The sequence below is a fragment of the Schistocerca gregaria genome, chromosome 2, assembly GCF_023897955.1.
Source record: "Schistocerca gregaria isolate iqSchGreg1 chromosome 2, iqSchGreg1.2, whole genome shotgun sequence".
In the NCBI taxonomy this organism is placed as follows: domain Eukaryota; kingdom Metazoa; phylum Arthropoda; class Insecta; order Orthoptera; family Acrididae; genus Schistocerca; species Schistocerca gregaria.
This window is the reverse complement of record NC_064921.1, coordinates 873,102,151-873,246,329: the sequence shown is the minus strand read 5'-3', so window position 1 is coordinate 873,246,329 and position 144,179 is coordinate 873,102,151.

Genomic DNA, 144,179 nt, shown 5'->3' with positions numbered 1-144,179 from the left:
AGGGGTAAGATAGATACTGCCTACAGGAAAATTAAAGAGACCTTTGGAGAGAACAGAACCACGTGTATGAATATCAAGAGCTCAGATGGCAACCCAGTTCTAAGCAAAGAAGGGAAGGCAGAAAGGTGGAAGGAGTATATAGAAGGTTTATACAAGGGCGATGTACTTGAGGACAATATTATGGAAATGGAAGAGGATGTAGATGAAGACGAAATGGGAGGTAAGATACTGCGAGAAGAGTTTGATAGAGCACTGAAAGACCTGAGTCGAAACAAGGCCCCCGGAGTAGACAACATTCCATTAGAACTACTGACGGCCTTGAGAGAGCCAGTCATGACAAAATTCTACCAGCTGGTGAGCAAGATGTATGAGACAGGTGAAATACCCTCAGACTTCAAGAAGAATATAATAATTCCAATCCCAAAGAAAGCAGGTGCTGAAAGATGTGCAAATTACCGAACTATCAGTTTAATATGCCACAGCCTGAAAATACTAACACGAATTCTTTACAGACGAATGGAAAAACTGGTAGATGCGGACCTCGAGGAGGATCAGTTTGGATTCCATAGAAATGTTGGAAGACGTGAGGCAATACTGACCTTACGACTTATCTTAGAAGAAAGATTAAGAAAAGGCAAACCTACGTTTCTAGCATTTGTAGACTTAGAGAAAGCTTTTGACAATGTTGACTGGAATACTCTCTTTCAAATTCTGAAGGTGGCAGGGGTAAAATACAGGGAGCGAAAGGCTATTTACAATTTGTAGGAGTGATACAGGGTTGTAGCCTCTCCCCGATGTTATTCAATCTGTATATTGAGCAAGCAGTAAAGGAAACAAAAGAAAAATTTGGAGTAGGTATTAAAATTCATGGAGACGAACTAAAAACTTTGAGGTTCGCCGATGACATTGTAATTCTGTCAGAGACGGCAAAGGACTTGGAAGAGCAGTTGAACGGAATGGACAGTGTCTTGAAAAGAGGATATAAGATGAACATCAACAAAAGCAAAACGAGGATAATGGAATGTAGTCAAATTAAATCGGGTGATGCTGAGGGAATTAGATTAGGAAATGAGACACTTAAAGTAGTAAAGGAGTTTTGCTATTTAGGAAGTAAAATAACTGATGATGGTCGAAGTAGAGAGGATATAAAATGTAGACTGGCAATGGCAAGGAAAGCGTTTCTGAAGAAGAGAAATTTGTTAACATCGAATATAGATTTATGTATCAGGAAGTCGTTTCTGAAAGTATTTGTTTGGAGTGTAGCCATGTATGGAAGTGAAACATGGACAATAACTAGTTTGGACAAGAAGAGAATAGAAGCTTTCGAAATGTGGTGCTACAGAAGAATGCTGAAGATTAGATGGGTAGATCACGTAACTAATGAGGAGGTATTGAATAGGATTGGGGAGAAGAGAAGTTTGTGGCACAACTTGACTAGAAGAAGGGATCGGTTGGTAGGACATGTTTTGAGGCATCAAGGGATCACAAATTTAGCATTGGAGGGCAGCGTGGAGGGTAAAAATCGTAGAGGGAGACCAAGAGATGAATACACTAAGCAGATGTAGGTTGCAGTAGGTACTGGGAGATGAAGCAGCTTGCACAGGATAGAGTAGCATGGAGAGCTGCATTAAACCAGTCTCAGGACTGAAGACAACAACAACAACAACAAGAAACAAAAATAGATCGACTGAATATTAGTATCCACATTTCTTATCCATTCCACCACTGTGGCGTTGACATTCATAAAATCATTCCATGTGCCATTATATGCCTGACAGATTGTTTCAGCGCACCACAGTCACAACTCGGAGACTCCACAATACCCCATTTGGTGAGTCACGAGCACCGACCACATCCAGTACTGATTCCATTTAATTTGACCCACAGTTTCCTGTCAAATTTGACTCTCACAGCATGACTGTTAAATTTCTTGAACGATTCCTGTTCTTGGTAATTTACGATGTGTTTGCGGTTCTTGTTCCAGAGATCTCTTACTTTGGTGTTCAGCATACTGTAGTGGCGAGTGTCTTCCTCGTAAGACAGGTATGTCTCGATGAATGGGTAGTTCCTTATTTTCTTGTATATTGTGGTTATCTCTCAGAAGGGTCTCAGTTCTACGAAACTGTGGTGGGTGGATATTGCTTAGAAGGGGAAGCACATGTGCATCATGTTCTTGAGGTCTGCATCGATGAGGCCAGTATGACAACTATTACGCCACCACCAGTGCAAAAGCCAATGTATGGAAAATCTCCATTGAAAGTCCCCCAGGTTGTGCCATACAGCCTCTGAATGATGTTGCAGGTTTATCTTGGCTGATGTGTTTTCCAGATTTTTTTGCGTCGGGTACAGCTGGCTCGAGTGTGGTGCCAAGATATTTGAGGTACTCGCTGTAATGGAGAGTAATATCACCACGTTGTACCGTGAACTTAGTGTTAACTTGCTTGTTGCTAAGATGAAACGCACAAACCTCGCTCTTACATGTACTGGGCTTCAGCCTCCATTTTTTGAAATATGAGTTAAGGGTTGCTAATTCCTCTGTTAGTGTTCCTTTTGAATAACTAAGCGAGCAGAATTGCCCTGAAGATGTTTTTGGAAGGTGAGAAATATAAAGGGTGAACAGGAGAGGTATGAGAACTGAGCCCTGTGGCAGGCCATCATTTAGTTTCCTTATTGACTTTCCATTTTCACCCAAGGGAACCTGAAAGTATTGATCACGTATAATGTTATTAATAAGAGATGGTGTTGTTTGGCATTTAATTATTTTCAGTAATTTGTAAATTATATCTATATCGCACGTGCAACCTGGTAATGCTAAAAGAGCTGGAGTGTCTCAGCAGCCAGACTTTTATTGGAATTCCATGCTACAAGCATACAGACTTACACAGGCGACCAAGTACTGGCAAAAAGCTCTTGTCAGGACCAAATGACTAAAAACCTGGGACCTTCTGTTCTTGTTTGCCAACTAAATATAGAAGGATTTAGCGGAGATAAAAGTGCTTACTTCTCAAAATTTCTTTTAAATGACACTGACAAGAAGAAGTAGAAGAAAGGAGAGGACGATAGAACATGTGTTAAGACATCAGGGAGTAGCTTCCATTGTACTAAAGGGAACTGCAGAGGGTACGAACCGTAGGAGAAGACAATTTGGAATGTATCCATCAAATAATTGAGGACATCGTGTATTAAGTGCTACTTTGAGATTGTCACAAGAGAGTGATGGCGGATCACATCAAGCCACTCAGAAGATTGATGACCACTTATTTTTAAGAGGGTTGATAATATAAAAGCTCCTTTTGAAGATGTAATATGTAGACGAATTTTATCAGATTTCACATAAGGCTTGTCCTTTTGCATGCAATCTGTATCAAGCCTTCTAAGCACTATATCCGATGTAAGTCTTCCCATGGTTGCAGAAAGGGCAGCTTGTAATTGGGAGGGGAGTGAATAGCACAAAATTTGAATCACTGGCGCATTGTAATCCTCGTTAAAGTTGATTAGCATTCTCGAAAGTGACCCTGTGAGCAGGAATCGCCACAACAGTATATGAGCAACTAGAGAACCAATTGTACATTGGTAAAGAGGGGGCGGAGATTGTTGCGTCCGACTTCTGACGGCAATGTACAAGAGGGCGAGCGGTCGGGACTTGTGATTGGGCATCCAGGGCCTCGGTTCAGGAAGGCAGGCAACTTGTGTCAGTAGGCACAACGGAAATTGCTCTGGGAGATAACTTGTAAAGATTTGATTAGGGCCTTTGAAATATTTATTTTTTAATACCAGTCCCCTAAAATATTCCCTGACTGGCTGCCACTCTGTGCATTCCGGTAAATGACTTATAAATCAAATGTAAATCTGGAAGGGGGGAGGAATGTACGGCAACCAGCCAGGAAATATTTTAGGGAACTAGTTTTAAAAAAAATGCGCCTGCAGCCCTCTGCTGAAATTGCTAGCGAATTCACGCCATCGGCTTTAGCCAATAGCGTGCGAGGGATACAGGTCACATGTGTGGTCTCTGGAGCATTCTACAGCGCAGAACACAGTTGCTTCGCTCTCCTGTGATTCAGATCTCGAGCAGCAGAACAGACGTCTTTCTTGGGAGGCAGAGCCCCCGGCTCTGCGCCCCATGACCGGTCACCACCATAGGTTAACATGAACCGCCTTCTCTTCCACTGTCCACTTGTTTAGTTGTTCGTCCTCCAAGACTGGCCTAAATCCGATAACTTCCTAGGCGCTCCACTTCCATACCGTACCTTGAAATATATTCTCTTTATTTTACCTAATCTTCTGTTGTGTCATTTAGGGGCAGCCCTGGATGCCTACTCACATGTCCTGGCCGGTCGGCCTCCTGTGTTTTGTCGTCGCAAGTCGGATGCAATAATCTCCTCTCCCCCCCCCCCCCCCCCCTCCCACCCCTCGCCCCCTCACCTTGCCCATGTACACAATATTGAACGAGTGGTTTACTTTCATTTGAGTTTGATCCGCGTCCATTCTGTGAAAAGGAAAAAGGAAGATCTTCTTAGAGAGAGGTCAAGAACGAAGAAGGAACCATCTTGGTTTGGTATGCCTTAAGTACAGCCGGGGACCCCAGTCCTCCTCTGTGTGAGCCGACGACTTAGATAAAGCTTCACATCGTTGTAATGTTGGCACTTCACTGCATCTGGCTTAGTAGATGGGTCTTCGATGTTATTCGACCTTGGCTACTCTCGATGTCTTCTTTTACTCTCACAGTACCAAGTATATACCGATTATCCGGGCGGTTTGCTGCATACGATCAGTTCATGTAGCAGTAGTGAGATATCCAATATACTCACCTTTCGTGTTATTTACGTTTTCCCGAATAATTTCGTTTCTCTGTGGTTTTATCTGATTTATGGTGAGCAGCAGAAGGAAGATAAGCGTCTAATGGTAGACAGGGCATGGTAGTATGATAACAGCTCATTTTGAAGTAGCGTTGAGATGCTTAAATCTTTCAGTTTCAACAGATAATTTACTACTGATTTTGTTACGTAGGCGGCAAGTATTCAGATGTTCGAGACACACTCTCCTGGTTTCTGCTACCGCCGGAATGGTGATTGTCGAAGCTCCGACCGCCTGCAGCAGAAGGAAACTACGTCTCTGACAGACGCTCAGGTACAAAACTATCCCTTACTAGACTGACATCGCTATATTAGGAGTATCTAACAAAATAAGTGCATCAAATTTGGTATTACATTTATACCTCTTATGTTCTCAAAATATTTGATTTCCCGTTTTGGATTACAAATATTTCTTGAATATTAGTCCATGTGTTGTATGTATATAACGCTACCTCCATAAGTAGACATCTTTTGAACAAAATTCCTGTTGGGTACTATGCGTTTTACTTGTAATTTTAATACTATCATTAAAACGTTTTTGGACATAATATTTGACCAGTGTGCTTCTGATTAGATTCATTCACCTACTTCTGCTTGAACTGGATTGCTTACACGTGGCAATGCAGTTTTTACTACTGTTTAGATTAACCACAACACTTTGTACTAATTAATATTTCATACAGAAAAGTTGCAATTCTGTATAGTATTCATCATAAAATATGATTAATGATAAGGAATGAATCAATGTGCAAGCAAGTTATAATAACAACAGAGAATTTTCGGCTCATGTAAGACAAAGTTTTTAGTTACGTTATTACCCAAGCATGCTTCAGCAGCTTATGTGCTATATTCAGTGAGATATTTATGTGTTAAAGCACTTATTCCTTTTGCTGTTGTATTTCTTGCTGTTACATACGCATTTGATACAATTTATCATCAAAGTGCAAACTGAACTTCGTGGAACGCCTTTCTCTGCACTGAGAGAAGTCACCTATGTCTAGATCCTTTGAATTATTTACAACAAGTTTATTATTAAGTTCACTGTGAAAGTTTTGTTTGCTTAACCATCAATTCCATAAAATCCCATTTTTCTAGAAAAGTTTTGATTTACACAATCAAATATCTCTGATGGATCACAAAAATAGTGAGTGAATTTCAAATTGTCATTCTCAGATGAAAATTACTCCTGAGACCATAATTATGAATTACTAATGTTTTCTTACATGATTCCACAAATGGTTGGTTCTAGCATCTGAGGAGATACCAAACTGTTCAACCAAGCGATCTTACCGACACATATCTCATTGATATCAGATTTAGTCCTGCAGATGTGTCATGTAAACCTGCTACTACACGTTGCTGTAGCAGTGATATACATTAGTGAGAGAGTTGCAGACCCTCTCCTACTGAAGCCTGATGCTACAGTAAAAGCTTTTACTGTGCTCACTATTCTGCGGGACCTAATTTGGGTTATTTAGGGGTGCAGTTACGAACTACGTTTAAGAAAGAGTAGTCCAGATATTCCTCAACGAGCAACTATAACAAACAGTCCCTTGTAAAATGTAAACTTTCACGGCCGGAACTGTCGTGATTAATAAAATTCTTTTCCGGGCTATTATGCCGTGGTCTGATGGATTTCGCATTGTAACCCAACGTTTCGTCCCCATCTGCGGAGGACATCTTCAAGGGGGTTCGTGGCTTCTGTTAACTTCCGAAACACACACTGTCTCACTACTGACAAACAGTCCCTTGCCACTCACCAGTCGGTGTCAACTGCGTTGCTCTCAACAGCCTGGCTATTCATGAAAGACAAGCAAATAAATGGCTGTTGGTATGGATATGGGCAACTATCGTACGAATTACACAAATTGATTGTTGAAACTCTCAACATGTGCGAGTATCCGCAAAAGTTCAGAAGCCAGAGTCAACATTTCGCCTGCTGCACGTCATTCTCTAAATAATAATTAACTAAACGTTCAACGAATCGGACACAGTTGCTTGAGATGAACACCACATGAAAAGGTTTATGGGCTGGCAGGAATGGCTCCACCAAATATTAGAAGAGAAGTTAGATCTATGAACGAGAGATATAAAGCAGTTACCTCACACGCGAACCAATTCTGTGGATATCAACCTGCCCACCAATGACTTAAATCTAGGAAGAATTACCTCCGTACAATCGAAAATCTAATAGGGCCATCTCCTACTGCAAGGTTAAGTTTATGGAGGACGAGATATATTGACCTAGATGATTGGGTGCTACAATCAAACATCCCCCCTCCCGATCTACCGAATCCCAGCCCCCAGTACACGAGGAACACTGGTCTACGTGGATATCGTTACTAAGACTTTGTACCCATGTTGACAGATCCACAATGAGTGTAACTAAGTAGGGATACCCTCCCATAGCCCATCTAGGCTCTGCAGATGTGGCGAAGATCAAACAGCATCCTACTTCGTCAAATGCAACAACTGCCCTTTCACAGGCCTATTAGAGGATTCGATGGTAGCGACAACTAATGCCTGTGATTCGGCACGATTCTGGGCAGACACAATTACACTCCTGGAAATGGAAAAAAGAACATATTGACACCGGTGTGTCAAGACCCACCATACTTGCTCCGGACACTGCGAGAGGGCTGTACAAGCAATGATCACACGCACGGCACAGCGGACACACCAGGAAACGCGGTGTTGGCCGTCGAATGGCGCTAGCTGCGCATCATTTGTGCACCGCCGCCGTCAGTGTCAGCCAGTTTGCCGTGGCATACGGAGCTCCATCGCAGTCTTTAACACTGGTAGCATGCCGCGACAGCGTGGACGTGAACCGTATGTGCAGTTGACGGACTTTGAGCGAGGGCGTGTAGTGGGCATGCGGGAGGCCGGGTGGACGTACCGCCGAATTGCTCAACACCTGGGGCGTGAGGTCTCCACAGTACATCGATGTTGTCGCCAGTGGTCGGCGGAAGGTGCACGTGCCCGTCGACCTGGGACCGGACCGCAGCGACGCACGGATGCACGCCAAGACCGTAGGATCCTACGCATTGCCGTAGGGGACCGCACCGCCACTTCCCAGCAAATTAGGGACACTGTTGCTCCTGGGGTATCGGCGAGGACCATTCGCAACCGTCTCCATGAAGCTGGGCTACGGTCCCGCACACCGTTAGGCCGTCTTCCGCTCACGCCCCAACATCGTGCAGCCCGCCTCCAGTGGTGTCGCGACAGGCGTGAATGGAGGGACGAATGGAGACTTGTCGTCTTCAGCGATGAGAGTCGCTTCTGCCTTGGTGCCAATGATGGTCGTATGCGTGTTTGGCGCCGTGCAGGTGAGCGCCACAATCAGGACTGCATACGACCGAGGCACACAGGGCCAACACCCGGCATCATGGTGTGGGGAGCGATCTCCTACACTGGCCGTACACCTCTGGTGATCGTCGAGGGGACACTGAATAGTGCACGGTACATCCAAACCGTCATCGAACCCATCGTTCTACCATTCCTAGACCGGCAAGGGAACTTGCTGTTCCAACAGGACAATGCACGTCCGCATGTATCGCGTGCTACCCAACGTGCTCTAGAAGGTGTAAGTCAACTACCCTGGCCAGCAAGATCTCCGGATCTGTCCCCCATTGAGCATGTTTGGGACTGGATGAAGCGTCGTCTCACGCGGTCTGCACGTCCAGCACGAACGCTGGTCCAACTGAGGCGCCAGGTGGAAATGGCATGGCAAGCCGTTCCACAGGACTACATCCAGCATCTCTACGATCGTCTCCATGGGAGAATAGCAGCCTGCATTGCTGCGAAAGGTGGATATACACTGTACTAGTGCCGACATTGTGCATACTCTGTTGCCTGTGTCTATGTGCCTGTGGTTCTGTCAGTGTGATCATGTGATGTATCTGACCCCAGGAATGTGTCAATAAAGTTTCCCCTTCCTGGGACAATGAATTCACGGTGTTCTTATTTCAATTTCCAGGAGTGTAGATATGGGTTATTCACTGAAGCGGCAAAGAAACTGGTATTCCAATAAAGATATAAGTAAACAGGCAGAATACGGCGCTGCGGTCGTCAACGCCTATACAGGATGTTCCATTGATCGTGACAGGGCCGAATATCACACGAAATAAGCATCACACGATAAAACTACAAAGAACGAAACACGTCTAGCTTGAAGGGGAAACCAGGTGGCGCTATGGTTGGCCCGCTAGATGGAGCTGCCATAGCTCAAACGGATATCAACTGGGTTTCTTTAAATAGGAACCCCCATTTTTATAAATATTCGTGCAGTACGTCAAGAAATATGAAGGTATAGTTGGACCACTTTTTTCCTTTTGTGGTAGGGGGCGCTGTAATAGACACAAACATATGGCTCACAATTTTAGATGAACAGTTGGTAACAGGTAGGTTTTTTAAATTAAAATACAGAACGTAGGTATGTTTGAATATTTTATTTCGGTTGTTCCAATGTGATACATGTACCTTTGTGAACTTACCATTTCTGAGAACGCATGCCGTTACAGCGTGATTACCTGGAAATACCACATTAATGCAGTAAATGCTCACAATAATGTCCGTCAACCTCAATGCATTTGGCAATATGTGTAACGACATCCCTCTCAACAGCGAGTAGTTCGCCTTCCGTAATGTTCGCACATGCATTGACAATGCGCTGACGCATGTTGTCAGGCGTTGTCGGTGGATCACGATAGCAAATATCCTTCAACTTTCCCCACAGAAAGAAATATGGGGACGTCAAATCTGGTGAACGTGTGGGCCATGGTATGGTGCTTCAACGACCACTCCACCTGTCAAAAAATATGCTGTTCAATACCGCTTCAACCGCACGCGAGCTATGTGCCGGACATCGCCATTCTGTCATGCAGTGAAACATCTTGTAGTAACATCGATAGAACATTACGTAAGAAATCAGCATACACTGCACCATTTAGATTGCCAGCTATAAAATGGGGGCCAATTATCCTTCCTCCCATAATGCCGCGCTATACATTATCCCGCCAAGGTCGCTGATGTTCCACTTGTCGCAGCCATCGTGGCTTTTCCGTTGCCCAATAGTGCATATTATTCCGGCTTACGTTACCGCTGTTGGTGAATGACGCTTCGTCGCTAAATAGAACGCGTGCAAAAAATCTGTCAACGTCCCGCAATTTCTCTTGCGCCCATTGGCAGAACTGTACACGACGTTCAAAGTCGTCGCCATGCAATTCCTGGCGCACAGAAATATAGTACGGGTGCAATCGATGTTGATGTAGCATTCTCAACACCGACGTTTTTGAGATTCCCGATTCTCGCGCAGTTTGTCTGCTACTGATGTGCGAATTAGCCGCGACAGCAGCTTAAACACCTACTTGGGCATCATAATTTGTTGCAGGTCGTGGTTGACGTTTCACATGTGGCCGAACACTTCCTGTTTCCTTAAATAACATAACCATCCGACGAACGGTCCGGACTCTTGGATGATGTCGTTCAGGATACCGAGCAGCATACATGCACACGCCCGTTGGGCATTTTGATCACAATAGCCATACATCAACACGATATACACCTTTCCCGCAATTGGTACACAGACCACTTTAGCACAGGTAATGTATCATGAAGCAAATACCGTCCGCACTGGCGGAATGTTACGTGATACTACGTACTTATACGTTTGCAACTATTACAGCGTCATGTATCACAAAGCGAAAAAAGTGGACCAATTAAGACATTCATATTTCTTTACGTACTACACGAATATGTAATAAGAAATGGGGGTTCCTATTTAAAAAGACGCAATTGATATCCGTTCGACGTATGGCAGCGCCATCTAGCGGGCCAACCATAGTGCCATCTGGCTTCCCCCTTCAAGCTAGACAAGTTTCGTTCTTTGTAGTTTTTCGTTTGCTGCGTATTTCATGAGATATTTGGCCTGGTCACTATCAATGGACCACCCTGTATAAGACAACAAGTGTCTGGCGCAGTTGTTAGATCGGTTACTGCTGCTACAATGATAGGTTAGTAACATTTAAGTGAGTTTGAACGTGGTGTTATTGTCGGCGCATGAGCGATGAGGCACAACTTCTCCGAGGTAGCGATGCAGTGGGAATTTTCCCGTACGACCATTTCACGAGTGTACCGTGAATATCAGGAATCCGGTAAAACATCAAATCTACGACATCGCTGTGGCCGGAGAAAGAACCTGCAAGAACGGGACCAACGACGACTGAAGAGAATCGTTCAACGTGACAGAAGTGCAACTCTACTGCAAATTGCCGAGGGTTTCAATGATGGGCCATCAAAAAGTGTCTGCGTGCGGACTATTCAACGAAACATCATCGATATGGGCTTTCGGAGCCGAAGGCCGATTCGTGTACCCTTGATGACTGCACGACACAAAGATTTATACCTCGTTTGTGCCTGTCAACACCGACGTTGGACTGTTGATGAGTGAAAACATGTTGCCTGGTCGGACGAGTCTCGTTTCAAATTGTATCGAGCGAGTAGACGTGTACGGGTATGGATGCAACCTCATGAATCCACGGACGCTGCATGTCAGCAGGGGACTGTTCAAGCTGGTGGAGGCTCTGTGATGGTGTGGTGTGTGTGTAGTTGGAGTCATATGGGACCCCTGATAGTCTAGATACGACTCTGACAGGTGACACGTACGTACGCATCCCGTGTTTGATCACCTCCATCCATTCATGTCCATTGTTAATTCCGACGGACTTGGGCAATTCCGGCAGGGCAATGCGACACCCAACACGCCCAGAATTGCTACAGAGTGGCTCTTCTGAGTTTAAACACTTCCGCTGTCCACCAAACTCCCCAGACATGAACATTATTGAATATATCTGGGATGCCTTGCAACGTGCTGTTCAGAAGAGATCTCCACCCCCTCGTACTCTTACGGATTTGTGGGCAGCCCTGCAGGATTAATGGTGTCAGTTCCTTCCAGCAGACATTAGTCGAGTCCATGCAACACTGTGTTTCGACACTTCTGCGTGCTGGTGGAAGCCCTTCACGATATTAGGCAGGTGTACGAGTTCCTTTAGCTCTTCTGTGTATGTTTAAGCGTTAAGTTCCATTATTTAATGTAACTGGTATTTTTAACAGATAAGAAAGAAATATACGACTATATTAGAATTCTTCTTAGTAACGGTACAATAAACTCAGGGGTGGTATCAAAATCCTAGATAAGTTGAATGTTTCTCATCAATAAACACTTCCGGGCTAAATTGCCGCGGTCGATCTGTAGAACTTCTTCTCCCTGACGTTTCGTTCTCAACTACGGAGAACACCTTCCGAGGTGAGTCGACGACTGGCCACTAGGAGCTGGGGCCGCCGCTATATGGAGATCGTAGAGGGTGCCACCGCACGTCACGTGGCGTCGATGTGTAGCTATCTCTGGCTGTCGTCTGTTCTCTCGATTGCAGGCAATCGATTGTCACGTGATTGATGCAACGTCGACCGCCATATTTTGTCCAGTTTTAATCCTTCTTCTTTACGATCAAAATTGTATCGATGTTTGTGGATTTCAATTGCCTCTCTATACATACGTGTATAATAATGCGACGTCCTCGCTAGCACGCTTGTCTCACCAAATTTTATTTCGTGATCTCCATCCTTAAAAACATGTTCCGCTACTGCCGATTTGTCGATATGTCCCAAGCGACAGTTTCTTTTGTGCTCCGTCAAACTTGTATTGATGTTTCTTTTTGTAGTTCCTATGTAAACCCTGCCACAACTACACGGAATTTTATATACCCCTGGGGTGGCTAGGGGGTTCTACTGATCGACCACAGCAATTTAGCTCGGAAGTGTTTATTGATGAAGACGCCGGCCGTGAAAGCCTACATGGGATGATTGAATGTTTCTGTCTCTCAACTCCCAGGGATACTCTCCTCAGAAGCCAAACGTTCTATAGGCAAAATGAAAAAACCGAGCTGCTCCAGGTAGTGATGACGTCTCGGATGAGGAATCTGAGAAGCATTTAGCTACATTTTCAGATTGTATGCACGTTGGAACATGACCAAGAGATTGGAATAAGGCCAAAATAATCCTAACACATATGAAACATAGTACTAAAGACGTAAAGAACCATCACTCTTCCAGCCTTCTGTCCATACAGTACAAAGTTTTCACTAGGATTCTATCAGAGTGGGCACTACTCTTGACCTGGCTCAACCCAATGAGCAATCTGGGTTCAACACAGGACTTAGTATAGCTGGTCACTCAGTTTACACAAAACAATAAGTAGAAGAGATGCGTTCCTTCTACCTCTTTGTCTTGCCTTTGTAGATTTTGAAAAGCATTCGATTCTATCAGCTGTGTTTGATGGTCTGCAAAACAGGGAATATAACAAGGTTATATTCAAATCTTGTATAACATATACAAAACTTCCACGGCATTTGTGAGGTTGTTGAAAAAACGAACCATTTCACACTGAATAGGAGTAAAACAAGGTGACTCCATATCTCCAAAACTATTTTCAGTAGTCTTACAAAAAGCAAGGTCTAAGCTGAATTGGAAAACAACAGTGTCTCTCTGTGAAATATTTAGACGGGTCTTTGTCAAACGCTCTTCCCATCTGTATCGCTAAATCATCCAAAATAGATCGTGCAGCGCAGCGAGCACAGCAGAAACTGTTACTATGGTATCGAGCTTCAGAGGAAGAGAGGTAACAGCTCTCTTACTGACGTACATCACTTTAGCAGCAGCTTATGGTAGCAGGTTTCCATGACTTGTCTGCTGGCTGAATGTGATATCAATGAGAAATGTGTGGGTAACATCGTTTAGTTGCACACTTTGCCATGCCCTGGAGATGCTAGCATTAGCCGACTGTGGAATCATTGTTAGGAAACATCAGTAATTCACAATTACGATCTCTGAAGAAATCCAATTTCTGGGAAAGAAATTAAAGAATCTGAGATTTGCTGATTATATTGTTGTATTTACAAATAATATAGAAGAACTTAAAATATTAGTTAGCGAAGTTAGTCTGCTTGGACAGTGGTATAAAAATGAATTAGGATAAAAAGAAGGTCATGATAAATGAATAGACACCGAAGGTAAATACAGAATGTTTTGGAAGTACACAATTACAAAAGGTCACAGAATATGTCTATCTGCGTCAACTTGTAAATATGAAAGACGACATAAAACGGGAAATATTTCGACCCATTAAACTGGACTGGCAAGCTTAAGAAAGATACACTTCGGAGTTCAAGTGTAAGATGTCACATGAGGTGAAGAAAATAGTTTTTGACTAATGTATGCAACCAATAATAGCTTATGGCCCTGAGACATGAACATTAAGTGAGTTCACTGCCAGAAAACTCAGTAGCTCAAAAAGGAATGGAAGGATTAATGATAGGCTACACAAAGAAAGACAGGAAGAAAACAGTAGTTCTCAGCCATACAGCAAAGGTGAGTAACATAATGGAAAGAGTAAATACCTTGAAATGGCAATGGACTGGTCAGTCGCTAGAAGAAATGATGGCAGATGTTGAAAACAGATACTGAACTGCAGTACAATTTACCAAAAAAGCCCGAGGGGGAGGCCAACCGACAGATGGCACAGAGGCTTAAGGCAGGCGGCTGGATTCAATGGGCTACAGGGAGTTCAAGATAGGCACACATGGAAGAACCTGCTGGGTTCCTACGTTCACGCTACGTCGCCAAGTCATTGAAGTAGCTGATGATTATGATGATCATTTCTGCATCTGATACGATTAAATAAATAAACAGTTATGGAACTTATTACTGATTTGTTCACTTAGAGCTAGTACATCTATGAATAACGCTACTATCCAATGCTAGACGCGGCGCGGTAAGGATTTCGGGATTGTATCGCAGCAAAGACTGTTCGGTTCTCTTAAGCTTCAGATGTTGAATAGCAGATCTTACATCTTCGTGGCGTTCGGGGATGAACGTTTCATGTTACTGCCTTCATTCGAGTCCATTATCAGTGGTACGTAAATGTTCACATCTTGTTATGGCGCAGTAAATAGAACTGGCTTTGAATGATTACTCTAGGGATATACTACAACCACTACGTATCTCTCACACAGGGATCGTAAGGATAAGATTAGAATCATTACTGCATGCACAGAGGCATTTAAACAGTTATTCTTCCCACGCTCCCGCTCCGTATGTGAATGGAACGGGAAGAAACCTTAATAATTGATACAACGGGACGTACCCTCTGCCATGTACCTCACAGTGGTTTGAAAAGTATAGATGTAGATGTAGAAATAAAGAAATCTGTGAATCATGTAAACTTTGTTCTTTGTGTTATCGTATTTTCACTATTTGGGTACGTATTTTCTGAGGCAGAATTTAGGGACCCACCAAACATCTGTCTAAACTATAGTGGGACACCTTGTTAAAACGACACTCAGTCTGGCATGGTCGTTAATCCGTCTCGTGAATTCGATCGGGGTCTGGTTCACCACCCTGTCAGGGAAGCTAGCGCGCTACGCAACACGCAACACCAGCAGGTCTGTCAGCTTTTGTTAATAATAAGCACAAATCTCAGCGTTTTGGCGATTTCCTCTTTAGCCTTTTTTTGCTGTAGCATAATCAGAGTTCGTTTACGCGCCTTTAGCTATATCCTCATACCTGCTACCCGTCTCTTAATGAACCAAAACGCAAGCGTCTCTCTTGCCACTGAACGCAAGTAGTCTTGCTGCTTAAAAGCCGTCCTGCTCACGTCCTTTAATAACATTGTATGTACTGTTTTTACGGTGTCTTCATATCATTTCTAATTATATACACAGCTGACGGAAAAAATGTGGAAAAATGACGAGAAATGCATGCTTGAAGATAAATGCAGACGCAAGCCAAGCTTGGATGTTTCACTGTTGTATTTGATCACGAACGGCACCTGTGGTATGTCCTCAATGCGTTGCAGGTGTCAGTCATAGTGAGGAAAGTGTTGTGAGTGCATTTTGTCGGCACCAAGTGAATTCGAACTTGGGCAAATTGCTTGTGCTCGTATAAAAGGCGCTTCCGTAACAAAGGTAGCCGAAATGTTTGATGTTTCAAGAGACACCTTATCGAAGATTTCTACTGGACGCAGGGAAAGTGGAGAAACGTTATTCACTAAGTCACAACGCTGAGGAAAGCGGGTGTGCGGCGCTCGTGACGATCACTGAAGAGGATTATGACGTAAAATAAGAGGACGACAGTTGGATAAGTCACCGCAAAACTGAATGTCGCACTCGTGAACCCTGTCGACACGAAACTAACGCGAAAGGAACTTCACAAGATGGGAATTGCACGATGTGCTGGAATTCAAATGGTTCAAATGGCTCTGGCCACTATGGAAGTTAACATCTGAGGTCATCAGTCCCCTAGAACGTAGAACTACTTAAACCTAACTAACCTAAGGACATCACACACACGCATAGCTGGAATTTTCAAACCATTCATCATTGATGCAAATGCCTACAACAGGAATACGCGGTACCGAAGCAATAAAACCTGGACAGTGGAGCAATGAGATAAAGCCACTTGGTCGGATGAGTCTTGTTTCAGACTGTTTCCAACATGTGACCGAGTTTACGGCCCGAGAATGAAACATGGTAGGGTTTCGGTGATGATTTGGGCAGCCATCGCGCTGTATTCCATGAGCCCCATGGGTACTCTTCAAGATCCCAGTACTTGCAAGGATAGTCTGTCTATTTTGGCTGCTCAGGACAATCGCATAGTGCACTGTTTGTTCCCCATTGGTGACGCTGTGTTCCAAGACCGACGGCCCTCTGACCACGTAGCTCACATCGTCCAGGCCTAGCTTTGTGAGCTCGAGGATGAATTGTCGTATTTCCCCTGGTTACTCCAGTCATCAGAAAGCAATATTATTGAACCTCTGCAGTATACTTTGGAAAAAAGGATGCACGATTGCTACACACTACTGGCCATTAAAAAAGCTACTACACGAAGACGACGTGCTACAGACGCGAAAATTAACCGACAGGAAGAAAATGCTGTGAGATGCAAATTGTTAGCTTTTCAGAGCATTCACACAAGGTTGGCGCCACTGGCGACACCTACAACGTGCTGACACGAGGAAAGTTTCCAACCGATTTCTCATACACAAACCTCAGTTGACCGGCGTTGCCTGGTGAAACGTTGGTGAGATGACTCGTGTAGGGAGGAGAAATGCGTAACATCACTTTTCCGACTTTGATAAAGATCTGGTTGTAGCCTATCGTGATTGCGGTTTATCGTATCGCGACACTGCTGTTCGCGTTGGTTGACATCCAATAACTGTTAGCAGAATATGGAATCGGTGGGTTCAGGAGGGTAATACGGAACGCCGTGCTGGATCCCAACGGCCTCGTATCACTAGTAGTCGAGATGACAGGCATCTTACCCGCATGGCTGTAACGGATCGTGCAGCCACGTCACGATCCCTGAGTCAACAGATGGGGACGTTTGCAAGGCAACAACCATCTGCACGAACAGTTCGACGACGCTTGCAGCAGCATGGACTGTCAGCTCGGAGACCATGCCTGCGGTTACCCTTGACGCTGCATCACAGACAGGAGCGCCTGCGATGGTGTACTCAACGACAAACTTGGGTGCACGAATGGCAAAACGTCATTTTTTTGGGATGAATCCAGGTTCTGTTTACAGCATCAGTATGGTCGCATCCGTGTTTGGCGACATCGCGGTGAACGCACATTGGAAGCGTGTATTCGTCATCGCCATACTGGCTTATCACCCGGCGTGATGGTATGGGGTGCCATTGCTTACACGTCGCGATCACTTCTTGTTCTCATTGACAGCACTTTGAACAGTGGATGGTGCATTTCAGATGTCTTACGACCCGTGGCTCTACCCTTTATTCGAACCCTGCGAAACCCTACATTTCAGCAGGATAATGCACGACCGCATGTTGCAGATCCGGTACGGGCCTTTCTGGATACAGAAACTGTTCGACTGCTGCCCTGGCCAGCACATTCTCCAGCTCTCTCACCAATTGAAAACGTCTGGTCAATGGTGGCCGAGCAACTGGCTCGTTACAATACGCCAGTCACTACTCTTGATGAATTGTGGTATCGTGTTGAAGCTGCATGAGCAGCTGTACCTGTACACGCCATCCAAGCTCTGTTTGACTCAATGCCCAGGTGTACCAAGACCGTTATTACGGCCAGAGGCGGTTGTTCTGGATACTGATTTCTCAGGATCTATGCACCCAAATCTCGTGAAAATGTAATCACATGTCAGTTTTAGTATAGTATATTTGTCGAATGAATACTCGTTTATCTTTTGCATTCTTCTTGGTGTTGCAATTTTAATGGCCAGTAGTGTATTCCGCCACTATGCTCATTACATGAACAGGAAGAATTATGTAAGATTCCCTTGAAAACCGTAGGGAACGACTGGAAGCTGTTTTGAATGACAGCGCTTTTCCTACACCATATTAGGCGTGGTAATGTGTTGTATTTTTGTTATTTTCATATTTTTATCCAACCCCTGTACCTAATGTAATAAAGTAAAGCAGGTAGGTCATTAAATGTAACAGAGATGTTGCAGACTGTCCTCGGTTGCAGGCTATGCTGCAGATGCTGCTGACGGACGGCGAGGTGGACATTGAGAAGGTGGTGTGCTTGCACCTGCTGGCGGTTCACCTCCCACCAGGGGCGCTCAGCGGAGTCCAGCTGCAGCGTGGTGCTCGCGGGTCAGTGCAGCCGATAGCAGGTGGAGGAAGGTAGTCTGCTGTACACGAGGCGCTGTACTACAGATTTGTCTTCGGAAGTAATCAAATCTATGGGAGCTGCTGGTAATCAATGGGAACACGCTCTTCTGCACAAAAAGTGAATGACTGGCTGGTAGGGGGGGGGGGGGAGGGGGGGGGCTGTCTGCCTCTTCCTGTGGTTATCTCTGGCAGAACCGGTTTCCGGGGGAAGGAGGTTTTATTCAGCGTGGAGCTGCTGGGCTGGTCTTTTCCTAATCCTCCTAAATGGGCTGTGACTGGAGCCTAGAAGGCGGGCTTACGAGGAGAGTGATTTCTCCATGACGGCCAATGTTTCCAACATTCGTTGCAGAGGTCGTTAAAGCCCTACCAGGAGGAAGAACCTTACAGAATTCTGTAAGCAGGAGCAGCAAATGGGCAATGAGAATACCTACATTCTGCACCGGATTCCGACCGTCTGAAAGGCCCATATATTAAATAATTTCTTGGAGCGGTTTTGCAGCTTGCAAAATTGGAGAGTTAAATCGGTATCTCTCGTGGAATGTAGAAGTGTGTAATTCTGAAGTCGGGAGTAGGTGATCCTTCAGGATCAACCAAGTTACATAGCGTAGTGTGGGAGGCTGAGAGAATACGAAGTGCGTTCCCAGGCACAGGAGTGGCATTTCGTTTAGGCATTTCCCTGTTTTTCTCGTCCAGTGTTGAGCGTTTGTGAACGTGGACTTGTTCAGTTACATGTACATCTACATGGATACTCCGCAAATCACACTTAAGTGCCCGGCAGAGGGTTCATCGAACCATCTTCAGAATAGTTCTCTATTATTCCAATCTTGAACAGTGCGCGGAAAAAACGGACACATATATCTTTCCCTTATTTTCTTATGATGATCGTTTCTCCCTATGTAGGTCGGCGTCAGTAAAATAGTTTCGCATTCGGAGGAGAAAGTTAGTGATTGAAATTTAGTGAGAAGATTCCGCCACAACGAAAAACGCTTTTGTTAATGATGTCCAACCCAAATTCTGTCTCATGTCATTGACACTCTCTCCCCTATTTCTCGATAATACAACACGTGCTGCTCTTCTCTGAACTTTCTCGATGTACTCCGTTCATCCTATCTGATAAGGATCGCAGACAGTGCAGTAACACTACAAAAGAGGACGCACATGCGAAGTGTAGGCAGTCTCTTTAGTAGATGCTACATTTTCTAAGTGTTCTGCCAATAAAACGCACTCTCTGGTTTGCTCTCCCAACAACATTTTCTATTTGCTCTTCCCAGTTCAAGCTGTTCGTAATGGTAGTTTCTAGGTATTTAGCTGAATTTACGGCCTTTAGATTTGACTGATTTATCGTGTAACTGAAGCTTAATGGATTCCTTTTAGCACTCATGTGTATGACCTCACACTTTTCATTATTTAGGTCAATTGCCAATTTTCGCACTATAGCGATACCTTTTCTATGTCGTTTTGCAACTTTTTTGATCTTCTGGTGATTTTAATAGACGATAAATGACAGCATCATCTGCAAACCATGTAAGACGGCTGCTCTGATTGACATCTAAACAGTTGATATAGATAAAGAACAGCAGGGGGCCTGCAACACTACTTTGGGGAACGCCATACATCCCGTCGGTAAACGGAGGAGCTGCAGAGCAGAGTGGAACAATTAGAAGTATTAGATAACAAGATGTGGTGTTGCGTAAATGATATGAGCTTGCATAGGGTTGATTTGTGCTCCGTCGTTTGTTACTGTGCAAATTTGAGAGTGATTTTTTTCCCTGTTGCCTTGCCTTGCACGTATTTCAGTATGTGGAGAGGGGGGGGGGGGGTTGGTGGTGGTGAATGGGGTGGGGATTACTCGGGGTGTCTCTCGTACAACTGCCTCATTCCCTCCCCATCCATTGTAGTAAATGCATTTTGAAGAAGGTGAAACATCCCCTTAGAAAAATTTATAAATGACGGTGCTAGAAAACCTCTACGTTATTTGATTTTCAAGCAACTGAGCGAAGCTGAACGGACTCAGACATTTCTCTTTTTACTTATTCTGATCAGCACTAAACTGACACGCGTTTTTTTATTATTAGCGCAACGCAATCTGACTTTCAATAATCCCTACAAAAGAATGGCCCTGACTAACAATAACCTACACTTTTCATGAATCATTTACCTTACAAAAATCTTCGTTACTCAAACTACTGCAATACAGATAGCGCCAATACTGCCAGATAAATAAAAGATTCTAACTGCTGAAGGCACTAACTACTTATAGGCATAGTTAGCAAATGAAAGATTTTGATGAGGAACTAACACTGTATTTACCTTAATAGTGTTCAAAAGTGTTCATGAATCCAGTCTTACAAATTTTCATTTTCTCACGGAGACACGTCCAGATCGTCCGCTCTCAAAACTCTGCCATCTCTCTCTCTACATCCACCACTGCTGGCAGCTCACCTCCAGCCGCCCAAAGCTACGCGCTGTTCACATCCAACTGCCCAACACTACACAAGCGAATATTCCAACAATGAGTCCAACCAGCCACAGACTGCACACAGCACAGTCAGTGATTTTCCCACAGAGCGCTACGAGGCGTCACCAACGTAAAAACCTAAACAGCCTACTTACAAATGGGAACAGAGCCCACTTTCTCTCCGAGAAAGCATATAAACCAGATCAACTGTTCCTTTCTCATCAGCTAGTATCAAGATTAACAAATTCTTAAAATCTTACCTCCATCAGGGAGATGTATGTAGGAGCATTCCTGTTGTTGTTGTGGTCTTCAATCTGATGATTGGTTTGAGCACCGCTAAAGACAGTAAAATAGGCTCTGACAGAAAAAGAGCTAATTGAATCTAAAAGTAATTAAAAATTTGAAAACGTACGAAAAGAAGGATGACCAGGGCGGATGATAAGTGGAGGTAGGACAGATACAAGCAAACTGGAGCAAAAGTACGATCATTCCAGTTTTCAAAAATAGGAATATGGTGGTTGGACAAAACACGGAAACACTGGCAGAAATTAATGCTTCAACATAAATGCCGATGCTGCTCTGTTGTATTTTACCACGAACGGCACCTGTGCAATGTACTCAGTACATTAAAAGTATTAGTCGTGGTCTGAACTGCTTCCGTGTAGTGTTCTGTGTAGTTGTGAGTGCGTTATGTCGGAGCTAAGTGAATAAGAACGTGGGCAGACCGTCGATGCTCGTATGGTGTGTACTTACATAACAAAGACAGCCAGAGTGTTTGGTGTTCCAAGTGGCACCATGTAAAAGATTTACACTGTGTATAGGAATGCGGAAAAAGTGATTCGCTAAGTCACATCCGCGACGGAAATGTGTGTTGAGTGATCGTAACAAACGTTCATAGAAGAGGATAGTAACAAAAAATAAAGAGGGCGACAGCTGAAAAAGTCAGTGCAGAGCTGAATGTCGCAATTTCGAACCCTGTCAGCACCAAAACAACACGAAATGGGCTCCATAAGTAAGGACTTAAAGCGCAAGCTTCAATTCCAAAACCACGCCGATATAAATGGCCGAAATGGGAAAACGTGGTGCTGATGCCATAAAACCTGGACAGTGAAGCAACAGAAGAAAGGCAGTTGGTCAGATGTATCTTGTTGCACACTGTTTTCAACTTGTAACCGAGTTAATGTCACGAGAGTGAAACACGGCTGGGGTTCGGTGAGGGTTTGGGCAGCAGTATCGTGGTATTCCACGGCCTCCATGATTCCTTGCAAAGGATTGTGTGTCCATTTTGGTAGATCAGGTCCATCCCATGGTACAATGTTTGTTCCCCAATGGTGATGCTTTGTTCAAAGACGACAGGGCCCGTGTTCAAATGGTTCAAATGACTCTGAGCACTATGGGACTCAACTGATGTGGTTATTAGTCCCCTAGAACGTAGAACTACTTAAACCTAACTAACCTAAGGACATCACACGCATCCATGCCCGAGGCAGGACCGTAGCAGTCACACGGTTCCGGACTGCGCGCCTAGAACCGCGAAACTACCGCGGCCGGCGGGCCCGTGTTCACACAGCTCGAATTGTCCAGGACTGGTTCTGTAAGCACGAGGATGCACTGTCCCATCTTCCCTGGCCACTACCGTCACCATTTGTAAATATTTCTGAACCGTTCTGGGAGGGACAAAAATATGGAAACGCCGAAAACACAACACATTGCCATGCGTAATACGGTGCAGGAAAACCGTTGGCATTCAAAACGGCTTCCAGTTAACAGTATATAAGCAGATTATGATTCCTAGGAGCATGAAATTGTTAGAATAATACCGAAAGATTTTATTGTTGTTGTGATTATAGTCTTTAGTGAGAAGACCGGTTTTAATGCAGTCCTTCCCGCTAGTGTATCCTGTGCAAGCCTTTCTCTCTCTGCATAACTGCTGCGACCTACGTACAAGGTGACTGTATTCAAACCTTGGTCCCCTTCTACAGTTTTTAGCCCCTTACTTCCCTCCATTACCAAACCGACGATTCCTCGGGACCTCCTGATGTGCCCTATCAAACGATCCCTTCTTTTAGTCATGTTGGACCGCAAATTTCTTTTCTATTCAGTATCTGCTCATTAACTACATGATCTACCAATCTAATCTCCATTTCTCTTCTCCAGCACCACATTCCAAATTCTTCTATCCTCTTTCTTGTCTGATCTGTTTATCGTCCACGTTCCATTTCCTTACAAATATATTCAGAAAAGACTTCCTAGTAGTTATGGTCGTTGTTAAGATCATCGGCAAACCTCAAAGTTTGTATTTCTTCTTAAAAAACTTTAATTCCCTAAACAAATATTATGTTAGTTTCCTTTATTACTTGCTCACTATACAGATTGGGAACGCTGGGAAGAGGCTAGAACCAACTTCTCAACTACTCCTTCTCTTTCATGCTCTTCGACTCTTATAACTGCAGTCTGGTTTCTGTCCAAATTACCTTTTCACTTCCTGTATTCCACCTCTAGCACTTTCGGAGTTTCAACAAATATACTATAGTCAACACTATCAAAAGCTTTATCTTAATCCACAAATTCTATAAACATAGGGTCGCCGTTCTTCAGTCTGTCTTCTGAGATAAGTCGTAGTGTCGGTATTGCCTTGCATATTCCTACATTTCTCTGGAACCCTAACTAATGTTTCCCGACGTTTGAATATCTCACTGAATTGAAACTAACATTCGCCTCTGTAGACTTCATACGGTTCGTTGGAACTCCCAACTACAACTTTTATCTACATATCTCCTTGTCCTGCTCCCAATGTCACTATCTGGAGCACTTCTCTCATCTTCCTAAACTCTCCCCTCCAAATCCTTTCCTACTTGTGAATGTCCATCCCTGCCAACATTTCCCTCTGCAGCAACGTCCTCAACTCATCGACAGCCACCTTAGGAAGAATAATTATCTGAACAGAAACTGAAGCTACATTGTTAGCCACTCCAACAACTAATTAATCCGAGTGACCTACACCACATTCAGTCAGCCTCCAATACCAACATACTCCGCCATCTCCCATGCCACTGTTATCCCCCGCAAGTAAAAAAAAGTTGTAAACCACATACAGACATTTTCCGTGATATACCCTCCCCCCCCCCCCCCCCAACCCAAACCAGACAAGATAATACTGAATACATGGATTCAACGCCTATCACTTGTTTACCTTCTCCTGAATGTCATACGTTCATCCTCTCCGACTCTGTACCAAAATTTCTGAACGCCGAAGACTTAGCCTTGGAAATAAACGAATACATCCCAAACCCCACTACCCAGCTAATAATCCCCAGGAAGGATTCGATCCTGATCAAATCTTCCAATCCCAACTTCCACACCAATCTCCTCTGTAAGCTCCCATGTATTATCTTCAGTGCCAATGTCGACTTGGCTCCCCTCATCACTACCAGCCACTGCCACAGACAACAACAATCCCCCACGCCATCCTCCAACCCTTCATTACTGTGATCCAAAAGGTCGACCCTGAGATCACAAATGAAGAGACTGAATAAAAACTCAACTCCCGTTCTGGCCTAGAAACCTGCCAGACTCTCTGAATCGAAAATGGCTATGATCTCTTCTTCCTTGTCTGCATTTTCACTTAAACCGTCTACACAAAAGACCACGATTTAAAGAGGGACCCTGATTTACCACCGCCATCATAAAGTTGAACCCTCAAAATCCTAATCCCAACTCCAGTCCTACTGATGCCAAAAGTTCCAAATATACAATGATCACCTTACCAACCACCTGCCCCCATTGCCAAGTCCCAACTTTATAAAATGGTGTTCCAATTTTGCCTTCCCTCCACATGCAAAACCTGTGGCCAGTTCCATCCTGCCTATTCCTCCAAGTGTAAGCCAAGCCCCAACTACAAAACCAGAACGAACGCTATCCATTCGGTCCACTTATAACCCTAACCATTGTAACGATCCCCTCTGGCCTGTTCCCAGCACTGAAGACATAATCAGATTCATAACCATCGTTTTACAGAATATTCACTTCTATCAAAAGTCACACACCTCCAACAAATCACACTTACATCCCAGCCAAATTTCCATCTAAACGTCCAATCCTCCTATTCCCAAAACCAAGTACATTTCGTTTTCAACAATACGAAATTCTAAACGCCTCCCAGTTGTCACCCATCCCTAAACATCAGCATGACGTAGCAGCCGTATAGCTCTTTCTTTCACAATATCTGATCCTTCCAAAAAAACAAAAAACAAAAAACAAACAATTGTGATGAAGGCTGTAGCAATGACTTAAAATTAGCGCAAGCGCTGGGATTCGAGCCAGAGTATCCAGCTTACTGGTCAGATGTCGTTACACCACACTGATGATGAATGCCTTTCTGCTTCCTTTCTACAGCAGACCTTGTTAGACGCCATATCCTCCCGTATCTCAAAGAAACCTATCTATCCTAACCATGTAACACTGCCCCTCGAGAGCTATTCCTCCTTCACCCCCGTCGATTATACCTGTCCTTCCTACTGACTGACGACAGATACAATCAAACACGATCCGGGAAATACATACAGACATACATCATAACCCTACCAAACGCTGAAAAACACGGGGAGTGGCGTCAAGCAAGCTGCAGATTTACCTCCACATTCCCTACACGCTTTTCCATACTGTAAAGCTTTCCACCGGCTTACCAGCAACAACTCTGCACCTAATTACCTTTTCCTGTACAATAACCATCGCCTATCTGACAAATCGAGCAAATCTAGTCAGTTTGCATTCTATTCCTGACAGCCCTTCACAATTCCTGATGGACCTCATCTGGACTACTCCCTATTCCTTAAAGTCAACGAACGTACAGTTATCATTGTCCTAACCTTGCTCCCAGTTCGCAGTACTTGAACAACATAACACAGACGGAACTAAACACACCAGTTACAGCACACGAATTTAAACAAGTCATCCACAAGAAACGTGGAAAATTTTCTTGGTATTTGCAATGGGTGAAGTTCAGACATGTAAGTTGTACAACCTAAGAAGAGATTATCGATGCACTATCGATCACTGTCCGTGTTGCTGATTTCAAAACACTATTTTCAGATTAGGATAACCTTTCCTACTCTGATATCTATATTAAAATGTGTTTCGCGTAATTAACTAGTCAAGTAATTTTCTTTATTTTGAAAGAAATGAAAATGAAAACAATGACATATGACTTCTACATTAAATTGAAATAATGATGACTTTCACACATAAACCACTAATTTTAATTTATTGAAAGCCGATATATCGGTAATATCGACTTGCACCATCGATATATACCACCCGCCCCGACACCAAGTAGATGATTTCTCGAAAAGTCAATATATAGATACTTCTCAAAATTTTGCCTAGTACAGAGCTTCTATAAATGATTCCTGGTAAAAAAAACCTCTATAGTAAACATCACACAAATACTTCTTTATTTTCGACAAACGGTTTCGACAAACTTTGCTGTCAGTTTCTGGTCTGTCGAAACCGGTTGTCGAAAACAAAGAACTATTTACGCGATCTTTGCTATAGAAAGTTTTTACCATGCAAAAACAAATCGCTCCTTCTCATTTCTCAAACATGAGCAAATTCAATATAAATGATTCATTCTTTTCAGAGCCCTACATTTTCCAAAGTATTGCATATACAAATATGATTGTTGCACGAATAGATCCGCTAACTCACCAAGGTTGCATTTAGCACTCTACAGACGTTCTAAGAGTGCACCTCTGGTCACAGGATACCCGTCCAAGCGGCAGTCAAATTCGTTCTACACTTTACAAGGCAACATCCTGCCTGTGGTCATCGCAACTGTTCCAGTACTCTTGGCAGTTGCGGTACGTGAAAACCGTTCTTAATGTATCCTCAAAGGAAGAAAACCACGCGGCGTTTGGTTGTTTAATGTTTGGAGTTTCTCCCCGACCGTGTGTCTTTTCACACTATTCTTTCATGGCAGTGGTCAGCTTAATACGTCAAGTATTGGGCCTCTCATAAGTTGATAGTATTTCTTTGAAGCGTTTTTGCTTTGACACTCAGGCTTGTAACTGTTGCACATTGACGCTTGTCGTGCGTTTTTGTGGCATTGTAAAGGGTTTGCTATGTTAACCTGAGCCCATGGGCTCTTTATAAGCCACATGACTTTAAAGACACACTTTTCTACCTCCGTCACCACTCCCCCTTTCAGCATATTAGTTAATATGTTAATTCTCGTAATGAATATATACTTGCAAAATCAGACACGCCGCTCATTGCAGCTACGCACATACAGAACACGCAGGAGCGTCACCTACCAGAGACGACCTAAGGCTAGTGACTACTCTTCTGCCAATACCCATACATCACTATGTCTGTACGACGTCTAACATTCGTAATTTCGCGCCACAGATGAGTTGGAGCGAAATACGGTTGGCATCTCCGCACACGCCTGTGTTTAATGTCTAAAGTGCCTGAAGTTTCATTGTTGTATTTCAGTTAGTTATTGTCCAGTGCTGTATTGAATAGAACGTTCAGTCCCACAGTTTGCTAATTTCGAGATGACAGAGTTAGAGGAGCAACACGTCTGCATTAAATTTTGCTTGAAACTCAAGAAAACCTTTGCAGACACACACCAAATGATGCAAGAAGCCTATGGTGATGAATGCTTAAAGCCGTACTCGGTGTAACGAATGGTTGACATGGTTCTAAAATGGCCAGACGGAAGTTAAAGATGTCCCTCGTTCAGGACGCCTTTCGACGTCTACCGACGACGCTCATGTCAGGAATCTCAACTAAATTGTGTGCCAGTACAAGACTAACTGCCCGAGAGATTGCAGAAGAAGGTGACATTTCAGTTGGATTATGTCATGAAATACTGACACACCTTCTTGGAATGCATCGTGTTTCCGCCTAGTTCGTCCCAGGGCTCATGAGCCGCAATCTGTGAAGAGCTTTTGGATTGTGCAGATGGCAACGATAAGTTCCTTAAGAGAATCATAACTGATGTTGAGACGTGAGTCCATGGTTATGATGTTGAGACCGAGGTTCAATCTTCACAGTGTGTCGGGGAAGGTTCTCCAAAACCAAAAGAAGCTCGTCAGGTCAGGTTAAATGTCAAACCCATACTGATAACTTTCTTTGACTTTGAAGGATTATTTCATCATAAATTCGTGCCACAAAGACAAACTGTTAACCGTTGGCATTATCGGGACGTGTTGCAACGCCTGCGAGAAAATGTGTGAAGGAAACGGCCAGAAATGAGGCGAGATAATGCATGGCTCTTGCATCACGATAACGCACCGGCGCATTCATCTACGTTGGTACTTGACTGTCGCACAAAAAACGAAATCGGTGTGCTTCATCATTCTCCGTACTCTCCAGGCCTGGCCGCTGCGGGTTCTTTTTTTTATTTTTCAATGTCGAAAACCCCGTTGAAAGGACGAAGATTTGCAATGATAGACGATATAAAAGAAAATTCTCAGACGGTGCTTCGCCCAACCACCAATATGCGTATCAAGACTGCGTCCGGAAATGGAAAGGCGTTGGGAGCGGTGTTTCAATTGTGGAGGAGAGTACTTCGAAGGTGACCGTGAACGAAAGGTGAAGTAAAAGGTGAGCGTAGAAAAATTTTGTGGACGAAGTTTGGGAATTTTTTTGAAGAGTCCTCGTGCGTGCCATACTCACGCTCCGTAGGATCCGATGCCACGTTTTACACTACTGGCCATTAAAATTGCAACACCAAGAAGAAATGTAGATGCTAAACGGGTATCCATTCGACAAATATATTATATTATAACTGACACGTGAGTACATTTTCACGCGATTAGGGTTCATAGATGCTGAGAAATCAGTACCTAGAACAACCACCTCTGGCCGTAATAACGGCTTTGATGCGCCTGGGCAATGAGTCAAACAGAGTTTGGATGGCGTGTACAGGTACAGCTGCTCATGCAGCTTCAACACGATACCACAATTCATCAAGAGTAGTGACTGGCGTATTGTAACGAGCCAGTTGCCCGGCCACCATTGACCAGACGTTTTCAATTGGTGAGAGAGCTGGAGAATGTGCTGGTCTGGGCAGCAGTCGAACAGTTTCTGTATCCAGAAAGGCCTGTACCGGATCTGCAACATGCGGTCGTGCATTATCCTGCTGAAATGTAGGGTTCCGCAGGGATCGAATGAAGGGTAGAGCCACGAGTCATAACACATCTGAAATGCACCATCCACTATTCAAAGTGCTGTCAATGAGAACAAGAAGTGACCGCGACGTGTAACCAATGACACCCCATACCATCACGCCGGGTGATAAGCCAGTATGGCGATGACGAATACACGCTTCCAATGTGCGTTCACCGCGATGTCGCCAAACACGAATGCGACCATACTGATGCTGTAAACAGAACCTGGATTCATCCAAAAAAATGACGTTTTGCCATTCGTGCACCCAAGTTTGTCGTTGAGTACACCATCGCAGGCGCTCCTGTCTGTGATGCAGCGTCAAGGGTAACCGCAGGCATGGTCTCCGAGCTGACAGTCCATGCTGCTGCAAGCGTCGTCGAACTGTTCGTGCAGATGGTTGTTGTCTTGCAAACGTCCCCATCTGTTGACCCAGGGATCGAGACGTGGCTGCGCGATCCGTTACAGCCATGCGGGTAAGATACCTGTCATCTCGACTACTAGTGATACGAGGCCGTTGGGATCCAGCACGGCGTTCCGTATTACCCTCCTAAACCCACCGATTCCGTATTCTGCTAACAGTCATTGGATCTCGACCAACGCGAGCAGAAATGTCGCGATACGATAAACCGCTGTCGCGATAGGCTACAATCCGACCTTTATCAAAGTCGGAAACGTGATGGTACGCACTTCTCCTCCTTACACGAGGCATCACAACAACGTTTCACCAGGCAACGCCGGTCAACTGAGGTTTGTGTATGAGAAATCGCTTGGAAACTTTCCTCGTGTCAGCACGTTGTAGTTGTCGCCACCGGCGCCAACCTTGTGTGAATGTTCTGAAAAGTTAATCATTTGCATATCAGAGCATCTTCTTCCTGTCGGTTAATTTTCGCGTCTGTAGCGCGTCATCTTCGTGGTGTAGCAATTTTAATGGCCTGTAGTGCATATTTAAATGTCATGTATATTCGAATCTTTCAAGTAGCACGTCAAACGTTGTTGGATCCACTGCGAAATGTGTGGCATGATAATAAGTTTTAAGACAAAGCGGAGACAGTAGAGAGCTATTAATTTTAAATCGTGTATTTTAAATGGTGATTAAGTGGATGACAAGCACGTGTAATAGACAGAGTTATCGATTCGCACATTGCATATCGATAATACCTAATTCCACATGAGTATGCTTCACTAAATTATTTGTAAGCATATACTGCAATTTTGTTTACTGTAATGAGACCATACTTGTTCTACACACAATGTCTTAATGTTTAGAAGGAAGGTCAGTGTTGGCCGTAATTTTGATGATTTATTAACAGCGAAATCGATTTTCGATCATACAATGATCACCTTCAGTGCTTTAGCGTATAAATTAAAGCTCGTAGTCATTGGTTTCTAGTTATTAGAACAGAAGCTATGAAACGATGACAATAATTATTGCGATCATTCCATAGCTTCTGTTGCTGCTAATAACTAGACACCATTGCCTACGAGCTTTAATTTGTACGCTAAAATCTGCTGCTAATAAATCATCAAGATTACGACCAAAGCTGACCTTCCTACTAATTTTTTTAATCCAATGGTCGTTGTGCACACAGCACTCTATGGAGTCGCCAATCAATAAGTCTTAATGTTTGTTAATGGGTACATTGCCTACGAGCTTTAATTTGTACGCTAAAATCTGCTGCTAATAAATCATCAAGATTACGACCAAAGCTGACCTTCCTCCTAATTTTTTTAATCCAATGGTCGTTGTGCACACAGCACTCTATGGAATCGCCAATCAATAAGTCTTAATGTTTGTTAATGGGTACGATAACTTCTGAAGAAGACAGTTTTAAAACTGTCGATGCCAAATGTCAAGGATTAGTAGACCTATATTTTGCGACTGGTTGGCTGTTAACTCCATTCCATTGATTCTCAGAGTGCTCCGTCAGAGGAAAAGTTTGTGAACTCCTGACCTAGACATAGTAAATGAGCAGGGCAGTTGGGGCGGCTGGTGTGGTGACGTGCGCTGTTTCCACGTGCTTGGCAGCTGGCTGAGGGGCGCCGCTGGCCAGCAGACGTCGACCAAGGCGGGGGAGTCGAGCCCGCGGACAGCGCGCGGCCTGCCCGCCTACGCGCTCACCCTCTCCACGCTGCTGCCCTCCGCCTCCTCGGTACGTAGCGCGTTCCTGGGCGCACTATTTCTTTATTCTCTGGCACTGACGGTGAGGCTCAACGGGCAGTGGCGCATTTAAAACTACGAACACAAGATCCAAACATGTTGTAACTAACCTGTTTCTACGTCTTATTACGTTAAGAGTGGGAATGGAAATGCTTATTGATTGTGAAATTAACGTGAGAAGATTAGGATCGCTACCGACTCTAACCCTACAACGAACAAATGAATTTGATGAAGAGCTTCTGTAAAGTTTGGAAGGTAGGAGACGGATACTGGCAGAAGTAAAGCTGTGAGTACCGGACGTGAGTCGTGCTTCGGTAGCTCAGTTGGTAGAGCACTTGCCCGCGAAAGGCAAAGGTCCCGACTTCGAGTCTCGGTCGGGCACACAGTTTTAATCTGCCAGGAAGTTTCATATCAGCGCACACTCCGCTGCAGAGTGAAAATCTCATTCTGGAAACATCCCCCAGGCTGTGGCTAAGCCATGTCTCCGCAGTATCCTTCCTTTCAGGAGTGCTAGTTCTGGAAGGTTCGCAGGAGAGCTTCTGTAAAGTTTGGAAGGCAGGAGACGGATACTGGCAGAAGTAAAGCTGTGAGTACCGGACGTGAGTCGTGCTTCTGTAGCTCAGTTGGTAGAGCACTTGCCAGCGAAAGGCAAAGGTCCCGACTTCGAGTCTCGGTCGGGCACACAGTTTTAATCTGCCAGGAAGTTTCATATCAGCGCACACTCCGCTGCAGAGTGAAAATCTCATTCTGGAAACATCCCGCAGGCTGTGGCTAAGCCATGTCTCCGCAGTATCCTTTCTTTCAGGAGTGCTAGTTCTGCAAGGTTCGCAGAAGAGCTTCTGTAAAGTTTGGAAGGTAGGAGACGGATACTGGCAGAAGTAAAGCTGTGAGTACAGGACGTGAGTCGTGCTTCGGTAGCTCAGTTGGTAGAGCACTTGCCCGCGAAAGGCAAAGGTCCCGAGTTCGAGTCTCGGTCGGGCACACAGTTTTAATCTGCCAGGAAGTTTCATATCAGCGCACACTCCGCTGCAGAGTGAAAATCTCATTCTGGAAACATCCCGCAGGCTGTGGCTAAGCCATGTCTCCGCAGTATCCTTCCTTTCAGGAGTGCTAGTTCTGGAAGGTTCGCAGGAGAGCTTCTGTAAAGTTTGGAAGGCAGGAGACGGATACTGGCAGAAGTAAAGCTGTGAGTACCGGACGTGAGTCGTGCTTCGGTAGCTCAGTTGGTAGAGCACTTGCCCGCGAAAGGCAAAGGTCCCGACTTCGAGTCTCGGTCGGGCACACAGTTTTAATCTGCCAGGAAGTTTCATATCAGCGCACACTCCGCTGCAGAGTGAAAATCTCATTCTGGAAACATCCCGCAGGCTGTGGCTAAGCCATGTCTCCGCAGTATCCTTCCTTTCAGGAGTGCTAGTTCTGGAAGGTTCGCAGGAGAGCTTCTGTAAAGTTTGGAAGGTAGGAGACGGATATTGGCAGAAGTAAAGCTGTGAGTACCGGACGTGAGTCGTGCTTCGGTAGCTCAGTTGGTAGAGCACTTGCCCGCGAAAGGCAAAGGTCCCGAGTTCGAGTCTCGGTCGGGCACACAGTTTTAATCTGCCAGGAAGTTTCATATCAGCGCACACTCCGCTGCAGAGTGAAAATCTCATTCTGGAAACATCCCCCAGGCTGTGGCTAAGCCATGTGTCCGCAGTATCCTTTCTTTCAGGAGTGCTAGTTCTGCAAGGTTCGCAGAAGAGCTTCTGTAAAGTTTGGAAGGTAGGAGACGGATACTGACAGAAGTAAAGCTGTGAGTACCAGACGTGAGTCGTGCTTCGGTAGCTCAGTTGGTAGAGCACTTGCCCGCGAAAGGCAAAGGTCCCGAGTTCGAGTCTCGGTCGGGCACACAGTTTTAATCTGCCAGGAAGTTTCATATCAGCGCACACTCCGCTGCAGAGTGAAAATCTCATTCTGGAAACATCCCGCAGGCTGTGGCTAAGCCATGTCTCCGCAGTATCCTTTCTTTCAGGAGTGCTAGTTCTGCAAGGTTCGCAGAAGAGCTTCTGTAAAGTTTGGAAGGTAGGAGACGGATACTGGCAGAAGTAAAGCTGTGAGTACCGGACGTGAGTCGTGCTTCGGTAGCTCAGTTGATAGAGCACTTGCCCGCGAAAGGCAAAGGTCCCGAGTTTGAGTCTCGGTCGGGCACACAGTTTTAATCTGCCAGGAAGTTTCATATCAGCGCACACTCCGCTGCAGAGTGAAAATCTCATTCTGAAAACAACTGTAGATCGTTTACCTTAAAACTGTCTTTGAAAAACTTGTGCTCATGAAAGTGTTTATAAAGATCATCAAACACTTCACTGCGCTGTATTCAAAACTGCAGAATCTCCTCTGGGACCCGAGTTTTAGTGGTGGCGTGAGAAGTGGGGTTGGTGTGTGGCGATGTGTAGTTTGTGAGAAAAATATGACATTAGGTGTTCAGATTGGGGAAACTAAAATTGAGGCCAGAATTTGGTTAAGATGAAGCCATTGTCAACTCAAAGTTTGATTTGCGGATTGCAGTGCTTTACTCGTACATGGTATTTATAGAGGTTTTACGCCCATGCCTTCTTACAGTCTTTGAACAGACTTTCCTAGCCAATTAAAAGTTGACATACAATTTAACGTGGACTCCATCTGCATATGATACATTTTGGTATGTTTAGGATTAGCCGGCTGGAGTGGCCAAGCGGTTCTAGGCGCTTCAGTCCGGAACCACGCGACTGCTACTGTCGCAGGTTCGAATACTGCTTCGGGCATGGATATGTGTGATGTCCTTAGGTTAGTTAGGTTTAAGTACTTCTAAGTTCTAGGGGACTGATGACCACAGCAGTTAAGTCCCATAGTGCTCAGAGCCATTTGAACCATTTGTTTAGGATTAACAGATTGCTGGAAGAGGTGACAGAAAAGGAAAGTGATTGAAAAATTTTAAGGATCGAATGGGGATCGAACGCTGGGTCGTTCGACCTCTAGTGTGACCCTTACCCACATGGCTACGAAGCCACACAGACCATGGTTCTGGTGAGAGGAAACAAACAATGAGATGGAAAGGAGGAGGGCTTCTCAACACGAGAGAGGGTGTGTTGGAGTGGATTAGATGTGACACTGAAAGCAAGCATGAATGGTAGAATGGATTTTATTGTCTACTTTTGGTCGCTGGGGGACGGGTACGGTAGCTGTTAAAGTGGCATTGGGAAAGGTTATGGATCGGGGCTTAAGTATATGAGCGGTGGTATATAATTACCCTGTTAATCGAAGAAGTTTCGAGACTGGATTAATAAAACATAGTGAAAAGTTACGTTGGCGCTTTTAAATCTACAGGCGTTGTATATAGTCTTCCTCCATTTGAGCACAAAGCACAAACCGTTTATACAACGAAGTGAAACTGTCAAAAATCTCCTGCTTTTGGATGTTGCTCATTTTTCTCGTCACGTTGGCTCGATTGTCTGTCATGTCGTCAAATCGTTGACCCTTCATGTGAATTTCCGCACTTTATCGTTCTGCGGTAAATTCTTAATGATAACACCGACTCTCATCACCACTGATGATTTTTTCTAGATAAGAATTGTCCACGTTCTGCAGCTCAATCAAGTCGCAGCAGGCGTCCACATGTCGTTGATTTTGTTAGGGAGTCAAGATGTTCGGGACAAACTTTGCAAATGTTTTTCTCTTCTTCAAAACATTGTGGGAAATGTCTTGAACAGTTGATTTAGAGATGTTGCTCCATTGCGATTTGTGACACAAGAACGTACACATACTAAAGCAGCACGTTCGCTAGGTAGCACCACCTGCTCACAAGTGACTGGTCGAATGCATATCTGTTGCTTGCTGTTGTTAGTTCAAGCTACCACTGTAGTTACTACGCTGACGACGCTTATACGCTAGGAATAAAATCAGTCCCGGAACATTTTGGGCGGGCGATGTATATTGGGTCATTGACATGTCAGAATTACTCACAGAGGGGGAGATGATGAGACCGTTCGAGTTGTGTTAGGCTGTATGGGATATGCAGAAACTTTCATTGTCCATGTGGGAGGTGTGGAAGGATTCAGCTAGAGGAGGGAAGAGCAAGATGTCGTACGCCAGTCTCTGTGGCCGAGCGGTTCTAGGCGCTTCAGTCGGGAACCGCGTTGCTGCTACGGTCGTAGGTTCGAATCCTGCCTCGGGCATGGATGTGTGTGATGTCCTTAGGTTAGTTAGGTTTAAGTGGTTCTAAGTCTAGGGGACTGATGACCTCACATGTTAAGTCCAATAGTGCTTAGAACCATTTGAGCCATTTGAAGATGTCGTAGTCATAACTCAGTTCATGGCTTTCTAAAATTTTGAGAGAGTGAGAGTAGAAAATCTGTGATGGAGATGTCCAGACAACATTAACTTAGGAGAGGATTAGTCTCATCAAGATCACTGTTTAATACACGCATCTTATAAATGAAGTATTGCAATCAGTGATAAGCTGAAAACTAACTTAACGACTTAAAAGAGAAAGAGAGAGATAGAGAGAGAACTATCTATCTTGATTATCCCACTCATTTAGTACATTGGCTGAAACACAACACTGCTTCTCAAAATAACTGATGGATCATATTACACATTTGTTGCACTGTGAAACAAGTTTTCCTGTGCTTTTGCCACAGAAGCTGCCTGCCAATCTGTCCACCAATTTGCTTGTAGTGGCCGGCAGCTCCTGATTTATGTTGCAATATTGTTATGTCTAGCACGTTCATCGCAAGAGACAGCAGGAAGTCATTAGCCAAACTGTATAGTAAGGAGTGCGATTTAATTGTAAAATGTCCTATATGAAGGTTTGCAGTCAGTTTTTGGTCACGACATCAGTGGTAGAGCGAGATTCTCAACAATCCTCTGCCCTTTGTAGACTTTGAAGACTTCCCTCGTGACAGGTGATATGCAATAAACCCTGCCTATCTGTCACCATCCTTTTACGATTTAGAAATTTATTATGTATGATTTATTCAAAGTCTTCACTCGTAGTTTCTGCCTAAGACACAATAGACAGATTTTTGTACTTTGGAACTCAACATAGACCACCTGCAGCACTAAGTAACATCATGTGAACTGATTGTATTGCACATGCCTTTACTGTCATTCAGTTTCAATATAAGTGACGCAACGATGCAACTGAAATAATTTTGTTAATCATAACTTAATTAAAAATTAATTTCTCACTGTAGTTCAAAACACTAATATATTTTACTAAATGCAAACCCTAGTTGCAATGAATCATTATCTAATTCCACTCACATAAAGCAATTGTGAGATTATAAGTCAGCATAAGCAAAATGACAGCAGCAGATAGTCCTATAATATTCATTATTAGATAATATTTAATGGTCACTCTAGAATTAAACTCTTCATTGGAATTTTCTAACAATAAATCTGTTTAGGGAACCTGCCCACAATTTAAGTATTTCTGGTTATTAAAATTAATAAAATATTCCGAGCTATTATGCCATGGTCTACACCATGGTATCTTTGAAGCTACACACTAAAAAACTTAAATTATAAATATGCTTGTTATTATTATTGTTGTTATGTTATTACAATTATTACTAGTGTATTGTACAAACTTGTGGCAAGAAATGAGGCAATCAAAATAACTTACAGATTATGATTTTCTGAACATATTAATATGATCAAGGGACCGTTCGCCAATACAAAAAGTGGTCTAGACCAAGGCATAATACCCCTGAATATTTTATTAATTATGACAATTCTGGCCGTGAAAGTTTACATTTTACAATTGCTGGTTTTTGTTTTTTACTTAATATGCAGTTCATTAACTTTTGTTTACGTTCCTGAACTTTAGTTCATTGTCTACCGACAAAAATAATATCCTTGGAAATCACTTCCAATTTCTGAGACACTATCATGCTCCGTTTCTCATTCTTCTAAGTTCACCAGCAGAGCATGTATGTCGGTGTACTATTGACACTTAGCGTGAACATTCCTTGTGATCCGGTACATAGGCAATGCTCCTCCTTTTGGAGAACTTCTGCTCAAAGATGCTAATATTTTCACTTAAATATTTTGAAAGTGTAGCAGCGGCGAAGACATGGTAGTCATACAGGTCACAGAGCATTAACTTTTCGTATTGGCGAATGGTCTCTTGATCTTATTAATGTATTCCGAAAATCATAATCCATAAGTTATTTTGATTGCCTCATATCTTGCCACAAGTTGGTGCAAGACACTAGTAATAATCGTAATAACAGATCAATAATAATAATAATAATAATAATAATAATAACACATGAGGAATAACTTATCTGAAACCTAAAGATCATGCAGGCACAGCAAACCCAGCAAAATATCGCCCCACAAAATGCCTACCAACAATACACAAAATATTAACTTCAGTCATTACACAGAAATTAATGACACATACAACACAGAACAAAATTATAAATGAAGAACAAAAAGGCTGCTGCAAAGGAGTATGAGGATGTAAAGAGCAACTGATAATAGATGCAGAGGTGACACATCAAGCTAAAACTAAACAAAGGTCGCTACACTACGCATACATTGATTACCAAAAAGCTTTTGATAGTGTACCCCACTCATGGTTACTACAAATATTGGAAATATACAAAGTACATCCTAAATTGATACAGTTCCTAAACATAGTAATGAAAAATTGGAAAACCACACTTAATATCTAAACAAATTCAAATAATATCACATCACAGCCAATACAGATTAAGTGTGGAATATACCAAGGAGACTCATTAAGTCCTTTCTGGTTCTTCCTTGCTCTGGACCCACTATCCAACATGCTAAATAATACAAATTATGGATATAATATTACTGGAACATACCAACACAAAATCACACATTTGCTATACATGGATGATCTAAGACTACTGGCAGCAACAAATCACCAACTCAACCAATTACTAAAGGTAACAGAAGTATTCAGAAATGATATAAATATGGCTCTTGGAATAGACAAATTTAAGAGAAATAGCATAGTCAAGGGAAAACACACTAAACAAGAAGACTACATATTGGATAACCACAGCGACTCCATAGAAGCGATGGAAAAAACAGATGCCTATAAATATCTAGGATACAGACAAAAAGCAGGAATAGGTAACACAAATATTAAAGAAGAACTAAAAGAAAAATATAGACAAAGACTAACAAAAATACTGAAAACAGAATTGACGGCAAGAAACAAAACAAAAGCTATAAATGCTTATGCTATACCAATATTGACCTACTCATTTGGAGTAGTGAAATGGAGTAACACATACCTAGAAGCACTCAATACACTCACACGATCACAATGCCACAAATATAGAATACATCATATACATTCCGCAACAGAAAGATTCACATTAAACAGAAAGGAAGGAGGCAGGGGATTTATCGACATAAAAAACCTACATTATGGACAGGTAGACAATTTAAGAAAATTGTTTATAGAACGAGCAGAAACTAGCAAAATACACAAAGCAATCACTCATACAAATACATCGGCTACATCATTGCAATTCCATAACCACTTCTACAACCCTTTAGATCACATAACATCATCAGATACGAAGAAAGTAAAATACTACATGGCAAGCACCTGTATCATCTAACACAGCCACACATCGATCAAGACGCATCCAAAACATGGCTAAGAAAAGGCAATATATACAGTGAGACGGAAGGATTTATGATTGCAGTACAGGATCAAATAATAAACACTAGATATTACAGAAAGCATATTATTAAAAATCCCAATACCACAACAGATAAATGCAGACTTTGCAAACAACAAATAGAATCAGTAGATCACATCGCAAGTGGCTGTACCTTACTAGCAAATACAGAATACCCCAGAAGACATGACAATGTAGCAAAAATAATACATCAACAAGTTGCCATACAACATAAACTAATAAAACAACACGTTCCCACATACAAGTATGCACCACAAAATGTACTGGAGAATGATGAATATAAATTATACTGGAACAGAACCATTATAACAGATAAAACCACACCACATAACAAACCTGACATCATACCCACCAATAAAAAGAAGAAAATAACACAACTAATCGAAATATCCATACCCAATACAACAAATATACAGGAGAAAACAGGAGAAAAAATTGAAAAATACATCCAACTGGGTGAGGAAGTCAAGGACATGTGGCATCAGGATAAAGTTGACATTATACCAATTACACTATCAACTACAGGAGTCATACCACACAATATCCACCAGTACATCAACGCAATACAGCTACATCCAAACGTATATACTGGGTGTTACAAAAAGGTACGGCCAAACTTTCAGGAAACATTCCTCACACTCAAAGAAAGAAAATATGTTATGTGGACAAGTGTCCAGAAACGCTTACTTTCCATGATACCGCTCACTTTATTACTTGTCTTCAAATCACGTTAATCATGGAATGGAAACACACAGCAACAGAACGTACCAGCGTGACTTCAAATACTTCGTTACAGGAAATGTTCAAAATGTCCTCCGTTAGCGAGGATACATGCATCCACGCTCCGTCGCATGGAATACCTGATGCGCTGATGCAGCCCTGGAGAATGGCGTATTGCAGCACAGCCGTCCACAATACGAACACGAAGAGTCTCCACATTTGGTACCGGGGTTGCGTAGACAAGAGCTTTCAAATGCCCCCATAAATGAAAGTCAAGAGGGTTGAGATCAGGAGAGCGTGGAGGCCATGGAATTGGTCCGCCTCTACCAATCCATCGGTCACCGAATCTGTTGTTGAGAAGCGTACGAACACTTCGACTGAAATGTGCAGGAGCCCCACCGTGCAGGAACCACATGTTGTGTCGTACTTGTAAAGGCACATGTTCTAGCATGTGTTGATGACGTGATTGCACAATTGCGTGCGGATTCTCGTCAGCCCACACATGTTGATTGTGAAAATTTACAATTTGATCACGTTGGAATGAAGCCTCATCCGTAAAGAGAACATTTGCACTGAAATGAGGATTGACCCATTATTGGATGAACCATTCGCAGAAGTGTACCCGTGTAGGCCAATCAGCTGCTGATAGTGCCTACACACTCTGTACATGGTACGGGAACAACTTGTTCTCCGGTAGCACTCTCTATACAGTGACGTGATCAACGTTTCCTTGTTCAGCAGCAACTTCTCTGACGCTGACTTTAGGGTTATCGTCAACTGCACGAAGAATTGCCTCGTCCATTGCAGGTGTCCTCGTCGTTCTAGGTCTTCCCCAGTCGCGAGTCATAGGCTGGAATGTTCCGTGCTCCCTAAGACGCCGATCAATTGCTTCGAACGTCTTCCTGTTGGGACACCTTCGTTCTGGAAATCTGTCTCGATACAATCGTACGGCGCCACGGCTATTGCCCCGCGCTAATCCATACCTCAAATGGGCATCTGCCAACTCCGCATTTGTAAACATTGCATTGACTGCAAAACCACGTTCGTGATGAACACTAACCTGTTGATGCTACGTACTGATGTGCTTGATGCTAGCACTGTAGAGCAATGAGCCGCATGTCAACACCAGCACCGAAGTCAGCATTACCTTCCTTCAATTGGGCCAACTGGCGGTGTATCGAGGAAGTACAGTACATACTGACGAAACTAAAATGAGCTCTAACATGGAGATTAAGCATTTCTGGACACATGTCCACATAACATCTTTTCTTTATTTGTGTGTGAGGAATGTTTCCTGAAAGTTTGGCCGTGCCTTTTTATAACACCCTGTATACAACTACAGAAATCTGTAATTATTGATACATGTTCAATTACCCGAAAGTTCCTAAACGCAACGTAACATATACCGTACAGTTAAAAGGAAGTCACGCTTGATGAAGGACTGCGTCACTTTCCATTTTTGACCAGACGTAACGTCTGAGAAAGGAAAGAAATAATAATAATAATAAACATATTTATAATTTAAGTTTGCTAGTGCGTATCTTCAAAGACAGCCTTGTCACTGATGGAAAAAAGCCCAACGCCAAGAAGGCCATGTGCGACATAAACGAAAGTTGCCGTGTTTCTACATCTGAAAGGTGATGTCTGTTTAGATTTCGCACCAGTCGCATAAGAGTGGCGCCAGTAGTGGCGCTACGAAAATGCAAATCAGGTTAGCTTTAAATAATCTCTGTAATGGCCGTGAACGTTACTTACCTTGATAAAGTGGCCCAGTACTGTTCCAATGCACCTCATCTGTCATGGAAGACTGCCTACAGTCCAGGGCCAGGAAGACAGTTTCCTGCCACTGGCTGGCACGCTCTCCTGCAAAGCCGCCAGATTTGGCAGGGCGATACTGTTCTCACACAATATGTTTACCTAGAGTGGCAGCCAATACAGCAGGGGCTGGAAAAAACACTCACGTTGGAGCTAGGAGCTTATAAACCCCACAGTGCTGACACTCGGGAGGCTTGCCGTTTCAGTGCCAAATTTAGTTGTAACAACCAATCAAGGAGTTTCGGAGGAGACCCTGCACGCATGCACACGTAAACAAACAAACACACAGACACACACACACACACACACATACATACACACTGCTTTACATGTAAGTGTCTAACAGATAAGAGATATTTTTGTGTGTGTATCATACATATATAGTTGCCACCATTATTCAGACTTTTTGTCACAGCGGTAAGCCAACTTTTCTATATCCTCTTCATAGAAAGATGCCGCAATTTAAGAGAGCCACTGCTGAACATCGTTTTTTGTGCCGACACTGCTGTCAAAGTGCCTTCCTCCAAAATCACTCTTCAAGTTCAAGAACAAGTGGGAGTCAGAATGTGTGAGATCGGGGCTGTACAGCCGGTGATCGAATTCATCGCTACCGAATTGTTGGATAAGGTTTTGGGTGACACCAGCAGAATGGGGATGTGCAATTTCATGAAACAACACAATGCCTTACCTCGGCATTGAATGCCTTTTATTTTGAGCAGCACGCCAAAGCTTTCTGTGTTTCACCTCTCGGAAAGAACTCAACAAGCTGAGCACTCTGTCTGTCCCAGAACATAATGCACAAGGTTTTTTAGTTCTGACAACGTTGTTTTGAATTTTTATTTTTCGGTTCATGAATGCCTCCACTCCACGGATTGTTGTTTTGATTCTGGAGTGACATGACAATCCCAGGTTTCCCCACCGGTGACAATTCTGGTTAATAATTCGTCTCCCTCGTCACTGTATCAGATAAAAAATGTCAAAATACTTCCAAGTGTGTTCGTTTTGTATGCATTTTTGAAACTCAACGAGTACACTATTTGCGATAATTGAAGCGATTTGCGACAGTCTCATGCAAAAAAGTTTTTGAAATTTGCGGAAACTCAAAGCAAACCATTCTTGTTACCGTCTGTTTTCGTGAATTTTCTCGTTCACTTTCTCAACCAAATCATCGTGGGATTTTCTCATCTATTTTCTCATTATTCCAGTAGTCATTACGCTTTCATCATAAATCTCTTCAAGATGACGACGAATTTCACCTTGCTTAACACGATTTGTGTTCAAAAACCGTATTACAGAACACCCTTCGCAGTCGTCGGTCTTAAACATTTGAACAATGACTATCAAATGTAAACACAACACAATCCGGCTGCAATGGCGTCAGAGGAAAGACAGTGAACCAGAGAGACGAGTGCGAATGTGCGGGACTGCGACACTAGTTCTGCTGTGGCGGCAGAACAAAACGGCACTTATTTTACGGGCGTTAGCTCTCCACTACAATTATTTGTAGAACCATTGAAGTTATAGTAATTCTTTAGGCAGCTGTTCCCAACCCGTCGGACGCAGCCTTCTTGTGGACCGCGGGCAGCGTGGTGCTGGGTCGTGAACGCTTGTAGAGAGTCGAAGACAAGATAAACATCATCGGGAGCTTCAGTGGCTTTACTAGTCAGCCTCAAGCACAGCGAGTACAGAATGAAATAATAGTTACCCTGCCCCATTGCTGTCCTATACAACTCACAAGGGAGCGGTCATTCTGTCGTTTTGAGACCTCCTCTATACGGACTGCCAGTATTTTTCTTTTAATGATGAAAATTACCAGTATCGTGTGCCAGCAGATGGCTAGAGGTGTCCATCCACACAGACTGCGCTACAGGGCTGGCTAGAAACCTTGGCTGTCTGCTCGTGGCACAAACGTACAACATGCCACAATCCGATCGCGATTTATATAGTCGGTAGTTACTCGGACACAGTTTTTCATAAGAATGACTCTCTTGAGCCTTGCTTATTTATATCCAGATACAAGGAGAAGGGAGGATGATTAGCGTCTTAAGTCCCGTCCACGGATGAGATTATTACAGACAGAGATTTGTCGGATTTCTTACTACTGGAAGGGAACGAAGCGACCGTCGTCGTTTTAAGGACACATCCCAGCATTTGCATAGTGTGTGATGGGTGACCGCAGAAAACCAGTATATGGATAGCTGACCCTTGAACTGAACCAAGATCTCCCGAAAGTGAGTTGAGGGCGTTAGCCACTGCAGCACTACGCTTAGTCCCTGTGGAGATATTGCTGAATTATTATTCACTGAGACCCTTGATGGGCTTTTCAACAAACAGTCTATGTGAACAGGTCTTTAATCTTTACATTTTCTGAAAAACCTACAAAAATAGATTGCATAGAGATAGTGATTTGAGGCTCAAATCAACCAGTTTTAATCCAAATACTCATTCTCTCATGGGTGACAAACAACCTCAAAAATCCATTAAGTTCTTTTTGACACTGGCCTCTCGATTTTGAGTTTTCATCTAATTACGAAACATAAGTGAATATAAGAGAAATCTTTTCTTTTTTAAAAGTTATAAATAATTTTTAATCCGTCTTGTACAGTATGTTTCTCTAATTAGACCTAATTATGTTTGGAAGATAGGAGACGAGGTACTGGCGAAAGTAAAGCTGTGGGGATAGCTTAGTTGGTAGAGCACTTGCTTGTGACAGGCAAAAGTCCTGAGTTCGAGTCTTGATGCGACACACAGTTTTACACTGCCAGGAAGTTTCAAGGCTTATTTGTTCATGACCAGTTTCGTGTATTTTGTAACTCCATCTTTCTGCTTTCTTGCTGGGGCCTCGTCTTGTATCCATAATTGGTTCGCTGCAGTAGGATAGACAAAGTTATTGGTTTACTATTTGGTAATGTTTATATAGATTTATTTCTTTTGGCCTCTATCAAAATATTTACGACTTTCTCAATTTTGGAATTAACACATTTGTAGGCATGCATTATGTGAATGTTGTTCAGTTCCTTGCAATAAACGTCACACCACGCCATTCTCTGTTTCATGGTAGCACACATGATAAACACTCACAAATCATGGCCCACCGTCACATGCGCAACACATCAATGTTTTCAATGATCTTACCATCATAAAGATGTTAGGTTACCTACCCTATACGGGTATACGAGCTTAGTAAAATTTGTCTATGCTAGTGCAATGGAATTATTTTACAAAAACGAAAATAGAAGTAAAATTATTTAGTATAGTTTCTAATATGCTGAATGGTTAGGATTACACATATAAAGAATATATATAGACATAATCGAGCTATGTGTAAATTACATATGCACAGTGAGATACGTTTCCTATTATAGCGATAGAGGTAGGTTTAAGCATTGAAACTATGATTGAATTTTACGTTATAAATAGTAATGTTTTCATACATCAGCCTCTGGATATCACTTAGATGTGAATTCAACATTAAATGCATTACTTTTAAAGTACTGTATAAATCTTGTACTGCGTGGATATTACGTTGGTATAAACACTGAAGAGACCTCTAGAATATTATTTTGGAAGGGAGTGTTGGATGATTCTGTTTGTTCATTCAGAATGAGGTCAGAAAAATATTACGTAAATTGACGGTTGAGGGGGAGAAAGGAAAGGAAAGGAATTATTGATATCAGCTGCATTGGGTCTTTATACGGAATAAACAATAATGAGTGAAAATGTGTGCTTAACCAGTACTCGAACCTTGGATTTCCTGGTTACTAGGCAGCTGTGTTAACAACTGCGCTATCGGTACAGTGCTAATCACAGTTACATGGCCTATCTTCGCATGCCTTCTGGCCAACCCACACTCTCACAGAGCACCACCCATCTGTAGTAACCCAGCCATGTCGTCCATGTTCCCTACTTTGAGATTCCCACGTGACAACTCAAGGTGCTGGATTCATGACCTATCGGGGCTGTTTCCTTGAAAAATAGTATAACTAGCAATTAACACAAATCTCTAAGAAAAACTGCTGTACACAAATAGAATAATTAACAATGAGATTGACAGAACGTGCAAAATTGCTTAACAGCAATGGCTGGAGAACAAATATGAGGATTTAGAAGCACGTTTCACTACGGGAAAGATCGATACTGCCTACAGGAAAGTTAAGGAGGACTTTGGGGAGAAGAGAAGGAGCTTTATGAATTTCAAGAGCTCAAATGGTAAAACAGTCCTAAGCAAAGAAGTGAAAGGTGAAAGGTGAAAGGAGTGTATAAAGGGTCTATAAAAGGGAGATGAACTTGAAATCAATGTTAGAGTCAGGGAAGTGGAGGCAGGTGAAGATGATATAGGAGATATCATACTGCAAGAGGAATTTGACAATGCTCTGAAGGACCTAAGTATAAACAAGACCCTGGGAGTAGACGACATTCCGTCAGAACGACAGACAACCTTGGGAGAGCCAACCATGACACAACTCTTCCATCTGGCGTGCAAAATGTGTGAGACAGGCTAAATACCCTCAGACTTGAAGAAGAACGTGATAATTCCAATTTCAAAGAAATCAGATGCTAAGAGGCGTGAAAATTACTGAACTGTCAGTTTAATATGTGAGGGTTGCAAATTACTAACACGAATTCCTTACAGAAGAATGAAAAACCAGTAGAGCAGACCTCAGGAAGATTAGTTTGAATTCCAGAGAAATGTAGGAATATGCGAGGCAATACTGTCCCTATGACTTATCTTAGAAGATTGGTTAAGGAAGGCAAACCTACATTTATAGCATTTGTAGACTTAGAGAAAGTTTTGACAATGTTGACTGGAATATTCTCCTTGAAATTCTGAATGTAGAAGAGGTAAAATACAGGGAATAAAAGACTGTTTACAGCTTGTATGGAAAGCAGATGGCAGTAATAATAGGCGAGGGACATGAAAGGTAAGAAGTGGTTGAGAAGGGAGGGTGATAGGGTTGAAAACTATCCCCAATGTTATTCAATATTTACACTGAACAGGCAGTAAAGGAAACCAAAGAAAAATTTGGAGAACGAATTAAAATTCAGGGAGAAGAAATAAAAACTTTGAGGTTCAAAAATGGTTCAAATGGCTCTGAACATCTGAGGTCATCAGTCCCCTGGAACTTAGAACTACTTAAACCTAACTAACCTAAGGACATCACACACATCCATGACCGAGGCAGGATTCGAACCTGCGACCGTAGCAGTCGCGCGGTTCCAGACTGAAGCGCCTAGAACCGCATGGCCACCGCGGACGGTTCAACTTTGAGGTTTGCTGATGACATTGTAATTTTCTCAGAAACAGGAAAGGAACCGGAACGGCAGCTGATCGGAATAGACAGTGTTTTGGAAAGAGGGTATAAGATGAAGATCAACAAAAGCAAAAGAAGGTGATAGAATGTAGTCGAATTAAATCAGGTGATGCTAAGGAAATCTGATTAGGAAACGAGACACCTACAGTAGCAGATGAGGTTTGCTATTTGGACAGAAAAATACAAAATAACTGGTGATGGCCGAAGCAGAGAGGATATAAAATGTAGATTGGCAATGGGAAGAAAAGCATTTCTGCAGGAGAGAAATCTGTTAATATCGATTATAGATTTAGGTGTAAGGAAGTCTTTCTGGAATGTAGCCAGGTATGGAAGTGAAACATGGATGATAAACAGCTTAGACAAGAAGAGAATAGAAGCGCTCTAAATATGGTGCTACCGAACAATGCTGAAGATTAGATGGGTCGATCAAGTAACTAATGAGAAAGTACTGAGTAGAATTGGGGAGACAAGAGATTTGTGCTACAACTTGACCAAAAAAGGGATCCGTTGTTTGGACACATTCTGAGACGTCATTAGATCACCAATTTACCAATATAGTATTTGAGGGTAGTGCGCGGGGTAAAAATCGTAGAGGGAGACCAAGAGATGAATACCGTAAGGAGATTCAGAAGGATTGCGTTAGTTATTTGAAAAGGAAGAGGCTTGCACAGGATAGTGACATGGAGAGCTGCATCAAACCAGTCTCTGGACTGAAGACCACAACAACAACAACCAGAATGAATACAAAACTCTTGAACATTTCAACAACAAGCTAACAGCTAACAAAGCTCTTAATGTGCAGTCTGATAAAGGAAACTCTGCAGTCATTATGTATGAAACAGAATGCATTGAGAAACCTTGGAATTTTTCCACACAAACAAACTTATAGAACAGCAAAATTCAAAGCTATACTCCTTAAACTGCTTAACATTCCTCTTAAATTAATATGAAATTAGTGACTGTATAATAATGAGCCCAGCTGCACCGAAATTTGATCACAACATAAGATTCACATTTAATCCTGACCTATACGTTCAGCGGTAAACTAAATAAACAGCTCAGCATATAGTAAAAGCATAAAACTTAAGGATCTTTTTACCACTTGTTGCAAGTTTAAAGCCACTTATACAATGAACAACGTCAGAGAACGTATCAAAGACATCCACATACCTCTGACACATAGATTTGCTTAATTAGATATTGTTAACCTTTGTACTAACAGCCCAGCAGAATAATCTATTAACATAATAACAAATCAGCAACAGATTAGTGACCAGGCGAATTAAGCACACCAACAGAACGCATAAAGTTATTAATGTTCATGCCCCTAACAACATTGACAACAAGAAAGAACCTGGCAAGAGAGAAAAATATTGGGAAAAACTTGAAACTGAAATGTCCAAAATTCCGGAGGAGGGCGTAAAAATTCTTCTCGGCGATTTCAACGCACAATTTGGAAAAAACAGGAAATATTTAAAAAAAAAACAGTCGGCATTTGCCCTGTACACAGATTCACGAACAAGAATGGCGTCAGGCTCATTTAGTCGTGCCAACAAAACGATCAAAAAATCATGTTAACATCACTTCGAAAGAGCCCTAAGAAACAAAGAACATGGCGATCCACAGTCCTTCAGCTAAGTGGATTTCAAATAGTCCCTTTTGCAATGTCTTATGACTTCCAAAAAGAAATACACGACGTTCAAGTCCACAGAGGGGGAAGTATAGATTCTGACCACTATCTTACCAGAGTCAGAATTAAATTCACACTAAAAAGAAAAAAACCACTAAGTCCCAAATCTGATTGGAAAAAACCAAGAATCAGATATTTCAGAAGTATGGCAAAAACAACCCACAAACAAGTGGAGAGATGCCCATACTACAAAAATTATATAGAAAGAAAGAGAACTAATCCCATTAAAGAAAAAATATAAGCACCCATGACGGAATTCAAATTATGATAGCGCAGTAGATGAGAGACAAAGAACCTTCTTAACCCACAATTGTGACAAATCAGAATTTACACAACAGAAATTTTCCAAAGTCAGAAAACAAATAGCTAAAATACTTCGACAATCTAAAAGAAAATATCTTAACTAACAGATAAACTCAAATGAAGAGTTTAGGAAACAAAAACCACACAACTTTTACAAAACGTTTGCAAATCACGTCGAAGGATACACTCCATGAAACCCCCGTTTCAGGAAACAAAATTGAAAACTGATACTAACTAACAAAGAGAATTGTCAATTAGCCAAATATTTCTCACACCTTCTGAACTGCTCACACGAGATTCCACAGATGACAACCAGAACACAAGAATGAAACTTCACTACCACCATCTCAAGAAGTAATTTATAGTCACATTAAAAAGCTGAAAAATAATAAGTCATCGGGAGAAGATGGAATTGTAGCGGAGCTACTGAAGAACCTTGGTCCAAATTCCTTAAAAGAGATAACTGAAATCATCCAAGAAATTTGGCAGACAGAAAATATTCCAGAGGATTGGAAATGTGCGCCAGTTAATTCATTGCACAAGAAGGGAGAGAGATCAGACGTAAACATTTACAGAGGCATTTCACTTTTGCCGGTCACTTACCAAGTTTTATCGGCTTGTCTTTTAAGAGGTCTCAAGAACAACTAGCACTTACAATTTCAGATTACCAAGCAGGCTTTCGACCCATTAGATCATGCATGGAACAGATCTTTAATCTTAAAACGATTTTAAAATTAAAGCAATCAGGTCGAAACCAATTTTCTACACATCCGTTCATTTTTGAAAAAGCATATGATTCTGTAGATGGGCAATCTCTATGCAATATTCTAGGAGAACGAGGACTAGACAACAAAACCCCGAAAACTAATCGAACAAACACAGACAGAAACCATATCAAAAACTAAATTCAGTTATGAAATTTCGCAACCATTCTTGGTTAAAATAGGAGTTGACAAGGAGATAGGATCTCACCACTATTATTCAACATAGTGTTAGACAGAGTAATGAAAGAATGGGAAATTTGGAATAAGAAAACAAAACTATTGGAAGCCGATCGAACTAGGAAGAGGTCAAGGAAAACTGAACGTTCCATATTTAGCGATTGCATATGACTTAGCGGTTCTTTCAGACAGTGAGAAACAGCAGTAAAACAAATCGATACCCTCAGAGAATGTGCACAGAAGGTCGGCCTGCAAATCTCCTTTGAGAAAACTGAATTCATCTGTTACAAGTCAGATATTCCGAAACCTAAGACCAATTTCCTACCCCATGAACCATGGACCTTGCCGTTGGTTGGGAGGCTTGCGTGTCTCAGCGATACAGATGGCCGTACCGTAGATGCAACCACAACGGAGGGGTATTTGTTGAGAGGCCAGACAAACGTGTGGTTCCTGAAGATGGGCAGCAGCCTTTTCAGTAGTTGCAAGGGCAACTGATTGACTGGTCTGGCCTTGCAACACTAACCAAAACGGCCTTGCTGTGCTGGTACTGTGAACGGATGAAAGCAAGGGGAAACTACAGCCGTAATTTTTCCCGATGGCATGCAGCTCTACTGTATAGTTAAATGATGATGGCGTTCTCTTGGGTAAAATATTCCGGAGGTAAAATAGCCCCCCATTCGGATCTCAGGGCGGGGACTACTCAGGAGGACGTCGTTATCAGGAGAAAGAAAACTACCTTTCTACGGATCGGAGCGTGGAATGTCAAATCCCCTAATCGGGCAGGTAGGTTAGAAAATTTAAAAAGGGAAATGGATAGGTTGAAGTTAGATATAGTGGGAATTAATGAAGTTCGGTGGCAGGAGGAACAAGACTTTTGGTCAGGTGAATGCAAGGTTATAAATACAAAATAAAATAGGGGTAATTCAGGAGCAGGTTTAATAATGAATAAAAAAATTGGAGTGCGGGTAAGCTACTACAAACAGCATAGTGAACGCATTATTGTGGCCAAGAGAGACACTGCAGTAGTGCAAGTTTATATGCCAACTAGCTCTGATGAAGTAATCGATGAAATGCATGATGAGATAAAAGAAATTATTAGGATAGTGAAGGGAGACGACAATTTAATAGTCGCGGGTGACTGGAATTCGAGAGTGGGAAAAGGGAGAGAAGGAAACACAGTGGGTGAATATGGATTGACGGAGAGAAATGAAAGGGGGAGCCGTCTGGTAGAATTTTGCACTCAGCATAACTTAATCATAGCTGACACTTGGTTCAAGAATCATGAAAGAAGGTTCTACACATGGAAGAAGCCTGGAGATACTCGAAGGTATCAGATAGATTATATAATGGTAAGACAGAGATTTAGGAACCAGGTTTTAAATTGTAAGACATTTCCAGGGGCAGGTGTGGACTCTGACCACAATCTGTTGGTTATGAACTGTAGATTAAAACTGAAGAAACTGCAAAAACGTGGGAATTGGAGATGGGACCTGGATACTGACTAAATCAGAGACTGTACAGAGTTTCAGAGAGAGCATAAGGCAACAATTGACAGGAACGGGGGAAAGAAATACAGTAGAAGAAGAATGAATAGCTCTGAGGGATGAAGTAGTGAAGGCAGCAGAGGATCAAGTAGGTAAAAAGACGAGGGCTCGTAGAAATCCTTGGGTAATAGAAGAAATATTGATTTTCATTGATGAAAGTAGAAAATATAAAAACGCAGTGAATGAAGCAGGCAAAAAGGAATACAAACGTCTCAAAAATGAGATCACAGGAAGTGCAAAATGGCTAAGCAGGGATTGCTAGAGGACAAATGTAAGGATGTAGAAGCTTATCTCACTAGGGGTAAGATAGATACTTGTTGTTGTTGTTGTCTTCAGTCCTGAGACTGGTTTGATGCAGCTCTCCATGCTACTCTATCCTGTGCAAGCTTCTTCATATCCCAGTACTTACTGCAACCTACATCCTTCTGAATCTGCTTAGTGTATTCATCTCTTGGTCTCCCTCTAGGATTTTTACCCTCCACACTGCCCTCCAATACTAAATTGGTGATCCCTTGATGCCTCAGAACATGTCCTACCAACCGATCCCTTCTTCTGGTCAAGTTGTGCCACAAACTTCTCTTCTACCCAATCCTATTCAATACTTCCTCATTAGTTATGTGATCTACCCACCTAATCTTCAGCATTCTTCTGTAGCACCACATTTCGACAGATTCTGTTCTCTTCTTGTCCAAACTATTTATCGTCCATGTTTCACTTCCATACATGGCTACACTCCATACAAACACTTTCAGAAATGACTTCCTGACACTTAAATCTATACTTGATGTTAACAAATTTCTCTTCTTCAGAAACGCTTTCCTTGCCATTGCCAGTCTACATTTTATATCCTCTCTACTTCGGCCATCATCAGTTATTTTGCTCCCCAAATAGCAAAACTCCTTTACTACTTTAAGTGTCTCATTTCCTAATCTAATTCCCTCAGCAGCACCCGACTTAATTCGACTACATTCCATTATCCTCGTTTTGCTTTTGTTGATGTTCATCTTATATCCTCCTTTCAAGACACTATCCATTTCATTCAACTGCTCTTCCAAGTCCTTTGCTGTCTCTGACAGAGTTACAATGTCATCGGCGAACCTCAAAGTTTTTATTTCTTCTCCATGGATTTTAATACCTACCCCGCATTTTTCTTTTGTTTCCCTTACTGCTTGCTCTATATAGGGATTGAATAACATCGGGGAGAGGCTACAACCCTGTCTTACTCCCTTCCCAACAACTGCTAGTAGAAGCCGACCTCGGGGAAGATCGGTTTGGATTCCGTAGAAATGTTGGAACACGTGAGGCAATACTGACCTTACGACTTATCTTAGAAGAAAGATTAAGGAAAGGCAAACCTACGTTTCTACCATTCGTAGACTTAGAGAAAGCTTTTGACACTGCTGACTGGAATACTCTCTTCCAAATTCTAAAGGTGGCAGGGGTAAAATACAGGGAGCGAAAGGCTATTTACAATTTGTACAGAAACCAGATGGCAGTTATAAGAGTCGAGGGACATGTAAGAGAAGCAACTGTTGGGAAGGGAATGAAACAGGGTTGTAGCCTCTTCTCGATGTTATTCAATCTGTATATTGAGCAAGCAGTAAAGGAAACAAAAGAAAAATTCGGAGTAGGTATTAAAATCCACGGAGAAGAAATAAAAACTTTAAGGTTCGCCGATGACATTGTAATTCTGTCAAAGACAGTAAAGAACTTGGAAGAGCAGTTGACCGGAATGGGCAGTGTCTAGAAAAGAGGATAAAAGATGAACATCAACAGAAGCAAAACGAGGATAATGGAATGTAGTCGAATTACGTCGGGTGATGCTGAGGGAATTAGATTAGGAAATGACACACTTAAAGTAGTAAAGGAGTTTTGATATTTGGGGAGCAAAATAACTGATGATGGTCGAAGTAGAGAGGATGTAAAATGTAGACTGGCAACGGCAAGGAAAGCGTTTCTGAAGAAGAGAAATTTGTTGACATCGCTTATAGATTTAAGTGTCTGGAAGTCGTTTCTGAAAATATTTGTATGGAGTGTAGCCATGTATGGAAGTGAAACATGGACGATAAATTGTTTGGACAAGGAGAGAATAGGAGCTTTCGAAATGCGGTGCTACAGAAGGATGCTGAAGATTAGATGTGTAGATCACATAACTGATGAGGAGATATTGAATAGAACTGGGGAGAAGAGGAGTTTGTCCACAACTTGACAAGAAGAAGGGAACGGTTGGTAGGACATGTTCTGAGACATCAAGGGATCACAAATTTAGCGTTTGAAGGCAGCGTGGAGGGTAAAAGTCGTAGCGGGAGACCAAGAGATGAATACACTAAGCAGATTCAGAAGGATGTAGGTTGCAGTAAGTACTGGGAGATGAAGAAGCTTGCACAGGATAGAGTAGCATGGAGAGCTGCATCAAACCAGTCTCAGGACTGAAGACAACAACAACAACAAGACCAATTGTCGTGAAATCAACAGAGTCAAACACTTTAAGTATCTTGGTGAAATTATTGATCCAATAGGACTTGAAAAACTTGCACAAAAACAGATTGCAGAAAATCAAGAAAGCGCCTGGACTTGTTCAAAATTTATGTGACAAAAAATGATTGTCAAAAGGCACTAAAATCAAACACTACAACACAGTATCAAACCGATAGTCAGGTATGCAAGTGAAACACCCTCACTGAATCGAAAACTAGATTTAAAACAGATTAAGAAAGTAGAGAGAAAGATTACTAGAAAAATTCCGGGACCATGATACATACAAGATGGATACAGACTGCAAACCATCGAGACAACAGAAAAAGTATCAAACATTGAAACTGACATCATAAAAAAAGAATGAAGTTCTACAGACACCTTGACAGATTAACTGGAAACAAACTAACTAAACATCAATTGGATTAAGTGACATATGTAATATCACTTAAAGTTTCAATACCCTGAGTAACTGAAGTTATAAAGGATGTGACAAAAGCAAAAACTGACGTAATAATCACGTCAGACAGGGAAACATTGAAAGGCAAAACTCGCAAGTGGAAGTTTACTTCAGAGGTGGAACCAGAACCGTATCAACCAAAGTGGACTGAAGAAAAATGAAGAAATATTGGAAAAATGAGAAGAACCTTAAGAAAATTGATAATTATGTGATTATCGTTCTCCAACGGGAACATTCGCTAATAATAATAACAACAATAATAAATTACCTCCTAAAAAACAAAAAGCTCGACCTACCTGATATATATGAGTCAATAAAGATCCTCACTTTCAATACTAAAGTATATAAACAAAATTATTGCTAACTGATATCTACATCAACCATCTAGAGCAAAAGAGCTTCTCATTCAAAAATCAACTAAGCAATAAAATTGTTTACTACAAGAGATACGTAGATGACACTCTCCTATTGTTTTATGGTAACAGCACCAAAGTTGATGTTCTAACCAAAGTACTGAACAAATTGAAATGAAGGAGAGCTTCTGTGTAGTTTGGAAGGTAGGAGACGTGGTCCTGACGGAAGTAAGGCTGTGAAGATGGGTCGTGAGTCGTGCTTGGCTAGAGCACTTGCCCGGGAAAGCAAAGACCCCGAGTTTGAGTCTTAGTGCGCCACACTGTTTTAATCTGCCGGGGAGTTTCATATCAGCGCACACTCCGCTGCAGAGTGAAAATTTCATTCTGCAGAACAAATTACATTAAATAAATAAATAAATAATCATCATCATCATTTAAGACTGATTATGCGTTGCAGCGTTCAGTCTGGAGCATAGCCCCCTTATAAAATTCCTCCACGATCCCCTATTCAGTGCTAACATTGGTGCCTCTTCTGATGTTAAACCTATTACTTCAAAATAATTCTTAACCGAATCCAGGTACCTTCTCCTTGGTCTGCCCCGACTCCTCCTACCCTCTACTGCTGAACCCATGAGTCTCTTGGGTAACCTTGCTTCTCCCATGCTTGTAACGTGACCCCACCATCTAAGCCTGTTCGCCCTGACTGCTACATCTATAGAGTTCATTCCCAATTTTTCTTTGATTTCCTCATTGTGGACACCCTCCTGCCATTGTTCCCATCTACTAGTACCTACTTTCATATCCGTAACCTCAACCGTGTTGATAAGGTAACCTGAATCCACACAGCTTTCGCTCCCATGCAACAAAGTTGGTCGAAAGATTGAACGATGCACAGATAACTTAGTCTTGGTACTGACGTCCTTCTTGCAGAAGAGAGTAGATCGTAGCTGAGCGCTCACTGCATTAGCTTTGCTACACCTCGCTTCCAGTTCTTTCACTATGTTGCCATCCTGTGAGAATATGCATCCTAAGTACTTGAAACTGTCCACCTGTTCTGACTTTGTTCCTCCTATTTGGCACTCAATCCGTTTATATTTCTTTCCCACTGACATTACTTTCGTTTTGGAGATGCTAATCTTCGTACCATAGTCCTTACATTTCTGATCTAGCTCTGAAATGTTACTTTGCAAACTTTCAACGAATCTGCCATCACAACTAAGTCATCCGGATATGCAAGACTGCATATTTTGTGTTCACATATTTTAATCTCACCCAGCTAGTCTATTGTTTTCAACATTTGATCCATAAATAATATGAACAACAGTGGCGACAGGTTGCAGCCTTGTCTTACTCCTGAAACTACTCTGAACCATGAACTCAATTTACCGTCAACTCTGACTGCTTCCTGACTATCCACGTAAAGACCTTTAATTGCTTGCAAAAGTTTGCCTCCTATTCCATAATCTCGTAGAACAGACAATAACTTCCTCCTAGGAACCCGGTCATATGCCTTTTCTAGATCTATAAAGCATAGATACAATTCCCTGTTCCACTCATAGCACTTCTCCATTATTTGCCGTAGGCTAAAGTTCTGGTCCTGACAACCTATAAGAGGCCTAAACCCACACTGATTTTGATCCAATTGGTCCTCAACTAATACTTGCACCTTCCTTTCAACAATATCTGAGAAGATTTTACCCACAACGCTGATTAAAGAGATACCTCTGTAGTTGTTACAATCTCTTCTGTTTCCATCTTCAAAGATTGGTGTGATTACTGCTTTTGTCCAGTCTGATGGAACCTGTCCCGACTCCCACGCCATTTCAATTATGCTGTGTATCCATTGAAGATCTGACATTCCGCTGTATTTGATAAGTTCCGACTTAATTTCATCCACCCCAGCTGCTTTATTGCACTGCAATCTATTGACCATTTTCTCCACTTCCTCAAATGTGATTCTGTTTCCGTCATCATTCCTATCCCATTGTACCTCGAAATCTGAAACATTACTGATCGTATTTTCATCTACATTGAGCAACTCTTCAAAATATTCCCTCCATCTGCCCAAGGCATTCACAGGATTCACCAGCAGTTTTCCTGACCTGTCCAAAATACTTGTCATTTCCTTCTTACCTCCCTTTCAAAGACTGCTAATTACACTCCAGAATGGTTTTCCAGCAGCTTGACCCATAGTCACCAACCTGTTTCCAAAGTCTTCCCAAGATTTCTTCTTGGATGCTGCAATTATCTGTTTGGCTTTCTTTCTTTCTTCTACATAACTTTCTCTGTCTACCTGAGTTCTAGTATGTAGCCATTTTTGATATGCCTTCTTTTTCCTTTTACAGGCTGCCTTGACTGTGTCATTCCACCAAGCTGTTTGCTTCATCCTACTTTTACACACTACTGTTCCAAGACATTCTATAGCCACTCCTAGTACTGTGTCCCTGTACCTTGTCCATTCCTTTTCCAATGACTGTAATTGATTACATTCAACTAACTGGTACCTTTCTGAGATCTCTGTTATGTACTTGTGCCTGATTTCCTTATCCTGACGTTTCTCCACTCTTATCCTCTTACATATGGACCTGACCACCTGCACTTTCGGCCTCACAATCCCAACTTCACTGCGGATTAAATAGTGATCAGTGTCATCAAAGAATCCCCTGAATACACGTGTGTCCCTCACAGCCTTCCTGAATTCCTGATCTGTTATTATATAGTCAATGACAGATCTGGTTCCCCTGCCTTCCCAAGTATACCGGTGAATGTTCTTATGTTTAAAAAAGGAGTTTGTGATTACTAAGCCCATACTGGCACAGAAATCCAAGAGTTGTTTCCTGTTCCTGTTGGCCTCCATATCCTCTCCAAATTTACCCATAACTTTTTCATACCCTTCTGTTCGATTTCCAATCCTGGCATTAAAATCACCCATGAGCAGAACACTGTCCTTGTCCTTTACTCTAACAACTACATCACTGAGTGCCTCATAAAAACTATCCATCTTATCTTGATCTGTCCCTTCACAATGCGAATATACTGACACAATCCTAATTTTCTTGCTAGACACTGTCAAATCTATCCACATCAGTCGTTCGTTTACATACCTTATTGCAACTACGCTGGCTTCCATTTCTTTCCTGATGTAAAGCCCTACACCCCATTGTGCTATTCCTGCTTTGACTCCTGACAGGTAGACCTTGTATTCTCCCACTTCCTCTTCTTTCTCACCCCTTACCCGAATGTCACTAACAGCTAAAACGTCCAGCTCCATCTTACTTGCAGCCTCTGCCAGCTCTACTTTCTTCCCAGAGTAGCCCCCATTGATATTAATAGCTCCCCATCTCGTTACCATTTGTTTGCCAAGTCGTATCTTAGGAGTCCCTGGTTTGTCAGTTAGAGGTGGGACTCCGTCACCTCGACAGGTCCGAGGCATTTTGCTCTGATTGTTGCCAGCATCATATTTAAAGTACCAGGGGAGCAGGTTGCTAGCCTTACTTGCCCTGAGTCCCATTGGGTATTACCCCTAACGGTTGAGGGACTAACCGGTGGATTTGGTAGTCTTTGCCATATGGGCACAAAGGTGACCACGACTCAGAATATGCCCGAGATGCCCAGCCTTATTCCAAAGTAACTGGTATCCCGACTGTCGGGACCACTTACTTGGCCACTAATACGTTGCCCGTGGTTCATGAACTAGGACATGACTACAGGAACCCACACCATGAACCACATAAATAAATAAATAAATAAAATAAAATTAACTGTCGAAAATGAAATAAAGAGTAACGTTAACTTCCTGTACCTTAAAATATCCAACTTAAACAAAAAACATCACTTTGATGTACTCTGTAAGCCAACAAGCACGTATGTTACCATCAGTAGCACATCCTGCCACCGAAACCAGCATACGATGGCTAACTTCAAGTCAATGCTTCATCGTATGCATAAAGTCCCCCTCAGCTCCAACGAACAGCAACAGGAAATAAGCATAATTAAATCAGTTGCCCCTAATAATGGATATAATACTTTAGTAATAGATAAACTGTCCCAGCAAATAAAAGAAAGCAATTCCTGACAGTAAATCTCTGCAATAGACATCTACCGCAACCGAAAAGAACAAAAAATCAACAAAGTATGCAGTCATAGCACATTTAGACCCACTTTCATATAAAGTTTCCAACCTATTCAAAAATAAGAATGTTAAAATCAACTTTTCCACCTATAACAATCTTCAACAGAATGTTGTCACGCACTTCCACACATTAGTATTCCTCAAAAAAGATATAATAACGTTCCCAGTTTCTACATTGGCCACACAGATAGATCATTTAAAAAAAAGGTTCAAGTAAAACCTGGATACCCTATGACTGAACAACTTAAGCAAATAAGCCATTGACACGATTCTTGCAGAATAATCACACAGTACCCAACGCAGGAAACAACCTCCAGATCTTACGCATTACAGGTAAGGGTGGCACAATGAGTCTTCTAGAGGATATTCACATTCATACATATAAGAACACTTTTCTTGGTCTGATTCTGAATTAACAAACAGAATCATCCAACAACTCCTTCCAAAATAATTTCCAATAAGTCTTCCCATTGTTTAAACCAACGTAATATTCCCATAGTTCAAGATAACTGTTGTATTTTTCAGTCCAGAGACTGGTTTGATGCAGCTCTCCATGAAACTCTGTCCTGTGCAAGACTCTTCATCTCCGAATAACTACTGCAACTTACATCCTTCTGAACCTGCTTAGTGTATTCATCTCTTGGTCTCCCTCTACGATTTTTACCCTCCACGCTTCCCACCAATACTAAACTGTGATATTTAGATGCCTCAGAACGTGTCCTACAAACCGATCCCTTCTTCTAGTCAAGTTGTGCCACAAATTCCTCTTCTCGCCAATTCTGTTCAGTACCTCCTCATTAGTTACGTGATCTACCCATCTAATCTTTAGCATTCTTCTGCAGCACCATATTTCTAAAGCTTCTGTTCTCTTCGTGTCTAAGCTGTTTATCGTCCACGTTTCACTTCCATACATGGCTACACTCCATACAAATACTTTCAGAAAAGACTTCCTGACACTTAAATCTATACTCGACGTTAACAAGTTTCTCTTCTGCAGAAACAGAAACAGTGCAAGATGACTATAGTATTTTAAAGTTATACCTTTACTGTTAAATTCATATCTAAATGATATCCTTGGTTTAATGTATTACAACATTACTATTTGTCATGTAAAAAGTAACCATAGATTCAGAGTGCAAACTTAGCTTTTTCACTATAATATAAGTAGAAAACGTAAATCTACTGTACACATACTTTCACTTTGTTTGTATACAACCTTTGTATGTGCAATCCTAACCGTTTAGCATATTACAAACTATTCTAATTAATTTTACATCTTTTTCGTTTTTTCTAATTAATTCCATTGCACTAGCAAAGACATAGCTTACTAAGCATATACCCCCTCACTGCATCGATAACTTAACACCTTTACGACAATAAGATAGTTGGAAACATTGTTTACGTTACGCATGTGAAGCTGGTTCATTCGTTGAAAACATTTATCGTGTGTGATATTAAACAGAGAATTTTGCAGTGTAAGGTGTTTTTCAAGGTATTGAAGAGCACTTACATAGTGCATGTCCACAAATGTGTTGATTACAAAAGAGAGTACAAAAACACAGGGTGATTTCATCACACAGAAGCATACAGCACGTAAGATTTCACTACATTTCACGATTGAATAGTTTTAAAACCTTTTCATAAATACTTTGATCGAAGTTATAAGAAATAAACCCACAGTAAACTGTACCAAATAATGAACAAAGTACTTTGTGTCTATCCTAGTACAGCAAAGCAATACCGGATACAAAACGAGGTCCCAGCGAATCGTGTAACAAGCATCTGAAAATGGATTTGTAAAAATTCCAAAACCGGTCATGTTTTGATACAAATAAACCTGCTAAACCGCACTTGAGGCTGGTTGCTGTTTCAGTTATAAACGTTATAGTACTACAGCGACGGTTCTCAACATGTCAGTTTTCGAGAGAATTGCGTTAAGTAAACTACGTTGATAACTCCACAGAAAGAGTTGGGTTTCTTGCATTTACTTGTCTAGATAAAAACTGGAAAATCATTTGTTTTTGTCTCTAGTCGCAACTTATTTATTTTGCCGACTGGCTACCTGTTTCCGTATACAGGACCACCATCAGGCCTTTGCCTGGAAGGCAGTCGTGACACTCGTTTCCCAAGCGGATGTATCAATGAGTATTTGAAACACCCACTTGGGAAGCGAGTGTGACGATGGGTGCCAAGCAAAGGCCTGATGATGGTCCTGTATACCAAAACCGGCGACAATTCGGCAACATTAACAAATTGCGACTATGAATTAAAACATATGCTTCTTCAGTATTGTACTGATCATTGTTCCACCGACAATTAGTCGGGAATATGTAGATAAATATTCCTATCACTTATTGCTAACTTACAGCGAAAACCGCCTTATTTGAAATTTTCCGCATATAGTGGGTTAAAAATAAGGAAATTTAGTTCCTATCACGCATCGAGGCTCAAAGCCAAAGTAGTGTTTCCATGTTCCTAGGCGAAGAAGTCACAATGTAACTGATTTACTAAAATCCTGATGCGTGAAGGGAGCTTTCGAGTCTACCTTAATGCATGCATAAGACACGAGGAATACTACGAGAGGCGTTTGAAAAGTCCGTGCAAAGTCTGAGGGATGGGACCACCGGCGCGTATCGAGGTCATGTTTAGTTGGTAGCATCTTCGAAAAGAACGCACACCAAATTTCAGCCATATTGGTTATTTCTTTGTATTTGGCATTCGTGTGAATCAAGGAAGTCGAGTGATTGGCAAAAAATGGACGAAAAAGAATTTCGTTTGGTGAATTAACATTACTTTGTGAAAGGCAAAACGCTTCAGGAGACTAAAGAGAAGCTTGATAAACATTACGTGACTCTGCACCTTCGATTAGGACAGTTTATATAAGTGGTTTCCAAATTTTTGGAGTGGCCATATTGGCACAAGTGACGCCGGACGTTCTGGACCCCTGTGGAAGTTAAGAGTCAAGAAATCATTGATAAAATCCATGAAATGGTGATGGATGACAGAAGAGTTAAGGTGCAAGTGATTGCTAGTGCTGTGGGCACCTCGAATGAACGGGTACATAATGTTTTGCATGAACATTTGGACATTAAAAAGCTATCCGCAAGATGTGTTCCGCGATTGCTCACACTTGACCAAAAACGGAATCGTGTGAAGTGTTGCAAGGATGGTTTTGCAGCTGTTCAGGAAGGATACGCAGGACTTTAAGCATCGTTTCATCACTGTGAATGAAACATGGATACATTCTATACTCCTGAGACCAAAAAATGGGTTCGCAAAGGAGAATCTGCTCCAAAAAAGGCGAAGACAATTCCTTCGGCCAGAAAGGTTATAGCGACTGTCTTTTGGGATTCGCAAGGGATAATCCTCAGCGACTATCTGGCTGCACCGCAAAAAATTCCTTTTCCATCACGACAATGCACCAGCACACAGCTCTGCAGTTGTGGTCGCAAAATTATTGGATAAAGGATTCCAATTCGTTTCACACCTCCCCTTTTCTCCAGACTTGGCTCACTCGGATTACTATTTGTTCCCCAATTTGTGAAATGGTTGGCCGGACAAAGATTTTATTCAAACGAGGGGGTGATTGCAACAACTAATAGCTAGTTTGCAGACCTGGACAATGCCTATTATTCGGAAGGGATGAACAAATTAGAACATCGTTGGACGAAGTGTATAAGTCTAAAAGGAAACTATGTCGAAAAATAAAAAAGATTTACCCCAAAATTGTAAGTAGTTTTTATTTTTGTACGGACTTTTCAAACGCCTCTCGTACACAGCTCACACACGTTGGATCAAAATCAGTGTGGGTTTAGGCCTCTTATAGGTTGTCAGGACCAGAACTTTAGCGTACGGCAAATAATGGAGAAGTGTTATGAGTGGAACAGGGAATTGTATCTATGCTTTATAGATCTAGAAAAGGCATATGACCGGGTTCCTAGGAGGAAGTTATTGTCCGTTCTACGAGATTATGGAATAGGAGGCAAACTTTTGCAAGCAATTAAAGGTCTTTACGTGGATAGTCAGGCAGCAGTTGACGGTAAATTGAGTTCATGGTTCAGAGTAGTTTCAGGGGTAAGACAAGGCTGCAACCTGTCGCCACTGTTGTTCATACTATTTATGGATCATATGTTGAAAACAATAGACTAGCTGGGTGAGATTAAAATATGTGAACACAAAATATGCAGTCTTGCATATCCGGATGACTTAGTTGTGATGGCAGATTCGATTGAAAGTTTGCAAAGTAAGATTTCAGAGCTAGATCAGAAATGTAAGGACTGTGGTACGAAGATTAGCATCTCCAAAACGAAAGTAATGTCAGTGGGAAAGAGTAGTTTCAGGGGTAAGACAAGGCTGGAACCTGTCGCCACTGTTGAGTGGCAAATAGGAGGTATAAACTCAGAACAGGTGGACAGTTTCAAGTACTTAGGATGCATATTCTCACAGGATGGCAACACAGTGAAAGAACTGGAAGCGAGGTGTAGCAAAGCTAATGCAGTGAGCGCTCAGCTACGTCAAATCCAATTGGTCAACTAACTAATACTTGCACTTTCCTTTCAACAATACCTGAGAAGATTTTACCCACAACGCTGCATTAAAGACACATAAGTTGATGTTCTAACCAAAGTACTGAACAAATTGAAATGAAGGAGAGCTTCTGTGTAGTTTGGAAGGTAGGAGACGTGGTCCTGACGGAAGTAAGGCTGTGAGGATGGGTCGTGAGTCGTGCTTGGCTAGAGCACTTGCCCGGGAAAGCAAAGACCCTGAGTTTGAGTCTTAGTCCGGCACACAGTTTTAATCTGCCGGGGAGTTTCATATAACCTATTACTTCAAAATCATTCTTAACCGAATCCGGGTACCTTCTCCTTGGTCTGCCCCGACTCCTCCTACACTCTACTGCTGAACCCATGAGTCTCTTGGGTAACCTTGGTTCTCCCATGCGTGTAACGTGACCCCACCATCTAAGCCTGTTCGCCCTGACTGCTACATCTATAGAGTTCATTCCCAATTTTTCTTTGATTTCCTCATTGTGGACACCCTCCTGCCATTGTTCCCATCTACTAGTACCTACTTTCATATCCGTAACCTCAACCTTGTTGATAACGTAACCTGAATCCACCCAGCTTTCGCTCCCATGCAAGAAAGTTGGTCGAAAGATTGAACGGTGCACAGATAACTTAGTCTTGGTACTGACGTCCTTCTTGCAGAAGAGAGTAGATCAGATGTCAGAAATTTAAAAGTGATAGAGAAGCTAGAAAATTTGAAAAGAGTAGTGCTCAGGATCGATCCAGATATAATGAGCTTCACTTAATTGAAATGGTAAGAAGACGCTGAGATACCTCTGTAGTTGTTACAATCTTTTCTGTTTCCATCTTCAAAGATTGGTGTGATTACTGCTTTTGTCCAGTCTGATGGAACCTGTCCCGACTCCCAGGCGATGATTTCAATTATGCTGTGTACCCATTTAAGACCTGACCTTTCTGCTTACGTCTCGGACTTCGGATGGCGTGAAAGTACGCACTGACACTCTGAGCACTATGGGACTTAACATCTATGGCCATCAGTCCCCTAGAACTTAGAACTACTTAAACCTAACTAACCTGAGGACAACACACAACACCCAGCCATCACGAGGCAGAGAAAATCCCTGACCCCGCCGTCAATCGAACCCGGGATCCCGGGCGCGGGAAGCGAGAACGCTACCGCACGACCACGAGATGCGGACTCAGAACTTTGCCGTGTCATGTGGTACACATGTGAAAAAATAACATGCCCAAATCTTACTGTTCTTCAGTGTATTGTTAAATGGTTCATCTTTTCATAATTTTGCGAATAGTAAGTGACGGACAGAAAAAATAACAGCGGTTCCTGAATTGTGCGTAATACTACTGTTTGTCTGCGTGCTTATTAAACCCTGCCTTTGCTAGCAAGGTCCCCAGGCCCCTGTCTAATTGAGAACGTTTGGAGCATTACGGGCAACCAGCTCGGGATAGTTTTCTTAATTTATAACGCATTATTATGCACTTTAAGACAAAAAAAAGAGCCACCACGGAGGAATTATCCGAAAGGGGCAGAAGCCGGTAGATGTGATGTAAGTGTACAGACAAACAAGTGATTACAGATTATTCATCAGAAAGAGCTTCATAAATTGAGCAAGTCAATAACGCGTTAATCCATCTTTGGCCCTTCTACAAGCAGTTACTCAGCTGGCGCATTGATTGATACAGTTTTTGGATGTCCTTTTGAGGGATATAGTGCCAAATTCTGTCTAATTGGCGTGTTAGATCGTCAAGATCCCGACCTGGTTGAAGGATCTCGCCCGTAATGCTCCAAAACGTTCTCAGTTGGGCAAGGACCTGAGGACTTCGCTAGCCAAGGCAGGGTTTGGTAAGACCAGTATTACACTATCAAATTTCTTTGTCAAATATTTGATCAACGATGTGATCAAATATTCGTCAAATATATTTGACAAAGATCTTTGACGTGGCGCTAAAAACGGGTAATACACTGTCATAATATTTTTCGTTAAAGTTCAAGATGGCTGACAACAACAACTTGCTATTAACCGCAGTAGTTGCATGTACCACAACTGCATTGTATGCACATGCGGAAGAGAAGCAGGGTAAAAAAAAGAAACGTACCTGGATGAAGTCGTGGGTTTTACGACGACACGATAAAAGCATTCAACAAAACATGTTATGTGAGCTTATAGTGGAGGACGTCAAGTTGTACATCAATTACTTAAGAATGGATCAGCATACATTTCTGTATGTGCTCAGTGAAGTGTATCCTTATATCACAAACCACAATACTCACTTAAGAACTACTGTATCTGCAGAAGACAGGCTCACTGTAACACTCCGATTCCTTACTACTGGAGAGAGTTAGGTTAGGTCAGGTCTCCAATTTTCTTAATCTATTTTTGTATTCAGAGTGCCTCACGTTGTAAAGCGCCTCATCAGCTTCATACATCTCTATTAATTCTGTAGTTGTCGGTACACACCAATTGTATTTACCGGTAATGTTTATAAAAACACTACAGATGACAGAATGCTGCAGCGATGCTAGCTCTCCACTTGGTAACATGTCACATTGCAGTGAACAGAAGACAAGCGACTTCTTTGATCAAATCTACAGCGAGGCCCTAGATTTGATCAAATATTTGACGACATTTGACAAAGTTCCCTATTGCACCATCAAATTTCTTTGTCAAAGATATTTGACAAAGATATTGGACAAAGAAATTTTATAGTGTAATACCGGCCTAAGCACAAAGACAAGCAGTAGAAACTCTAGCCCTGTGCAGGCGGTCATTATCTTGCTGAAACGTAGGCCCAGAATGACTCGAACCGGCCGGTGTGGCCGAGCGGTTCTAGGTACTTCAGTTAGAGACCACGAGATCGCTACGTTCGCAGGATGAATCGGGCCCATTTCGTTGCCCTTCTTGGCAGCAAGATAATGCCCGCCCTCTCAGGGTGAGGGTTTCTGCTGTCTGTCTTCCTGTTTGTCAAATCCCGCCTTGTCCAGCAAGGTCGCCAGATTTCTTTCCAAGTGGAAACGTTTCATGCATTAAGGGCAGGGCTCTGCAACCAGCTCGGTAATTAGGACGATCTAACTTGCCAATTGGACAGAATATGACCCGATATCCCTCACGAGGACATCCAACAACTCTGTCAATCAGTGCTAAGAGGAATAATTGCTTGCATAAAGGTCAGAAGTGGACCTGCGAGTTACTGACTTGGTCAGTTTGTGAAGCTTGTGCTCTTTAATAGATCATCCAACTTTTCTGAAATCGTAATGATTTGTTTGTCTGTACATGTACGTCACATCTACCGATTTGCGTCCCATTCGGGTAATGTCTTCGTGGTGCGTCATTTTCTGTGTTAACCTTCGTGTATTGCGTAGTACGAATAAACAGCGCATTAATAGTTCATTCATAAACTTACTTGTTTGTAATTTCCTGAAGTTTCTTCGGGACATGCTGTAAAATTTTTCTACTCTTGCGCGTTTACAATACTACACTTGACTGAACGTATTTGTTCGCAGTATCATAATTTTGATATTTCATGTGTTCATTTAAAATTTAGCTGATTCATTCGAAGAGGTTTGTACATTTTACAATACATTTACTGAGTTCACTTGGTTTCGCAGAGCACGCAGTGCAGAGTTTCTACAAGAAGTAAGGAGGACATTGAAGATGTGAAGGGAACTGTGCCACTGCTCCTCAATGTCCAGATCGAACGTCTGGTGGAGAGCGCTGTCGAAGTGCTTCAGAAGGTGAACCCCGTCAAGGTCGACGCCATGGTGGAACTGGTCAAGAACCCTTCGTCACTGCGCCTGATGCTGTCCAAGAAGAAAATACGGTCATTCCTAGACCTGCTCCAGAACGCGGCGATCTTGTCCAATGAAGAGGCATTCGTGCTTACAGGAGCCAAGCTATATAACAAGCCGCGAATTCCCAGATTGTCGGAAAGGCCCAAGGGTGTTACAGTCCTCAGTGTCACGGACGCTACCCCCAGCCTGCAGAGACTCACAAGCCAGTTACGCAGCAAGATATTCGGTGATCTGGACGTAATTGATGACCAATCTGTGTGCTTAGGTCTACCCGGTTCTCTGTCGAAGATATCCCTACGTTCTTTCACAGGTCGGAAACGGTATTCCTCTGTGGCTGGTCTAGGCCTGGAAAACCAGTTCGAGAAAGCCTCTACGTATGGCAGTAGTACTTTCAGTTTACATACGATATCGACAGAAGAGGATGACGTCAGAACTCCCGAGAATCCTACCACATCCGCTGAACAAGGACCGGAAGGGGAAACTTTGTACCCTGTGCCAAATAAAATCGTCAGGAAAACTACGGCGGCAGGATTTTCTAGGTCGGGAACGCCTCTCGCATACCCAGTTGTCAGAAAGACATCAAGGCCAAAGGACAATGTCTACGACGCAGCGAACATCTCAGGAAAACGAAAGCAGTTGTTGCATGACCAGAAGAATGAGTGGTCTGTGGAGGCGACAGGAGGTTTCAAATGGAATGCGGACGATGGCACTGAGTACGAAAGAATGCAACACGCAGTGGGCGTTGGGAGCGAGAACCAGAAGACAGCAGGTTCTCCACTGAAACTCGGAGAAAAAAGTAGTTCACGTACGGTGAGTACCCTTAACATTATCGAGTTACTACGCTGAAATTCAGCAGCCCTGCGAGTTAAAGTCAGTTCCTTTTTCACCAGCTAGGGGAGGTGATGCAATGGTTTAAGCAATAGGCACTGCACTTGCGTTCGGGAGATGCTCTTTTCAAATCCCCTTCTGACAATTTAGATTTAGGTTTACCTACGTTTCTCTAAGTCGATTAAGGTAATTGCCAGCATCGCTCCTTTGAGAAGGACACCGTCGATTTCCTACCCCGTCATTGTGCTCGGTCTTTGCTGGCATCATTGTCGACTGGCATTAAATGCTAATCTGTCTTCTTTACTCCCTTTTGTTGTTATCATCAAAGTAATAATTTAATGCATTTGTTATCTAGGGGTTATCGTCCTTTGATTGGTAATCCAGACGTCCTCAGTCCCGGGTCCGAACACCGCCATGGCATGAATTTTGAATAGAAGTCATTAGCAATGGTGGCCGAAGACTTCCGTCATTAGAAGTCACCTTCATTCTGCCAACGGCCTTGACAAAGAGGGCGGAGGAGCGGGCAGAGGTTCAGGCACTCCTTTGCCCTTTGGGGGAGGGGGGGGGGGGGGTTGAGGGGGGGAGTTGACCATAAAGGCGGAAGAATCAGCGATGATCTACGGTGTGAGGGTTCAAAGGGCAATGGAAACCACTGCATTAAAGACACATAATTTGCATCCACAGGACATATGGCATGTGGCCTGTAAATGAAAACGTATCATGACGATCTCTCCATTGGCAAAAGATTCCGGGCTAGGCTCCCATTCGGATTTCCGGGAGGGGGTCGGGGGGGTGGGGGCTGACTGCCAAGGAGGAGATGACCATGAGGAAAAGATTGAGTACTCAATTTAAGTATAACGTTCTACGAGTTTGTTGAGTGGAATGTCAGATGTCAGAAATTTAAAAGTGATAGAGAAGCTAGAAAATTTGAAAAGAGAAATGCTCAGGATCGATCTAGATATAATGAGCTTCACTTAATTGAAATGGTAAGAAGACGATGATTTCTGGACAGATGAATATAGGGTAACTGGAATGCAGTTGGAGGGACGGAGTAGATTAAAGGGTTACGGGAGATTATGAGCTTGGCACTACGAATGAGAGAGGAGAAAGATTGAGTTCTGCTATTAATTTCAGCTAGTAATAGCGAACACTTTGTTCAAGAATCACACTTGGAATAGGCAGGGAGATACGGAAAGATTTCAGTTAGATTACATCACGGCGACGTAGAGATTTCGAAATCAGATACTAGTGTAGTAGTGATGAAGAGGAGCATGAAAGTTAAGGAATTAGTCAGGAAGAATGAGTGCCCACAGAAGTGGAATACGGAAGGACTGAAGAGGTACGCTTGATGTTCTCTGAGGCTATATATACAGCGATAAGGAATAGCTCAGTAGGCAGTTCAGTTGAAAAGGAATGAACATCTCTAAAAAAAAAAAAAGGGTAATCACAGAAGTTGGAAAGAAAACCGTAGGTTCAAGAAGGTAACTACGAAGAAACCATGGGTAACAGAAGAAATGCTTCAATTGATCGAGGGAAGGGGGAAGTACAAAAATGTTCAAGGAGATTCAGGAATACGGAAATACAAGTCCCTGAAAAGTAGAAGTGCAGGGAAGCTAACTCGAAATGGCCGCATGAAAAATGCGAAGAAATCGAGAAAGAAATGATTGTCGGATGGACTGACTCAGCATATAGGAAAGTCAAAATAACTTTTTGTGAAATTAAAAGGAAGGGTGGCAACATTAAGAATGCAACAGGAAGAGTGCAACGGGAAGAGTGCAATGCAGAGGAGAAAGCAGGTAGGTAGAAAGAGGACATTGAAGACTTCTATGAGGGGAAAGACTTGCCTGATGACGTGATAAAAGAAATATAGATGAGATGGGGGATCCACTATTAGAATCACAATTTAAGAGAAGTTTGGAAAACTTAAGATCGATTAAGGCAGAAGGGGCAGATAACATTTCATCAGAATTTCTAAAATCATTGGGGGAAGTGGCAACAAAACGATTATTTACGTTCGTGTGTGGAATGTATGAGTCTGGCGACATAACATCTGCCTTTCCGAAAGATATAGTGACACAGTTCCAGAGATTACAAGAGCCGACAAGTGCGACAATTATCGCACAATCAGCTTAACGGCTTGTGCCTTCACGTTGCTGACAAGGGCAGTATACGGAAGAATGGAAAAGAAAACTGAAGATTTGTTAGATGGCGATCAGTTGGGCTTTAAGGAAAGTGAACTCGCCAGAGGGGTAATTCTAACGTTGCCGTTGATAATGGAAGCAGGACTAAAAGAAAACCAGGACACTTTCAAAGGTGTTGTCGATCTGGAAAAACCGTTCGACAACGTCAAATAGTGTAAGATGTTCGAAATTCAGAGGAAAGTAGGGGTAAACTATAGGGAGAGGCGGGTAACATACAATATGTACAAGAGGCAAGAGGGAATAATAGGAGTGGACGATCAAGACTCGGTCCCATGACGGACGGAGAAAGTGGGACATAAAAAGCAGACTAGTAATGGCAAAAGAGACATTTCTTGCCAAGAGAAGTCTACTAGTATCAAACTTAGGCGTTAATTTGAGGAAGAAGTTTCTCAAAATGTACGTTTGGAGCATAGCATTGTATGGCAGTGAAACATGGACTGTGGGACAACGGGAAAAGAAGAGGGTCGAAGCGTTTGAGATATGGCGCTACGAGTTTGTTGAGTGGATTATTAATTTAAGGAATGAGGAGGTACTACGGAGCGTCGGCGAAGAAAGGAGTATATGGAAAACACTGCCAAGAAAAAGGGACAGAATGGTAGGACAGTTGTAAAGACGTTAGGGAATGACTTCCATGGTACTAGAGGGAGCTATGGTGGTAGAAACTGTAGAGGAAGACAGAGATTGGAATACATCCAGCAAATAATCAAGGACGTAGGTTGTAAGTGCTACTCTGAGACGAAGAGGTTGGCACTGGAGAGAAATCGCATCAAACCAGTCAGAAGACTGTTAACTCGAAAACAAAAATATTAAAAGTCCAGTTTTCAGGGAGTGAAAAAGTATTTTCGTATGATGCCACTTTACAGATGAGATGGAGAAGGACTTCTACAACTCAAAGAGAGAACTCAACTTTCCAAGCAGTGAGCAACTAACTTCCATAACGCTTTGCTGCTATTCAAGATCACAGTCACTTTTTACAGCTCTTCGATAATGATACAAATGTAGGTCATTGCGCTGTATACTGCATGGTGTATCCTATTTCAGGTTTTCTAGGAGTCTGAAATTTCCGCCAACCTTTAACAAAATGGGGAGCAGTTACTACCTTCTGACACATTTGTTTCTCGAATAATGTGCCCGTCGTATCATTTACTCCTAATTATGCAATCAGAAATAAAGCTTCATGGTATGTATTTGGAAAGCTTAAGTAAACAAATCCGTATTTTGGTATCCTTCGATTACTTGACGCAATTTTATGTTACTATTATCATTACAATCATATTTAATCTCAAAGTTCTTGTATAATGGTTTGTGAAACATCACGTTATAGGACAGTAACCAAGCTGGTACAAAATACAGTGGTATTCGTGTGCTGAAACAAACACGTGTATTATAACGATGTACGTATAATTGGTAATCTGATGATATTCATTTTCTAATTCTAATTAGCCGCGCGGGGTTGCCGTGCGGTCTGAGGCGTCTTGAGGTGGATCGCGCGGCTCGCCTCGTCGGAGGCTCGAGTCCTCCCTTGGGCATGTTTGTGCTTGTGTGTGTGTGTGTGTGTGTGTGTGTGTGTGTGTGTGTGCGTGTGTGTTTCGTCCTTAGCGTAAGTTAGTTTAAGTTAGATTAAGTAGTGTGTAAACCTAGGGACTGATGACTTCAGAAGTTTGGTCCCATAGAATTTACCACGAATTTCCAATTTAATTCTAATTATCTTGCTATACAGACTCTCGCCACGTTTCACGTAGACCGTGTTATTCACAGCATGCTTCCTTCTTTCCGAAAGTTCAAGATTTATCCTATATTAGTTTTGCAAGGACGATGAGTGGAAGGTTGGAAGGGAACATTAATGTTGAAATCTTCTTTGGCGTCGATAAACAGTTGCTTTTCCCGTGCATCGTTCGCAAATGGACCTGGAAAATGGGGAAGTAACAGCGGAACACAAAGTACACTCTCTTACACACTTTAAGGTGACTTATGGAGTATGGTTGTGGACAGAAGCGAATAGTGACTGAGGGCGTGTTTGTCTTCCGATTCGATGACGACTTCATTAGATTATGAGCAAGCCTCAGTTAAGATACGCCTACTGGATCGCATGCATCCTTGCTGAAGAAACAATTCCCATTTCAAAGTCATGTACTTAGGAGATAATTATCGCGAAACTTTTATCAGGATGGCTTGAGTGGGCTTCATATCCGGCTACTCCGACCACGAGTAAAGTTGTATACGCAGATTTCGATCAAATCTGACTGAAAGGAATACAATAGAAGATGAATGGATAGCTCTGAGAGATGAAATAGTAAAGACGGCTGAGGATGAAATAGGTAAAAAGACAAGACCTAGTAAAAGTCATTGTGCGACACAGGTGATATTGAAAGGAGAAAACACAAAACTTCAGCAAATGAAGCAGACGAAAGGGAACACAAACGTTTAAAAATGAGTCTGACAGAAAGTTCAAGATGGCTTTTCCACTCCACTTGCAAATAATTCTTGGGAGCGTGTCCGTAACCAGTTATGCGTTGCTGCCTGGACTTTCTCATCATCAGCGAACCTTGAGCCACCAAGAGCTTCTTTCAGTGGGTTAAAAATGTGATAATATAAAGGTGCCAGGGTAGTGGAATACAAGGAGCGGGGCAAGCAAATGTACTTCAGATCTCTGATGGTATCCAGTGATTCTAGCAGTTTGTGGTCTCACAATTGTCATGCAGAGCAGCACGTCACTGGACAGCACTCCACGCTGCTTCCTCAAAATAGCTGGTTCAAATTCTCAGGCAAAAGGTACGCGCCCGCCGCACTCTTCGGATTTATTATGTTCCATAACTGCTCCCTTATGGTTCGAAAACAAAGTCAATCTTACCAGCACCTAACTTAGTTCGCAGCTTGCTGGTTTTTTGAGATGATGAAGGTCGCCCCTCCATTGAAGTCCAAAGGTTCGCAAAAATGCACTCAACTTTCACCTCCCGTTACAATTAGGTGAAGAAATGCCTCCTCTTCAGCCTCGTGCTGTCAAAAAGCTCAATCCACATCCATTTCCGATGTCAAATGTTTTGGATTCACATGATACACACTGTCTTGAACATGAGTATGTAATGAACAATATGGTTGGCTGATCCGACACTAATGTTCATCGCTGCTGTATGGAACTGCGTCAGGCCTGTGTCTTTTAGCCGTTCTCCTTGTTCGGTGTCCGTCTTCGTCCCTTCACCGCATGTGTTCCTGTTTCTATGCGTTTGGGCGCTGATGACCACGCTGTTTAGCGCCCGTAAACCTCAAACACACACACACACACACACACATCGCTGCTGTAATATAACTCACCGTAATACGCCTGCTTTCCATAATCAGTTCACCAACTCTCTCAGTGACCTTCTCTGTGAAAGCATCCTGGCCGTGCCGAAACTTCAACATTTGTTACACCATGTTTGAAGTTAATCTGCCTACTCGTACACTTGTATTCGACTCGAAGAACTTTCGCCATACTGCACTGTCATACGACTCTGAATTTCGATTGGGTTAACCCCATCAGCTAACAGAAATCCAATGTCGCTCTGCTGTTCCACATTGCTGCAAACCTCCAAGAATGCCGCCATGTTGCTTTTCCGATTCCCAGCCTCCCGTTCCCGAGGCAGGCATGCCAGCCTCATCTGATAATAGTTCTAGAACAGCACGAAAAAATAACAAAGAAACGCCAACTTCTTCGATGTCTTGTATTTTTTATAAAACTTCAACGGTTATTTATTGAATGGACCTTGCATCATTGGCATCGCCAAGTAGTAAGAAGACCTCACAACCAATCCCGTCCCACGCCCCTTTGTGGCATCGACCGCCTTCCCATATATTCCGTTCCCTGCCTGACTTATCTCGAAATCATTCCCTACGGTACCAGGAGTGTAGTGTACTTGCCCTCGCAATTGATATAGCCAACGCACGGCTTTATAGTGGCGCTCGACTCGTAGGTCAGTGGGTTAGAATCCTGGTGGGCGCGGGCAGAGGAGATTAAGTGTAGTTTCTGATCATCAGTCTTCGCGCCAAGGTCCTAGATTAAATTCCATACATCTCCGCAATGTCACATGAAGTGAGGGCATCTGACACTGCAAATGGTAATCCGTCCGTCGGATGGGGACGTTACGCTGACGACCCCCTTGGAGTTAATCAAAATGGCTCAGAGCACTATGGGACCTAACTGCTGAGGTCATCAGTCCCCTAGAACTTAGAACTACTTAAACCTAACTACCCTAAGGACATCACACACATCCATGCCCGAGGAAGGATTCGAACCTGCAACCGCAGCGGTAGCGCGGTTCCAGACTGTAGCGCCTAGAACCGCTCGGCCACTCCGGCCGGCCATGGAGTTATTCGAGAGAAGCAGACTACGTGCAGACACTGGTTTCCATCCTCTCTCTTCCCTCATATAAACACAAAAATAAGACAACATACAATATAAACGCATCAGTTATACTCAACTACACACTACAAATACATTCAACATACACTCTACAAATACACGAAGAAAGCGGTAAATGTGCGCGGAGGAAGAGCACCCTTTCCGACAGTTGGCTGAACCCAACCGCTGGGATACACCAGCAAAAATGCCATACGGCCTTTACATTTTTTTAGCCTCTAGTGTGACAGCATACTTTTTTGTACCTTCAGTTTAGTAGTACATCAGTAACGCCTATTCCCATTTAAGAGATTATCTATGTTTTGCATGTCATTTTCTGCAGTGATTTCTTTGTTTATCATCCATTATTAAAGTCCTTCTAGAAAACGTGTAAGGTCCTGGTTGTCAATATATGAGCATTTAAATAGCTTTTTTTGTGTGCTGTAAACCCTGTCCACCACCTCGATCTCTTTATTGATAAATCTGGAGCACGTGCATGTAAGGGCGATGTCAAGGCTGACACAGAAGCTAGACACATTTGAAGGTGTCGACAGATGAAATAGCTGACCCGTCAGCGCAGATTTTGAGTTATAGCATGTTAAATGTTTGGTTGAACGCAAATAAAAGAACATAAATACAACAAGATAAAACGTTTTATATAGACGACATTTCTTTCTTTCGGCACATATGAAACTACTTGTTATTAGAATGTGGTGCATGTGAAGACGTAACAGACTACTCCTTTATTAAATTAAGAATCAGCATTTTCTTCCGACGGATAGTGCACAAGTTTGGGACTCTACCCTCATCACTTAAACTGGACGAGTCCTGTACCAACAAAATTACAGCCCGGGTCACCATGACTAGTCAACACATCAGGGATATTTAAGCCGGCGCGCGGAGCGGCCGCGTAGTTAGAGGCGCCATTTCACGGATTGCGCGGCCCCTCCCGCCGGAGGTTCGAGTCCTCCCTCGGGCATGTGTGTGTGTGTGTGTGTGTGTGTGTGTAAGTAATGTGTAAGTCTAGGGACCGATGATCTTAGCGGTTTGGTCCCTTAGGAATTCACACACACACATTTCAGCCCTTCTAAAGATGTATATGTGGTGTGTGTTCTTTCGGACATGTTTTCATGAACAAACACTATTTTGACCCTGCAGCCACTACGAATCAAGACACAAAGGAATTAAAGAAATCAGCTGCCATTGGACATTTACTTATATCAATGGGGCAAGTTGAAAACTGATGATACAAATCAATGGCCACTAGCAGCTAGTAATTTTTTGTGCCTTCTAAAGCTGCCCAAGTCGACTGTTGGTTCTGTGACTGTGAAGTGGAAACGAGGAGGAGGAACCACAGCTAAACTTAGACCAGGGAGGTCTCATGTATTGATCGACATGACTGTAGAGCACTCCGGAGGATGGTTGTAAAAAATAGCGTGAAATTAGCCCAAGGATCACTTGTGAGCTCCAAAGTGCCACCAGCAGTGACTGTGTGTAGGGAATTACAAAGAATGTCGTACAGTGTTCGAGCAGCTCCTCATAAGCTACACTCTTACCTAGTCTATGCTAAGCGCCGCTTCGGGTGGTGTACAGAGCGACGCCACGCAATGGTGGATGACGAAACGGGGGAACTGGAGTAACGCATCGGTACCTAACAGATGCTGTGTCCCATCGCAACACGTTCAAACTCAGTTAAATCTTCTTTACCTGCCACTGTAGCAGCAGTAACCGATCTAAGATATGCGCCCGACACATGTTGTCTTATATAGGCGTTGTCGACCGCAATGCCTTTTTTTGTTTTGTTTATTGGGCCTTTGCGTGTGTAGTCAATTTAGCCATCGGTAACACATAGCGACAATGTACACATAATTTAATAAACAAATACAGAAATGCATATTTACAAGAATAAAAAGCTTAACTGTTACAGTTTTGTACATAATGTTTTAAACATTGAATTGAATTGAATTGGAAAATAATTAAAAGTGTCTTGGTTTATAATTCTCACCAATTCTGAAATATCTTCATCAGCAAGACATATTTATAATTGACGTACACCATTAAAACCTACAGATTGTAACCAGTACTCTTGATGAAGTTAACTATCACTTTATATAGACGAACGTCTTTAGTACACAAAAGAGAAGAAGCTGATTGAGGAAGATGGTAGCCCATACTCAGCAATGTCTTCAGAAAGACCAACCGTTCACGGTCAAATTTGGGGCACATAAATAAGATGTGGTTGACATCAGCTTCCGACTCAGGATCACACTCACATGCTGGTGAACTGTAAACGTTGATCCGATGTAGATGTTGTGGGAAAGAGGCATGATTGAAGCGGAGTCTTATGATGGTAAAAATCGTGGATCGGTCCAGATGTGTCCTCATGAACCACGGCTGTGAAGGAATCCGAGGTTGGAGCATTGCGTAATAACTGCCTTTTATCTGTTGAGAAACGTTTCACATTTCCTGCCATTGTTGTCTTGCGTGATCCTTGACTTCACGTAAGTAGTCTGTATAAGGAAGGTGCAGATCCAGAACGGTGCCTAAGGTTGCCGCTTGTTTGGCTAATGCATCGACTTCATCATTATAGAGGATACCAGAGTGGGAAGGTACCCACAACAAATGAATCGTCCGGCCCGTGCGTGTGCTGTGAATATATTCAGATATCACATCCAAGATATAACTATTCGTTGTTTTGTTCCATCGACTGTACTGAATATTTTTAAGAACGCTTTGCGAGTCAGATACTATCAATATCTTGGGGAAGGAAGTGCTAGAGACAAACTTCAGTGCTTCCAAAACTGCCACTGTCTCCGCCGTAAAATAGAAGTGCTCGTAGGCAGTTTGAAGGTTTTGCGGATCTGGATCTGAGGGCAGAAAAAGGCGCATCCTGTACACTCTTCTTGCGGAATTTTGGAGCCACTGTGCTTGAACGAGGCGATTGAAGCCAACGTTGACATTAGTACTGTCCAGCCAGGTCGTACTTAAATAATGGACTGGGATCTGGGATCAGAGCGTTTGAAGATCATATTCAAAAACAGGTAGATGCGCTGAATGCCGTATAGAATATATGACAGGTGACCAAGTGTCAAAGCTGGCACAAACGGCTGGCACTTTATTCCTTCTGTGGGATGCAATCCACAGCCGATAAATGCAGTCTCTACTTTGATAGACGGAACTGTCCATAATGGCCATGCCTTGAATGTAGAATGTGTCCGACAACATTTGGCGCCTAATGCTCAAGGGCATCTCCCCTGCTTCTATTAAAAGGGAGTTGGTGGGCGTCGATCACATGGCTCCAAGACAGGTACGAATTGCTCTATATTGAAGAGTATCTAATTTTGAGAGATGAATCTTTGACGCAGTGTGGTAGAATAGTCTAATCGAGATCGAATTATCCCTCGGTACATGGCGAGTAAAACACTCTGGTGCGCTCCCCACCAGACACGAGTGAGTGATCTGATTACATTTAAACCTTCTTCACACTTGGTAACGATGGATCGGATGTGGGGCGCCCAGCTTAACCGAGAGTCAAAAATCATCCCCAGAAATCGAACGTGAGATTTTATTTGGAAGGTGTACTTTCCACAGGTAATGTGATCTTCAGTGCGAGCTGTCGTCGACTTGGAGAAGGGAACGACTGCTGATTCCTCAGCCGAGATCTCCGGCCCATTGATAGAGAGTCACCCGTCGATGTGTGCGATGGTTGTGGTTAATGCCGTTTTGGCCTGAAGATATGAAGCAGCAGTAGAATAAACTCATATATCATCAGCATACTGTAGGAGTTTTGTGGGGGGGAGTAAGTATGCGTTCTAGGTTGTGCGTATATAGAGTATACAGGAGAGGACTTAAAATTGCACCTTGCGGCAAGCTTTGGGAGAAATAAAAAGGTCCGATCATGGTACCTTTGCAACGGACGTAGATCATTCTTTGAGTAATCAGGGTACTGATACCGTAGATCATCCGTGAAGGAATCCGAATCCTGTCAGCGTGTCCAAGAGTATCGGTATTTATGCACCCTTAACGTCAAGAAAAACGGCCACTACTGTCTCTTTCGTTTGAAAGGCTGACGTGATATCCATATCAAGCAAAAACAGGTTATCCATGTTCCCTTTGCCTTTTTTGAAGCCGTATTGACTCCGAGGCAACAAATTACTTTTTTCAAGCCACCATTCTAGTCTCCTTTTTACCATTCGTTCCAGTGTTTTTGCAACACACGACGACAAGGCAATAGATCTATAATTAGTACCGAAATTTGGATCTTTACCACTTTTGAGAATTGGAATTATTACTTGCGTCTTCCATGATGATTGAGGTCTTTCTTCATCCAGTACTGATTAAAAATGTTCAAGAGAAAGTCTTTCGCTTCTATAGGCAGGTGTGCAAGCATAGAGTAGTGTATATGATCAATGCCAGGGCAACTGTCGCTCGATACTTTAATAGCTTCGTTGAGTTCTTCTTTAGAGAAAGGACGAAGGAGAACATGATAGCCGTCTTCTTCAGCAGGGAACCGATGGTTTAAAAATGGCACCGCGGGAGGAATTCATCTAACCAGGCCCTGATAGCAGGAGGGGAGGAAGACACTCTTCTTGTTCTAAAAGCTTTTATTTTATGCCAGATGCTTGCCATACTAGTTTCATTATTTAGGGACAGGCAAAATTGTTTCCAACTATCCTTCTTGATTTTCTTCAGGAATTTGTTAACTCGCGCATTCACTTTTTGCACAGCCAAGAAGTTGTCTAATTAAGGTTCTGACGATAGGTTTTCAAGGCGAGTAGTCGCTTCGCAACTTCCCGAGAGCATTCAGAATTCCACCAAGGAGGAGAACGGTGCTTCATTACTGTAAGCTCTTTTTTCTTAGGGATGCTGATGCCAGCTGCGACGTTCATAGCATTGAGTAAAACTGCGTATGCATCTACGTCTCGTATTTGCGAGTGTCCGCCGAACCGTTTCCTTATAAGAGGCCCAATTGGCTTCCTTGATTTTCCACGTACTATTAGAGTAACAGATGTGCGTAGTATCGACGTTGATGTTAATGTAAAACTCTACTGGGAGATGATCGGATCACATTGAATCCTTTTTAACGCACCAATTAGATATTTCAGTAAAGCAGGGGGTGCAAAGAGTTACATCACAGTGCCGTATTCTGCTTGTTTACGTATCTCTGTGTTTGAATAAGCATGCCTATACCAGTTTCCTTGGCACTTCTGTGTAGTTTAGGAAACGAGGCACTAAAAGTCGTAGACGAATTTTTGTATTTGGGCAGTGATGTAACGGATGATGGCCGAAATAGATTAGATACAAAATGTAAATTGGCAACAGCAAGAAAAGCGTTTCCGAACAAGAAAAATATGTCAACATCGAATACAGATTTAAGTGTGAAGAAGTCTTTCTGAATCCTGCCTCGGACATAGATGTGTGTGATGTCTTTAGGTTAGTTAGGTTTAAGTAGTTCTAAGTTCTAGGAGACTGATGAACTTAGAAGTTAAGTTCCATAATGCTCAGAGCCATTTGGACCATTTTTTGAAGTCTTTTCTGAAGGTATTTGTCTGGAGTGTATCTTGGTATGGAAATAGGTGTTGACGGGCCCAAGTGAGAGGTAAAACTTTGTGTCGTGCAGTCATCAATGGTACACGAGTGGGCCTTCGGTTCCGAAAGTCCATATCGATGATGTTTCGTTGAATGGTTCGCACGTTGACACTTGTTGATGGCCCAGCATCGAAATCCGCACCAACTTGCGGAAAGGTTGCACTTCTGTCACGCTGAACGATTCTCTTCAGCCGTCTTTGGTCCCGTTCTTGCAGGATCTTTTTCAGGCTACCGCGATGTCAGAGACATGATGTTCTACTGGATTCCTCACATTCATGGTACACTCGTGAAATCATGGTACGGGAGAACCCCCTCTTCATCGCTACCTCGCAGATATTGTGTCCCATCGCTTGTGCGCCGACTATAACACCACGTTCAAACTCTATTAAGTCTTGATAACCTGCCATTGCAGCAGCAGTAACCGATCTCACAACTGCGCCAGACACGTATGGTCATGTAGATGTTGCCGACCGCAACGCCGTATATCTATGTTTGAATACGCATGCCAAAACCAATTTTTTTGGCGCTTCAGTGTATTATGCTTCACTGGGACCCACCCAGTGTACTTTAATTTCTTTTTCAACGCCGTGCAACCCGCGTAAATGTCTAGTGACTTAACCACTGCACCACCTCACCCTATAATTTTAAATACAATATTACATTATTTTGTGAATGAAGGAGAAATTTCTTTTGAGATTAGCGGTAACACACTGTAAAAATTTATGATGCGCTTTGGTAAGTCTGTTTGGCTCTGCCGATCGCCCGCCGCCGGTGGAAGGGTCTCACGTCAGTGTGATTGCGGTAGAGGCGTCGCTGCAAGGCGAACTCCATCGCAACAGCGGTTGGGCAAACTGGGCCCGGGCCACCGGCGTTGCCTCACGCGCCTCGCTTGTTGCAGCTGCTGCCGCAACCCGCCGCGCTGACGCGAGAGGCCGTCACCGGCTTCAGGCTGGAGATAGCCAGCTCGGAGGCCCGCCGCCGCCTGCAGCGCTTCCTGAAGAAGCCCAACTCCTAGGCACCGAAACGCCGTCACCTCTCGGATCGCTTGTTGCAACTGCTGCCGCTGTCCCGGGCGCTCACTGGCTTCCGGTTAGAGGTAGCCAGCTCCGAGGTCTACCGTCTCCTGCAGCGCTTCCTTAAGATGTCCACTTCCTAAACGCCGAAACGAGTATAGGACCTTGTCCATCTTTGCCGGGATAATGATTCTACGCGTGTACTTTCACCATAAATACATTCCATGCTCTCTTTACGAATTTCACGTACGTGTATTTTATTCAATAAATCGAAAGGCAATGTTTCTTATTTTAATAAGGAGGTCCAGACACGCTGTCAGATGTTAATTTTTATTTCTTTCTCTTTCACTGCACATCTGTTTCGGCTAAACTGCCATTATCGAGTAACATACGGTACAATGTAGGTGACATTATTTTCATTACACATTTTTAAGTTATAATAGAACATTGAGCATGGAGTGCTACTTATGTACACAGTGTGGTCCATTGATAGTCACCGGGCCAAATATCTCACGAAATAAGTATCATACGATAAAACTACAAAGAACGAAACTCGTCTAGCTTGAAGAGGCAAATCAGATGGCGCTATGGTTGGCCTGCTAGATGGCGCTGCCATAGGTCAAACGGATATCAACTGCGTTTTTTAAAATAGGAACCCCCATTTTTATTACATATTCATGTACTACATAAAGAAATATGAATGTTTTAGTTAAGCCACTTTTTTCGCTTTGTGATAGATGGCGCTGTAATAGTCGCAAACGTATAAGTTCGTGGTATCACGTAACATTCCGCCAGTACGGACGGTATTTGCTTCGTGATACATTAACCATGTTAAAATCGACCGTTTATCAACTGCGGAAAAGGTCGATATCGTGTTGATGTATGGCTATTCTGATCAAAATGCCCAACGGGCGTGTACTATGTAGGCTGCTCGGTATCCTGGACGACATCATCCTAGTGTCCGGACCCTACGCCCGATAGTTAAGTTATTTAAGGAAACAGGAAGTGTTCAGCCACATGTGAAACGTCAACCACGACCTGCAACAAATGATGATGCCCAAGTAGGTGTTTTAGCTGCTGTCGCGGCTAATCCGCACATCAGTAGCACGAAAATTGCGCGAGAATCGGGAATCTCATAAACGTCGGTGTTGAGAATGCTACATCAACATCGATTGCACCCGTACCAAATTTCTGTGCGCCAGGAATTGCATGGCGACGACTTTGAACGTCGGTACAGTTCTGCCACTGGACGCAAGAGAAATTACGGGACGTTGACAGATTTTTTGCACGCGTTCTATTTAGCGACGAAGCGACATTTACCAACAGCGGTAACGTAAGCCGGAATAATATGCACTATGGGCAACGGAAAAGCCACGATGGCTGCGACAATTGGAACATAAGCGACCGTGGAGGGATAATGTATGGCGCGGCATTATAGGAGGAAAGGTAATTGGCCCCCATTTTATGATGGCAATCTAAATGGTGCAGTGTATGCTGATTTCTTACGTAATGTTCTACCGATATTTCTACAAGATGTTTCACTGCATGACAGAATGGCGATGTCCGGCACATAGCTCGCGTGCGGTTGAAGCGGTATTGAACAGCATATTTGATGACAGGTGGAGTGGTCGTTGAAGCACCATACCATGGCCCGCACGTTCACCAGATTTGACGTCCCCACATTTCTTTCTGGGGAGAAAGTTGAAGGATATTTGCTATCGTGATCCAACGACAACGCCTGACAACATGCGTCAGAGCATTGTCAATGCTCGTGCGAACATTACGGAAGGCGAACTACTCGCTGTCGAGAGGAATGTCGTTACACGTACTGCCAAATGCATTGAATTTGACTGACATTATTTTGAGCATTTATTGCATTAATGTGGTATTTACAGGTAATCACGCTGTAACAGCATGCGTTCTCAGAAATGATAACTTCACAAAGGTACATGTATCACATTGGAACAACCGAAATAAAATGTTCAAAAGAACCTACGCTCTGTATTTTAATTTAAAAAACTTAACTGTTACCAACAGTACGTCTTAAATTGTGAGCCATATGTTTGTGACTATTACAGCGCCATCTATCACAAAACGAAAAAAGTGGTCCAACTAAAACATTCATATTTCTTTACGTACTACACGAATATGTAATAAAACATTGGGGTTCCTATTTTTAAAAAAACACAGTCGATATCCGTTTGACCTATGGCAGCGCTATCTAGCGGGCCAATCATAGCGCCATCAGGTTTCCCATTTCAAGCTAGACAAGTTTCGTTCTTTGTAGTTTTTTCGCTTGACGCTTATTTCGTGAGATATTTGGCCCGGTCACGATCAATGGACCACCCTGTATATTGTCTAGATGGAGTAACATACATATATAATCGTTGGCAACTGTATTTCCACTGTCGTTCTGTACTGATTGAGTTAAGGTAGTAATTAATGTGTCATGACAGTAATTTGACAGTTTTGCAGCTATGATGTCACTTGTTTACAAAGAATTAGCGCTGTTTTACAGATGATACATACATATTTGATTGCGCGTATATCTATGGCTCCTATATGTTCGTAGTAGTCTATGTTTATAGCTATGGTGTTGTTGTTGTTGTTGTCTTCAGTCCCGACACTGGTTTGATGCAGCTCTCCATGCTACTCTATCCTGTGCAAGCTTCTTCATCTCCCAGTACTTACTGCAACCTACATCCTTCTGAATCTGCTTAGTGTACTCATCTCTTGGTCTCCCTCTACGATTTTTACCCTCCACGCTGCCCTCCAATACTAAATTCGTGATCCCTTGATGTCCTACCAACCGCTCCATTGTTCTGGTCAAGTTGTGCCACAAAATTCTCTTCCCCCAATCCTACTCAATACTTCCTCATTAGTTATGTGATCTACCCACCTAATCTTCAACATTCTTCTGTAGCACCACATTTCGAAAGCTTCTATTCTCTTCTTGTCCAAACTATTTATCGTCCATGTTTCACTTCCATATATGGCTAAACTCCATACAAATACTTTCAGAAACGACTTCCTGACACTGAAATCTATACTCGATGTTAACAACTTTCTCTTCTTCAGAAACGCTTTCTTTGCCATTGCCAGTCTATATTTTATATCCTCTCTACTTCAACCATCATCAGTTATTTTGCTCCTCAAATAGCAAAACACCTTTGCTACTTTAAGTGTCTCATTTGCTAATCTAATTCCCTCAGCATGATCTGATGCAATTCGTCTACATTCCATTATCCTCATTTTGCTTTTGTTGATGTTCATCTTATACCCTCCTTTCAAGACACTATCCATTCTGTTCAACTGCTCTTCCAAGTCCTTTGCTGTTTCTGACAGAATTACAATGTCATCGGCGAACCTTAAAGTTTTTATTTCTTCTCCATGGATTTTAATATCTACTCCGAATTTTTCATTTGTTTCCTTTATTGCTTGCTCGATATACAGATTAAATAACATCAGGGATAGGCTACAGCCCTGTCTCACTCCCTTCCCAACCACTGCTTCGATTTCATGTCATTCAACTCTTATAACTGCCATCTGGTTTCTGTACAAATTGTAAATAGCCTTTCGCACTCTGTATTTTACCCCTGCCACCTTTAGAATTTGAAAGAGGGTATTCCAGTCAACATTGTCAAAAGCTTTCTCTAAGTCTACAAATGATATAAACGTAGGTTTGCTATTCCTTATTCTTTCTTCTGAGATAAGTCGTAAGGTCAGTATTGCCTCACGTGTTCCAGTATTTCTACGGAATCCAAACTGATCTTCCTCGAGGTCGGCTTCTACTAGTTTTTCCATTCGTCTGCAAAGAATTCGTGTTAGTATTTTGCAGCTGTAGCTTATTAAACTGATTGTTCCGTAATTTTCACATCTGTCAACACCTGCTTTCTTTGGGATTGGAATTATTATATTCTTCTTGAAGTCTGAGGGTATTTCGCCTGTTTCGTACATCTTGCTCACCAGATGGTAGAGTTTTGTCAGGACTGGCTCTCCCATGGCCGTCAGTAGTTCCAATGGAATTTTGTCTACTCCGGGGGCCTTGTTTCGACTCAGGTCTTTCAGTGCGTTGTCAAACTCTTCACGCAGTATCGTATCTCCCATTTCATCTTCATCTACATCCTCTTCCATTTCCATAATATTGTCCTCAAGTACATCGCCCTTGTATAGACCCTCTGTGTATTCCTTCCACCTTTCTGCTTTCCCTTCGGGTTTCCATCTGAACTCTTGATATTCATACAAGTGGCTTTCTTTTCTACAAAGGTCTCTTTAATTTTCCTGTAGGCAGTATCTATCTTACCCCTAGTGAGATAAGCCTCTTACAATTGTCCTCTAGCCATCCATGCTTAGCCATTATGCACTTCCTGTCGATCTCATTTTTGAGACGTTTGTATTCCCTTTTGTCTGCTTCATTTACTGCGTTTTTATATTTTCTCCTTTCATCAGTTAAATTCAATATTTCTTCTGTTACTCAAGGATTTCTACTAGCCCTCGTCTTTTTACCTACATGATCCTCTGCTGCCTTCACTATTTCATCCCTCAGAGCTACCCATTCTTCTTCTACAGTATTTCTTTCCCCCATTCCTGTCAATTGTTCCCTTATGCTCTCCCTGAAACTCTGTACAACCTCTGGTTTAGTCAGTTTATACAGGTCCCATCTCCTTAAATTCCCACCTTTTTGCAATTTCTTCAGTTTTAATCCACAGTTCATAACCAATAGATTGTGGTCAGAGTCCTCATCTGCCGCTGGAAATGTCTTACAATTTAAAACCTGGTTCCTAAATCTCTGTCTTACCATTATATAATCTATCTGATACCTTCTAGTATCTCCAGGATTCTTCCATGTATACAACCATCTTTTATGATTCTTGAACCAAGTGTTATTCTCTGTGCAAAATTCTACCAGACGGCTTCCTCTTTCATTTCTTACCCCCATTCCATATTCACCTGCTGTGTTTCTTTCTCTTCCTTTTCCTACTATCGAATTCCAGTCACCCATGACTATTAAATTTTTGTCTCCCTTCACTATCTGAATAATTTCTTTTATCTCATCAAACATTTCATCAATTTCTTTATCATCTGCACAGCTAGTTGGCATATAAACTTATACTACTGTAGTAGGTATGGGCTTCGTGTCTATCTTGGCCACAATAATGCGTTCACTATGCTGTTTGTAGTAGCTTACCCGCACTCCAATTTTTTTATTCATTGTTAAACCTACTCCTGCATTACCCCTATTTGATTTTGTGTTCATAACCCTGTAGTCGCCTGACGAAAAGTCTTGTTCCTACTGCCACCGAACTTCATTAATTCCCACTATATCTAACTTCAACCTATCCATTTCCCTTTTTAAATTTTCTAACCTACCTGCCCGATTAAGGGATCTGACATTCCACGCTCCGATCCTTAGAACACCAGTTTTCTTTCTCCTGATAACGACGTCCTCCTGAGTAGTCCCCGCCCGGAGATCCGAATGGAGGACTATTTTACCTCCGGAATATTTTACCCAAGAGGACGCCATCATCATTTAACCATACAGTAAAGCTGCATGCCATCGGGAAAAATTACGGCTGTAGTTTCCCCTTGCTTTTAGCCGTTCGCAGTACCAGCACAGCAAGGCTGTTTTGGTTAGTGTTGCAAGGCCAGATCAGTCGATCATCCAGACTGTTGCCCCTGCAACTACTGAAAAGGCTGCTGACCCTCTTCAGGAACCACGCGTTTGTCTGGCCTTTCAACAGGTACCCCTCCGTTGTGGTTGCATCCACGGTACGGCCATCTGTATCGCTGAGGCACGCAAGCCTCCCCACCAACGGCAAGGTCCATGGTTCATGGGGGGAGGAAGAAGAATGTAATAATTCCAATACCAAAGAAAGCAGGTGCTGACAGGATAGCTATGGTAGGTGCTATTAATTTATAGATGTTTATTGGACAGACGTTTTTTTATTTGACGTGCATCCTTTCCGACCACTTTTCGTAAATTATGACGTTCTCGTACCAATTGTATTGGCACTCTGACATGTGTTTCTTGAGTCTGCATATGAGCAACGATGTTAAGGTCATATTTAGTGTGCGTCATCTTTGGCAGTGCCCTGCGCTTTGAATTCATACTATGCTGCAGGCCCTATGGAACATAAAAGAAATGTAAGACATTCTTTTGCAACGGCGCTTATTCTAGAAACGTAGGTAAATAACGTACTGCTGTTTTTAGAACCGTAGAAGCAGAGAAAACTCATTGCCAAATTTTCAGTAACAAACTTCGTTCTGCATCTTAGCGTTGCACATGTCAATATTTATTTATTTAGCGCACGTCTTAGCAAGTCACATATGATCCTATACACAATCACAAGTGTAGTCAGATTTTTATGTGTTCGATTGTGGTTTGAATCACAGTGAAAAAGTCAGATCGCTGGGCAGGGTAAGATCATAAGGGAAATTCTACTGTAATGTGGGCCTTTCCTGCTCGTATACTGTCATTTTGTTTTCTCATTTTAAGGCTAGTCCAACTTCCCTGTGTATGTCGAATCCCAGGGATTTCTACGTATGCGGCGAAGAGAAGAAAGACTATCCCACTGATTTTGCGACTGTTAATTAAGATTAAAATTGTCGTCTAGTACACTGGTGATCGATGCAATGATGACACCATAAGGCAGTATGCTCCATTCAACACCACCGCCTACCACCACGGAAATAATTTCTTCGTTTTATATTTGTTGAATAGTTCATTTATGTCTTACTACTATTATCAGACACCCCTGCCCCCTAAATTCATTCAATGTTCATATTTCAGTATGACGGTCTGAGGACAGTCAAATGAATTTCAGTGTGTACAGGTAAGGTAGCTGGGACTATACCTGTCGATTTTTCCACTATTAGAGATTACTGCTGTTGTCAAGAACACTGGTGGTAAATGCAATGACGATACCATGAAGACAAACTGACACATTTCTGTGTCCGAGTATGTAAATGACTAGCGTTCAGCACAAAATGGCTGTCGCACAAAGCAGGGAGTAATAAACCTATCTGCATTTTGTGTGCAAGGAAAGATAAGGCAGCGGCTTCTGCCATTCAAAAATCGCATTAGAATGATTTTTGTTTGTGAGATTATTGTGTTTGCCTTGTGACGTTCTCTCTGTCGGCAGGTGATTAACGAATGAAATTATAATTGTCTATCTGGCTCACAGTCCCGATCCTGAGCGCTTCTAAAATTAATAAAGTTTTTGGTTCAGATGAGAACTATCTCAGGAGGGGTCTAATGTTCAGATCCACTTCAGAGTGAAATTGTTCGTTAGACTGCTTGCTCATTTTAGTTATCTGACTGTGTAGCAACTAAAGTTTGTGCTCTCGTGATCTTAGAAAAGTTTAATAAATTTTGTTGTATGTCGGATCATAATGAGAGACTTTAGCCGGGTTTCGTATGCAAGAGACAGCCCATGTGCATGAGAGAGGGAAGCCTAAAGGATATAGGGTCAGATAAAGCTTTGCAAAGCAACTGGCTAGTATTTTGCCTCTTCGAGCCTGGTCAAACACGTCAGCAAGTAGTACACTCGACGCCTCGCCAATGGCGCCGAGGGCCAAGGTAAGCAGAATAATAGGAAGCTTTCCGACGCGCATAATGGAAGAGTCCCGAGCACTATTTAGAGAGATAATCAAACACTAAGGCGATCACATGTGGAGGGAAGGGTCAAAGGGAATGGTCCAGAAAGAGACTGAAGAGTGCTGAGTGAAGAATCTTTAAAGAACAATATAAGAGAGTCATGTAGCTGTGAGTTGGGTCAGCTTTCAATTTCCGGGGATTTAGAGGACAGTGACATTTCACAGCAACACGTGATGTAACAATAAACACTTCACCTACCAGAAGACGGTGATAGAATCTGGTGGACACAGAGTAACTGCCAGCTAAGTAGTGTTTTACAATATTCATTGGAATACTGCTGGGCAGTGACTCACTCTGCATCAAAGAGTTAGAATAGCGGAATTTCAGTGAATAGCGGGAACAAGTCGCTGCTTGGACTTGTGTCTTGTAAAGTGGGCAAAGCGGCCCGTGAATAGGCCTACTAGTTAAGTAGTCTGTGACATTTGCCTGCTTTGTTTCTTCGTTGATTGTCCTCGGTGTCGACGCACAGCGTTGCTACATTGACTAAAAATGGACTTGGCAGTTCAACACTGACTACTTTAAATGATGTAGCCGACAGGTGCATATTCGCGTTTCATAGTTCTTTACTTTCACTGTTCACAACCCTCCAATTTACACAATTTAATATGGCCAGTTAACTATTGTTTAACTTCCGATAAGCCTCATTAATAGGTTGGAGGCAAATATCCACATACTGCTACAGTAGTTTACTGTCGAACATCTACGAGCAGTAAAAACCTAATCTCACATTTGACAGTCTTTCAGATAAACTGAACAAACACTGCCATTGCTTTAATACTTGGACTATTGGTGTACCACTTATTTCACAGTTAAGATGATGCATTGTCGTTTTCTAACCAAGACAGGTTCTTGTCTGAAACTCGGCCCCGGACTGACTGTCTCGGGACCAAAAATCGGGCCCTTATATATCAGCACAATAATAGGCACTGAAACTACACATTGTTTGATGTTTAATTTACAGAAATTACAATTAGAACTTAACTCATTAAATTAACTGAATACATCGAAAAATTCCTTCTTTTTAATGTTCTTCAACTACGAGAGTTGGCCGAATTATTTGTTATATGATGAAATTAACAGATATGGTTACGCAAACAATACTTTTGACAAATCTGTTAATTACTTTGGAATTACTTAAGGGCTGGCTTTGCTAACATGTTTTCGAATAGAGCCAAATATATCCTTTAATAATACTATTAGTTGTTACTCCAAATGTTTATAATTATTATAGAATTTATATTTATGTATCAGTCAACAATAGAATTTAAGTTATGAAACAATTATTGATTTCACCCTATAACAACAGATACTAACTAGGCATAATCAAAATAAATTAGTAAATCAATTACATAAAACCAAGCACAAAATTAGACCTTGTGTTATATTCTTTAAAATTCAGGGCCAACCTCTCTTTTTTATGAAAATGCAGATTATGCTCACGTATGTTAATGGTGATTAGTCAGACATGAAAAAATGAATTTTAAGGAGGCAGTTGGCAAAACAAGAGGAGAAGTAAGAATATCCCTGCTTACTTCATCACAAGTTCACAGTGCTGGCGATTGATTAGTTAGGGTAAGTGGCTGATAGGTAGCACACCGAGTAATAGCCAAGCACTCATCTCTGATAGAGATCGGTCCTAATTATTACTGAAAGCATCTGACACTCTGATGTGGGGTTTTGGTCTGACACCTCAATAAGTAAATGTGTTTTTTAGAACAGTAAATTGATCAAAGAGAGAGTGATAAACTGTTACCACAGCAAACCATTCCTGCAAATTCCACGAGAGCTACCAATCTTCTGTAACCTAACCCCCTCCAACCAAGGAGATTTTCTCCTTCTCATCTCCGCTATAAAGGTCTATAAGAGAACAAACTAAACTCACAATGTCGTTAACGTCCTGACTGCGCCATGCAGTGGCAGCGAACCTGTGTCGGGATGCAACAGTGGCTAAACGCGAAATGAAAATAGGAAAAAAAAATTGGATTCCCTAAGAGTAAGTATGAGTTCCAAGGGGTAACTGACTTAAACAGTTCGTAATTATCTTCAGGCATAATCAACTGCTTCGGAGAATATTACACAACAAATTAAAGTCACAGCTCTGATTGAGTACACAGTCGCTTCGAGATACAAAGAAAACCCAATAAACTGCTGTGATTCAGGTTCGATATATAAAAAATTGGTTTACCCTTTTACAGGTTTCCAATTTACTCAATATTTATTGCTGCAACAGTGCATAGGGAGTACATGAAATTATTATATTTTCATTTCAATAGGACAAGCGCTTGTGAGGTATTAAGTGTCGACCCGTGCTGAAACATCCATATTAGTACGTGTGTTGCCATCCATGGGAACCTATGCAGGCGCTGACTCTAGCATGCAGTCGATCGTAAAGATTGCGATTACTGTCCTGGGATATATTATTCCACGGCTGCTCGACCTGTTCACGTAGTTCTGTAAGAGTTGTTGACTGCATGCACAAGTTACTTCTCGTCCAATCATATTAGATTAGATTTGATTTTTATTGTAGTAGAGACCTCAGAGATCATCTGAGGCATTTGTTGTTGTTGTTGTTGTTGTTGTTGTTGTTGTTGTCTTCAGTCCGGAGAATGGTTTGATGCAGCTCTCCATGCTACTCTATCCTGTGCAAGCTTCTTCATCTCCCAGTACCTACTAAAACCTACATCCTCCTCAATCTGCTTAGTTTATTCATCTCTCGGTCTCCCTCTACGATTCTTACCCTCCACGCTGCCCTCCAATGCTAAATTTGTGATCCCTTGATGCCTCAGAACATGTCCTACCAACCGGTCCCTTCTTCTTGTCAAGTTGTGCCACAAACTCCTCTTCTCCCCAATTCTATTCAATACCTCCTCATTAGTTATGTGATCCACCCATCTAATCTTCAGCATTCTTCTGTAGCACCACATTTCGAAAGCTTCTATTCTCTTCTTGTCCAAACTATTTATCGTCCATGTTTCACTTCCATACATGGCTACACTCCATACAAATACTTTCAGAAACGACTTCCTGACATTTAAATCTATACTCGATGTTAACAAATTTCTCTTCTTCAGAAACGCTTTCCTTGCCATTGCCAGTCTACATTTTATATCCTCTCTACTTCGACCATCATCAGTTATTTTGCTCCCCAAATAGCAAAACTCCTTTACTACTTTAAGTGTCTCATTTCCTAATCTAATTCCCTCAGCATCACCCGACTTAATCCGATTACATTCCATCATCCTCGTTTTGCTTTTGTTGATGTTCATCTTATACCCTCCTTTCAAGACACTATCCATTCTGTTCAACTGCTCTTCCAAGTCCTTTGCTGTCTCTGAAATAATTACAATGTCATCGGCGAACATCAAAGTTTTTATTTCTACTCCATGGATTTTAATACCTACTCCGACTTTTTCTTTTGTTTCCTTTACTGCTTGCTCAATATACAGATTGAATAGCATCGGGGAGAGGCTACAACCCTGTCTCACTCCCTTCCCAACCACTGCTTCCCATTTGTGTCCCTCGACTCTTATAACTGCCCTCTGGTTTGTGTACAAATTGTAAATAGCCTTTCGCTCCCTGTATTTTACCCCTGCCACCTTTAGAATTTGAAAGAGAGTATTCCAGTCAACATTGTCAAAAGCTTTCTCTAAATCTACAAATGCTATAGACGTAGGTTTGCCTTTCCTTATTCTTTCTTCTAAGATAAGTCGTAAGGTCGGTATTGCCTCACGTGTTCCAGTATTTCTACGGAATCCAAACTGATCTTCCTCGAGGTCGGCTTCTACTACTTCTTCAATTCGTCTGTATAGATTTCGTGTTTGTATTTTGCAGCTGTAGCTTATTAAACTGATTGTTCCGTAATTTTCACATCTGTCAACATCTGCTTTCTTTGGGATTGGAATTATTATATTCTTCTTGAAGTCTGAGGGTATTTCGCCTGTTTCATACATCTTGCTCACCAGATGGTAGAGTTTTGTCAGGACTGGTTCTCCCAAGGCCGTCAGTAGTTCCAATGGAATTTTGTCTACTCCGGGGGCCTTGTTTCGACTCAGGTCTTTCAGTGCTCTGTCAAACCCTTCACGCAGTGTCGTATCTCCCATTTCATCTTCATCTACCTCCTCTTCCATTTCCATAATATTGGCCTCAAGTACATTGCCCTTGTATAGACCCTCTATATATTCCTTCCACCTTTCTGCTTTCCCTTCTTTGCTTAGAACTGGGTTCCCATCTGAACTCTTGATATTCATACAAGTGGCTTTCTTTTCTACAAAGGTCTCTTTAATTTTCCTGTAGGCAGTATCTATCTTACCCCTAGTGAGATAAGCCTCTATATCCTTACATTTGTCCTCCTGCCATCCATGCTTAGCCATTTTGCACTTCCTGTCGATCTCATTTTTGAGAGATTTGTATTCCCTTTTGCCTGCTTCATTTATTGCAGTTTTATATTTTCTCCTTTCATCAATTAAATTCAATATTTCTTCTGTTACCCAAGGATTTCTACTAGCCCTCATCTTTTTACCTACTTGAACGTCTGCTGCCTTCACTACTTCATCGCTCAAAGCTACCCATTCTTCGTCTACTGTATTTCTTTCCCCCATACCTGTCAATTGTTCCCTTATGCTCTCTCTGAAACTCTGTACAACCTCTGGTTTAGTCAGTTTATCCAGGTCCCTTCTCCTTAAATTCCCACCTTTTTGCAGTTTCTTCAGTTTTAGTCTACAGGTCATAACCAATATATTGTGGTCAGAGTCCACATCTGCCCCTGAAACATTATTAACTCAACATACATTTCTTCAATTTCTTCGTCATCTGCAGAGCTAGTTGGCATATAAACTTGTACTACTGTAGTAGGTGTGGGCTTCGTGTCTATCTTGGCCACAATAATGCGTTCACTATGCCCTTGGTAGTAGCTTACCCGCACTCCTATTTTTTATTCATTATTAAACCTACTCCTGCATTAACCCCTATTTCATTTTCTATTTATAACCCTATACTCACCTGATCAAAAGTCTTGTTCCTCCTGCCACCGAACTTCACTAATACAAAATACAAAACAGAGAAACTTCTGGTACAAAATTACAATTGCATAGTAAATTTAGCCAGTTACAGATGTCATAAATCTTTTGCATATCTTTTATGTTTTCGTCTTCTTTAAATGCAAAGAGAAAAGATGAAGTGGTGGCCCATCATAGAGCCTATGCCTACCATCAGTTATTTTTGAGTTTCAGTTGTTAAAAAAACAGAGGAGATTTTTTTGTATCAGTATGAGGAAGGGAGGATTCGCGTTCAGCTAATGAATGAGTGAGAAGCAGAAGCACGCCATTTTTAGGGAGTAATTGTAGACCGCCATATTGGGGTCGCTATGAATAAGTGACGAGTATGTATTTCATATGTGCGCCGTTCAGAAAAATACAGTATTGGTTTATTAACAGAAAGGTCGTGTGAGTTTTTTGTTTCAAATAGTACGATAGTTACAAAAACTGAAGCCCACCTGTGTACTTTGGAAAATTACGAAGATCCGATAAGCTTAATGGGAACACGGTCATGACTTCAAAGGTGAAGACGTGGACCAAACGTAGCATTATAAAGAATGGTAAGCACAAATCTACAGCAAAGAAAGAAACTACTTCGTCCTGCAAAATAATATGAACTAACACGAACTTATTTCCAGGAATAGCTCAGCTTATTGTGCATGTCATTCATGCCGAAAAATTAATCTCATTAATTCAATACATTTTAAAAAGCTACGCATTTCAACATTATATTATCATCTATTCCATTATTTAATTATATTATACAGACTTACTCAGATATAGAAGCATATACAAACTGACCACATAAAGTGTAGTCATACCATATTCTTTGCCTCTCTTAAAAACTCATCAGTTACATAAATGCTGAGGTCAAGAAGAAATTCTTTTACTTTTTTTTTTTTGAATTGCTGAATTAGAAAATTCCTGATATGTTGTATGGCATTAAATTTTTTTGTGTATTTTTATAGTTACATTGGAAGGAAACTATATGCTGATTGTTTCTTATGTTATAATTATGTCGCATGTCACACTGTTGATAACAGTTTGATGCATGCTGTAACTAACACAATAATTTCTCATGAAATTTACAATCTCTTAGCAGCAAATGGTTCAAATGGCTCTGAGCACTATGGGACTTAACATCTGAGGTCATCAGTCCCCTAGAACTTAGAACTACTTAAACCTAACAAACCTAAGGCCATCACAAACATCCATGCCCGTGGCAGGATTCAAACCTGCGACTGTAGCGGTTGCACGGTTCCAAACTGAAGCGCCTAGAACCACTACGGCCGGCGATAACTGGAATAGTTTTCCTTAATATGCATTAATGTAGTATAAATATTGATGGTAGGGTCATAATCTGTATTTTTTTAAAGCTTGGGCTACAGTGAGCTCTGGGTGCCAAGCTATATATCCCCCACATGCTCGATTGGAGACAAGTCCGGAGACCATGATGGCCAGGGATGTTGCTGCTCGTTTTGCAGGTCCACGGGCACTGTGTGGGCGAGCACTATCTTGTTGGAGTAACATATCGCCTTCCTGTTGCAAGAAAGGCAAAAGAACGAGTCTAACAACATTCAGCACGTATTGAGCGCTGGTTAACGCCCCCTGAAGAAACACCAAACGTGGACGAGAGTGTGGCTTATTGCTCCCCAGACCATAATGCCTGGTGTGGGGTCAGTGTGCCTTGGACGGATGCTCTCTGCGAGACAGCAGTCACCACGTCTACGTCGTACTCGCAAACCCATCACTTGCATGCAGGCAGAATCTGCTTTCATCGCTGAAGGCCACGGCAGGCCATTCCATCCTCCAGGTGATACCCTGACGACACAGTGCACGTCGATGCTATGGCGTTAGTGGAAGACAGGCTAGAGGCGCGTGTGCCCGTATTCCGACTGCTAATAACTGGTTCGCAACAGCTCGTGTTGACACGTCTGGGCAGACAAGCCGTCTTATCTGTGCTGTGGTAGCTGTACGACCTGCCACTGCCACCGTTACAGTACGACGATCCTGGCGGACGTCTCTGGTGCGTGGGCGTCCAGGACCTCGTCTTCAGGAGTGAGAACGTTCACGTGCCCACCGCTACCAGCATTGTTGCACAATTGACGCAGTATGTCCAGCTTTTGTGGCAGTTCTCGGAAAGGACCATCCCTTCACTCGGAAAGTCACAATTTGATCTCTTTCAAACTCGCTCAGTTGGCTGCTTGCATCGCACATATGTAACACACTGAACCCTCTGGCTGTGAGGAATCCCTATTAAAGGGTAGACACAGATGGCGGTCTGGTAGCTATGCCACTATACCGCCGCCGGCGAAAGATTGCACTTCACAGTTCGCTTTTTGTCTCGTTAGGTTGGCTATACTATAATAGCGATGTTACAACAGCAGCCTCTACACACACAGCAGACGATACAGTTTTTCGTCCCGTCTCGTAAATGCAAGCGATTGAGCAATTACAATGTATATAAAAACTCGTTTTTAGTTGTACTACAACGACAGGAAGTAAACAACCGTACAATAATGCATGTAAAAGCATAACAATGCGCACCCATTCGATAACGGATCAAAGAAATACAAAAAACAAGCATCGGACGACTGGTACTTTAAAATCAATAATGTATGTAGTTTACAAAATAAATAATAACCGAGATTGCAATAAATAACCAATATTAGTAATTTTTCACTCACCAATTTACAGCGATAATGGCGCAATTCCATCCAGCTCGCCATCGTCACTGTTGTCCGATTCATCGCTAAAACCGTCTTCATCGTCGTCATCGGCAAGACAAGTCATTAATTGTTCATGGTCACTGATAATGCCTTCTATTGTCTGTGCTGCTCGTATAAGCTTCTCGACGTGCTCTACTTCTTTTCTCCATGAGGCTGCATCCACAATCACAAGAGCTTCACGCAACAGCTTTTCCACCTCTGTTATTGTAAAGGACTTGGTGTTGTTCCTTACATACATTTTTACGTCACTCCATACTAACTCAATGGGGTTGAAATGGCAGTGATATGGTGGCAGCCTTATTACAGTATGACCCTGCTCCTTGGAAATTTCGTCTACTACGTATGTATTAGGCTAATTTTCTTTAACAAGAGAATATAACAGAACCTTTGTCATACTCATATCCGCTGCAATATTTCGAGCCTGTAACCACTGCACCATAACTTCTTTCCGATCATTTGTAGTTGGGGCTTTGTTCTGTATCACCGAATGATATGGAGCATTGTCCATTACAATTGTTGTAGGGACAGGAAATTGTTTTAAAAGATTCCTGAACCACTCAACAAATCGTGTGTGATCCATATCTTCATGGTAATCACCAGTCTTTTTTGATCTAAAAACTAAAAGTGCGTCAGGGACAAAACCACTGGAGGAGCCTGCATGGATCACAATTAATCTAGCTCCTCTTCCCGTCGGCTGATGGCCGCTACTGCTGGCTGTGTTATCCGTCCAACATTTACTGACAGCTTCCCCGGCATTAACCCACGTTTCGTCTAGCCAAATTATGAAATGAATGTCTCTGCCCACAATTTTGTGCAAGAAAATGCTACGAGCGGTAACAATATGTGGCCTCTCTAACAGTACTTTGCGTCTGTTTAGCGTTTTGTAACGGAAACCCATATTTTTAGCACAATTTTTAGTGATGTTTTACCACCCCTGAAGAGTTCACTTTCTTTTAAAGAGATTAATAACTTAGATACAGTCGGATACCCTTTTCTGCTGTAGTAAGCATAAACATGCCTACGAACTGCATCAGTCTGGAAAGAATCTAAATCTGTAATAGGGCTGGGCCGCTTTTTCTTCTTTCCCGGGGTTGATAAAAATGTATTATTTGATCCAGACAGCTCGGAATCATTACGGCTCACTTCAGTATCTTCCAAGTTTTGTAGTAATACGCCCTTACTTGCTACCGTTCCTGCACTAATACCAAGAGTTTTCGACGTACGTTCCACCACTTTGTCGGCAGGAATTGATGGCTGTCCATGAATGCTTACGTAGTTTTTCTCCTGCTCGTAAAACTCACGAGTTCTGCGTAGCAACCCGAGTGGCTGGCTGTTTAGCGGCACCCCTCGACGCAAAGGATCAATAGATGAACGAAGTCTTTTCGGTGGCATTTTCCAAGTACGTAAACTCACAACGTAACAAAAGTCACAACGATATAGCACACACTACAACGAAAACACGCGGTAAACAACATACAACTCACGTTGTATACACATTCACTAAACAAAGCCGGCAACGCGGGAACTTTGACGTCACAGCACGTGAGCAACAGCAGTGCTCACTGCGCTGTGATTGGCTGGCGCCCCACGCTGAACGCCTAGCGCCTATCGTTCTTCACTTGTTATTCTGTTACTCTGCCAACTTCATACGCAAACGTCAAGTGCAATGTTTCAGCGGCCCGGGTATACTCCTTCTGTTGGGAGACGACGTTGAAATCATTATCAGTACTTCTACTACCCCTCCCCCCCAGGTAGCATATGTCATCATCCTATCAAAATCGATATAGTCTTTCCAGATGTACTAATTTTTATCCTGGCATTGTATTCTCCATGACACAGTTCAGTTACTGAATCTCGTATGTCTCTATCTCTTAAACAATTCAGGTAATACAAATTCAAAATAAGTCAAAGAAAATTGTCCTGGCGCAAAATGAGTGATCCACATAATCTATTAAAAATACAATACAGCGATTAAATGTACATAATTAGATACGTTTATATTTTTCGTTCAGTCGGCCTTGTCGCCCTGCTGTCGTTGCTCAGGCAGTCGAATGTCAGGGAATTTCGTCTTCCACAGCACCTCTGGATACTGTATGGCTCGTTACAATCTATAGCTTTCTTCGACAGTCTTTCACAAACGATTTTCCTCGCTTGTAGTTTCGCTTGGCTGCTGAGCAGTGTCGTTTTATAAATTCTTTTATCTTTATGATGAGCACAGTGATAAAAATTACTTACTGACGGCCGTTACAGGCGAACCGTCACAGCCTCACGTAAGGAGAAAACGTTCGCCGCACGTGTCAGAATTTGACCATGGCTGAATCGCAACATATGAAGACTAAAGTTTTTTGTTTCACCATATTGCTTCTCGCTTTGGTGGGGGCCCCACGACCGGCGTGCGAATACGCGATTGAGTTTAGGACGTCCGTAGGCCCTTCTCAGCGTCTTTCAGGATTTCAGTGGTCCGACGCAGCTGGCGCCTGACTGTGTAAGTAGGCTGTTTAGGTTTTTATGTTGGTAACACCACGTAGCGCTCTATATGAAAATCACTGACTGTGCTATGTGAAGTCTGTGGCTGGTTTGCATTGTTGGAATATTTGCTATTGTAGTGTTGGGCAGTTGGATGTGAACAGCGCGTAGCGTTGCGCAGTTGGAGGTGAACCCCCGGCAGTGGTGGATGTGGGGAGAGAGATGGCAGAATTTTGAGAGCGGACGATCTGGACGTGTGCCCATCAGAAAGAGTAAATTTGTAATACTGTATATCATGAACATATATATATATATATATATGATGACTTTTGAATATTATTAAGGTAAATACGTTGTTTGTTCTCTATCAAAATCTTTCATTTGCTAACTATGCCTATCAGTAGTTAGTGCCTTCAGTAGTTGGAATCTTTTATTTACCTGGCAGTATTGGCACTCGCTGTATTGCAGTAGTTCGAGTATCGCAGATTTTTGTGAGGTAAGTGATTCACGATAGGTATAGGTTATTGTTAGTCAGGGCCATTTCTTTATAGGGATTATTGAAAGTCAGATTGCGTTGCGCTAAAAATATTGTGTTTCAGTTTAGTGTTGATCAGAATAAGTAAAGAGAGAAATGTCTGAGTACGTTCACTTCTGCTCAGCTGTTTGAAAATCAAATAACGTAGGAGGTTCATCAGCACAGTAATTCACAAATTTTTCTAAGGGGTTGTGTTCCAGAAATGAACAGCATAGAGACAGAAATGATGACACTTTATGCAGGACCTGACCATCATTTTGCAGGACAATGCTCAAGAACGTACAGTGCAAGCTGTTACTGATTTGGTTGACTAATAGGTCTGCTACGTGCTGTACCACCAACTGCACTCACCTGACTTAAGTCCTCGTAAGTTCAACTCTATTTCTAAACTGAAGGAAACACTTCACGGCATTCGCTTCAGAACTGCTACAAATTCGTTTGGCAATAGACCGCGCCACTCGAACTGTCAACACAACTGGCACTGCTAAGAGTAGCCTACGACTTCCACATCGCTGGCAACGGGTTATACACAATGCTGGTGACCACTTTGATCGTCAGTAAAACTTTGAAACACGTATCTATTTTGTACGAGCTGTAAATAAATAGTTGTCACTATTAAAGTTCCAACCCTCGTATATTCCAGTTATCAATAATATCTGGAAGTGCTTTCCATAGATATTCAGCCGTATGGTTTTCATTTAGCGCACGAGTGGCTAGGTAAAATATACACATTCGTCGTTTTATACAAAGTGGGCTATAGCACATAAAAAGCCTTGTTTGTTCATTGTTTCAGTCCAAATATACAGCGTGAGACGAATTTTGGCTATTTCTGACAAACTAACTCCAGCTGTAGCCACACAACCCCCATATTTTGCTTGAACCATATTTTTTTACATATTTTGCGCCAGGCACTTTAAAATTAGGTTGCAGCTTCGTCAGGAAGTCTAAAAAGCCTTCTTAGACCAATTTAAGGGACCACCTAGCCTTTCAGATAAGAAATACCAGTGCCTCAATTTATTTTTTTGTAGTTTGTACTTCTGTCTGAAATAAAAAGTCATTAAAAAACAGGAAAAGAACCTTGCAATTTAAATATAATGATTAAGTACTAAAATAACTCATTTACCTTTATTGGACGAAACTAGCGAGAAAGCTTCCTTGGAAGTATTTTGCAGTACAGATTAGACAGCCAGTGTTTTGCGCAGTTCTCTCTGCTGATGCGCCAAGTGGCGTGCTCTCTAGCATGTTTACAGATTGTATAACTTTTACTAGCGATTTCCAGTACGATCAAAGTATCGATACCTATTCAAGTGAGTAGTCTTTGTGCAATACTATTCATGCAAGTTCTCCGGAAGTATCGATACCTATATGTTGATACTATTTTTTACGCAGATGAAGTAATGCTGGAGGGATGCCCTCGTGGGAACAATTTCCAGGACGATAGACGGAAGCATAACACAGTCAGTGTTGGGTGTGTCCTCTGTGCGTGTCTAATCATAGCTGTGTGTCACTGCTCTAGAGGGTTACCCTCTCTGTGTATGGCTGCATACAGTACCTACCGCCGGACACCGTAAACTTTGTGGCCAGGTTCCTTGTTACCTGTGGTTTCTAAAGTTTTTGAGAAGGCATTGTACAAAAGAATAGTAAACATAATTTGTTGTCATAGTCGCAGTTTGGCTTCAGGAAAAGAGTATCGATAGAAGGTGCAATTTATTCCTTTGTGAGGCAACAGTAGGGCTAAACTGGATTTTGAGGACAATAAGTAAATTCTTTGATTTGACAAAAGCATTTGATTGTGCTGATTACGAGATACGCTTTACTTGCATCTGCTTAAACCGTCACTACAGTGGTTTACTGCAGAGAAACATATTTTATAAAATTACAGTGGTCGTCGGTAAAGGGGCTAATAGTTTCAGTCTGTGAACACGTGATAAATGTACAGCCCGCACACTGTTCTGAATGCGTCAGGTGTGTCAAGGGTACTCAAGAGTTTTGTGCTGGCTTGCTCGAGTCAAGTCGCCACTGACGGAAGCTTATGGAACCTGCCGGTCCTTTTTGCTGTCGGAGTTACCCGTCTGTGGCACGACTTGCCTCCTGAGAGGGCCGAGGGTAACAATTGCAAGTGCTTGCTGGGACACCACAATTTGTGGCGGAAAAGTACAAGTCTTGGAATGTGATTTGCCCTCGGGAAATTCAGAAGTTTAAACTACGCTCTAATTCGCCCATCGCCATGTGACATCAGACGGGAGTTTCTAGGACAAACCAGTGAGGAAGATGTGCTGTGATTGGCCCAGATGTGCTGTGACTGACGACATCCCGGGGTGGGGATTTATTAAATGTGGCTCTGACACGCTATTGGTGGAAAAGAGTAACATTTCCACTGACTGACATTTGCAGCCAGATTGATGGTGGACAGAGACAGGTCGCTGGTTTGAGACGTCTTGGCACTTGGAAGTGTCCGAGTCCTGGCGAACAAGATTCTGATTCTTAACTGCAACCATGGTCCTCCGACTTACCGCGACAGCATATTGGTGAGAGTATGCAGCAGCACGGCTCACTACGTGGGGGTTAGAGTTTATATAGAAAGTATACCGTTTCCACGGCTCCGCTAAACCCGATTCATGTATTAGTATCGTTTGATGCGGAGTTTCTAAATTAATCATTGGGCTGTATTGGATTCACGATTTACTGAGCAGCTAGGATACGGTAACCATCTCACCATCTTGTTCATTGTCGTCAGCAATTAACTCTGTTTTTGCGTGGGATATTCATGCAAATACTCTGTATTTTGTTAGTATAACAATCAATCGGTTTATGTTTCATTTGCATTTTTGCTTGAAGGAGCACGTACTTTTCTTCAGTTCACTGGTTTATTCTATTGACTGAATGGATAGTAAAGTGGTTGGATTATTGCAATTTCCCACCTTGTGATTCTATGTTAGGAATTTCGAGATAGCGATTCCGTTGCGTAATTTACAAATGGTTCAAATGGCTCTGAGCACTATGGGACTTTACTTCTGATGTCATCAGTCCCCGAGAACTTTGAACTACTTAAACCTAACTAATCTAAGGACATCACACACATCAATGCCCGAGGCAGGATTCGAACCTGCGACCGTAGCGGTCACTTGGTTCCAGACTGAAGCGCCTAGAACCGGTCGGCCACTCCGGCCGGCCGTAATTTTTTTTAAAAAAAAGAAAAAAAAGTGGTTCAAATGACTCTGAGCCCTATGGGACTTAACATCTGTGGTCATCAGTTCCCGAGAACTTAGAACTACTTAAACCTAACTAACCTAATGACATCACACGCATCAATGCCCGAGACAGGATTCGAACCTGCGACCGTAGCGGTCACTCCGTTCCAGACTGAAGCGCCTAGAACCGGTCGGCCACTCCGGCCGGCTATAATTTACAGTTAACATCGAGTCTTGTAGGGAGTATGACGATGACTGGGTAGGTACTTTACTTTGAAAGGTTTTAAAGTCTTACACACCGCAGGAAATTGCAACTTTGACTCTATTATCTTATATTTTAGGGCAATTCTACGCGCTCACCAAGAATTTTCTTAGCCCAGAAAAGGACGTTGAAACTGATCTGCAGTGCTATTTCACGAATTACATGTAGACCATTGTTCAGATGTCTTCGAATTCTGACTCCAACATCCCCGTACATATCGCCCATTAAGATGTATGTGTCAATTCCTAAGGAACGAAACTGCTATGGTCATCGGTCCCTAGACTTACACACTACTTAAGATAATTGGTTATTGACAATACCGACTCATTCAGAACGAATTGCAACATTAATTCCATGAACATCTCACTGAAAGACGATTTGCACTCGAGTAACACTCATGTAAGCACTGCACAGAAAGATCTGCGGTATTCAGCAGATGTCATTTACCACAAATTTGCAACACAACTGGAAAAATTGAATTACAAGCCCAAAGTCTTCCAATGTAAGTCGACAGATTTCCTTATGGCGCACCCTACTCACTTCAAAACTGCCTCTCAGCAGTCGAGAATTGTTCTCTGTAACGTATTAGTAACTCATACACTCTCTTAGAGTTTTTTTTGCGCTTAATTGATTCTTTACCTTCCCTTGCTTATAAATTTTCTGTTCAGTTTCCTTTAAACTGTGTAATGACACGTCCCATGGCCCAGTAACTTTAGGTCGCATGGTTACGTGGAAACTGATAAATAAATCAAAAAGAAAATAACTATACTATTTGATGCGCTGCGTGATGGCAGGTAATGTCATGATGAAGAGTGATGCAACGATTCCTTATTTTTCTGATTTCAGCGATGACTTACGACAAAGAAATAGTTTTGTGTCGTTCGGAATTAACGGTTATTCGCTATTCTGAAGCAGTGGCCACGACATGTGTAGTGCAACCAAAGAAAAAAAAAACGAGCACTTCTTTGAGAGTGCTTCGCGAAAGAAACACTCATGTTTGCATGCGTGCATTTTGGAACACCCAAACAGTTGAGTGTTGATTAACTTTCGGCTCGTACGAATATATCCAATTTTTGTCTCTTGTAACGAGGTTAAATATGGATTTTGCAATTCTTCGTTAAAATTGTTTCTGCATTATGCCAAGTGACATGAGCGTGGTTTTGGATTTCGGCCAAAAAGTGCGTGACCCATGGGGAACATATCTTTTTCACAGTTAAATATTCATACACAATTCAGTGCACTGCAGTCCTCGATGTGCCTAAGCACGCGTTTTTCTCACGGCAAATCGCAGATTGATTCTAATCAACCTTGTTGTGCACAACATCGACGGTTTTGATCAACCAATTTTGGTCTACATTCACGAAGTTCATTGCTGGCGGAAGCACGACCACGACGAAATTCTGTAAACGAGTTGTCAACAGTGTTTTAAAAATGCGAGTGATATTCAAAAGTTGAATGAAACTAGTAAAAAAAATCATTCAATGAATGCCCTTAAGTGAAAATTCCGTTTTTAATAACGCCGTTTGTTTAAAAACTCACTCTAAATAAACTAACAGAATCGTTTCTGAGATACCAATTTTTTAAGAATAGCTAACGACTAAACTTAATTCGCGCCCCCATCGTGCACATCTTGTAAATGACTTCAGGATAACGACATCGCTTGGCTACGGTGGCCAGCATGTTCTCCAGACATGAACCCTATCGAACATGGCTGGGATAGATTGGAAAGGGCTGTTTATGGACGACGTGACCCACCAACCACTCTGAGGGATCTACGCCAAATCGCCGTTGAGGAGTGGGACAATCTTGACAAACAGTGCCTTGATGAAGTTGTGGATAGTATGCCACGACGAATACAGGCATGCATCGATGCAAGAGGACGTACTACTGGGTATTAGAGGTACCGGTGTGTACAGCAATTTGGACAACCACCTCTGAAAGTCTCGCTGTTTGGTGGTACAACATGAAATGTGTGGTTTTCATGAGCAGTAAAAAGGGCGGAAATGATGTTTATGTTAATCTCTATTCCAATTTTCTGTACAGCTTTCTGAACTCTCGGAACCGAGGTGATGCAAAACTGATTTTGATCTGTGTTGATAAAGTAATATGGGATGGGGCAGAGAATTATCCCTAATTTTTAGTTGGTACTGCGAAGAAAGAGGGGAAATGTAAGAGTGGAGACGGACTTCAAGGTCACAGTGGTAGTGGGCATTTACCTTGGTACCACTGTTAGTTGCAAACATGGCATGGTAGAACGAACAACGTGCGTTTGCCGTCGTAACCTATTTTTCCGAAAACCGATCTATGGTTGCAGTACAGCGTACTATGCACGCTCGATATCAAATGTCTCCCTGAAACAGCGTTCCCGACTGTAAATCGATTCTGTTATGGGTAAACTTTCATCGCTGTGGCAGTGTTATGAAAAAGAGAGCTGGAGCACGGAGGACTGTGAGAACTCCGGAAAACATTGAGCGTGTAAGAAGCTCAATATTGCAGTCCCCTAAACGTTCCACTCTCGAGCATGCGTCGTCTGTTTCACTGTCTAGCCATAGTGTACGTCGGATCTTCCAAGAAGACCTTCAGGTTCACTTGAGAACTGTCACAACAGGATCGGAAAAATCGACGACAATCCTTGGAAGACCTGATTGAAAACGTTCCTCAAGATGCGCACATTTTCTTCAGTGACAAGGCACACTTACACATTTCAGGATGTGTTAATAAACAAAATGAGGGTTACTCGGGTTGTGTGAATCCTGGGGAAATTCATGAGAGACCTCTCCACAGAGATAAGGTCACAGTTCGGTGTGCAATCAGTGCTGAGGAAATCATTGAGCCTTGTTTTTTTTAGGAGAACAACCATGCTATTACCGCCAAATGTGAAAAGTATGTGAAAATGACCCAAAACGTTTTTGAACCACAACTTAAACAAGTGCATACGAGGCTCGTTTGATTTGAGCTGGATGGTGCCACGGCCTGCACTGCTCAACACTTGATGAACGTTTTGAGGGAAATATTTGCTAATCGTTTGATCTCACAGTACGGCGATATTCCATGGCCTGCATGCTCGTATGATTTAAGTTGGATCGACTCAAAGCTGAAGTTTCTAGACACCGTCCAAGGACCCTGGGAGCCGTGAAGGATGCTATACGCCTTGAAATAGTCCGATTCCACAACGTATGTTCCATAGAGTGATGCAGAACTTTAGATGGTTCAAATGGCTCTGAGCACTATGGGACTCAACTGCTGTGGTCATTAATCCCCTAGAACTTAGAACTACTTAAACCTAACTAACCTAAGGACTTCACACACATCCATGCCCGAGGCAGGATTCGAACCTGCGACCGTAGCAGTCGCACGGTTCCGGGCTGCGCGCCTAGAACCACGAGACCACCGCGGCCGGCCAGAACTGTAGAAACAGGCTGCAGCTTTGTATAGACAACGAGGGACGTCACTTGCAGGATTTGATATTGAAAACTTAATAAAATTAAACTTTACTGAGGTAATGAATAAATTTTTTGTAGCCCTTTTGGTTTTTCTTTTATTAACTTTTGTAGTTAGGTGTAATTCCCTGCATCACCCTGTATAACACATTAACTACTTGGTGGAAATAAATGAATGTTGCTAGAGATCTCCGAGTCGTGTACAGAAAGGTGGATATCACATGGCCCGCTGTCGGTGTGGCTAGCGCTAAATATGGCTGGCCCAACCAAACGAGGCAGTTGAAGGAACCGGAAAAACCAGTGTGTGTCAAACAGTAGGAGTTACGGTACACTGTGGTGGTCGTCTTCATTCCAGCGTGACCAGGATACAACATTTACAATAACCTCAAACAGGAGAAGGACAAAGTGTGACGATGAGTCCGGCATTGCTCACGCTTTGTTTCACGTTCGTGGGGAGCGTTCCGAACCACAGGTGCTGCTGCCCGAAGGCGAGGAAGTGGTCGACCGCGATCAACTACAGCATCAGATGGCTGCTACGTTGTGCAACAGGCAACAAGGGACCAACAGCAAATAGCGGGGCAATTGCAAACACGTTTAACGGGACTGCAGGGCAAGCGATCACACGTTCCACAGTGGCACGGCGACAACATAAGGATGGTCTCTTTGCCCGTCGACCAGCTTGTTGCGTTCCATTGACACCGTTTGCGATGGTGCCAAGAGCACAGAGGCTGGACCGACAAGGAGTGGGATCACGTGCTCTTGTCGGATAAGAGCAGGTTCAGACTGAGCAGTGATTTTGTAAGGACCCTCATCTGGCGAGAGGTGAGAACACGTCTTGCACCCATGAACATTGTTGAACATGATCGTTTTGGTGATTTAGGTGTTGCGGTGTGGTGAGGCATAATGTCGAATTGGCGTACTGATCTCCTCATGTTTGAAACGGTACAATGACTGCTAGACGTTTTTGTGACATTGTCCTCCTTCCCCATGTCCGTCTTTTCAGGTGTGCATTCGATCGTCACTAAATTTTTATGGATGACAACGCCCGACTGCATCGTGTAGTGCAGGTTGAGGAGCTCACGGAATGAGAGGATATTTTGGTGAATGGACTGGCCTGCCCAACTAGCATGTGTGCGACGCGTTTGGAGGACACCACATGCACGAACGATCGATCATCCAGCAGTTGTCAACCGCTTTGGTGGAGGGACGGAACGTCCCACCACAAAATCTGGTTATCACACTTGTGACCATCTTGTAAGCACGTTGCAGAGCACGCACGGCCGTCCATATTGATCACCCACCGTATTAGGAACAGTGTCCTGCCATTTGTAATGCCTAAGAGACCATCAAAAATAGCGGTGACTTCAGTCCAATTATGGTACTTGAATAAAAGTGTCATTTCTGTTCGTCTCAATGAGCATTTCTTTCAACTATCTTCTGTATCTTGCTGTATGATGTATCATGTAATAAGATTGCCATGCATTAATGTCACAGTACGAGAGACAAAGATATTCTTTATTACTCTGTGGCTTACTGCGCTTAGATAACCATTCTTAAATAGTAAGCTCTTGTTCTCGTTAAGAATTAATTTCATGAGAGAGAAATCTGTTCTACAGTGCGCAGTACAAATCAACGCCAATGCGAGATTCAAAGGGACATTACAGTATACTTCTATATATATGATAGAGTATCGCTAATTCATGTGCGATAAGAATTTCATTGATACTAAGGTCAATAAAACTTCGTTCATTTAAAAAAGGTGCGTGTTATCTCCACAAACGACATATACTCAAATGTGATCTATTAGTGAATACCAGCTCGAGAACAATTTCGACGGGAGAGTTCAGTTATAATTAAATAATTTGATGCTTTCTTCGGAAAAGAAGTGATTTCACGGATTTTTTTTATGCCAACAATTTTTCTAAGAAATGAAGGCAAATCTGATTACTATGCAACAGAGCCCCGGCGAATATTTCTCCTCAACTTTTATTAACACATTCAGCTTCATTACAGCATCTGCAGCAGCTGGAGCAGATCGCCATAACAATGGAAGCGTGTAGTGTGAAAGCAGTTTCACCCATCGCCCTGTGTCCCACCTATGGTGTATGTATTCACTACAACAGAACACATACACAGACAATCACTCATACATATAAAGCCACAACACAAGCTGGCGTGGGAAACATCTCAGTATAAAAGGCTCAGTATAGGCAAAATACAAATAACAGTAAGTGAAGGTAGCTGAGTGATTTTATAGCTGTCGCAGTTCTTTCTACATATGGTCCAAGTTTCTTTGATCTCTGTTGCTTGGTAGTGAAACTTCACGTGAAAGTTACTTTCGTCCCTTAGTTTTGATCACCAGGGCGCTATAGGAGCGACCTCTCTCCACCCAGCCAACATCAAAGAATACACTTTTAGGCAATGTGGAAAACAGCCCTTAGACTGCCATGAAAAGATGAATCACAAATAGAATTTGGAATTATTAAACAAGCAGCTACAGGTATGGATATCGGACACAGGAGTCCGGAGCTCGTGGTCTCGCGGTCGCGTTCTCGCTTCCCCAGCACAGGATCCCGGGTTCGATTCTCGGCGGGGTCAGGGATTTTCACCTGACTCGAGATGACTGGGTGTTTGTGCTTTCCTCATCATTTCATCATCATTCATGACAGTGGTGAGTTTGGACTGAGCGAAGGTTGGGAATTTGTACGGGTGCTGATAAACGCGCAGTTGAGCGCCCCAAAAACCAAACATCACCATCATCATCATCGTACACAAGAGACCACGTGTACGATTACTAAAATCAAAAACAGATTAACCAGTCAAGTGATAAGAGAAAGAATAGTAAAGTTAAGACGAAATTTATCACCGTGACATACCAAGGGCGTGTGTTGGAGAGAAATGCTAATTTTTTTTCCATAGACCGCTATCATTGCATTTCAAAATGAATGGCAAATGGTGCATAGGTTTAGGTATAGAGCAAAACAAAAACAGCACAACAATACACGATTAAATGCGTGGGTTTTTGATTAAATAGCACAGACGAAGTGAATTTTTGAGATCCGGTAGAGGGACTGTTGTAACATAATGATCAAACAGCGTTTGAAACGCTCTAAAAGACAGCAAACATCATGTTAGTGCAATAAGTGAACGAAACGCGGTGCTACACACAGTCCCTAAACTTTTTCATTTGAATGTGTTAGAGGGAAGTTACTCCAACCAGATGAAAAACCCAGAAAAACTACTTTATGACTTCATAGTAAATATTACCAAATTTTTGAATATATGTTTCAGCCTTACTTTGCAGTGGGATAGGATGCTCTGCCAAACGTCGACTGGCACAGTAATGGCGGTGGCGAATGTATGTGGCATGGGAAACTTCAGCGTGGCGCCGAGTACGGTCCAGCGCGGTGGAAGCTCCATCTAGGTTCACCGAATAGAAGAAAGAGAAGACAGACTAATTATAAATGTTTTAAAGTGCTTTTAGAGTTTTTAATGATATTAAATTCTTCATCAATATATCACATGTTACACTTGAGAACATTTTTTTATGTATCAATTATTGCGAAGCCGGCCTGTGTGGCCGTGCGGTTCTAGGCGCTACAGTCTGGAACTGCGTGACCGCTACGGTCTCAGGTTCCAATCCTGCCTCGGGCATGGTTGTGTGTGATGTCCTTAGGTTAGTTAGGTTTAAGTAGTTCTAAGTTCTAGAGGACTGATGACCACAGATGTTAAGTCCCATAGTGCTCAGAGCCATTTTTTGCCAGCCAATTATTGCGGAGCTTTTGCTACTGATATAGGGCACTTTTAGCGCCAGACGCCTTGTACCCATTATGATCGTCAAATATTTTAATATAAAATTCCATTAGACTGGTATATGTTCAGTGATGACAGTGAACTTACCGTTACGTGCCGACAAGTTTCTCCGTAACTGTAACAAGTGGTGTGTCTCATAACATTTGTGTTGTAAACAAGTGCTTACGAAAAAAAAATTGAAGTTATGTAAACATATGTCTTGAAGCAATTAATGTAATCTTTGTCTAGCAGATCGGAAAATGGGCAACTGGGCCGAAACGCTTTACTTGAAAATAAAGAAAAGCGACCTGCAGACTGAAGTTGGGCGGTCTTGAATTTCCATAAGTAGCTGCGAATATTAACCACAGCCGCACACGAGTTTCGTGACCTTATGAAATTTCTTGCTAACAATCCATCTGAGTTTGAGAGTAAGAAAGAAAGTTCCAAGTACTACGGCAGAAGGAAAAATGGTATGCATTACCGTTTAATGACACAATCTTTAATGGAGAAAGGGGCTCACAAAACTCTTTGGCAATCTATGCATGCAAATAAAATATCTGACAGATATCAGAAGTGTTTACAAATGTAGACCTACGTCTACGGCATGGAGGAATTCTTGAATAAAAATAATTAATTACTTATACAGAAACAATCTGTAAATCGCCGTATGTGTACGTGTGTGTTCTGTGTTTGTTTATTTGACACGTTGTAGGTTACAGCCTTTATCATGAAGTCGATCTATGGAACGAGAAACTGAATCACTCACAAACTCTCTAACAGTGCCAAACGCAATCAGTTGTTGATGGGTAATAATGTGGATGTAGATGTAAGCGTTTGCAAGACAAAGCAAGTAAATAAAATCATACGACGGCATGCGGCGTCTGTTGCCCTGCCAAGTGGGAGTGTGTGTATGACGTCCCTGTCGGCTTAAACGATGCACGTGATTGTGAAATATGTGTTGTCGTGTGCGCAGCACACAGGGCGTGGCGCCTGCCCTGCGGTTCCTGGAAAGCGTTACAGCGCTGCCAGCGGCCGGCCGCTGCATTGCATAAACTCCTCTGATACTCGTCGTCGGCGCCAGCAGTGCTGCAGACCTGCTAGGAGGACGAAATACCACAAAAAGGCCCCAGTGCCTTCATCGACGATCGCCAGCTGGTGTTCGATCATCGGAGGAGAAATTTGCTGAAATTTCGTAAATAGATCTAGCCGCGACGAAAAACGTCTTTGCTTTAATGAGTTCCATCCCAACTCGCGTATCATATCTGCCACACTCTCTCCCCTATTACCTGGCAATATAAAACGCGCTGCCTTTTTTTGCACCATTTCGATGTCCTCCGTCAGTCCCACCTGGTAAGGATCCCACACCGCGCAGCAATATTCTAACAGAGGACGAACGAGTGTAGTGTAAGCTGTCTCTTTAGTGGACTTGTTCCACCTTCTAAGTGTTCTGGCAATGAAACGCAACCTTTGGCTCGCCTTCCCCACGATATTATCTATGTGGTCTTTCCAACTGAAGTTGTTCGTAATTATAACACCCAGGTACTTAGTTGAATTGACAGCCTTGATAATTGTACTATTTATCGAGTAATCGAATGCCAACGGATTTCTTTTGGAACTCATGTGGATCACCTCACGCTTTTCGTTATTTAGCGTCAACTGCCACCTGCCACACCATACAGCAATCTTTTCTAAATCGCTTTTGCAACTGATACTGGTCTTCGGATAACCTTACTGGACGGTAAATTACAGCATCATCTGTGAACAACCTAAGAAAACAGCTCAGATTGTCACCCAGGTCATTTATATAGATCAGCAACAGCAGAGGTCCCAGGACGCTTCCCTGGGGATCACCTGATATCACTTCAGTTTTACTCTATGATTTGCCGTCTATTACTACAGGTGACTGACAAAAACAATGAAACTGATTCCACAGTCTCTACTTGAGCAGTCGTGAAGTCTTAAGTCAATAAAAGAAATGCAGGTGGAATGTCTTCATTATCAACAAATCATCGGCTACGGAAGTTTCGTGTTAAGAGAAGGACGTCAGATGTAAGACGGTTAAAAATCCCAGCCTCCGTGTCCATATCAGTAAGTCAAGCCGAACGAGAAATTTGGAGACGTATGCAGATATTTTTAATAATGGCTTGTATTAGTGAAGGTCCTGGATGACCAAGAGCATGATAAATTCTTATTTACGCTGAAGAGCCAAGGAAACTGGTACACCTCCCTAATGTCGTGTAAGGTTCCCTTGAACACGCAGAAGCGCCGCAACACGACGTGGCCTGGATTCGACTAATGTCAAAAGGGTGCTGGAGCGGATTGACACAATGAATCCTGCAAGGCTGTCCATAAATCCGTAAGAGTACGATAGGGGCAAATATCTTCTGAACAGCACGTTGCAAGGCATCCCAGATATGCTCAATAATGTTCATACGTGAGAGTTTGGTGGACGGCGGAAGTGTTTAAACTCAGAAGAGAGCTCCTGGAGGCACAATGTAGCAATTCTGGACGTGTGGAATGTCATATTGTCCTGCTGGAATTGCCCAAGTCCGTCGGAATTCACAATGGACATGAAGGGATGCAGGTGATCAGACAGGATGCTTATGTACGTGTCACCTGTCAGAGTCGTGTCTAGACATATCAGGGGTCACACATCACTCCACCTGCACACGCCCAACACCATAACAGAGCCTTTACCAGCTCAAACAGTCCCCTGCTGATATGCATGGTCCATGGATTGATGAGGTTGTCTCCATACCCTTACGCGTCCATCCGCGCGATACAATTTGAAACGAGACTCGTCCAACCAGGCAACATGTTTTTATCATCAACAGTCCAATGCCAGTGATGACGGGCCCAGGTGAGGCGTAAAGCTTTGCAGGTACACGAGTACACGAGTGGGCCTTCGCCTCTGGAAGCCAATATCGATTTTTCGTTGAATGGTCCGCACGCAGGCACTTTTTGATGGCCCAGCATTGAAATCTGTAGCAATGTGCGGAAGTGTTGCACTTTTGTCACACTGAACGATTCTGTTTAGTCGTCGTTGGTCCCGTTCTTGTAGCATCTTTTTCCGGCTGGTGCGGTGTTGGAGAATTGATGTTTTACCGGATTCCTGATATTCACGATACACTTGTGAAATGGTCTTACGGGAAAATCCCCACTTCATGGCTACCTCAAAAGCGCTGTGTCCATCGCTCGTGTGCCAACTATAACACCACGTTCAAACTCACTTAAATCTTGATAACCTGCCATTGTAGCAGCAGTAACCAATCTAACAATACGCCAGACGCTTACTGTCTTATATAGGCCTTGCCCACAGTGGCGCCGTGTTCTGCCTATCTACATACCTCTGTATCTGAATACGCCTGCCTATACCAGTATCTTTGGCGCTACTAGTTTCACTAGCTGCAGCGTATGTGAGCTCAGTGTACGTAGACGACAGAGCGCAGGTACGCCGCCGACCGCACCTGGCAACAGGTAAACAGCGCTGCGTCACAAATACTGCCCGTTTCTAATTCGCCAATGGCGAGAAATGATGTAAACACCAATCAGGCACGTCTTTATCCACAAATGACAGGGAATAATACGTAGACCAATAAAGAACGCCTCCTCCTATACTTCTCCTATCCTCAAGCACCCTATTAAATTACGCAAACGGCTTCCTCTGCTACTATATAAGATCTAAGGTGTCTCTCATTTCGATGAACCCCATCCTACCTACTCCTCGAAATGTAAAGCAAAACCTCCTCTCGTCATCCCTGAGCTCACCATCCCTGTCTGCCCCATCGATGACCCCATCTACTCCAACAAATCGCTCCACCCTCCTCCTACTACAGAGGTCATCATACGCTTTGTCACCATTGTCCTCCAAAACATCCACCCCTTCCAACGCCCCCACACCCTTTCCCAAGTAGCCCTCGCTGCCCGTTCCATCTTCCACATCTCCACATATGCCACCTACTCCCACAACCAGGCTCACTTCACCTTCACCCCCCTCACCACCCTCGTCTAAATCTCATCTCCCATGGCGCAACAACATTACCGTATCCTTTACAATAACTTGCGCTCTGTACCCACCCACAAACTCCTCTTCCTCCACACCCTCAATCGACATGGCGTGGATGCCTTTGTCCTAAATGAAACCTTCCTCCCATCCCATATCTCCGTCTCCACAGTCCCTTACACCCTCCACCGCACTGATAACTCATACCCCCTGGCACATCATGCGTTTGCCATCAGCCACCTCAAACATCTCCCTGTTCGGCCACAACCTCCCCTCAACAAACTTGCCGAGCATCTCACACTCAGCCTCTTCTTCCCCACCCTTACCATCACATGTGCCACCATCTAAATCTGCCCTCGTACCCCATCCTGTACTATTTCCTGGCTCACATTGACCACACCTTCTCCACCTACGTGATTGCCGCAGACGTCAATATCCGCAGCCGTGCTCCTGCCGAACTCCAGCAATGGCACTGGTTTATCACCACCCTCCAGCGCAGCTGCTACAGTTGTAGGTTCGAATCCTGCCTCGGGCATGGATGTGTGTGATGTCCTTAGGTTACTTAGGTTTAAGAAGTTCCAAGTTCTAGGGGACTGATGACCTCAGATGTTAAGTCCAATAGTGCTCAGAGTCATTTTTTTTATCACAAGGATAGTAAGGACTTCTTGTTTTAGGGCGTTACATTCCCCCACCGATACGGTCCGCCACTGGGGGCCGAACCGCGCAATAACGCTGGGTTCGGTGTGGACGAAGGGAAGGAGGGGGGGGGGGGGGGGGGGGGGTGTAAACGTCTGTGGCCTGATGTGGGGTTGTGAACCACTGAGGGCTACTGCGGGACGAAGCCTCTCCGTCGTTTCTAGGTTCCTGGTTCAATACACATTACACAAGCTGTGTGTGGTCCCAATTTTATCTTTTTGGTACATTACCATTTTCTCATTTTCATTATTCTGCTACTACATATTATTACTTCCCTTCTCTAGTTTCATCTTTCCATCTTTCTTCTCATATCCCTCCCCCTCTTCTGTACATCCGAGAAGATGATACAACTATATAGGTAAGATAAGTGTTATACTATATATATTCTCTTGGTGATATCGTATTTTGCTTTTTGTTTACCAAAGCCAACTCCTAATATAGTTTTGATGAACGATTTGTTATAGAGGTTAATATTTTGTAGCAGATTTTTCCATTGTGAAAGATAATCCAGGTAAATTCCTTGTAGATAATCTTACGTTATTTACTCATCTCAAACGTCGGCAATACTTGCAGGTCGAAGTTTATTCCAAAATTTGATTCTCTATGAATAAAAAGTTGATTTTCATGTAAGCTTTTAAAGCTATGGGTTGTCCTTATGTGTTTCGTTAGCAGAGTTTCATTTTTTCATTTTTATGTATCTTCCAATTTTATGTTTCCACCTTTTCCCCCAGCCGGCTTTCGTCCTTCTTTCCACTCCGTACCCCCACACACCCGCTCAGGTTCCTACCTTTTTACCTTTTATTCGTTTTATGATTTGCCCTACAGATATAGTCAGTCGGTCAACAAGTTTGTTTATGGGTTCTCATCCCCCCGAATCCCCCTTCACCTCCAGTGATTGTGCAGGTAATGTCTTTATCCACTCAATGTATAAGCTAATACTTCACTGTTAATTTCCCTTGCCTCCCTTGGCGTTCGTATTTCTCCCCTTCTCTATATCGCTCTCGCACCGACTAAACGATCCCACAATGAAACGTGTAGTTTCTTCTCTGTCTCTTCTATCACTCCTACCTGGTAAAGACCCCATATTGATGATCAATACCCAAGTTTCGCCGAACATCAGCCTTATAAGCCACTTCCCTCGTGGATGATCTACATTTCCTTATGATTCTTCCTGTGGGTCTCAGTCTGGCGTCTACTTCTCCTACTAGTTCTGTTATGCGGTCATTCCACTTAAGACTGCTCTGAATATTTACTCCTACTTGTTTTACGGTAGGTACTGTACCCAGCAGTTTCTCATCAGTAGTGTAGTTATACAGTAGGGCTCTCTTTTCCTACGTGTCATATTTGTTTAAGTTCAGGGTAAGACAACAGGGCCTACACCATTTATCCATCCTCTGCACGTCATTCCACTGACTTCTGGTTTTGCTACCTTCTTACAAACAACCGCAGCATCTGCTAACAACCTTAAAAAGCATCCAACGCTTTTTACTAGGTCATTTACATGCATTGTGAACAATAACGGTGGCATTATATTTCCTTGAGGTACTCTGGAAACTACCTTACATCTGTCGATTTTGCCAGATTAAAACAGCGACAAGTTGAGTCCCGTCTGCAAGAAAGTCTTCAATTCAGTCGCAAATCTGAACCGATACACGATAAGCTCGTATTTTTATTTCAGTAAACGGCAGTGAGGGACGGTGAAAACGTCTCCCTGAAGTCAAGGAACATGGCATCAACAACGCTTTGGATCTCATGGAATAACAGAGCGAATTAAGTTTAGATTGATTACTGTTTACGCAATCCATATTGACTTTTATATAGGAGATTTTAGTTCTCAAAAAACATCATAATTCTTGAGCACAAATCTTGTTCCGTAATACTGCAACAGATTGTTGTCAACGATATATGTTTGTAATTGTGTGCATCTGTCATACTATTCTTCCTTAAAAAGGAATGACCGCTTTTTCCCAGGAGCTAGGTGCCCTTCGTTGCTCCAGCAACCTATGATGAATTGCTGCCAGAAGGAGAACAAGTTCTTTCGCGTAATCTTTGTATAATCTTATAGGTATTTTATCTGGTCTTCATGCCTTTTCACTACTAAGCGATTGTAGTTACTTTTCCATTCCGCGATTGCTTGTATCAACATCTACTAATTCGGCGTTAATGCTCTGATTGGAAGGAGGGACTATGTTACAATTTTCCACGATGAAACAATTTCGCAAGACAGGATTCGGCATTTCGACCTTTTCTCTGGTATCTACCTTTTCGGTATCAGTATGGTCTATCAGTGAATGAATAGATGACTTCGAACCGCTTACTGAATAAGACGAAAACCCCTTAGGGTTTTTACACATATCGGTTGACAAAATTTTTCTTTAAAAGCCATTGAACGCTTCTCTCATTCCTCTACTTACGCTCATTTTCCTTCGTTCAACTTTTGTTGTTAGTTAGGTTTTGATTCCTCTTGATCTGAGATGAAAATCTCTTTCTTTACGGAGCAATTTTCTAAATCGTCTATTTAACCACGTCGGGTCTTTCTTATCACTCAAGACCTTGCTCGGAACATACATGACTAACACATATTGATGGTTACTTTCGAATTATTTTTCCATTTATGCTCCACATCTTCGTTTTCATCACTGAATAGTTGAAGCTAACTACCTGTCTTAACGTTCCTTCTAAAATCTTTAGTCATAGTGCTACCACAGCCTTATAATCACTGATAACTTCCTCTAACAGCTTGGATAAGTTCAGTTCTGTTTGCTTCTAGGAGGCCTAAGAAGACTAAGACGTTACCTTCACGAGTTAGTTCTCTAACTACCTGCTTAAATTAATTTTCGGATCAGACATTCAGAATTATGTCACAGGAATCCATGTCTATGGCACAAGTTTTGATAGCATGACTCTCCTAATCCACACCTGGCAAGTTGAAGTCACCCTCGATTACGACACCATGATCAAGAAAATTAGTAACGATATTCTGTACGTTCTCTCTGATGCGCTCTACGGCTAGAGCTGCGGACCCATCTATAAGAGCAGCCAATTACCGTTTTTGACCGTTCTTTGATACTTAACTTCACCCAGATTAATACACATACGGAATCTGTGATGACATCACTGGATATTATTGAGTTCTTTACTGCAATAAATACGTCGCCACCATTGGTGACTAACCTAGTTCTGGTTTCAATCAACTTTCTGTTCCTAATACTATCTGGGTATTACAACCTTCAATAAGCGATTCTATTTCTGGGACCTCTCCTTCGATGCTCCTCAATTTGACTAATATGCTATTAACCTTTTCTATACTCGATCTGCAAGGACAGACATCCTCTGAGAATATCGTGGCTGATGTAACTTCGATTTTGACAGACAACTCGTCTCTGAGGGTTACTCTAACCTAAAGAAAACCATATGTACGCTACATGTACTCCGCTACCCTAGTAGCCGCTTCCTGCGTGTAGCGTTCACCTGACCTGTTACGAGAAATCCTAAAATTCTTCACCTGACAGCGAGGGTCGAAAAATTCGCATCCGATACCGTCGCAGGGTCGTCTGAGCCTGTGGTTTAGACCTTCCACTCAGCTCCAAACCAGAGGACCGCTATCGACCCTGGGTACGCTACAAATAGACAGCTTAGCCTATACCGTACATGCCGTGCTACTTGCCTTCACAAAATCAGCCATATGCGGAAAAGAGCCAAGGATTACCTCAAACCCAAGCAGCAGGCGTTATTCTTGCCGAGATGTGCCACTATTTGCATCTTGTTGCGCCCAGTGCTCTCGATAGCTGCTGGCAGGGTCTCCTCCATGTCACGGACGAGAACTCCTGGCAAACACACCGAGTGCACACTGGCATTCTTTCCCTCTCAGCACATTATTTCCCTGCCTAACGCTGGAGCTCCCACTGACTATCATAATCACTCTCTGCAATGTCCGGACAGAGCAGAAGAATCGGCCACTGGCCCAACAGGAGAGACATCCCGTGCTGGGAGTATTATCAACACTGGGTAGCACGTTGTACCAGTTGCCAATGCTTAAGGAGCCAGCCGAGCGTCCCGTTTCCGCTTTCACCTCCCAGCCAGTGACACGTGAACTCACAACTGTCCGCCACTTACACTTCAGTCAGGATGGACTTGTCAGAAGGTGCGTATCGGAAGGCACAGCGACAACCAAGCCACCAGGTGATTCCAAAGGAGTCGCAGGAGTCGTCGCCGGTGCACCGATGTCGCCGCAGCATTGAGTTGCAGCCAGAAGTCTGTCGACCGTAGCCAACGCAGCTTCCAGCTGTTTACGGACAGCACCCAATTCTCATTATGCACGCTCACGATAAGCACACTCCATAGCCATACCGTAGTGTGTAAAAAACTGATATAAGATCTCAAAAATACAAACAAAGCAGTCAAGATTGACGCAGAAAGTGTTAACAGACTCCACTAAAGGTAAAATTACTTGTTTTTGACGCTACTGAGGTTGGAATGTAAGCAAATTATAATGAGAACAATTAGGATACGCCAAGATCTGCTCTGCAGCGCTCTAACTGTAGCCAGAAAGCACACGTTTCGGAACCTCTTAAATCAGATACAAATTTCTCTACTGCAAATGGTTATGTCAACAGTTACTTTTTACTAGAAACTCTGCTTACCCAAAACCTACTGCAGGAATTAAATCTGCAAACTCCAGTGCAGTGATCTAAACCGTATGCTGTGTTTTAACAAATGGTTCAAGTGGCTCTGAGCGCTATGGGACTTAACATCTGAGGTCATCAGTTCCCTAGATCTTAGAGCTACTTAAACCTAACTAACCTACGGATATCACACACATCCATGCCCGAGGCAGGATTCAAACCTGCGGCCGTAGCGGTCAAGCGGTTCCAGAACGAAGCGCCTAGAACCGCTCGGTCACAACGGCCGGCTGTGTTTAAAGACAAGATTTAAATGGAGAGGCGGGACGCGGCGCTTCTCACAACGGAAAATTACACTAGAAATTCGCTTTACACAAGAATGTGTACTAAGATTTACGCAAAAACGACTACTTAGAGTAATTTTCTAAACACTTGTCTAATCTGTAAAACACACGGATATAGTTCACTTTGTAAGTAGGCTGTTTAGGTTTTTTTTATTTGTAACACCACCTCTGTATGAAAATCACTGGCTGTGCTGTGGGCAGTCTGTGGCTGGTTGACATTATTGTAATACTCGCCATTGTAGCGTTAGGCAGTTGGCTGTTAGCGGCGCGTAGCGTTGCGCAGTTGGAGGTGAGCCACCAGAAGTGGTGGATGTGGGGAGAGAAATGGCGGAGTTTTGAAATTTGTAAGAATGGATGTCATGAACTGCTATATATATTATGACTATTAAGGTAAATACATTGTTTGTTCTCTATTAAAATCTTTCATTCGCTAACTATGCCTATCAGTAGTTAGTGCCTTCCGTAGTTTGAATCTTTTATTTAGCTGTCAGTAGTGGCGCTCGCTGTATTGCAGTAGTTCGAGTAACGAAGGTTTTTGTTGAGGTAAGTGATTTGTGAAAGGTATAGGTTAATGTTAGTCAGGGCCTTCATTTTGTAGGGATTTTTGAAAGTCAGATTGCGTTGCGCTAAAAATATTGTGTGTCAGTTTAAGCACATTCGTGTATAATTGTTCAAAGAGTACGTTTCAACTTCTTTGCAGAAGTACATCAGGAAAACAGAAAGACACAAACTGAAGTATTCTATATCAGAAAATAGCTGCTGATGCTACCGCTCCAGGCGAATCCGAACACCTCGGCTTTTGCGACTGGACCCAAGTAGTTACAAGCATATTTCCACGAAAGTCTTTACAAAAGTGGGTGTTTGAGAGATGTTCACATACTTCCAAGAAACAACATTAATTAATGGTGTACTCCTGGGTCTAGACTCGAGTTGTTTCCATTTCCTGCACAGTATTTCAACAACCGCGCCAGTCGTCATCTTCGGTTGCTGTGAATTGTGCACCTGCTTCCTGCACTCCAACCAGACTGTGAACTACTGTGGCCTCGCACCGCTGTTTATAACTGAATGCGAGTTCCACTCCTGACGCACACCGTGCGCTATGGTGCTCTACTGTTTTTCAGAGCCCGCACTAATATTCTGTGAAGCGTACATTCCCTGCGTTACCCAGCTCTTGTGGATGCGATGGCCGGCGAGATCTTCATAAATTGAGGGCCCCCTTGTTTAAATCGAAACCTCCGTCCCCGCTTACTGGGTTTTATTTGCGACATACACTACATGATCAAAATCATACGGTCACCTATATGTTACGGTGGACGGTGAGGGGGGGGGGGGGGGGAGGAGGAAATCGAACACTAGATGTCAATCGAGCCAGACCCGCTGGTACAAAAGAGGGCAGGAAGTATTGTGTAAACGAAAGAGCAGACACAACTCATTTATATAATTAATTCAGTTAATTCGCCTGGTGGACAATGGATCCACCTTCTCCAGTGCGGATGTAGACTTACGTCTGACCTCGTGGGGGACTCTCAGAGAAGCGAGTATGGAGGAAATGGACACGGACTGAGTATAGGTTATGTTGGGTGCCATTGCGGGTCGGCCGTAAGGCGTGCAGAGATAGTCCTCGCAGTTGCGATAATATTGTGTCCCGGATGGCGCAGTGGGTAACGCACCTGCCTAGTAAACAGGAGATCCCAGGTTCGAATCCCGTCCGGTACAAATTTTCACTCACCGCTGCAGATTCCGCGTAACGTCCCGAAGTAGCTGACATAAGTAGCCCCTTCCCTTTACTTTACTTTCTCTCTCTCTCTCTCTCTCTCTCTCTCTCTCTCTCTCTCTCCCTCACCTCCACCTTCAGTTTACATACAAGGAAGTATTGTGCTGTTAGCACAGAAGCAGTAGCAATGGAATAGATCGCTCAGGAGAGCTCAGTGACCTCGAACTTGGACAAGTCATTGGATGTCACCTGAGCAACAAATCCATCAGGAACATTTCGACCTACTAAAGCTGTGCATGTAGACTGTTGGTGTTGTGATTGTGAAATGGAAATGGGAAAGAACGATCATAGCTAAACCAAGACCAGGTAGACCTCACGTATTGACAGCATTGTGGGAGGGGCTGGGGAGTGATGAATCATGTTATAACCTATGGCAATCCGAAGGAAGCGTTTCGGTTTGGCGAATGCCTGAGGAAAATTACCTGCTGGCATGTATAGTGATGACATTGAAGTACAGAGGAGGTGGTGTTACTGTATGGGGATGGTTTTAATGGTTAGAGTGTGGTCTACATTTTGGCAAGAGCAAATACTTAAGGCGGAACGGAATGAACATGGAATGGAATGCGGAGACGATGTCTATTTCTATTAGCATGAGAACGTATCCAGTCATCTCTGAGGCAATGACTTGTGGAGAATAACAGTTCTGAAATGGACTGGCCTGCCGAAAGTCCAAAGTTTAACCCAGTGGAGCACCTTTGTGATGAGTCAGAAAGTCGCTTCCAGACCCCGGCGCCTACCACCACCACCTTCTCTAGTTCCTACTTTTGAGAAAAATGGACTGTCATTCCTCCACAGACATTCAGACAAACAGTTAAAGATGTTGCCAGCAGAGTTCAAGCCGTCATAAAGGCAAATAGTGGACACATCCCATTTAATGTACACTGCTTTTGAGTGTATGCGTGCGTGTGCTTACGCCAACTCCTTCTCTCGCCCTCTCCTCGCCACCCAACCTACCCTGCATGTATGCAACGTAGCGCGTGACACTGACAGTCACATTAATGTGGCAATCTGTCAGAAACCTGCGTAATCAGCTTCGGCAATGCGGAATACTGCGAGAGTTGCAGGACGACGGTCAGCGAGGTTCTAGAAGGTACCGACAGGGGCAAGGAGCCGTGACGACTGCAGTGCCTGGCAAGCTGCCGCAGGTTTTTCGGTTCAGGATCCATGGCGCGAACATCCCGATTGAGGTGGTCCCACAGATTCTCGACTGGGTTTAAATAAGGGGAATTTCGTGGCCTTGGGAGTATTGCAAACTCATCCTTGTTGTTTTCGAAACGTGCACGTATACTGCGCTGATGAGCTAGCTGTTTAGCACCCTCCACCACAAATCATCGTCATCATCATCATCATCACGTATCCAGCGAGCTGTGTGACACTTTCTGTTGTCCTGTTGATGGACGGCGCAGTACAGAGGAAAAATGGTTCAAATGGCCCTGAGCCCTATGGGACTCAACTTCTGAGGTCATCAGTCCCATATAACTTAGAACTACTTAAACCTAACTAACCTAAGGACATCATACACATCCATGCCCGAGGCAGGATTCGGACCTGCGACCGTAGCTGTCTCGCGGTTCCAGACTGTAGCGCCTAGAGCCGCAAGGCCCCTCCGTCCGGCCAGTGCCGAAGAAAAACAAACTTCATCTACATCTACATGACTACACTGCAATTCACATTTAAGTGCTTGGAAGAGGGTTCACCGAACCACAATCCTACTATCTCTCTACCATTCCACTCCCGAACAGCGCACGGGAAAATCGAACACCTAAACCTTTCTGTTCGAGCTCTGATTTCTCTTATTTTATTTTGATGATCATTCCTACCTATGTAGGTTGGGCTCAACAAAATATTTTCGCATTCGGAAGAGAACGTTGGTGACTGAAATTTCGTAAAAAGACATAGCCGCAAAGAAAAACGTCTTTGCTGTAATGATTTCCATCCCATTCGCGAGTCATATCTGCCACACTCTCTCCCCTATTACGTGATAATACAGAACGAGCTGCTCTTTTTTGCACCGTTTCGATGTCCTCCATCAATCCCATCTGGTAAGGATCCCACACCGCGCAGCAATATTCTAACAGAGGACGAACGAGTGTAGTGTAAGTTGTCTCTTTAGTGGACTTGTTGCATCTTCTAAGTGTCGTGCCAATGAAAAGCAACCTTTGGCTCGCCTTCCCCACGACATTATCTACATGGTCGTTCCAACTGAAGTTATTCGTAATTTTAACACCCAGGTACTTAGTTGAATTGACAGCCTTGAGAATTATACTATTTATCGAGTAATCGAATTCCAACGGATTTCTTTTGGAACTCATGTGGATCACCTCACACGTTTCGTTATTTAGCGTCAACTGCCACCTGCCACACCATACATCAATCTTTTCTAAATCGCTTTGCAACTGATACTGGTCTTCGGATGACCTTACTAGACGGTAAATTACAGCATCATCTGCGAACAACCTAAGAGAACTTCTCAGATTGTCACCCAGGTCATTTATATAGATGAGGAACAGCAGAGGTCCCAGGACGCTTCCCTGGGGAACAACACTGGACTCGCATTCGGGAGGACGACGGTTCAATCCCATCTCCGGCCATCCTGATTTAGGTTTTCCGTGATTTCCCTAAATAGTTTGAGGCAAATGCCGGGATGGTTCCCTTGAAAGGGCACGGCCGATTTCCTTCCCAATCCTTCCCTACCCCGAGCTTGCGCTCCGTCTCTAATGACCTCGCTGTCGACGGGACGTTAAACACTAACCACCACCACCACCTCGGGAACACCTGATATCACTTCAGTTTTACTCGATGATTTGCCGTCTATTACTACGAACTGGTCCCCGAGGATAGACGCATACCTGTGTTGATCCATTGTACATTTCCGAATGACGAGATCAGCCACGGAATGCCACAAACATATTCCCCAGGCCTTGATACTCCTCCTTGTACCCGGGCCTTTCTGATGGTTCTTGCAGGGTCATACACGCCAACGGGCTTCTGTCCGGTAGTGCATAGAACGTGATTCTTCTGAAAAGGCCGCCTATCGCCACTCAATCGAAGTCCTGCTGCGGTATTGGCGTGCAAATCGCTGATGAACAGAAGTTAACATGGTTACATTTACCAAGAGCCTACTGCGGAGTCTCATATGCAGCAATGTTCGCTGAACGGTCGTTGAGGAGATATTGTTCGTAACCCTTTGGTTCATCTGGGCGGTCAGTTGTTGGAATGTTGCACGTCTCTTGGCCCGTACACAGCTCCGCAGCCGTCATTCACTCCTGTCACCTGTGGCCCATGATACCACGGTTGCTTCGGCGCAGTTTTTTGAGACCCTCCACTGTTAATGCCACCACCTACCATCGTGAGTGGTTATTGCACGCTGACGTCGAACGTAGACGGTGGTCACACTATCTCACTGGAGAGTATACAGGGTGGTCCATTGATGGTGACCGGGCCAAATATCTCACGAAATAAGCGTCAAACGAAAAAACTACAAAGAACGGAACTTGTCTAGCTTGAAGGAGGAAACCAGATGGCGCTATGGTTGGCCTCCTAGATGGCGGTGCCATAGGTCAAACGGATATCAACTGCGTTTTTTAAAAATAGGAACCCCCATTTTTTATTACATATTCGTGTAGTACGTTAAGAAATACGAATGTTTAAGTTGAACCACTTTTTTCGCTTTGTGATAGATGGCGCTGTAGTAGTCGCAAACATATGGCTCACAATTTTGGACGAATCGTTGGTAACATGTAGGTTTTTTAAATTAAAATACAGACCGTAGGTACGTTTGAACATTTTATTTCGGTTGTTGCAATATGACACATGTACCTTTGTGAACTTATCATATCTGAGAACGCATGCTGTTACAGCGTGCTTACCTATAAATACCACATTAATGTAATGAATGCTCAAAATGATGTCCGCCAACCTCTATGCATTTGGCAATAAGTGTAACGACATTACTCTCAACAGCGAGTAGTTCGCCTTCCGTGATGTTCGCACATTCATTGACAATGCGCTGACACATCCGGGGACGTCAGATCCGGTGAACGTGCAGGGCATGATATTCTGCTTTGACGACCACTCCACCTGTCATGAAATATGCTATTCGGTACCGCTTCAACCACACAAGAGCTATGCGCCGGACATCCATCATGTTGGAAGTACATCGCCATTCTGTCATGCAGTGAAACATCTTGTAGTAACATCGGTAGAAAATTACGTAGGATATCAGCATACATTGCACCATTTAGATTGCCATGGATAAAATGGGGGCAAATTATCCTTCCTCCTATAATGCCGCACCATACATCAACTCGCTGATATTCCACTTGTCGCAGCCATCGTGGATTTTCCGTTGCCCAATAATGCTTATTATGCCGGTTTACGTTTCGGCTGTTGGTGAATGACGCTTCGTCGCTAAATAGAACGCGTGCAAAAAATCTGCCATCGTCCCGTAACTTCTCTTTGTTCCCAGTGGCAGAACTGTACATGACGTTCAAACTCGTCGCTATGCAATTCCTGGTGCATAGAAATATGGTACGGGTGCAATCGATGTTGATGTAGCATTCTGAACACCGACGTTTTTGAGATTCCCGATTCTCGCTAAGTTTGTCTGCTACTGATGTGCGGATCAGCCGCGACAGCAGCAAAAACACCAACTTGGGCATCATCATTTGTTGCAGGTCGTGGTTGACGTTTCACATGTGGCTGAACACTTGCTGTTCCTTAAATAACGTAACTATCCGGCGACCGGTCAGGCACTTGGATGACGTCGTCCAGGATACCGAGCAGCCTACATATGACACGCCCTTTGGGCATTTTGATCACAATAGCCATACATCAACACGATATCGACCTTTTCCGCAACTGGTAAACGGTCTATTTTAACACGGGTAATGTATCACGAAGCCAATACCGTCCGCACTGGCGGAATGTTACGTGCAGGACAATTCTCAAGCACATACAGTGCAAGCTGTTATTGATTTGTTTGACTGATGGGGCTGTGTGTGTGTGTGCATGTGTAATGTTGTGTTGCACGGTTTACACGGAATGAAGATTAAATGTTCGTTCCACCGACATCTTACCGAATGATAACAAATGCAGACGCCATTGTCGTAATATTTGCCTGTATTAACGAGCGCATTACGTCTGAGTAAGGGACAAAATCGAGTTCAACGCACACCCACTATGTAGGATAACCGCGTTGAAAATTGTGAAGAAAGGAGGTTCAGGCAACAGAAGAACCCGTAAGAGCACGAGTTTGGAGCGAAAGCTGGGTGCGCCTCGGGTTTACGTAGCAAAGCGCTCTAAAACATGAGTTGCGTCACGTGTGTTTGGCACACGTTGCATCACCGCTGTCTACTTTCCCGTGCTGGAGAAAATTTCAAACCTGCCGTGCCTAGCTCATTGCTTTGTTTTCCTTGTATCAAACGACATGACGATTACCTAGTTAATTTACACTGAACAGCCGGTTTTGTAATCATAGAACGAGCGAAAATACTCCGAGCACTCAGTTCTGTCGGTATGTGAGCTATATAAAACGCCATGGCCATGTGATAATATCTACATTGAAACTACAGAGAGAAGCGTGAATACACGACTGAAGGACCACAATCCTCTTTATTAGTCAGAGAAATTTGTAGCACATCACGCGCTTCACTCAGGAAACAATGAAGTGATGTTCCCGAAACAAAAATTTTAACTACAGTTTCGAACTGTTGAACCACGGCTCTATATAGATACCATCGAAATGTATAAACATGGAGACAGTTTTAACAAAAAAGAACAAGCAATGAGACTTAGTGATATGTGGACAGTAGCTACACGGAATCGATAAATAGTGTTTGTCTTTAACTTTGTTTAGGGGAAGAGACCTAACAGCGAGATCATCGGTCTCATCGGATTAGCGCAGGACGGGGAAGGAAGTCGGCCGTGCCCTTTCAAAGGAACCATCTCGGAATTTGCCTGGAGCGACTTATGGAAATCACAGAAAACCTATATCAGAATGGCCGGACGCGTGTTTGAACCGTCGTCCTCTCGAATGCGAGTTCAGTGGGCTAACCACTGCGCCACCTCGCTCGGTATATGGACAGTAGCTACACAGAATCGATAAATACATTTTGTCATTGACAATGATTATCTCTGCGGATAGTGAGTAAATTTCTTACCACGTCCGCTTTTCATGGTATTTATGTTGCTCCCCGGCGTCCGATTCGTCGGTCGGCAAGACTAAGATAAACCAGGAGCACCTCTGAAAATGTCCAGCGCTGCTCAGGACAAGATGTCAGGATCAAAAACGTTTCACGTAGCATGAGAATACAACCTGGAAGAATCACCAGCAACTAACCAGTTTTCTAACCACCCCATCTTGTGTGTACTCTCCTATCTGTACGAGTGTTCTACTTCTACCGATTTGCTGTAAGCTTATCTTTTGCGAAATGCTAATGTGTTCATTTTTTCAGTCGCAAACATGTGTAGTACTTATACTTTTAACGAATTTTTCTTTTATTAGTTGTCATGTACTATCCCACTTAGTAGATGTTAGTAAATCTGATAATAATTTATTTATGCACAAAAGTTTTTGGCATTCAGTAAGTGCGTGTAGTGCAGTAACGTTTCAATATTGCACTTGTTATTTCGTCAAACGTGGCATTTACGTGTTCCTCAGTTTCTGTACCTATCTCAAAAGAGATTTAATACTCTATTAATTAATAACGAAACTAATTATCACGCACCCATTAATTCTTTAACTATACGCAATGTACGTTATATTACAAAGTTTCAGTGTGAACATACTGTAGGCTGTCAATAGTACATCACATTAAGGAATGGGGATAACAATTAGGCGATTTGAAACACACTGAACGTAATTTCCGTTTATCCAAGCACTTAACTCTTTTAAACGTTCCTTGCCCGCAAATTACTTCACTCAGGCATTTACATAGTTACTGTGCAGTGTACCACATACCATCTGGGACAGAATTCAGTACATTCCACCTGAAAATCCTATCTTCTCAGTACTCTAAAGATATCTTTCCACATTTAATAATTATAGGGAAGAGTATTGTTGATTTCTCTGCCTCGATGATGACTGGGTGTTGTGTGATGTCCTTAGGTTAGTTAGGTTTAAGTAGTTCTAAGATCTAGGGGACTGATGACCATAGGTGTTAAGTACCATAGCGCTCACAGCCATTTGAACCATTTTTGAAGAGTGTTGTACGTTGCAACACTTTTCACATTTTCGAGTTTAGTCAGTTCTATAATAGAAGTTTAATACAGTTTCTTATTCCATTTTGAAATGATGCCATTTACTTTATGTGTGCTGCTGTCTTTTTCTGAAATTACAAAAATTAATCCGTGTTAGTAAGGTGTTTCCAAATGCGAAAAACTGTTCCAAGCTACAATATTGTCATGCACCTAGGCACAAATATTCTATTCAGATTTAAAATTTTTGCCATAGAGAAAATCTTGTCAATCTGTATTTAATGGTCCACGTGTTAATTTATTACACTACTACACACCAATAATCAGTAAGCAAAATCAAATTAAGTCCGTTTCAATGTACAAAATGATGCACAACCGACGAGGTATGGCTTAACCTTTCAGACGTTATGTAATTAGTTTTAAAAATACACAGTATTTCACACACCATAAAACTCTGAAGAACTAACAATACCCTCCAAATAGCTTTAATATACAGAGTGTCTCAAACCTTGGGTCAAATTGAAACAGGCGATAGCGGGTCTACAACCGATTACATTGATGTAGGGATCCAGTGGTCGGAAAGGCATATTTATTGTGTTATGGACATTCACAGTGTACACCGCAAAACAACAACGTAGCTCGTAGTAACTTTTCAAAGTGACTACTGCCAGTCTCAATGCATGCAGGGCAACGGTGCATGAAGTTCTGCCACACTTTCTCAAAGATCCCTGGTGTCTGTTGTACCAAGAGACAGGCAGCTTGGACCCGAGCAAGCAAGTCTTCATCCGTTTTTACGGGGATTTCACGCACAAACGCCTTAACGTAACTCCAGAGGAAAAGGTCCGGAGGTGTGAGATCCGCCGATCGTGCTAGCCTGCCCTTCCAATCCAACGATGAGGGTACGTGTTTTTCAGTTGCTCGTGGACATTATCATCGAAGTGAGCTGGTGGCCAGTTGCGTTGAAACCACATCCTTTCGTGGACAGAAAACTAGGGTACAGTCTCCAAGGTGTTAGCATGTTTAGGCGCCTCAGTCCGGAACCGCGCTGCTGCTACGGTGGCAGGTTCGAATCCTGCCTCGGGCATGGATGTGTGTAATGTCCTTAGGTTAGTTAGTTTTAAGTAGTTCTAAGTCTAGGGGACTGATGACCTCAGATGTTAAGTCTCATAGTGCTCAGAGACATCTGAACCATGAATTGGAATGACGCCTGATGAGGGAAAGCGTTCACTATACATTCGTGCTGCTTTACGGGCACCACATCCTGCCGCATCGCACGTTTAGTGCATCTGTGCTCACTCTCCTGACGAGTAACGTTCCATCTTTGACTATGCGTCATGAAGTGTACACAGTAGCACACCTCACCATGGACACATCACAAGCTGTCTGATGCACTGGACAACTGACTCTAGGGATAGTGGCGTGCGTGTGGTACAGGTTAATGCGCCGGTTCGATGCACTTGGTGGTCACACGACACACAAGCTATGAGAAAAGTTGTGTATAGTATGTTTAGTGGGGGGGGGGGGGGGTGTACGCTGTTTATCATCCGCTGACTGTTCCAGTGTGCAACATACACCAGGGGTCTTTGCGAGCGTGCGGCGGAACTGCATGCACCATTGCAAAACATACACTGAGACTGGCGATCGGCGCAGCGAAAAATTACTATGAACTATGTTGTTCTTGTGCGGTGTGGGCTGTGTATGTCCACAACACAATAAATGTATATTTCCGACCGTTCGTTCCCTGTCTCAATATAATCGATTGTGGACCAACTATCACCAGTTTTAGTTTGACCCAAAATGTTTGAGGCGCCCTGTATTGTACAGGGCTTAAATAAGTAGGACTCGTAATATTTACAATCACTGCGGAAAACACAGCCTCATGTCTCACACTAATAAAAAAGAAGGAAATGTTCTTTCTTTAGGCAGCCAAAACAGGTAGCGACTCTTCCAAAAGCCTGCTCTCGTCAGAACTGGTCCTTCCGAGAACGTTGAATGTCGGTTTCAACAGGTTTACCTCCTACTTTTACTGCTCAAATTCTGCCGTTCGCTGCTCGGCCTCGCACACAACAGCTGGCTTCCCATGCCTATCTTTGAGCACTACCTGTTCCGGACTGACGCAGTGCGCTCCCACCGTAACCTAGACAGGTCTTCATAGCAGGGATTCCCTAACTTGTGGAAGAAAAACACGTTTAAATATTTAGAAATAGTTATCTACTCAGGGTGAGAGTACAAAGTGTACACAATTCTTATAATATACCGAATATTCTTATAACATAACTAAATGACACTTGCAAACATAGACTGAAACGCCTTCTCCGTATGTTTGTGATACTGTAGTTACATTATACATCGACAAACTTTCGGAGGTTGTACAGAGACATTTTATGAGTATTTTGGTATAAGAGTTGCATGGTCTTCAGTTCATCGTTACACAATAATTGAGTTTCGTTTGATTTCTCAACCCCTTTCATATTACTATTGCACTGAAAATACAAGTATATGCACAGCTGTTCAGATATTGATTAATGGGCTATGTGTTTTGTTACGAAAAAAATTGTTCAGTTCACCCATTAATACACAAAAATCTTAATTACAGTCATAGATTACATAATACAAAAACGTGTGTTTAACTGACAGTCGTTAACGCAAGATGAGAAGCATTCTCTGTATGCGTGAGATAGTGTAGTTAAATTACACATTAACAAAACTTCAGTGTTCCTTATGGTCGTGCCCGCATCACAACCAGCTGACGTATGGGAAAAACCCCCTTTTTATCTATTTGACAAACGCTTCTAGCGGGTTTTAATTTATCAGTGACATAAAGGACGGGAAGAGGCTTTAAGATTTTTTTTTGAGTCATCAGTCTTCTGCAGGCCGGTGTGGACGAGCGGTTCTAGGCGCTTCAGTCTGGTTCCGCGGGACCGCTACGGTCGCAGGTTCGAATCCTGCCTCGGGCATGGATGTATGTGATATCCTTAGGTTAGTTAGGTTTAAGTAGTTCTAAGTTATAGGGGACTGATGACCTCAGATGTTAAGTCCCATAGTGCTCAGAGCCATTTGAACCATCAGTCTTTTGGTTTGATGCCGTCCGCCACGAATTCCTTTCCTGTGTTTAACGCTTTCATCTCCGAGTAACACTTGCAACCTATGTACTCAGTTATTTGGTTGATGTATTCCATTCATCTTCTGCTACAGTTTCTTCCATCTACAGCTTCCTCTAGTACCATGGAAGTCATTCCTTGATGTCTTAACAGATGTCCTATCATCCTGTCCCTTCTTCTTGTCAGTGTTTTCCACATATTCCTTCTCTCTCCGATTCTGCACAGAACCTCCCCATTCCTTACCTTATCAGTCCGTCTAATTTTCAGCATTCGTTTCTATCACTTCATGTCAAACTCTTCGTTTCTCTTCAGTTTCGGTTTTTCCACAGTCCATGTTTGACTACCATACAATGTGTGCTCCAAACGCACATGGCCGTGAGGTCTTGGGCGCCTTGTCACGGGTCGCGCGGCTCCCCCCCCCCCCTCCCCCCCTCGAGAGTCCTCCCTCGGGCATGGGTATGTATGTTGTCCTTAGCGTAACTTAGTTTAATTTAGATTAAGTAGTGTGTAAGCTTGAGGGCCGATGACCTCAGCAGTTTGGTCCCATAGGATCTTACCACAAATTACCAATTTTTCCAAACGTACATTCTCAGGAATATTTTCCTCAAAGTAAGGCCAATGTTTGATACTAGTAGGCTTCTCCTGGCCAAGATTGCCCTTTTTTACAGTGATAGTTCTCCGTCCGTCATTGTTTATTTTGCTGCCTAGTTAGCGGAATTCCCTAACTTCATCTAATTCCCGACCATCAATTCTCATGTTAAGTTTCTCGCTGTTCTCGTTTCTGCTACTTCTCATTACTTTCATCTTTCTTCGGTTTACTCTCCATCCATATTTTGTGCTCATTAGACTGTTCATTTCTCTCAGCAGATTACGTAATTCTTCTTCGCTTTCACTCAGGATAGTAGTGTCATAAGCAAATCGTATCACTGATATCCTTTCACCTTCCTTTTTAATTCCTCTCCTGAAGTTTTCTGTTATTTCCATCATTTATTCATCGATGTACAATTCAACAGTAGGGACGAAAGATTGCATCGCTGCCTTAGACCCTTTTTAACACAAGCACTTCGTCCTTGGTCGTCCAGTCGTATTATTCCCTCTTGAGTCTTGTACATATTCTATATTATCCGTCTCTCCGTATAGTTTACCCCTATTTTTCCCAGAATTTCGAATATTTTTCACCATTTTACATTGTCGAACACTTTTTCCAGGTCGACAAATCCCATGAACGTCTCTTGATTTTTCTTTAGTCTTCCTTCCAACCGCGACGTCAGAATTGCTTCTCTCGTGTTTTTATCTTTCGAAGGCCAAACTGATCGTCATCTAACACATCCTCAATTTTCTTTTCCATTCTTCTGTACATTATTCTTGTCGGTAACTTGGGTGAATGAGCTGTTATACTAATTGTGCCGTAATTCCCGCACTTCTCAGCTCTTTATGTCTTCTGAATTGTGTGGATGATACTTTTTCGAAAGACTCATACATTCTACACATCAACATGAATAGTCATTTTGTTGACACTCCCGCCCCCCCCCCCCAATGATTTTAGAAATTCTGATGGAATGTTATTTATCCCTTCTGCCTTATTTGACCTCTTAAATTCAGATTCTAATACTGGATCCCCTATCTGTTCTAAATGGACTCGTGTTTCTTCTTCTGTCACATCAGACAAATCTTCCCCCCAAAGAGGCCTTCAATGACCTCTTTCCATCTCTCAGCTCTCTCTGCGCCGTGTAACAATGAATTCCCGTCACACTCATAGTGCTAACACCCTTGCTTTTAATTATACCGAAGGTTATTTTAATTTTCCTGTATGCTGAGTCAGTCCTTCCGACAATCATTTCTTTTTCAATTTCTTCACATTTTTTATGCGGCCATTTCTTCTTAACTTCACTGGACTTCTTATTTATTTCATTCCTCAGTGATTTGTATTTCTGTATGCCTGAATTTTTCTGATTATTTTTGTACTTCTTTCTTTCATTGATCAACTGAAGTATCTCTTCTGTTACCCATGGTTTCTTCGCAGATGCCTCCTTTGTCTATATTTTTTCCCAACTTCTGTGACTGCAATTTTTAGAGATGTCCGTTCATCTTCAACTGCACTGCCTACTGAGCTATTCCTTATTGCTGTATCCAAAGCCTTATAGAACTTCTTTAGTACTTCTGTAATCCACTTTTTTGCGTATTGATTCTTCTTGACTAATCTCTCAAACTTCAGCCTACTTTTCATCACTACTACATTCTGATCTGAGTCTGTATCTGCTCCTGGATATTCCTTAGAATTTAGTATCTTATTTCGCATGCTCTAACTGAAATCACTCGACCTTCTACAAGTGTATCTCCTCCTCCTGTGATTGAACAAAGTAATCCCTCTTATTACCTGAAATTCCTTACAGAACTCAGTTAGTCTTTCTTCTCTCCATTCCTTGTTCCAAGCCCGTATTCTCCTGTAATTTTTTCTGTTTCCTTCCCCTACAACTGAATTCCAGTCCTCCATGACTATTAGATTTTCTTCTCTCCTTAAGCACTTTATTACCCTTTCAATATCCTCATGTACTTTCTGTATCTCTTCATCTTCGGCTTGCGACTTTGGCATGTCTATCTGAACTATTGTTGTCGGTGTTGGTTTCCTCTCGATTCGGATAAGAACAACTCCATCACTGAACTGTGCACACTAACACCCTCTCTGCCCTACCGTCCTGTTCATAACGAATTCTGCGTTCGTTGTACCGTTTTCTGCTGCTGTTGATATTACGCTATACTCATCTGCCCACAAATCATTGTTTTCCTTCCATTTCACTTCACTGACCCCTACTGTATCCAGTCGGAGTCTTAGAATTTCTCTTTTCAGATTTTCTAGCTTCCCAGCCGCGTTCAAGCTTCTGAAATTCCACGCCCCGACTCGTGGAACTTTATCCTTTCGTTGTTTATTCAATCTTGTTCTCATGGTCACATTCGTTTTGGCGTTCCCCTCCCAGAGATACGAATGGGAGACTATTCTGGAATCTTTTGCCAAGGAGAGATCATCATGACACTTCTTCAATTACAGGGCACATGTCCTGTGGATACACATCATGTGTCTTTAATGTAGTGGTTTCCATTGCCGTCTGCAACTTCATGCCGTTGATCATTGCTGATTCTCCCTCCTTTAGGGGCAGTTTCCCACCCCAAGGACACGAAAGTGACTTAAACCTCTGTCCGCTCCTCCGTCCTCTTTGACAAGGCCGTTGGTAGAATGAGGGTGACTTCTCATGGCGTAAGCCTTCGCAGCCAATGCTGATTATTAATCAAAATTGAATCGATTGCGCGCTTCGAACCCAGGACCAAGGACATTTTGATTATTAATGAAAGACACTACCCCTAGCCCATGACCGAGCGAGGTGGCGCAGTGGTTAGCACAACGGACTTGCATTCGAGAGGACGACGGTGCAATCCCGTCTCCGGCCATCCTGATTTAGGTTTTCCATGATTTCCCTAAATCGCTTCAGGCAAATGCCGGGATGGTTCCTTTGAAAGGGCACGCCGATTTCCTTCCCCATCCTTCCCTCACCCGAGCTTGCGCTCAGTCTCTAATGACCTCGTTGTCGACGGGACGTTAAACACTAATCTCCTCCTCCTCCTCCTAGCCCATGGGTGCTTCAGAATACATTAAAGAAATGTTGAAGACACAGTTGATAGCACGTGAGGGTGCACCAAAGTTAGCGTGAAACCGGTCGTTGTCTTAATAAACAAAACTTCAGTGTTTTATGTCTTTTTATAAAAATATCGCAGGTTGTTAAGGGTTGTTTTTTGAGTATTTCAGTATAATGATCACTTGGCCTCCGGTGACTCGTCACAATATACACTCCTGGAAATTGAAATAAGAACACCGTGAATTCATTGTCCCAGGAAGGGTAAACTTTATTGACACATTCCTGGGGTCAGATACATCACATGATCACACTGACAGAAAAACATGCACATAGACACAGGCAACAGAGCATGCACAATGTCGGCACTAGTACAGTGTATATCCACCTTTCGCAGCAATGCAGGCTGCTATTCTCCCATGGAGACGATCGTAGAGATGCTGGATGTAGTCCTGTGGAACGACTTGCTATGCCATTTCCACCTGGCGCCTCAGTTGGACCAGCGTTCGTGCTGGACGTGCAGACCGCGTGAGACGACGCTTCATCCAGTCCCAAACATGCTCAATGGGGGACAGATCCGGAGATCTTGCTGGCCAGGGTAGTTGACTTACACCTTCTAGAGCACGTTGGGTGGCACGGGATACATGCGGACATGCATTGTCCTGTTGGAACAGCAAGTTCCCTTGCCGGTGTAGGAATGGTAGAACGATGGGTTCGATGACGGTTTGGATGTACCGTACACTATTCAGTGTCCCCTCGACGATCACCAGAGGTGTACGGCCAGTGTAGGAGATCGCTCCCCACACCATGATGCCGGGTGTTGGCCCTGTGTGCCTCGGTCGTATGCAGTCCTGATTGTGGCGCTCACCTACACGGCGTCAAACACGCATACGACCATCATTGGCACCAAGGCAGAAGCGACTCTCATCGCTGAAGACGACACGTCTCCATTCGTCCCTCCATTCACGCCTGTCGCGACACCACTGGAGGCGGGCTGCACGATGTTGGGGCGTGAGCGGAAGGCGGCCTAACGGTGTGCGGGACCGTATCCCAGCTTCATGGAGACGGTTGCGAATGGTCCTCGCCGATACCCCAGGAGCAACAGCGTCCCTAATTTGCTGGGAAGTGGCGGTGCGGTCCCCTACGGAACTGCGTAGGATCCCACGGTCTTGGCGTGCATCCGTGCGTCGCTGCGGTCCGGTCCCAGGTCGACGGGCACGTGCACCTTCCGCCGACCACTGGCGACAACATCGTTGTACTGTGGAGACCTCACGCCCCACGTGTTGAGCAATTCGGCGGTACGTCCACCCGGCCTCCCGCATGCCCACTATACACCCTCGCTCAAAGTCCGTCAACTGCACATATGGTTCACGTCCACGCTGTCGCGGCATGCTACCAGTGTTAAAGACTGCGATGGAGCTCCGTATGCCACGGCAAATTGGCTGACACTGACGGCGGCGGTGCACAAATACTGCGCAGCTAGCGCCATTCGACGGCCAACACCGCGGTTCCTGGTGAGTCCGCTGTGCCGTGCGTGTGATCATTGCTTGTACAGCCCTCTCGCAGTGTCCGGAGCAAGTATGGTGGGTCTGACACACCGGTGTCAATGTGTTCTTTTTTCCATTTCCAGGAGTGTAGTTACATTTCGTTTCATCTCTTGCCACATTTATCTTTGTGTCTGTACTGCAGTGAACGTATCTACACACACTACGAAAGTCGGCGCAATGTGTCTTCTCTGGAAACCAGTTAGTTCTATTCAGTCACTGTGAAACGTCCCCTTTGAAAAATTATACACGACTGTGCTTAAACTGACACACAATATTTTTGGCGCAACGCAATCTGACTTCCAAAAATCCCTACGAAAGAATGGCCCTGACTAACATTAACCTATACGTTTCACAAATCACTTACCTCACAAAAATCTTCGTTACTCGAACTACTGCAATGCAGCGAGCGCCACTACTGCCAGCTAACTAAAAGTTTCAAACTACGGAAGTCACTAACAAATGATAGGCACAGTTAGTAAATGAAAGATTTTAATAGAGAACAAACAATGTATTTACCTTTATAGTCACAATATATATATCAGTTCATGACACCAATTCTTACAAATTTCAAAACTCCACCATCTCTCTCCCCACGTCCACCACTGCTGGCGGCTCACCTCCAACTGCGCAACGCTACGCGCTGTTAGCATCCAGCTGCCGCTGCCCAACAGTTCAATGGCAGACAACAATGCAAACGAGCCACAGACTGCATATGGCACAGCCAGTGATTTTTATACATAGCGCTATGTGGCGGCGGCGTTACCAATAAAAAAACCTAAACAGCCTACTTACATAGCCCCCATGCTCCCCACAAAAAAATTTACAAATTGTTTTGGGCAGTGGCCAGTACAGATTTGAAAATTTTTTTCATAATTACAATGACAAAGAAATGAAATGCACACACTTATTGATACACTGTTGGTCAAAAGCTAAAATTTTCTCACAGTCCATAAAGACAGTCCTGATCATTCATCAAAGTAAAATTGCAGTGTTTTTCTCTGAGTAGTAAAAGAAAATGCATACGGAAGTAGTGGATTTCCATGCAGTCTTGAAGAAGTAGTGTTGTCCTTCCAACGGAAAGACAGTGCTGACTCTTGACATGCAGACAGGTAATGGGCCACAACAGAGCAAACCCACAGCAGAGTCAGTCGAAGTTTTGAAGAATACTGGTAGGTAGGTCATCACAGAGCAGACCCACTGTAGTCCTGGTTGAGATTATGGTATTGGTGGGCCACCAGAGATGCAGACCCACTGCAGTCCTTGTAGAAATAATGGTATTGGTGAGTCATCAAAGGTGTAGACCCACTTCAGTCCTTGTAGAGATAGCCAGCAGCCATCTGTTGCGACTGTGCAGGTGCACAATCACCACCGAAGAGTCTTGCGGAGAATATAGCAAGTCCATAAACCACCACTTGTCCACTCACAAAGAATTTGTTTGAAATGTCTTTAGGACGAGCAATGCTGTTGTCCAGTCCCTTACTGAATTAGTAACACACGTGCAAACACTATCAGTCCCAACTTCCCACATATTGTCCATATACTATGACCAACAGAAATGTGTGCAGTGAAATGTAATTTACAAGTTACTTAATTTGATGAACTGGTGTCAATTACAATTTTATAACATAAGAATGCAATAACAAAGGTACAAAATACATCTTTAAATAACATAACAATACAGATAACATTTGCAGTAGTATAGGCTTTACAAAAGAATCGAAATAGCAAATACATCAGTGTTACAAAAATTACGACATAAGTACATACATAAAAGATCAGAATAACTTTTGAAACATCAACTTCACACATGAGCATTATAACAAAACAGAGTAAATAATGTGTAAACATCTTTACTAAGTAAATAACATGTTATTAATGCAAAATATATTTGAGGATAACAGTATTCCTCATCATAGTGAATGTAGCTTAGTATCAGAACAATTCTGCAACATAAGTCTTATGAGATAAACATATAAAGACAGGAAGAACATAAATACACAAGGGTACACAAACACATAGTGGGATAACACAAGGAAAGGGCAGGGTTTGTTTTACTGCAGTATTTTGCAAACATAACTTTCTTTACATCTCGGAGATCTCCCTTCGTTCTTCATTATTTCCAAAAAGTCCTATCTATACCTGCTTTCTGTACTTTTCTCATATAACCTCTCAGTGCATTTCTTCAAATCCATCGCAACTCATTCTCTTATATAGGCTACCCCCTCTTAAGCTAACTTAAATCTACTGAGCTCAGATGCTTAACTAAGGGATGAGGCAATGCAGCAGCACAAAACAATTTACACAAAAAGCAATGATAAAAAAAATGGAAATTGGCAAAAAAAGGCAGCAATATTACAACTAATATAAGGCAATGCGCAGCAAACAAGAAAAATAAATCAGTAATAAAATTGGCTTAACCTAGTAATACAAAGTGACATTCAGTAGCACTATGAATGGCAAACAGCCGCAGCAAATGCTGTAACTTATACCTAAACATGACAAACCCACAAGCAGAAAAAATAGCACACTAAAGACAACAATGCAGATAAGGACAATGTCTATTCTCATCTTAATGTCTATGCAATTAAAGTGGTGCACCACAAAAACTAATGCTACAACAAATTACCAAGTACTTGAAAAGAAAATTATATATACAGTTACTGTTATTAGTCGCTTCTTATTGCTCTTTCCGTTCCAAGAGCTCCTTTTTCGCAGAATGTGGATCATAAAATAATTATTTAATAGATCTGTCGACAGAAAGTGTTCACATTAGCAAATGCATTTAATTTTATAAAACCAATGCTGAAACACAACTGGAAAACAGATATCAAATGAAATAAGCAACTATGGACAAAGCATAAAAATATCATTCAATAGTCATGTGACATTTCATAAGTTAGTACAAATTCTCTCAACTCTCGTAGAAGACGCTTGTCATTGTCAGGTATGAAGATGTAAGAAAATATCTTTCCAAGTAATGAGCGTGTCGTTTTTGCAATGCTTTCTACAAAGGAATGTCAATAGCGAGGATAATGGCCTCTTTATTTTTTTCTCCACCTGTGCCTCTGAAAGGCACACACTAATGGCTTTCTTTTGTCAGGTGGTTGTCGCACAGCTGGGTGCCCACGACGTATTACATGCAGGTGGTCACTTAACTGTCTTATCGAAATATTTACGACACCAGTTTCCGCTACAGTGGCAGTCTCATATAAAAAAAAATTCACAGGTCAAGAATTTGCGTTACAAATCTGTAGAAATAAAATCATTTAAACATAATTGTGTCCAAAAAAATTTTCATCGGCATTGTAATACATTCACGCATTTACATACATTTCATAACTCTTATAAAGTACGATTCTTGGTTTCCAACAACCTTTTGCACAAACCAGAGTCCCTAACCACTGCTCATTATTCCTTGCTTTATTACACATATACATATTTGTCGACACTTCTTCAATATTTAATCATAAGAAATACATAGCACAATCAAATTCCTCACACAGCATCAGCCTATTGATCATAAACATACCGCAACAGCATAATACCCATAGTTATCGTAATAATATCATAACACCTCAGTCAAATCTCAAAATCGTCGTAGCTTCCTCCAATAATTTCAAAACCATAAAAAAAAATTCTCTGCTCATGTCAAAAGTGTCATCTGCCTCAAACGTACTTTAAAAATCATGATCCCATACCAAATACATCATTCAAAGCTCTAATAGCATCACAATGGTTCCGAAAAAAATATGAAGGGTTCACACAGTACAGACAAAATACAATTTCATAAGTGTGAAGTTATCCAACTGTGTAATTACGTAAACATCTGTCACTGAAGTAGTAAAATAAATATTTGTCTCTCTTAGTTAAATGATCAGATAGCTGTGTAATTCTGTGTTAGAGAAATATGGTACCGATGTGTAAAGTTGTATAAGCAAATACCATATTAGCTAGGGCTCCTTGTGTTTGCCAAACACATGGTACACAAAGTAAGCGTGTACCCCCTTGAGGAATAATGTAATTATATCCTCAGGTGTTACAGATTACAGCAATGGAATGAAATGTATCACGGAAAACTTTCTTTGTAATTCAAATATGTTGAAAAATAAATAGTTTAATGCGTGTCCTGTAGCGCTAAATGTGCGTCTTGCTGTAAGACAATCTCTGTGGAAGTGTCGTAGTTATTGTCCTCCGAAAGCTAAGTTCTGCAGAAGTCAATGTACTTACCTCATGATAAACGAAATTGAAATGCTTTGCGTATAGATATCTTAGTTATTACGCTTATTGCCGTGATGAAGTAAGTACTGTACTGTACGTATTGTTGTGCTACAGAAAAGGCTGTGTCATTGTAGCTATACCACAAATGTTACTACTAAAACATGTTTTACTTTCCAGAAAAATTCAGAAAAACTGTGCAGATATAAAATAGATAAACTGCAAAAGCAACATTGTAAATTGTCACTCATTAGTAGCGTCATGATAAAATCGTGTAGCTGTCACATAAACTAACCACTGTATCATCTGGTATCTCACAGAAAGTACTTTAAATCCAGAATGTATTTTCAAGTAAACCAAAATGTTGCATTAAAATCTCATTAGCAATACTGGTAAATGTTCTAAGTACGTGAGCCTTATAGTCGTTACGTAATCGTGCAACTAACAAGCAAGAATGTACACACGCAATAACACAGTGATGTCTGTTCACTATAACAATGCACTCGTAAATACTGTCTAAATATGTTCCGTAGGTTCTAGACTGGATAGTAAACTTCAAACATTGTTGCATGTTAACAGTTTCTCAGTGTGACAAAGCATACTAGAAATGTGAAGTGAAATGTTTTATGGCAAAGACAAAGTTAAAAAGCAGATTATCTTTCAATAAACGGTTTTACATGTGAAATGTGGTGTAAACCTTTACTCTTCCTAGTATGCAGAGTTTCAACTTCAACGCAATTATCATGTGGTATACGTCGGAATCTGTAAGGTCCATTGTAAACTAGAAAGAATTTGTGACTCAAGTGTTTCTTCTTATGTGACAATGGATGAGCTTTAATGAGAACTTTCTGACCAATATATAATTTCTTTGCATTTGCTTTACCATGTAATTTTTTTCTTTTGTCTGCAGCAGAATTTATATTTTTAATAGCCAAATCAATTATGTCTTTGTGTCTAAGTTTACGTGTATTCGGAAAAGGTACAAGCTCTCTGATTCTCTTTGGTGGTTCTTTATTCTTCAGTACAAGAACAGGTGGTAAAGCAGTGGAGTCATGAGGCATTTCATTCAGCACGTTTTGAAATAAGTGTAAATATCTGTCCCAATGCTGATGCTTTCTGTGACAATAAAGTCTGCAAAGCTTATTGATTTCTTTCATAATCCGTTCAGACGGGTTACAATGTGGTGAGTACAATGAAATAAAAACAGATTTGATTTTATGGTTACGAAACATGCGTGACCAAACAGCAGATCTAAATTGCGGTCCGTTATCTGAAATTACTTTACTAACGTGTCCAACTTCACGTAAGAAATTTCTAACAAAGGCGTTGGATACAGACCGCCCAGTGGCTTTACGTAACGGAGTGAAAGAAACAAATTTTGACTTAAGTTCAACAGCGACTAGAACGTACGAAAATCCATTAGATGTTCTGACAAGCGGTCCGAAGAGATCAACGGCAGCAAATTCTTTTAATTTAGAAGGAATGATAGGAAACAATGGAGCACGATGAGAGACAGTAGATGGTTTCGCCTTTTGACAAAGTTTACAAATAGACAAGACTCTTCGAATTCTCTTTTCCATATTGTTAAAATAACAAGTCGTTCGAAGAATATGATAACATTTTCGTGGACCAAAATGTGCATAGCTGAAATGAATGTACCAAATGAGCTTATTAACAAAATCGTCTGGAATGCAAAGTACCCATAGCTTGTCATCAACAGTGCATCGTTTGAACAGTATGTTGTTTCTAACCAGATAATAATGCCGAATCTGTGTGTGTGTCTTTTCATGCCATTTACTTTTGATGTCTTTCCAAATCGGATCTTTATCTTGTTCATGAGCAATGTCCTTTAAAGATGTGGTGATGAAGTTTTCAAAGGCGACTTTCTGAATGTAAAGAATACTGAAATTTCTCTCGAGGTTGCTTTCTATGTTACTTTTCTCAAGCCCAGCCGGTGCGCTTGACAGTGCGTCCGCAACAATGTTCTCCTTGCCGGGAATGTAGACTATTGTGAAGTGGAATTCTTGCAGAAACAATGCCCAACGTTTTAACCTGTCATGATTTAATTTTGAAGACATAAGAAATTGTAATGCACGATGGTCACTGTATACTTTTACGTGCTTACCATAAAGAAAGAAACGGAATTTGTTAAATGCCCAAACGATAGCTAAAGCTTCTAATTCAGTAACGGAATAATTTTTTTCAGATTTTGTTAGCACTCGGCTAGCAAAAGCAATGGTTTTCTGAACAGTAATGTCATTTTCTGTGGCTTCTTGAAATAAATGGGCACCAAGACCGACTTTAGAAGAATCTGTGCTAAGGCAAAAATCTTGTGAGAGATCTGGATGAGCTAGTATTGGCGCATTAAGTAACGATTCTTTCAAAGAATTGAATTCCAACTGTGCTTGTTCGTCCCAGTTCCAAATAGTATTTTTTCCAGTGAGAGAACAGAGTTTTGGTGTAACTAGAATTTGCATATTCAGAAAACGACGGTAAAAATTTACGAGACCTAGAAAACTGCGGACTTGTTTTTTTGTGGATGGAACTGGAATGGCTCTGATTGCTTCTAACTTTTCAGGATCCGGCTGGATGCCTTCAGAAGAAATAATATGTCCCAAAAACTTCACTTTTGTCCTACCGAATTCAGACTTTTCCAAGTTAACAGTAATTCCAGATTCTGCAAAAATATGTAACACGCTGTTGAGGATGCGATTATGTTGTTCCCATGAGGCTTCTGCTATCAGAATATCGTCCACATATAAGGTGATGTGACGTTTTAAGAGCTCAGGTAATATGGAATTTAGCCCGCGAATGA